This window comes from Diorhabda carinulata, chromosome 4 (genome assembly GCF_026250575.1).
Source record: "Diorhabda carinulata isolate Delta chromosome 4, icDioCari1.1, whole genome shotgun sequence".
Classification (NCBI taxonomy): Eukaryota; Metazoa; Arthropoda; class Insecta; order Coleoptera; family Chrysomelidae; genus Diorhabda; species Diorhabda carinulata.
Genome location: NC_079463.1, coordinates 21344887 through 21487750, shown reverse-complemented (window position 1 = coordinate 21487750; position 142864 = coordinate 21344887). Strand labels below are relative to the sequence as shown.

The following is a 142864-nucleotide window of genomic DNA, read 5'->3' as shown; positions in this document are numbered from 1 at the left end:
TGGAAAGGACTTTTCTGCCTTAATTGTTTGGGTTATCCCTTTGCAGTCCCTCGACTTAGCTTTCGAATGTTTCTACCATTGAAAAATCTTCTGCACTAAGATTTTCCTATTATTTTATTAAGAGTTTCTGTGTACTTTTGTGCTGATTAAGCTTTTTACTTTCCTTCTGTATTTCTGCTGACGATTTCGAAGAGTTTATCTCATTTATAAAGGCTTTAAAGGAATTAAGATAAAGAGATTGATGACATATTGCGTGAAAGAACTTTTACAAAATTGTTTTTATGACCTTTCCTACAAAAATAATTCGTTCCACCATCATAATACACACCTAAATTTATTTAGTTATTCATCAGTAGCTGTCTTTTCTTATGCATTCATATTTTTTATAAGAAAATTACATATTTATCATAATAGCAAACATCTGTTCCATCTTATATCATAATTTTTGCGTAGTAGTCATTAATTTATGCACGTTTATGGAATTATCCATTAATATGTCAAATTTAAACAGTCAATAAATATATTTAAACCGATTGTGAACATCTGGGATTTTAAAATGATTATTATGATTCGAAACTTGAGAGAATTCTACCTAAACCAACAAAGTTGATATCAAATTCATAGTTTTAATAAAAACTGGATGTTAATAAATCTTTTTAAGATTGTGAAGTACATATTTTTTGAGGTTATAAACATTTAAGACACATTTTGGATGTCCTGCAATATTTGTAAAAAAAACTTTCGTCTTTTTTTATTTCCCATTGATTTCATCGGCTTCCGCACTGAAAATATACGTTTTTGGAACGGTTTCCACATAAGAAAAATCTCTACCAAGGCCGAGAAGTATAGACTAATTTTATGTATGATTAAGTAATAAAATATAAAAAATTGACTATATACTGAAGTTACAAAATGTAATTAACATTTTTATGCACCAGATCGATTTAGACATTTACTAGAACTAACTTACTTAACAAATCATCATCATCATCATGTCTTTCAATCCATTGGAGTATGGCTATCGCTTTTATCCCTTCAAAGTCCTTTTTTTCGAGCTGTAATAATCCTAGTTTCCTATTTTCCTTTTATTTATAGTTTATCGTTTGTTTTGGCTGCTTTTGTTATTATTTTCTATTCCTTTCGGTTCCGGCATTTTGCCCTCCAGTTCTCTATATTATCTCTTCGTTTCTCCAAGTGTTTTTTGGCCTACTTCTTCTCCTTGATCACCAACTTATTTAACAAATCATTATCATCATCATCATTATCCAACACTTTCAATCTATTGGATTTTTTAGCGCCTCAAAATCCTTTTTCTTGAGCTGTATTACTCCTAGTTTTCTATTTTCGTTTTCTTTATAGTTTATCGTTTGTCTTGTTGCTTTTGTTATTATTTTCGATTCCTTTCAGTTCCGGTATTTTTCCCTCCAGTTCTCTATATTATCTCTTCGTTTCTCCAAGTGTCTGCTTCTTCTCCTTAGTCACGATGGGGTCCATTGAGTCTTTGTGTTTTATGCATCTCACTTCCCAGCTCCTTCTCTATTTCTTCAATTTTCTCTACTCTCCTTTCCCTCTTCTGTGTTGTATCTCCCATTATCATTCTCTCGGGTTCTTTTTTGTTCATCTTCTTCCCTTTTGTTGATTATCGTTGTTTCCATCGCCTACGTGATTACTGGTCTTATTAGAGGTTTCTGTAACTGTTTGTTTGTTCCAACGTTTTTCTAGATAATTGGTTTGTTCACTTTTTTGGTTTTCCTCCTATTTTCATTTTCTGCATCTATTTCCATTCCGTAATTTCTTGTTTCTTCTTCTAATTTGTTAACAATACCCTCTGTTCATTTATTTTCTTAATTCTTTCAGTTCTGCTTTTATTTCTCGATTTTCTTCTTTGATTTTTCCATTGTTAATTTTTTTAGCTCCTCCTTCATGTCTTCATTATATTCAGTAATTGGTCTTTTAGATCCTTCCTGAATCGACCTAGAGGAGCTTGAGTTGAATGGACACCTGATCAAAAACTGAGTTCCTTGGTGATCTACCAGCCATTTTCCAATTCGGCAATAATGGTAGTTTTCTGAAGAGGCATCCAGTAAACTTTCACTTCAATTGAATTCGAATTAATTAAGAAATTATGTGTAACTAATAATGACGTTGTAATATGCGGTTGAGCTGCATTGGAAATCGTTTTCGAGATGCATATCTGTGAACGGTATACCCCAACCGTTTATCCTGTCATATCGTTTTTCAGTGCGGTCATCTCTGAATATGTAATTCAAGCTTAAAAACTTTTATCGTATTAAATCATCTCCATTAATTTGAATACGGAATCGATAATCGGTAAATCAACAAGAACCCAGAATAAACGGTGATGTTCATCGGTTTATATAGTCTGGTCCAAGACATTTTCGATTTTTCAGAACATGTAAAACCAACTGTTTTATCCATATATTCATCAAATTTTATTTCAAAGATAAATATCGATGTAATGGAAAAATTAAAACTTGCAGCTACATTAATCAACCACAGACATGGAACTACAATAATCATTGATCCCCACGTGGTGCAGGGGCTTCACAGCTTGCCGTGACAACTCTTTGAAGAAGCTGAAGCCTCAATTTACCACGATGTAGTCGTCAACAAAACTACGTTTCATACAAGAGGACTAACAAAAAAATTGTCTCCACGAATCAGTTTATAAAACGTACATAATGATCGATTATAAGAAACAGCTACTGCAATCACTGTGAATTGAGTATTCAAAAAGTGTTTCTGCGAATTCGAGGATCTCGGAAAAGGTCAAGATCTCTTGGGATAGAAGATTGAATCGCCCTTGCATGACTAGATGTTTGAGCGCTCAAATACTTCCAATCAACACTCAAACTATTTTCTAACTTAAGCACAACCATAACATTTCAGGAAGCTTGGTTTGGTTTGTATGAGTAGACCTAGTTGGTGTGGACGCCATCAACATCTCTACAACTATCAGGACAGTTGCACTTGTAGATGATTGGTGGAAGCTCGTACAGTCTCTGCAGGACGAACTCTCAATTTCGTAATTATTCTGTTGTATAAGGCTTCTTGTGAGGTCCCCTTGGGATTGAGGAACTGCCTCCTTTGTCCTCTTCTTTCGGTGACCTTATACTTATTCTATATCTTGAGTGCCTTCTCAGAAATAATAGCGATGCCAAGAGGCAACATTCTCGTTTAAAGCCGTCTGTGGTTGTAAACTCATCAGATAATTGCTTTTATGTGTTTTAGTCTGCATTTATTGAACAATTAACGATGTTTGTTTCTTCTAGCGTTGTCCAAAGTGGTTTACTATAATATACATTTCAGAATCTCTAATTTTCCTTCTTATTAGACCCATACGAGGTTTGGATATTCTTCTCGTCGAAATCGCACATGAGACCAGAACTTTTTCAGCGATTTTTCCTTTTTCTTCACATTTCAAAGTTTTTTGTTTCTCTAGAAATTGAAGTGAGCTTTCGGTTCCTCACAAATCTTGATTGAATAATTTTTTCTCAATTATCTTCAAGTGTTTAGTATCTACTCGGAATTGTTTTGTTATGTAATATCTACATTTTACGTAATCGTCTTTTTAGCATATTGATACTATAAAATTATTCTGTAAGTCGTTTTCAAACTTGTTTTGATATGTAAAAATGAAATTTATGTTTATAATATTTTATAAAACTGCAAAATGGGTTCTATTTTATAACATTGATACGTTCACGACAACTTTTGCTTCATTTGATATTATTCAAATTGTTGCCATAAGTTATGATATCATTTTTATGAATAATTCTAATATTAATTATCAACCGATTCTTATTTACTCAAAATATAATTTTCTGATAATAATTTAAAAGGAAATTTGTGAAAAAAGTTGAAAACACCAAAATCCATCTTAATTATTTCGAAATTAAATCTCGGTACTTCCCTTAAGATGATGGTAATCGCCTGACTGAGAGATGGCAGTAGTTGCTTCAAAAAATACCACTGCGGTCAACCAAATGAGGTAACGACTCCAGAAAACCCTCAAAACGGTACTGGATGATCGTCTACTGAGAGTGCGCAAGGTGATGGACATGAGAAAGCTGTAGACAAGATGGATGTCGCGTTTGCTGACACAACGTCGTGAAAATGTGTTTAACATAGAAATAAGCCAGAGAACCTCTCCAAAAAAGAAGGCAAGACCGTTCTATTCACATGCAACATCATGGCGACGATTTCTTGGTATAATTTTCATTGACTTTTTTAAATAGGAAAAACTATCAACGTCGAGTATTACGGGTTTTCACCCTCTTCTATTTTTTGTTTTTTATTTTATTTATTTCCATATCTTTCCTCGATTTTGTTTTGGTAATCTATTTTTATGAATCAGAGAGTAATAAAATGATGAAGCGTCCGTAATCCATGAACGTATCACTTCTTTTAGTAGACAATTTTTTTCTCCCGTTGCACTTAGTTTGATTTCTCATTTGTATTAAATATAATGAATTTATAGGGTGTACATGGTTTTTTTTAATTTTTCACAGAGATTTTGAGGTTATGTGGAAAAATTGTGGATACAAAAGTTGTAGATATTTTTATTATCTACAAGTTTGCTATCAAATATTTTTCTATGGGACTTTTAGTTTTGACGATAATCGAGATAAATCGTTTTTAACCCTTATAAACTCACCCTCTGTCCCTTCCCGAATTTATATCGCCCGTAAATTATTTTTCTTATATTTTTTATCACATTCTCCTACTTTTTCAATGGATTTCATCCTACTATTATTTTATTTAGTTTCAAAAATTATCGACTTTGGTCTATACATGCTTCTGATTCAAAAATCAATATTTTTTGTGTTTTTATATTTGTTTTTATCTTTCTTCTTTGGCTAGAGACTGTGCATTGAATAATTTTCTTTCTTTTCTTCAATTCAATTTCGAAGAATATTTTCAAGTATTTAAATTTCTTTTTATCTAATTACGTTCTAAAATATCAAAATTTTATGCTTTAATTCGAAGTTAAATTTTGTGTTTAACCCTTATCAGATTCTTTTCAGAGTCAATCATCTGAAAAGAAGAAAGAACACCTGTTCACCGTTCTCTTATTCTCATGTGGTATGTTTTTTATTATTCTTGTTTTCTGGCAATCTTGATTTCAGTACCTAACCACCTGGTTATTAAAAATAACAGGATTTATAAAGACGTTAACTTTCTTTGGATGTTGATGAGTTGAATAGAAACAAATAATGTCGTTTTTAATAGATAAATATGGGATTTGTATGCGAAAAATATGACGAAATATGCTGATAATGAGCATAATTATGCAATGGCAATGTTGATTTCAGTTCCTGACCACCTGGTTATTAAAAATAATAGGATTTATAAAGACGTTAACTTTCTTTGGATGTTGCTGAGTTGAATAGAAACAAATAATATAATTTTTAATAGATGAACATCGGATTTATACCCTTTTCTTTTTTATATCCTTTAAGGTGTAGGGCTACAAAAATTCCCATTTACAATATTTATATGTGAGTGTCTTCACTAATACAACTGTCTTCTTTCAATAGATTATGTAACTTTTCACTTGCAGTTATTCTCTAATAGTCTAATCTGCTAGAATTGGTTTTACTATGCAACTTCTTTTATATTATCGTTTCGTATACTTTCATCACTATTCTTCGTTATTATTACAATCCGCTTTGTCTCCTTTTCGATGTATTACTGTCCCATTCTTCAATCATTTCGTATTCTTTCTACTTCCCCTTGATTTTCTATCTTTTCCAATATTTCAAATGTTTCATTTCGTTTCATATTTTTGCCGGGAGATTTTTTCATTTTCTCATTTTCCTCGTGGTCTTTCTTGCAGTTAATTCTTTGTCCTATAATTTCTTCTTTCACCACTATAACTTCCTCTGCGTTTGCATTCCTGATTCCTTAAAATTCTTGGAACTAATCATTTCTCCATTTTTGTTTTTCATTGCCATCGTGTAAGTTTTTCCACCAAATCTTCCACTTTCCTCCTATATTCCTCTGTCACCGTCACCGAATGTGGTAAAAGAAAACGTGAAAGTTACTGAGAACAAGATGTGTGCTACAGTATGGACGATCAAACAACTTCTTCAAAACAGCGATGAGCACAACCCCTACAGTAAGTTTTTCACATCTCTTGTTTTGAATAGAACTTAAAAATTTTCACAATAGCGATTAGGATTTACTGCTTAAACTTGTGGACGTACGCCCTATATATTTTATATAAAATTGATTCAGATATTTATACAAAATATTAAGTACCCTGACTAAATCAAATATTTTATTATATCGCCACATTTCTAATAAAATCCGTCTGTTAATCGGCTGCAATTACACGTTTTTAATTTATCATGATTTAGAATTAACCTTAAGAAGGAAGTTTTAGGAATATTTTCTTGGGGTTTGCACCATACACTCGTATACTTTTTAGACTATAGTTATCACAGATTTCACAACTAGTAAGCTTTTCAATATCCAGTTTCCAAAGCATGTAAGAACGAGAAGTAATTCGGTTAAGAACGAATTGTCCAATTCCCAGAACAAAAACTGAGCGTTAATTGTCATTTTCTATATATTTCGAAACACCTCGTATATATTGAGCACTGAGCTATTTATCAACGATCCTTTTTTTATCAAAGTATTCGCAGTTATATGAGGCGATTACCAATAAAAACATTCAAATACTTCTTAATACACCTTTGCGTTGTTGCCAAGCTTGATAACCTAATCTAATTATAGGTACTTTGAACGGGTACTTAAATTCCATTCATAAATCAAACATCGATTAACGTTAAAGCTTTTTTTTTGTTGATGACCACCCACGAAGACATAACTAAAGTACGGCGGACATAATTAGCTGGAGGTTAAGACATTTTTTATATCTTTCTTTCTTCTCTATATTTTCTCGACGAATCCATCTCTATATTCCGTTTTCATTATTGAATAAATTATTTTCTAACCAATCATTTAATTTATAATCTATTAATTCCTCCGCGTATCGCTATTTCTTTCTCTTTTTTTTTTTCGATAACATCGTCGCAAGCTGTCATATGTCTGTCATACTATTTACAGGTTTTCACTTGATTGTCAAACATATCTTAACAATTTTAGTTAGCTAATCATCAATCATTGAATCCAGTTTCTTCTTCTCTCAACCATCTCACAATTTGTCGTATCTAGTAGTTGCGTCAAGCAAGGCTCTAATAGATTGTAACTTCATGCCTTTGTAATTTAGCCTTTCACCTCTTTTGTCATACTCGCAACAAACTCTTGCGAGTCGCCTCCTATAGACTCTCGAGAAGAATCTTATTCTAACCTGCAAAACCGTAAGGAAGCGGAGCGACAGCGAGGCCTAGAAAGGCGTGTACCCAATCCTCAATTTCGCACTCGCAGTACCTAGTGTAGGGTTTGGAACGGACTTAACATCGCACCTGCAAAACCGACACGAAGCGGAGCGACAACGAGGCCTAGAATGGCGAGCATAACGTCCTCAATTTCGCACTCGCAGTACTTCGTATAGAGTTCTTAACATACTTAACATCGCTCCTGAAAAACCGACAAGAAGAGGAGCGAGGTCTAGGAAAACGAGCGAACCGTTCTAACTGTCGCTTGTAAAGTCTCATGGAGACGTGCATAGTCTTGCCCTATAAAGACCGACAAAAAGAGGAACGAGAAAGAGGTGAAGGAAGACAAATGCAGCGTCCACACTCTCGCACATGTTGAGGTATTTGAAGCTCTGTACATTTTAGAACTCTTTGTTATATTTCTATAAATCGGAATTATACCCATGATAAAATCCAGTACATCCTTCACTGTCTTCTGGCGTGTGTGTAAATTCTTGTATAGATATTTAAAAAAAATGGTTTGAACAGGTAATTCTCGAGATTGATTAATCTTTGAGCTTCAGATGTCTTAGCTTCCTGTTTAGTTGATATAACGAATCGTTCATCTGGTAAATTACTTATCAAACGATGATATAAATTTAAATATTCACCATTTCTTGCGAATTTTCTTCGTGATAATATCGGTATTAACTATTGATGCTGTTAATTAATAGTTCTAATTACTTTCGAGAACGATTTCTCTTTCAGACCTCTTTTTAACCCAGTCCCACTTGTATAATGAAACGTTTCTGACTTTTTATGGTCATACGTGAGTTCTCTTGTACCCCGAGTTACCTCTTGAGGATTCAATTGTTTAGTAGTTGGAGTAGTCAGTTAAGTTTGAGGGCGAGGTCGTTGGTTCGAATCGTAATCAAGACACTTGGCACTGAAATTGATACCGATGAGTGGGCCGCATACTGATAAGATCCCGGGAATGAATTAAGTGCAGAAGAGTGTGACTTACGGCACCTGCTGTAACTATGAGTGCTGTAACTATGAGTGTTGTGCTGTAACTATAAGTGTTTTGGCTATGAGTGCTGTAACTATGAGTGTTTTGACTATGAGTGTTGCAACTATGAGTGTTGTAGCTATGAGTGTTGTAACTATGAAAGTAGTAGAAATACCGTATAATATTAACGGAAATTTTTAGAAAAACTGAGAGGATGAAGTCATTATCACTATATAGGTGACGCTTTTGAATCTAGAAGTTGCTTTAGCCAGTTACGTTTTTTTGTTATGCATGTTATATCATTTTGAAACAATTTTCTTTTGGAATTTCTGATTCGCTTAGATCAAATTTGTGTTTAAATAAAATACGTTAACTTTTTTAATAAATTATATTATTAGAACTTATTCATTATATTAAAATTCTGCTCATCACCTTGGGGGGAAGTGGATTTTTAATTGCGGTAATATTTCAAACTAATTTTCATAATATTATAATTTGCTAAACAGCTGGGTATTATATTGAATACATACAAATTTTTTTCGTTTTTCTTCTATAGCTAATAATAATACAGGCCTGTACGAAATTTACGTGATTTTATATGGAAATAACTAATAAAAACACCATTTATCTCTATAGATTACAGAATTTTTTTCCAAAACATAAGAAAATATTCAAATTAATCTTTAAAATTTATGTAGTGAGCAAAAAAATCGACTCAAATCGCACACTTAAGGTTAAAAGTCTCTAGAAAAAAATTTGTAGCTTCGATTTACAATTTCGTGTTCAGTTTTTTTTTCAGTTACTTGTGATTGCAGGGATGTCGCCTGAATCGAATTTTTTGCTCACGAGAGTAATTTTGATAATGTTTAGGGGGTTTTTATCATGTTATCACTTTATTGGTACATCAAGGAGGAGTATTTATTTATATTATATTTTCATTTGTCTTTTGGTTCAGTCTAGTAATAAGTTTTGATCTCTAGCTTAGATTTTGACATGGTATTTGACATAAAATGTATAAAACACGTTTAGTCGGTGCTGCAAAAACAAACTAGATAATTTTTGTCTTAATCAAAGTAAAAAATCAAAATTGAGCAACACACTTTATTTACAAGGTATGTAAGACATTGAGACTAAGGGAAAAGAAGGAATTCTTCCTATGGGATACGATGGTCTGAAAGGAAATGAAGAATCATCAAATTTGGACTTGTGAAGCTATAAACAGAGGGAGGAAGTTGTGTTGTAAATATTGTGCGAGAAATAAGGAAGAAAATCGAATTTTTACATAACTTACTATGAAACTACGTTGAAATAATTATAATTATATGATATATATATATATATATATATATATATATATATATATATATATATATATATATATATCATATAATTATATAATTATATAATAAAAACTCTGTTTCCTGGAAAATCCTGGGGACTTGAGTGAAGATCAGGGCAAGGTGTTTAAGGAAAAAACATACCAAGGACGCTAAGACCGTTGGACATCAAGATGTTCCTTCAGCTGAATATGGCAGGAAAATAACAAAAAAATTTTGTTTAACAAAAGTTTTTCTCTTAAATATATTAGAACTAACTAAAAAATGAGATATATCATGATTTTTCTATAATTTGGAGCTCGCTGTTTTATAAAATAAGTTTACGTGATACCAAAAGCAGTTAAAACTATTAAATCAGCTTTCAAAGTGTTAAAAAACGCTTTCTATTGAAAAAATACTTAACGACGTTTAGCTTTATAGAAAAGTTTGTATCACAAGGTTTATATTGTTTTTTTACATATAATAAAAAAAGGAATATATGATATTTACTGAATTTAGTTATATTTTTTTCTTGGCAACGCTGTTTCTTGTGTTGCCCGCCCGCAGACGAACGCCCATGACCGCGAGGATGAGCAAACAGCGCGTGTTTTGTACGGAATCGGAATGCGAAGCCCCGGGCTGTGCACCTGGCTGCTCGAGACCCCCGTCACCTCCCCACTATCCCCCGAGACTCTTATGCGATACTCCACCTTCAACTTACATCTCTTTATTTTACCTATATTAAACGATTTCAATTTATTTGTTTAACTAACAAAAAATATTTATTAATAATATTATAAAGTATGAGTAGATACTTAATTTGTTTATTATACAATTTAGATTCCATGAAGTAAATTAATTTTCATTAAACAACTTCGAGAATTATCAGATTCTTCAACTATTCAATTTTGATTTTGTAATATGAAATAAACATTTTCAATCAATGACCTTTTGCCATCTTTCTTTCATCTTGATAGTTACCCGTTTGACCATTCAAAGATTCCTGCAAACTTCGAAATAAACGATAATCAGTTGGTGCCAGATCAGGGTTGTATGAGAGATGCGGTATTACTTCCTAGCCAAGCTTCAATAGTTTCCCACGAATTGCCAAAGATGTGTGACATTAAATCTTTCCGGTTTGACTATTCTGACCGATTTTCTTTGATTGCTTCATCCAGTTGATCGTTTGGTTCTTTGGAAGCAGCTCAAAAAACACAACACCTTTGAAAATCCCACCAAATCGACATCATGAGATTTTTTTGTTGTTTTTTAGCTTACGACGTGGTTTGTGCTAGTTCATCGTGTTTACTCCATAATCGTTTCGAATTACTTTACTGTACAAGATCCAATTTTCATCACCAGTATCATGTAACCAACTGCAAAGTACAGCAGTAACATATGTTATTAAAAAAATAAAGCAACGCTCTCTATCAGTAAAAAATTAAAGTACTTAGTTGCTAATCTTTTATTTGGATCATTATCAAGAAGAAATATTTCGAAAAAACCAAATACGACACTGCATTTAATTAATATATATAAATATATATAGCAATATAAAGCAAATATTCGAAATTTCGTAATAATACGGTCCTGATGTTTTACGATCACGGGGTAGAATCGCGCGCGGTGGGAAAAGATGAATGCCAACGAAGACACAATATCCACAGATATCTTTGTTCTAAGACAAAGCTGCTGTTAGTGATGGCAAGTCTTATGGAATGTTAATTGCGACCCATTCGGTCTGGCATGGATGGCACGGCATCGGCATCACAACACCCGGTACCACCGTCCACTTGCCCATGCCACTTTTATATTTTACATTACTGTGCTTCTGGTGAAATACACTGCCCGACAATGTTTAAAAAATCATAATTTCATGACGACAAACGCTATCGAATTTAATTATGTATAAATTATTCCAAAAGCTCCGCTCCATATGACTGCAATCTTCTCTACTTATCGGGTTCCTCTAAATAAAGTTGTGCGACTGGTTTTTATGACAGAGTGAGTTAAATAAGCTAGGGGTAACATACAATCACCTTCAGTTGGGCTCTAAAGCTGTTATATTGGATTAGAAGACAGTGAAAAAGTAGACAGACCTTCTAAATTGATGGTACTTAACACCTTCGTAGAACCTGGACCATTCTGTGGTATTGGCTACAAGATAATGGAGAAAACGATAAAAAGAATATACTGGAATCATCTACAGAGCCAAAGATACTGCTGAAAAACTATAATCAAAGAAAATTCATTAATTGTATTGAATTAACGCCTCAATGGACACCTGAAGATGTTAAGTTTAGCAGAGGATGCAGGTTATGATACGGAGAGGACAAAATCTCTATCCAAATTCTTTCTGTGTGTTACCAAATAGTCTCTAATAACTACACCTTTTTCGACACACTGATTTTTCCCAATTATTTAATTATTTTTTACAACATTCATCTGCCTACCTTTGATCCCCCAGACATCGGATAAGTTCTCCTGGTAATAATTACTATTCTAAAGTTGAGGATAGTGAATAAATCCACCAGCTTTCTCCCTATATATCTACATACGTGGGTATCGGGGATGAGCTCTTCTCCAAAAATCAACTCATTGAATGGTATTCCGGAAAGGTCGGGAACGTCAACTCATTTTGGGAGACCAAGGCAGTACTGTACGCGATATGGTTAAAGAATTAGGTATCAGCTTATATAATAGTGAGCAAATAATTGAACGGTTTGTTCACTGCAAAATTTCTTCAGGGAGCCAAGACTTCTGAGCAGAGATTTACACGCTGGAATGTTTGCCCGCGTCTTCTGCGGCGCCTTTAAAAAGAAGGAGAAAATTGATTCCATGGAATATCCACCACAGAGAAGATTTGGGTACATTTCTATATTCTGGAAAGGAAATGCAGTTAAAGCGATGGGAAGATGTATTGTGTACCGGGTTTAAGACATGAAAGGAGGTTGATTTTTGTATTGAACAACGAACTGCGACCTCCTACAGATCCAAACGACGAGACATTCGAATCTGTAGTCTGATATTGCTGCAGAACAACGCCAAACCGTATACAGTTCGTTTCACGATGAACGAATTGGGTTAATAAATCCTCTTTATAATCCTGATTTGTATCCATGCGACTACTATTTATTTGGTCTATTGGAAAAGGCGTTATCACTCATAATGTTTTAATATTTTTAATGCAAAAATTACTACTGCGTGAACGCCATCTCGTGTACCAAATTGAAAAGTAGACATTTAGTTTTGGAAAATTAAATAAAAAATCAACTCTTAATATTTTGTAGGGTAGTATATGTAGATCCCATTCGAATGCAGTTTTCCCACAGTTGTGTACGCGGTGTGTGCACATCATCAGGGAGGAGTACCCAAGCATCCGAATAGTACCGCGTATCGCTCTGTGGTACCAAGTGCACCGTTTCAGAAATTGAATAGGTATAGCGTGACGTGACGTTTCACTATACGATGTGTCATGGTCATTATATATATATATATATATATATATATATATATATATATATATATATATTTACGTAATTTGAGTTTTTAGAAATCAAATGCGATTCGGAAATTTTCCAAAAAATGGACTTTCTAGCTATTACTTGGAGAGCTACAACCAACGCAAACATAATTATCGTCGGAATTGAATGGTCAAGAAATAATAACTGTCGATCTTACCTCTTCAATATTAGAGAATTTTTAACCATCAGCCGATTTTTATTAGCCTGAGAACAGAAAATAGTCTGAGGGGGCTAAATCTGGTGATTAGAGTGCATGTAAACTTTAATTCATCAATTTTAACAATTGCAATAACCGATGTGTGAGCTGGTGCATTATCTTGATAAAAAAACACTTTCTTTTTGACCAAATGCTGTCGTTCTTTCTTGATTTCTTCGCTCAAACGTTGCATAATACTCGCCGTTAATAGTTTTTCGTTTTTCAAAGAAATTATCCCTCGTGCATTCCAAAAAACCGATGCAATGACCAGATGGAACGGTCATTGCCTTCTTTGGAGCTGGTTCTCTCTTTTCAGTCCATTGTTGTGATTCTTCTTTTATTTCGGATGTGGAGTGATGGACTAACGTTTCATCCAGCCAAGCAATCGATGGAAACATTGCTATTTTTATTCTATTATGAGCAAACGCAGCATTTACATTCAAAGCTCGTTTCCCAATACAAAATTCAGTTCTTAATGGTAATTATCGTTGAATATAGTGTTGAACATCCGTTGTACTAACCCACAAACAGAATCCTACCATCTTAAAATAAACTGATACTCAAACTCTAGAGATATTTCAAAAATTTTTACAATTTCATAGTTTTCTGTCGGATGGAAGAGATAAAAAGCTCAACAGGAAGCTTTCAATAAATAAACGATATCCACTAGGAACCCCAGCGAATCCTAATTGCTTCAAACAAACCTCTGATATCGTTATAATAACAAAGTTCATCTTCTTTGTTAAATAACCTAGAAAAAGTCTCATATCGACTTTGTTGGTATGTTATTTCTAGAACCTTCAAACGGAAACCCAAAAGCTCTACCTTACTCTTAGACAAATTCTAACCCCTTATTAAGTCATCAAACTCTTCAGGGGTAAAAAAATAAGGTTTTGGTGAAAATACCAAATCTTCATCTTCAATAGTTTCATTTGAACTATGATACTTTATCTAAATAGCGACCAGGAAATTTGAAATTTCATATTTCGTACTTAGAGATGATTCCAGAAGCAGCTGCTCTGACCTAGAGATTTGTTGACAGCCAACGTCTTCTACAATAGATGAAGAAATGATGTTTCTTCTCTTCTTTTTATTTACTTTTAACATTTGAAAAATATATTATACAGAATGCAATATTTAAAACAATTTCTTGAAGTATTTTTTTTCAAAGCCGGTCCTGCAATTTCCAAATGCATCATGGAAAAATTAAAAAAATCAAATCAGCTGTGCGAACAGTATAGCTTATCAAAAGTTATGATCAATTTAACAAATCACCCTGTAAATAAATTAATAAAAAAGGTTCTTGATTTTTGGTCTTTTCTGTTTTAAAATTAGTTTTCTTTTAATAACTTTTGAAAGATTGATAAAAAATTGACATTTATATATATCAATCAGTGGATCACCTAGATCATGAACATCAAAATAAGAATAAATTTAAAATAGAAATAAATAAATAAATAAATAGATAGATAGATAGATAAATAAATAAATAAATAAATAAATAGATAAAAAAATAAATAAATGAATGGATAAATGAATAAATAAATAAATAAGTGAATAAAAAACATGGTTTCGACTTAACTTCAATCTTTTTGAAAAATATACTGACAAATTGCATATTTATATTAATTAATATATGTATATCAAAATAAGAATAAAATAAAAATAGAAATAAATAAATAGTTAAATAAATAAATTAATAAATAAATAAATGAATTAATGAATAAATAAATAAATAAGTAAATAAATAGTTAAATAAATAAATTAATAAATAAATAAATGAATGAATAAATAAATGATTAATTAAATGAATAAATAAATGAATTAATGAATAAATAAATAAATAGTTAAATGAATAAATGAATTAATGAATAAATAAATGGAAAGTAAAGGGCATCCCTCCTTGAATTTGAATACGTCTGAGTCCGCTCCTGTAATTGAAACTACCTACAGCAGAGAACCAATAGGTAGTACCAATAGCGGCAAGGTTCCCATTCAAAAAAGGATATGACAAACAATACAGTCAGTCTGGTTAAGTACCTGTCATAACCTAACAATGCAGACTACATTTTCGACTGTGTAGTATTTCTTTATTCAATGATTTGGTTGTATATAAATCATTTGTTGTGTTGACGTGTGTGTGTGTGTTTGTGAGTATGTGTATTTAATAGAGTGGCTGCTCGAGAGCCCAAGAGGTACGACTAAATAGTTGGGGATTGAAAAGATTAATCTTTGACTTCTTATAACCACAAAGATCCCACGTGTACACCGTTTGAAGGGTTATTAGTTTTATTAAAAAACAAAATAAACAAATATGAGAAATATAAATCTGATAAAATAATAATTTTTTTGATATGTATGAAGTGAGAAATCACAAATAAAAAATCGAATTGGATCATCATGATTTGTTTGACATGATTCAATTCGGGGATTAGATACGAGAGTTTTCTGAAAAGTTTGATTATATACGAGGGTGCACAGGTATTTTCGAGTGCGATGAAGATTATCTATAAAATTTCTATACTGATTGATAGATGCTCAATGTCCCTTGTCTCGTCGGCAAAGACAGATCCGTATCCAATTTTTTTACGTTAACTATAACCTTTCTTTTCAATAATTTTCTATAATTGGGATTCGCTATGCTTTACCAAAAACGATTCCACCACTATCTTTTTGAAAATTGAATGAATCGAAAAATATTCTAGATTTGAATGTTTTCTCTCTGGAAGGTAGCAGCGTGTACAGCCTGCAGCTTACTCCATGCTTACTACCAGTGGAGGTGTTTTTTTTTTCAATAATTTTAATGTGTTATTACTATTAATTTGGGTTAATTTTTACATGGTTTTTGGGTGGTTAAGGCCCCTTTCTGCATCTCCTTATATACGTTCTTGACTCAGTTATTATAAATTGATATAACGGGTTGTAAAATACGAATTGATTTGACTGAAAAAATAATTTTCGACCGTTAAAATTTTCGTGAATTATTTCTGAACAATCGTAAAACCGATACAAATAAATGTATATGTCAAACAATAAGCAAACCCACAAATTACGAAAATTACGAGTTGTGGTCGTAAAGTAGAAAGCACCGAACAAAATCTACGGCAAATTGATGACTAAATCCGGGGCGTTTCTGCGGAAAGGTCGGAATCAATGCACCAAAAGGAGGCGCATGATTAAAGACGTGAAATTCCACGTTCAGGGACTCTAAAAGTCTGATCTGCGGGTGGCGAAATAGTTCTGTCCTAAAACAGCCAGTCAAATTTTTTTTCGACAAGTCTCAACTGCACTGGAGAAAAGAATAAAAATATCGAACTTTATTTTTTAGGTTATGATATTCAATTTTAGCTCGTACGAGGATAGAAATTTTGGAAAAAAATATATTTATTTTTCATGTTCGATAAGCCCGATCCTCGTTTTATAATAAGAATCGTTAAGCTCCCCCCAAAAACCTTTATCCTCTTCATTGTAAGAAAATCTTCGAGGGAACTAAGTCTGGCGTATACGAGGTAGCAATTCAAACTCTAATTCAAGAATTTTGGTCATTGCAATAACAGATGTGTGAGCTGGTGTATTGTCACTCTCTTCTTAGCCAAATGCGACCGTTTTTGCTTAATTTCCTCGCTCTAATGTTGCAATAAGATAGTCGATGAAGATTATCCCACGCGCATCCCAAAAAAATCGACGCATGCTAGCAGATGGAACGATCTTTGTCTACTTTGGAACCGATTCTTCCTGCTCGATCAATTGATTCGATTGTTATTTTGTTTCGGGTATGAAGTGATGGACTGGATGGAAGATTATAAAACTGCCTTATTTCTATAATTTCTCGATGGAAACATCTTTGTGTGAGCAAACACGGCACCCAGATTTCACACAGCTTTTTCATGTCCAAATTTCCAGTTAATATGCGATGTATTGCACTTTTTTAAATGTCTACTAAGTCTGCTAGCTCGCGCATTTCCAGTTGTCGATCATCCAGTACCACTTTGTGGATTTTCTTCAACATATCTGTAATCTTCACCTCATTTGGTCGACTACTGCGCTGCTGGTCTTCGCAGATCGTACAGTCTCGTCTAAACTTTGCTTTCCAGTATTCCACTGTTGATAATGAAGAAGCAGTCCCAGCCAGAGTGGAATCTAGTTCAGCTTTCATATTAGTGGTATTAGTTTCCATGTTAACAAATTCACTAAAAACGTTCATATTGATGGCTGCCAAACAAATACTAAACTACGTGGCGTCTATGAAATTGAAACATCTCTAGGTCAGACGAGGTTTCGTACTCGTATAGATCGTGTACTTTGTAATACAAGCAACAACCGCCATCTCTAGGTCAGACCAGGTACTTTGTATCTTACGTTTTGGTGTTTTTCTTCATACTTTTTTATGTATGTATTTAGACCCTAGAATGGTACTATTATATCTTTTATATTGCTCAAAATTACATATAATAATATTAAGTGCAGTTGTTTCAATCCGAGTTTTTCGCCTTGGGAGGCAAGAAAAGAAGTTCTAGCATCCGGTGAGGCCGCGGCCGGCGTTTGGGCCATGTCATTATTCGGACTCGTTAAAAAGCACACTCTGCCTCCTAATTGGTCTAGTATGGTCGGTCTGACAGTTCAAATAACTTAAAGCGTTTGTTTAAACCGCTCTTTCAGATACGATGATGATCTACTTCTTATCGGGGGACAAATAGGGGCGGGTGATTCTTTCAATAACATCGACGTTGCCGATTTCTTCGAGAATCGGGTGTGATTTCGTTACATGGAAAACCCGATGTGATTCAGAATGAATCAGTTTGTTATTTAATCTTTTATTGTTTCTAATTTATAGTTTTCTGTAGTTATATCCAACAAAATCCAACCAATTTGTACATTGATACTCATACATGTTGATTAAATCGAATAATAGAGCTACAAAGTTGGTATAAACATTTCGAGAGAAATTAATTTCTTTACAACCTCTTTACTTGAAAATACCAACTTTAGTACATGGCACGATACTATTTATGGCTTTAAGATGGTAAATAAAAGGTAATAGAACCATTCTGGTTGGTTAATTAGTGGTAACATAACCTTAAAATTTTACACAAGTTTGTTATCTGGCGGTTTATTTGAAAAATTCGAAAAAACTGATAATTTAAGGTTAGGTCTCCCCAAATTTGTATTTTCTAGCTAAAAAATTGTAAAGAAATACATTTTATCTGAAATTTTTGACCAATCATATGTTTCTAATCAACAGCTAGACGTGGTTCTTAGTAGTTTACGTTTTCTTCGCCTACCATGTAAAACATCAAACCTGTTGGCTAAATTTTAGCTGTACGCAATTTTCGCGTCAATCTTTAACTGTTGCCTGTACCTTTTAAAGGTTTATTGAGTACCGAAGAGGTTTTAAATCAGGAAGATTGACAATGAGTCACATTTTCATTATTAAATAACTTCAACAGAAATGGAAAAGTAAATTGTGTAAATACCAATAAGAAAAAGTAATTTTGTATGAAAAAGAGCGAAATAAACTGAAAATAACGTAAAATGATCAGAAAGTTCCGCTATGGAATTCAAGAAGATGGAGTATACACAAGAAGAAGAAACAAAGAACTGAAATATATGATCTGCCATAGGCAGCTTCAAAAAACTTCGAGAAGGTCCTGCAGTTTTCTTCGCCGAAGCCCACACTTTTCTATTTATCCTGGATAGCTCTGTCTTGCATGGTCTGTTCAATTCCTTCCTTCCAGGTCCTTGAGGTCCTTCCTCGTTTTCTTCTATTCTGCGGTTGATACATCAATGATTTCTTCGGCCACCAACTCTGCTCCATCCTCATCATATGCTCGTACCAAAGCAGTTGCTTAAACTGTATTCTCACTGAAGTCGTGTATACTCGACCTCGTCTTCGTCATATATACTCAGTTCTAGATATCCTGCACGATCTTTTAAGTAGTCCTCTATTATTATCTAGGTATTTGAATTGTCTACATCGTTCAACCCCAGTTCAGAGTCTCCATGACGGTAAAAAGATTAAAAAAAACCGAGATGGTTGGAACTTGGACTAGGGAGAATGACAGATGAGAGATGAGTAAAAAGGTGGAGAAGGTGGGGAAAAAGAAGAAAAAGACATAGTTAAAAATATTGGATAAACATAAAAGAGATATAAGAACAGTAGGAAAGGAAGTAGAAAGAAAATTATGAAAACTCATGATCGCGTTTAAATGATCAAAGCCTCCCGAATTATATCATAATACACTACTGATTTAATCGTGGTGGAATTGTTTTTGGTGTAGAGAACGCGGTTCTTTAAAGTACTTAAAATTTCACGGTAGTTTGTCTTCCAGTGAACCGAAAATAAGAGCATGTCTAACTTAACCTTAAAATCGGTTTAACCGTTTGTAAAAATTCGATTTAGGTCGTTGGTACAGTATCAGAATAATCTATTTTGATAGATTTTGATTTTTAAACGTTCAACTTCTTAATACATTAAACATTAAGCAGGATTTGTCCAAGTAAAGTCAACAATGTTTTGTTAATAAAACTATTTTCATAACGTATTATTACAACCAATTTTTAAAATCCTAAATTGATAAAACCATTGATACAAACGTTGAGTAAGTAATAAAAATAATAAAAACAATGTCTAATAAGCAAAGTTCGTTTGTAAATGTTTAAGTATACATGATAATATTATAAAGAAGATGAAGGATAATCTACCAAATAAAATCCCAAATACTTTTCTGATAAGCTCGGTAGATTCAGCACTGATACAAACTAAAAATAGTTTATTCTACTCCAATGACAAGCGGCGAGGTTAAGGAACCGCTAAGTTTCCCAAAGTTGCCGCTAGATGCGCCAACAGTTTCAGTTTGACATGGTTCAGTCCAGCAACGTCAACGTCAATCAGTTGTGGAAGTTTCATTAATATAGCAGCGATTTTAAGTTTCCTTGAAGTTCTCATAGTCACTGTTAAGTTTCAAGACTGTGTGACCTGGTTTTCGTTTAAGGTTTTCTTTATGTAAAACTAGTTGTGGTGGAATGATTTGGTTTATACTCGATAATGATTATTTCTTTGTTGTGGAATGAACAAAATGACAACCACAACACTCCCGATTTCACACACAAAATTTCATGCCAAATTTATTTACCCATATGGGTTTCTTTATGGTATTTTAATAGCGTGTTTGACTTTTATTATTAAATAGGTTAAGATATTATAAATATATTTATTCAAAAGGATACGGTATATCCCATAACAAAAAATGAATAGTATACTGGGGGTTACATTTATAATTAAAAAATTGATATAATCCACTGTTACATGACACACCCTGTATATATATTTTTTTATTCCGCATTTTCAACGCGCCCTCATCTTAACAAATTTATGACATTTGACAGTTCTACATCGTATAGCGTCGTGATTTGAGGTTATGAGTTGAATGCAGTGTTTAATTTGTGACGTTTTACGCCGTATATCGGAACGTCAAATATATAACGTAATATTTCAATTACAGAACGTCGTACTTTGAGATCAAATTAAAGTTTGTTCCAAGCTACTAATCTGGATCTTTCTTGGAACGGTTTTTCGGAAACGTTCAAATGATATTTTCTGCGCAATATCCGCTTCACAAACAATTCCTAAGTCGGTTGAAACATAAAACAGAACGTTTGGAACGAACCTAGACTACACTCTGTAGTTATAGCACAGAAATAGTAAATGTCAAACAGCTGTCAGTTCGCTAAAACATCTGCAAACCGCGGACCTAGTATTTTCGTAGATTTTTTTATGTTTTTAATCGCTCAACGAGACAAAAATTGAAGAAGGAACTAAGGTTACAAATTTTGAAGGAAAGGTGAATGATTTGGAAATGTTTTGTGAATGTTGTCCAAGAATGGATTTTCCAGAAGTTCACGAAAATCGTAGTTATTTATTGTACGTTCTGGAAGTGATTTTTGCCATAAAGAAACCTTGTTGTTTGGTGGCCATTTTTTTTACAAATGGTTGAATGTAAATAAAAAAATAATACATAATAAAATTTTTTAATATATACATTTTGTACAAGTTTACATAATTTTACAAATAAGTATTGGCTATTTAATTTACATTATGAGTTTATCATCATTCGATCAAATAAAAATCTCAGAAAATTGTTAGAGAATTATAATTAAAGAGCCAAGCAAGCTCTAAATCGTTATTTCAAAATATATTACATTTAAATAATAACCTAGCAATTTTCAATAGATATATAAAATTATGGACATTTTCTCAATCATATTATTAAACAATTTCAGTATAAAAATTCATATTCAAATCAACATTCACCGATTGGCTTGTCCAAAAAAAAAACTTTCAAATCTTCAGTTGAGTGCTAGAAGAAGAAAAATCCAAACGTCAATGATAAATTTGAAGCGTATATAAAAGATTTTAAGGGAAATCACAACTGAATGAACCAAGATCAGAAAATATGATTGGAAAAAGGAAAAAAAGGAGGAAACGAAGATAGAACACCCCAACATGAACCCAATAAATAACAGACGATGATAAAGAATATAAAGAAAAAGAAAAACAAATAGAACAAATCAAAATATTGATAATTGTATATAAAGAGATATCAAAGAAAATAAATTAGACGCAATGGAAATTGAGTTACTAGAAGGAAAAACTAGTTACAATTAGAAATGAAATTATGACAAAAAACGATCAAAGAAAACTGTTTTGGACATTTAACAATAATAAAACAAAAACAACAAACAGATAAATCAAATGATGATACTGGTACAGGATAGGAAAAGGCAAAAGAAAAATGAGAAGAAAAAGGATAAGAGTATAGCAGGGAAGCCAGCACAAAATTTAAATTAGAGTTTTCCTAAAAAATATACCGCCCGGTAGACGTCAAGTTTATAATTTTTTGTTTATAATCCTGACCGCGGAAACATATTAACGTTTCTTTATCATATTTTGATAGTTTATGAGCGTTTACGTCGTGGGATTGTGGCAAAATTAAACCCCAACGTGTAATATTTCTAATATATTTCCTAGCTACCCAATATTCCGAGTATTCATCATCAGGGACCGAAATTTGGAAACAAATCTATGAAAGTATAAGAATCATGAAAATTACTCATATTAATTGATTGAGAATTGCAGTATCTTAATTTCGTTTCCCAAAAAAATATTAAATTGATCAATTTCAATATACAAAATGACGCTTGATGGAAATATTGAGTTTATTGACTCCGGCTGCTGTATAAATCGTGATTTAGGAAAAACCCTTTTCGAACATGGATTTTTTCACGAAATATGAAAAGTTTTTGATGTCTATCAACATAAAAATTAGTGATGAAAAAATTTTACATCATATATACTTACCAATTTCCATGAAAATCTATGGAGGCTCAAGGAAATCAGAGATGAAAAGCTGTAATAATATATTTGATATTCGTAATCATTTTTCGAGATATCCTTTGCAACATTATAAATCCTTCAAATTTCAATGAATAATATTTTTAATTTTGTTTATTAATATACAAAATGTCCACAATTTTAATTTATTGAATCGAAAAATTAATTTTTTTGTACAATATGCACATCATTATATAAAATATTCAATAAATATTCCTTAGCAGGTACTAATATTTTACAATGACTGTTTTTGCATCGCTCTGGAGTATACAAGGTACAGTCGAGAGGTTTTTAACAAAATGATACAAAAAAAAACAATTACTGTTAATTTTCCTTGTATACTTCTTTTTAAATATTAGATGTCACGCCCCCTATTGCATTTCTTGTGAGATATCATCTCTTGGTTAACAGAAAATAGGTACGTGAAATCAGTATTAGTAGTTATTCCAGTAGAATGTATCTTTTATTATTAAACAGAATTATAAAAAAATTATATATGAGAAAAAAAACACTGTAACCTGCTTTTGTTTCTCATCATTTTATTTTGCTCACCAAGCGTAATTTCTTAATACAAGATTAAAGTTAGGTTATGTATATAAATGTTAATATTAAATATATCGCGTTCTACTGAAATAACTTTACATTAATCAACTCTTAAAACTATTACAACTATTGATAAAACAAAACTCAAAACTAAAATTACAATCACAGATGAAATATAAAAAATAGTCAGCGCATTTTACAAAATTTAGGTTATACCCCAAATACGACAAACATGTTAAGTAATCTGCCGAAAAGTGTAAAACGGAGCAACCCTTAACAAAAATTGTTCTGCAGGTGTTGTAGATTGCACCCCTGGAAAATTAACCTCACTAAATAATGTTACTCAGTGTTAAGCAAGAAGTTAATTTCTCGAGGACGCTCTACTCCACAAAACAACAAGCGAATAGACCAGAAATGTAGAAAAAAATGTAAAAAGCTCGATCTAGTTGTTATTGAATCTATGAGTGTATTTATGAAGATTTTAGAAGAGGAAAAGATTTAATAATAGATGATGAAACTCGAAAAGTTGTTAATAAATTTCAATATCTTGGAGGAAATGTTTAGAACCAAACCAAACCAAGCACAGTCATACAATATGGTAATGGAAATTATTTTATGAAGCTCAAGAAAAACAAATAATAAGAAGAATGAAGCAACTGGAATGTTGGGTGATGACAAATGAAATCAAAAAAGAATATTTGAACGAAGAATTATCAGAAGGAATTAGCATGAATGAAAAATATGAAATAATAAACAATGGTTCGTAGAATAAAGATCAAATTCAGGAATACTAATAAACAATTAATATAAGACGATAGGAAAGTTGATGAAAAACTAGTTTGAAGGCGAATTGTCGAGGAGGCCAAAGCTTTAAGTTGTGAAATAACTAAGATCATTTTATAGAAAATTGATTGCTCTAAAAAAAGGTTCCAGCAGTTTTTTCTTGAACCTCATTATTAAAAAGATATTAGATGATAAAGGAATAATTTTTAGAAAAATTTCATTTTTTATTATTTTTTTGTAAACCTCAGTATTCAAAAGATATTTTTGAAATTAAATTTGGATAACATTTAGAAAAATTTCATTTTTCTTTATGAGTTTGATGACGATGTTCCTTTATAGAATGAAATATTTTTTTTTATGAATAAACTATTATTGTCATAAAGGTATTTAACTATTTATTCATCTGTGTTTCAAAAAATTCAACTCCAAACTGTGTATATATATATATATATATATATATATATATATATATATACAAACAATTTGTACAATTTTTTTGTCCCCACAAATTTAGTTCGAGAAAATTTATATTTTGGAATATAGGAAATTTTGAAACAAGAACTTTCAGGACATTCATCGCTCTATAAAAAAAAACTCTCCCACAAGTTTTTCGTTAACTTCATCATTTGAAAGATACGAGGTCTGGTTATTAAATACCGAGACACCTTGTATTGTAGGTTCAAGATAAATAATTTAGACGTATTGGGCAAAACAAATTAAAAAAAAATAATTAGTCTACAGAAACTGTAAGAAAAAAAAGGTATTCACAAAATAACTAAGAATAATAAGTATTTAGAATATTTTGTACCAATAGAGATCGTTAACGATAATGCTTAGCTAGAGATATTTTTTACAGAATAGTTAATTTTCTTCAAAAATGCCAATTGGAGCTACAAAACCCTGGATCAAAAATTTTCCGTATGTCTTCTTCAATATCGTTCAAATTGTGAGGTTGTCCAAAAATGATTATTACAAGAATGGAAAGAAACAATCAATTTTTTTGAACAAATACTTTAAAACAAAGAAACTCGGATTATTTTGGATAGTTTGGAGGTTTTTTTGATAAAAAGATATAAAAAAAACTACACGATCATTACGAAATTAATTCCAAAATTCAAAACGAAACGAATTGATATTAATCTAGAGGTGATGTTCAAAGTTTTCTCTAAACTAAGAATTCAGAGGAAAAACTTTGTCAACTGTTCGATATTCAAATGACAATTTTCTCTTTTAGAATGAGAAAAAATAAAAAACTGTAATGGGGAAGATCATCCCTAAAGTCCAGCGCAATATTTTCAACATTCGACTGTTGCACCTGACCAAAATAATCACATTCTAATGGATTTCAAAAATATTTGGTAAAGTAATACTAGCAGCGAAAAGGATAATAAATATACAAATCCTCCATATGTAAAAATGTCATATACTTTAATAAAAATTGAAAGGTTCACTTACGCTTATTGTGAAAAGAAGAAGAAGAAGAAGTGTTCAACGTTTTCATCATATTTTCCGATAATTATTGTTGAAGTGGTGGTGAACAACAGTTTAAATTAAGCTCCGAAAGACGTTAATTACACTCATCGGCAGAATAATGATATTTTTAATATATATATATATATATATATATATATATATATATATATATATATATATATATATATATATATATATATATATATATATATTTGAAAAAATCGTTGGGACAATAAATGTTTAGTGCTAGAGGGTAGGGTAGCATTGAAGTTCAAATATGATCACAGACGCGGTTACGTAAAAATTGTCACAAACAAATTCGACTACCGGCAGCCACAACCTACAACAACCATATCTTTATAGTTTTTCAAAACAACCTTTTCGTCTTCATCCAAATAAAGCATCGAAATTGGATTAAGATGCGTTGGTACGCAACACGATTTCGGAACCTTCTGGGGGTTCACCGAATTCATAAGCGTCTGTACTATCGCGTGATTCGTAGTATTTAAATGCGACGCTAGAGGGAAATTACACTCTCCTTGACAATAATAAGCATCGTAGCCGGGAGGAGCTACAATCCAATCGCTCCAACCGACCTCTCGAAAATCGACGTACATTTGATGCCTATTACACGGGTACCTCTTCTCGTTTTTCGATCGGTTATGCTTCTTAGAGTTTCGTCTTCTTCTTTTTATTTGGGTTAACTCTGTCCCGCGTCTTGGTCTATTTTTCCCGTCGTCTGTATAAGCTAACAGTATAGGTTGAACATTGTTCCAGCTGCTATCGTCTTCTTGGACGCTTCTCCTCAAACGCACGTGACGTTTCGGCTTCTTAATCTTCTTACCAACTGATTTTACTGATACTAGTAAACCGTGGTTGTTATTTTTTTTATTCAACCATCTTTGCACGGCGGGGAACACGTCCAAACTAACGGTGGTGTTTTCCCTCGTATCGACCAATACGCTATCGATAACCCTCGTTATAGCGCTTCTTTTTTCTTTAATTCCCGGGTGGATTATGTCACTTACTAAAATCCTTTGTAGAAAATCCTCTTCGTTTAGACCTTCGGTTAACCAATGGATCTTTTCCCTGCTGAGGGTTAATTCCGCGGCTTTTATTTTTTCTTCTTTCGGCACTGAAGATACGTCGAATTTTAATCGAAACTTGTGATGACTCGTGAAACGAGTATCCACAGGACTTTCTGGAAAGAAAAAAAATCATCTAACGCTTTGCAGTATTAACAAATATGTGAAAATATAATTTTTCACTTTTATCCGTATACTAATTTGATCTAATTAATTTTTTTCCTTATGTCAATTGAGTAATTATTATTGAACGTAATCTTGCCGCACGCTGTAGTTAAATTTCGAGTGATGGTGAAAAAAAACTGATAAAATCTAATTTCTAATACAAAATTTATTATTGGGTCATATATTAACTATAAAGAATAATAAAAAAAGGTTTGGATGGGCTAAAAACCCTATGATTTATTGATTTCATAAAGGCATTTGGTTACGATAGTACATCTACTGATTCCGATTATGATTTCAATTTTTAGAAGTAGCTCTACATTAACTGGTGAGTTTTTATATTACGAACGTTTTTTGAAAGTTTCGATCTTTATATCCCTGCAACCAGTATGATACAATGTTCTTAACATACCTTGTGAAAAAATAAAACAAATATACTATCATAGTGTGAGAAGAGGATAGAATATATGACCAGAAGCTTAAAGCTTAGTGCAAAAAGATTACAACGATTTTTTTTAAATTGTTAACTTGATCTTCTTAATTAAATATTTCCATTTGATTTTCCTCTTTTCCATACCAAACTTTCTTATATCTATCTTCACTTCTTCCATTCTCTAACTTGGTTTTACTGTTTTTCTCTTTCCCTCTTCTTGTACTTTCAAAATATTTTTCAGTATTTTGAAATTATTCATTACAGAAACGTTTTTCAACCATCTAACTCCTTGTGCCCTTTATACATTGGTTATTATAAGTTGATAGTGAACAGTTGTTCAGAAGCCTTCATTATATTGAATTACTCCAAAAATTTCACTAAATTTTCCATAATTGGGGTCATTATAACTGTTTTCTAATAGTCTTTTTTTTGTATTTTTCTCTTTTATTGATAAAATCTTTTTTGGTCTCTGTGAATTACCTTCCACTTTGCATTTATTAGACCCCATCTGAATTGGAATTTCTGGAGCCATCGGCGATATTCATTCTGGATTACACTGTCTGACACGCGTTTCGATAACCAAATTATCGTCTTCAGAGACTTTACCTTCAGTTTCTGAAGACGATCCTACTGGATCCCTTTCTGAGTAGTTTCTAACACATTTCCCGCTACAGCCTATTCCATTTCATCTTCATCTTCAGTAGCCTACAATTTATCAAAGTAGTCTGTCTGAGTCCCCCGGGTTATTTATATACCTTGGAAGAGATCCCAATTCGATATTGCATTGCATCTCAACTTTTTGGGTTTTTTTTTAGATGTTTAGAACGTTTTAGATATTTAGGGTGCAAATACTAATGGTGGAGTAAAACTGAACGCACTTGTTGAATAATCGGTTTCACAATAGGATTTGGCAGGCAAAAACTAGGGAGCTTTCGGTATGCTAAATTCGATCGAAATCTTTCAGAAAATCGACAATTACGATAGTGACAAGATAGTTGGTATAATACTGATAACGAATTAGAAATTTGTTTGGCCTAGATTATATTTTTGATTGCTAATAAATGATATAAATTTTTATAAAACCCTTCGAGGGAATATTACTAATTAATATTATTAAAATTAGATTATTCTGTATAAGATATTCATATATTTTCAGTTGTGACAAGTTAGTGTATGCATGTACAATATTATTTAATTAGGTATGAAATATTGTATAATATGACCGTCCCACTTTCGCTACAGAAAGGCAATAACAACATTTTAATCAGTAGCGTCGAAGGCAATAAAGAAAGAATTAAAAAAAATAACGATGATGAAATAACTGGAGATTTATTTTTCGTGAATGACAATTCGCAAACATTCGTCTCATCCAATCGACTTCTCTTCTTCAATTCCCCATCAATTATAAGCCTCAACATATCTGTTATTTCTTTTTTTGTTTTTTTTTTCTGTGTATTCCATTAGTGTTTTCATCAAGATTTATAGATTCTTGACCTTTGGGGGGGGGGTAATTTTGGTGGATACTATTGGTATACAGTAAGAAAAAAAAGGCCAAAATTTATCATTTTTGATGTCATAATAACATGGAATCGTTTAAAGAAGTTTAAAAAAAAATGTAATATTTGATTATACTTTAAAAACACCTTGTATTATATTTTTTTACCCTTACCGTATCAAATTTTACTGAAATTGATTTTACACATAGTTGTCATAAAAAAACAGATGTTTCTCCAAATTTCAAAATATACCAATTTTTTTAATGGCTGTAACTGATCTTCATAACATGGAAAGTTCGAAGAATATAAAATTGTTTTTTGTAGAAAATTGCACCAAAAATTCAATTTTAGTAAATTTCTTCATGACAAATGAAAAAACAACCCCTTAGAGTTGACCTACAGGGCACAACCTTGGTGAGGAATTTTTTCATATCGAAAAAAATGTTTTTTAAGCGCCCTAATGCATAATTTCGGCAAGACAAAGCTTGAACCACAAATTGAAACATGGAAATTTTATTTATACATTCTTCATTTCTTTTAAAACAAATATGATGTTATAGTCGACCTGGACCTGGCGACCTGAAGATAGTCGCTTCCTTCGGCTTCAAAATCAGCCGGTTTTGCGGTGTTAGGAAATCGCTCCGCGCCTTCACATAAAGTCGTTTTTGCGAACGGACGCAGTTACAAAGTTAACAATAATCTCTAGCTTCATAACTTGATAGAGCTAGTGACTAGAGCTTCAATGACGTCAGGGAATGACATGGAAATCGTAGAAAATCTCCTATATGATCCAGTTTCTTATTATTTTCATTGATCAATGGTGAAAAGATTAGAGATTCAGTGCAATTGGGATCATTCCAATGTATTTAGCAACAAAATTATGAGAAAATACCTCAAAGTATTTTATTAGGTCTCCTTGACATCTCCCACTTTAAATTCGACTATAAACCTTATCAATAAATTCACAAAGGACTTCAATATTCGTAGTCGTTAACCAGCCAGAATAAACAACTTTTCCTGGTTATCCTCTGCTTGAATAATTACTTCTGGTACTTAAGTCTTCTAAATCAATTTCTGGCAATTTCAATTCAATTTTTCATCATTTGCAATTACTATTTTCAAACTGTTTGTCGATCAAGATATTGAAATAAGTGTCTTAAAGGAAGTTCGTTTGAATTTGGTATTGAAGGAAAAAATTATCTCAAAAGTAACTATCGCAAACAGGAGATCATCATCTTGTCCGATAGTCAAGGAGACATAGAGCTCTAAGCTCCAATATCATAAAATTACCCTACAATGGATTCCAGGTCACAACGGAGCAAATCCCTTCAAAGGACAGCTAAAATGGAAAAGTAGGTACATAGGAGCGAAACCAATTAGTGGGACAACCTACTGGAGCTGAGATAGGCCAAGACTCTTCTGGGAAGCTTTAACCAAAGTAGATCTGCTGGGTGAAAGACTAAGGAGCTCCAGAGCACTTCACCTGGAAGCGCTTGAACTAAAAGACGAAGATCTCTGGTAATACCACATTCTAGACTTTTCAAAAGGATTGATGGATCACACACAAATTTTCCCAAAAATATTGACTATTTTTTATTTTATAAATCTACGCCATTGCAATCGACTGTTTTATTTACATAGTTGCCAGAATTATAAATAGTGAAATGCTGATTTCTCGAGTGGAATAATCTTGTTTACGTACTGTGTTGATTGATAATTGAATTATTGTTGTTGCTAGAAATATTTTTGAAGAAAATTCGCCACGGGCGTTTTCATGGGTTCGGCATTTGGTCAAATTCTTCAACCGGTACCGGGATGTCATTCTAACAGAAATAGTAAAAACTAATCAATTGATCATCTAATAATTGAAAGATATTTTATATAAATTTCGGTAGAACGTTTCGACTGCATTGATAATCATTACAAAAAAATATGGCAACTTTCATTTATTTAACTCTAACATCTTTAATCCTATCTTGAATTTGTGGTAACCAGCTTCTACTAATTTAACGTTAATCGTTATAATCTGGTCAAGATAACAAGCGATTTAACCATATTAAACCCAAACCTTTTACTGAAATGAGCGAGGTATGGTCTATTTAACTCGCTCAATCTGCAGATGTTCTATACTATGACTATTTTTTCAAGGTGATTGATTGATCTCGCGAAGTTCCTCAACCGTTATGGTTGTGAATCTCTTGTTTTGGCTTGGAGTTTTCTATAAACTATTAGTTTAGTTCATGGAGAACTTTTAGAGCTCATTTACATTTTCGTGCTAGCCTGTCCTATACCCAACAGCCTAAAAAGCCTTACGCGCCATCTGGCTGTTGAAGAGAATGTTTCAATTCTAATACTCAGAACAAAAATATTTATTACTTAATAAATCTGCTTGAAGAATAGTAAATGCTAACGGTATGATTAAAAACATGTCAAATCTATCTTCTTGCACTAGCTTTGGACCATCTGTATATCAAAGAGATAGATTTCTAGCTTACAGAAGGTCTTTATTAACAAATTTTTTATCACCGCTTGAAATTAGATATCTGTCTCTAGAGATCAATTGATTTGTCTTTGATTTCCAGCTTCATCGATTCGATGTATTGACATGGCCTTTGTGATATCCAAATAGAATTAGCCTTTGAAATTTTAATTTTTTATTTTTTGTATACGAAATAACGACCAGGAAGTCCATTCAATCGGAGAGGCTTTGTAGTTATTTTTTTATCGATTTTTTAGATTTAACAACAGAATTTATTTTTGAACACTTTAATAATAAACAAATTCGATCATTTATTACTAATTTTTGTACATAATATACGATATTTTATTAATTTCGAGTCCAATATGGTGTGTAATCTTTTAATCGGTAACCGTCGAATGTTATTTATAACTATAATAAATGCATACATCAGAAAAATTTCGAGATATCGAGTTTATTATTTAATTACGTCTTTACCATCCAATAAATACGCATTTGCATTGATTATATTTGAATCTATTTGAATATTCGAAATGTCTTTTTGAGTATTTGTTGACGTTGTTGATTTTTCGATCGAAATGAATAATTTCCACATTTTTTTATTCGTTTTTTAATAATCGTTTTGTGGTAAAGAAGAAGAAATATACACAGCGAACATTCAACTTCAATTTCATGAAGACTACAAACATTTAGTAGTGAAGCAATTTCTGTTGTAGTTCTGTGATTCCAATTCCAATCGAAAACTTCATATACGAAGAAATGATAAAATATGTAAAAGGAGAAAAAAATGAAAAAATTGAACGTATACATACGACAAAGATCAATCAAAAAATGGCCCTTTTCAAAACTACGAATAAGTTATATAAATCAATATACGAAATGTCGAACAGTGAATCCACACCCTTTGATTAAATGTACAAGTTGTCCAGAAAGGGTATCGGATCTTTATAAGTTCAAGTAAACAAAAAATATTTATAATCAATAAAAACTTATTGTTTTTTGATATGATATGAATTGGAAAATTATTTGGAAAAGATGATGTTATCCAAATGATGACCGTTACGTTGCTGGCACTCTTTTAAACGGGAACGAAGCTTGGCGATAATAAGTCGACACAAAGCTCTTGATTTTGCTGCCATTTCTGACCTGATGTTTTCCTTCAATTGGGTTAGGTTATTAGGGAATAATTCATTCACAACTTCCATCGAGTCATTCAAGGTATGGCAAGTGGCCCCATCTTGCTGGAACTACGTTCTTGAGTTGAAACTTTCAAACTCCTGCAACTCTGGGACCAAAAAATTTCGCAACATATCGCAGTAACGGTCCCTATTCACATTGATTGCTCGGCCTCGTTGATCTTCATGAAAATAAGGACCAACAAACAACGACCTTTGGGCTGTACAGGGGTCGTTCATGCTTTCGTCTCGGTTTCTCGACTGCCCAGTACCAACAATTCTGCTTATTAACGTGACCATTCAGGTGAAAATTTGCTTCGTCGCTGAACAATATGTTTTCAAAGTTGTTAAATCCTTCAATACTTGAACCACTTCAATTTTATAGGCTATTAAATGCAAATCTTCCAAATAAAATCAAATCTAAGGACGATTTTCTGATGTTTAACGCTTGGCATCACATTCGTATGGATAAAGATGGATTTCGACGAACCGACGCTTCAATTGTTTTTTCATAGCGAACTGAACGAGGGCGACCAGAGTTTTTAATTTTAACTGTAGCACCTCTATTCTCGAACATCCTGATCCATTTCCTAATGCTATCGTCACTTGGCGCTCGGCGTGTACGATATTCCGCACGATTCAGACGTTGAGCAATCACTATTGAATCACCGTTACGATAATACGCTCGTACGCAAAATGCGCGATGCGTCCCCGAGTACTGTTCAATCGTGACTAAAACTCCACAAAATGGCGGACGCCACGAACCCCTTCTCGCTCCCTTTCGTCGCTCCGTTTCGAACCTGGCGCGAAAACAAATACCCGATACTCTTTTTGGACACCTTCTATATAACAAAAAAAATAATCAACACATCAATTTCTTATATTTTTTTCTTCCTGGAACTGTAATATAATTAGCTTCTGACTTATGGCCCACACTGTAAATTACTTTACCATATCTATATACTGAATCCATAATTTTCGAAATTCAATTATCTTCTGATAACTTGTTTAAGTTCATATTTTGAAAATATGAAATATAAATACTAAAAAAAATATATACAGGGTGTTTTCTTCTCTCGTTTCTGTGTTACAAGACTTCAAAGCTGTGGAATCAGAAACGAGGAGTCGTATGAGAAAATTTTTTGCATCAAGTCTATTAACACCCTGTAGTAAGTAAATGGGCAAAAATCAGTTGATAATTAAAGATGTAGTGGATGATATAGAGCGAATTTGAGCAGTGAAAATGAAAAGAAATACCTAAAATTAACTTTCTTCTCCGAAATTAAAATTTAACTTTAAGAAAACTTTAAATATAATCGATGTGTGCGCCATTGGGGTCGAGGAATGTTTCCGAAAGAGAATGTAGGTGGTATACATCTTTTGATTACTTTAATACTGATTTGAAAGTGTCCTGATTATTAGTCACTCACACTACTTTTTCATTGTATTGAATAACATCTTTTTTTATATAGTATGTAATATACGTTGTTAATAATTCAAACAGGTGTATGTAGGGCGGTATTCGTGGAATTTAAAACATTGTCGAAAAGATTCACAACAATGATTATTTCATTATTCTGATAATTAGTGACACAAATTAATTTATTCGGAAAAAAAATAACAATAAACTGCCGTTGGTTTATCAAATATTCAATCTTATTTAAATATTGATTATTTACGATATATATATTGAGTTATTATCCTCAGTTAGAAGGAACGAGTCGTCAAAAATAAAAAATGATGGTTTGAAGAATGTTTTTTAACATATTTTTGGAATAGACACATTGTATAATAAAAACCTGATATGGAATCTTCTATTTTATCTATTACCAAGCTTTGTCTAAGTAGATTTGGTTTCTTATTCCAATCGAGCTATGTAATTTAGAACATACCCTACTGGTCAAAAGTTTTTGGCCACCCTATAGATCTAACGATGGGATACATTCGAATTTTTTATTCCCTTGTAACCCCCTTTAGTTTTTATTATTTCAGAGTTTCTGAACAATTTCGAGAAATAATCCTCATCTATTTGGTTCCATTCCTTTTTTAGTAAATTAAATTTCAAGAATCCAATGTACCTAAACCGTCTCTGCATCCTTTACTAATCAATTATATCGACAAATCTCTTTACAACAGGGCAGTATTCAGAAATTTTCCCAAATAATATAAATAGTAAATTAAATTTCAATAATCCAATGTATCTAAACCGTCTCTGCATCCTTTATTAGTCAATAATATCGACATATCTCTTTACAACAGGGCAGTATTCAAAAATTTTCCAAATAATACAAATAGTAAATTAAATTTCAAGAATCCAATGTATCTAAATCTTCTCTACATCCTTTACTAGTCAATTATATCGAGAAATCTCTTTACAACAGGGCAGTTTTCAGAAATTTTTCAAATAACACAAATAGTAAATTGAATTTCAATAATCCTAACTGTCTAAGCTGTCTCTGCATATTCTACCAGTCAGTTATATCGATAATTGTTTTTGACATGATAGTTTTCAGAAATTTTCGGTAGAACTAATTGCAAAGTTCGTCGAGCAGTAAAAATTTTTATTTGAATATGCTTGTTCATAAATCGCGAACCGGCAATAAATAATAGTTCAGATACAGCTCAATTATATGTTTTAATAAGTATACGAACGTCAAATAGAAAATTATGAGCAATATTTTTTAAAAAGAATGTGCATTTGCCAGGTGTGCTCCTTGAAATATTCATAGTAAAACATTTACGTTTACTAAGAATCATGTTATTCATGATTTCCAAGTATATTAATTTGTAAATTAATTCAACTACTTACGCCAGACTTATAGTCAAGGAGCTTGTTGGAATTTACAATATTACGGAACTAAAAATATCAACAAGAAATTACAAAATTAAGCAAGACTCAAAAAGCGATATGTGGAGGCACAAATAGAAGTTCGAAATTAGAAGATGAAGACAAGAAATGAAAAAAACACTGGAAGAATTACCACCTTATGAACCTAGATGGTGTGTTGCGCGTTAAAAAAACAAATGAAGTTTTATGAAGATGAAACAAGACTGAAACTAGCAAAGAAATGAAAAATCTAAGGTAACTAAGAAAGAAACCATCATAAAAGGGCAAAGCAACAAAAATGAAAGCATAAAACCACTTTGGATTTTTGTAATGAGTTTAAAAGTAAACCTGTATAGAAAATAATCAAAAAAAAAGTATATACAGCTCAACCAGCAAAGACGAACGCAATCTACGTCAGCATATAATTAAAAGAAATAAAATTAAAGGTTAGCTTGGAAAATTTGATGTACAAATGATGTTGGCGAAAAAAATGTGGATAAATGCATAGAATTTTTTGAAAACTATGAAAATACTAAGTCTAAATCCGACTGGATTCAATGTTTAATACACTAGAGCAATATATTCGAAATCTGTAAACTTCTGTGATAATTTTCAAGTATTTGGACCTATAATAAATTTTTTTGATCGTTTAATTTTGTTTTGTAGCGAGCTGTATAGCACTAGATATGCATAAACGAAGGGAATCCAGGACATCTTAGGGAAAAAATTGATATAATTATGATTTTTCCCATACGCAAACACAACAATCGATGGAGTCATTTCATTATTAAGTGCATACAAAATTGATTGTCAATATCATTCCATAATTCCATTGTTATGAGAATTGTCAAGATATAATTGTGATAAAGTTATTAAAAAAAATGAATTATTAATATTTTTCATGGGCATCCCAATACTGAAACCATAACCTTCCCAGTTGACTGTTGTGCCCTTGGACGTGGTTAGGTTAGGTTAAGTTACATTAAGTTCGATAATGTATAATCAATATGTGGAGTTTTTTTTGTTTTCTGGAGTAATTACGTCAATTGGACGACTAGAAGGTTCACCATCATCGACCACGTTTAAATTCAGCAAACCAACAACAAATGGTTCTTATCGATGTAGTAGGGTCCAGATAACACTTTTGGAGCCATTACTGAGCTTATACAATATTTGTTTTCATCAAGAAGCAATAATAAAATCATTGTTTTGAAAATATCGAAATTAGCTTCACTTAAATGGCTTTCACTTTTTACTGACTAATCGAAACGTCATGAAATTTGACACAGCCTATTGACAGTTCGTACTTCATAAACGTCATATGGATTTGTCAATTGTAACACTATCTGTGTGTCAGTTACACGTTTTACTGAAGTTCCACCTAAACGACTGTCTACCATGTTAAAACTGACGATACTGCTTTTTCATTGGATCATGCAGATACCATCGAATTTTTGCGAATTTGCGTAATTTTTTTCAGTTATTTCCTTGATGATGGTTTTGTTCGTTCTAATTCCAAGCGCCCGTACTATACAGTACGTTGTATATGCGGTTGTTAGTTTATTATTTTAATATTGATTATTATCAATATTTTCTTTATTGCCAACTACCTATTGCAAATCTTTGTGGGCGGCTTGATTTCTAAAAACTTCTTCCGGGAACTATTGATATTTACTGAATTTGTTTCTTTGCAATAATAAATATGGATCGAATAGCAACCGAACGTAATTCGTATTTGCGTTGTTTTGAAATTTTATTTCAAGAAATAACGCTTCGTAAAAATAACCAGAAATTCTAGACAAAATAATTACTAAAAATTATTGGTTAGGATTTTAAAAACATTAAATTATTTATATAAACATCTCGGGCATAATGCGGAATATATACTATAAATTTTTTGAATCGTTTCTATTTAAAAAATTAACGATTTTTCGACGTTTACGTGTCTCTACAAAATTTTCCATAATCGTTCTAAAAGTCACAAAGTCCAAACCTTTTTTTATCGTTTCATAAACCTCACGGTTATAAGATACGAAAAGAAGACACAAAATTTGTATTAAACTCAGATAATTTCGATTATTCTACAATACGAGGGCTGCTACTAAAGTTTTGAGATAAACAAATATTTATTTCTTTCTTTTGCACACTGAGTATGTTCACCATTAAAAATGTCAAATTCTAAGATTGCAAGTAGCAAACCTCGTAATATTTAAAATAACCTCAAGTTTTGTACTACAAATTAAGTTTTATTGCAAACTAGTTCATACGAATTTTACAAGTAAAACCAAAAGTTTTTTGCACCTACCAACATGTGTAAAACTCCTTATGGTATTTGCACTTTTAGTGTGCCATCCCCTCCTCGGAATCGATGTCGTGTCTAAGGGAAACCCCATTTGCATTTTGTATAATTCAATCATAGCTTGAGGTATCACCACTTTCGATTTATCTATTTTCGGCCGGCCTTTGAAACCAAAAAGCGACAAAAGATTCGTTTCTACTTGATCTTGAACGTCTTTGGGAACCTCCGAGGAGTTCGTCCTCCAACAACATTCGAGAACAGCCAGAACGACCAGCCAAAAACTGTTACTTAAATTCATTTTACGCGGCCTGCAACAAAAATAAAAATTCTTCCATAAAACTACTTAAAACAAAACTTTTTATTTACGTTTTGTTGATGATAGATAACGATCGATTTTATTTGTGAATTATTACAACATTTCCGTTTTTGTAGAGGCTTTAACTACATTTTCATCTCTATAAAACTGTCGACTACATTTAAACACACGACACAACTTTTTAACTGTATATGATACTGTAGATTTTTCCATCAACTCTTTCAAACGCAAGTATTTGATCACCGCGCTTTCCTCGACGCAATCAATAGTATTTTCTTTGTTGGTATCAAATATATTTTATTTTTCCTAAATTTTAGAATATAATTATAAAATATTTAAACTGCTATTGATAGATTTTATAGATTTAAAAAGAAATAATTGGTAAGTCGATTAATATTGAGTTTGAATATATTTTTTACTCCGCACTATGTAATAAATTATTTCTTGTATCGATATTATTAATAATTGAGATTAACTGGAAGTTGGTGTAAACAACTTTATCTCAAAAAATGATAAGAGTACTTTGGTTTTTGTTTTATTTTTGAGGTTAATCCTTGACTTATACAGTTTGATATAACAGGACTCAAATATGAAACCAGATTAGTACGAAAGACTTTTTTTTCGCCATTAATTTTTTCAAATGCGATGGCTTTTTTTTACTTTTTGGACGATGATGTCTTGTTTGCAGCAGGTTTCTTCCGAATCTCGATTCAAATGACTCTAGTTCATACGGGAGGAATCGATTTCAATCGACCAATTCATAACCACTTAAAGGATTGGAATAATCTCCAAAAAAACGGTGGTCTTATTTTTTCTGGGCCATAAATGCTTATAAGGTCCAAGGATGGATATTCCAGAGGCGGTTAAGGTCTAGTATAAATCTCTTGCAATTCCCGAGAAAATGTGCTCTGTACATTCTTCAGAATTATGGCAATTAACCTCACCAAACTTGGTTTGGATCATTTAAATCATTTATGAGAATCTAAATATATATATGCTATTCCATTCTTCACTGAGCGCTGTTTTGAATCCGATTTCTTGACTGCTGCAGAATTTCTAGCTTAAGTCATAGATGCTTGATGGGATTTAAGTCTAGGCTACGCGTTGGCAAATCTATAGCGGCAAATTTCTGCAGTGTGTGGACGGGCATAATGCTGCATTAGAATGATGCATTAGAATGAAGTTTTAGCCGATGAAATTAACGAGGGAAACGAAACGGCCAGTTTCCATAGAAACATTTGATTGAAATTCCGGTCCAAAGCATCCAGCAACCTTCTCCAAAAGCTTCGTTTTCTTTTTTATAACATGGATCTTTCTATAGGTTGTCTAATTAAAATATTCTTTGGTAAATCGTAGACGGACTGCTTGGTAGGCTGGGATTAATTTAAATTTAATTGAATCTTCTTCTGAGTGTTCAGTCACTTTTCGCGTTTCCCTGGATTCTTCTTTGTCTATTGGAACCGCGTCTTCGATGGAAGCTATACCTTGAGCAACTTCATCACTTGTGTGGATTTTCAGGTAGAATTTGATGGCTAACTGATAGTTGTGGGTCAGGTATAGAACCTTCTATCTGTTGCCACTAATTAGTACTGTTGTTAAGAAGTTTTTGGACTGTGAGAACAAGATTTTATATCAATTTGTAGCTTTGAGATTTTACAATTTCGAGTTCAGTTGTTTCACAGTGACTCGCGATTGCAGATCGACTAAATCGAGTGTATTTGGGATATTGTTATGAATTTTATCTTCAGGACGCTGGAATTAAGAAATATCAAATGAAAGACTTGGTGTACTTGAATAGGACAAAGCCCACAAGTGGCTGGAAAAGAAGAAGAATATGTTTTTAGTTACATAACATTGAATGGAAAAAGGAAATTATTCTTTTATTTGCTAAAAATCAGAGAAATTATAGCAAAAGAAAGATTATTCACAAGAATTATTGCAGTTTTTTAATTTTTGTCAACGAAATAAAAAAATTCGGTTTAAACATGAATATAATACCCATTCTTTTGTCGTAATACCTGTCGGTAGATAAGAAACTGAAATTTCTTTGAAGTGATGGTAAAATGGGTTTCTATTTTATAATTTTATTATAGTCTGGCGCCCTAGAGACGTTGATCTACTACAGTGAAAAACAGAATATTCCAATTGTATTTTTAGATAGAAAAAAATATATATAATATACTATTATATATTTTTTCATAATTAATTTATCGTACAAATAAAATGCGGTATTGATATTTATTTTTATTATTTCGAATAACGGATAAATTACCAAAAAAACTTCGATAAAATTTCCGTTATAACTCGTCGTTATTAGACAAAATAATTCATGAAAGAATTTCAATCAAGAAGATTCATTCGCTTTCCAATCATCTTCAAAGTTATAAAAATTTCACTAAATATATCCGAAAAGAAAAAGTTTTAAACAAAAAATAAAACTATTGAAAAGTTGTATAAAAAAGGTTTATAAACATTTTATAAGTAAACGTATTCTTGTTGTTGTTAGACCCAAAACATTTCGACAATTTAACTAACATAACTTAACCTAAATCAACCTCCACCTGACAGAAAGAATAGAAGAATGGATTAACCTAAAAACATGTCAAATTTACTTTTTTTACTATTTTTTCTATAAAATTAATATTCTATGGGTCGAAACTACACTTGATATCTTTTATATATAGTACACTCTGTATATGTAATTAAAGAAAGTGAAGTAAACAGAAGAAAATGGGACAAAAACCAGAGAAAACACGCAAAAGCTGAAAAACAGAAGAAAAAGCAAAATATCTCGAAGAATAATAGTAGTAGTGCTGTCAACTGTAAATACTTTATGATTCTAGCCTTTTTAAATCTATATTTATCAAAAAAATAACAATTTTAATAAAAATTATATCGAAAATATGATAAGGAATCTGATGTTTGCCGGGTTTTTATTAATTTCCCACATTTTTTCCTTCAGTTTGGTTCTTTGTTTGTGTGTGAGTGAATCCACAATCTCCCGACACAATAATAAGTTAAATATTTGTCACTCTATCATTATATATCAAATTATATTATATCAAAGACCAATCACCAAAATTTGAAATCTACACCAAAACTCCTCTAAAGCAAAGTAAAATAAGTATCACTAATACTAAATAAACTGTTTACAACACAGTTTACCTGAAGACGATCATTTGGTTATCGAAACGCGCGTCAGATAATTTAAGTGTTGGTGTAGTGGTGGTGTAAACAGTATATTCAATATGAATATCACCAACGGTTTCAAAAATTCCAGCTTATTTAAGCATCAATATTCTGTAGAACGGATAAAACTCGGTTGAGCTACTTAAATACCGAAACTCGTATGTCAATGTCAAACTTAAAGACGGCAACTTGACATATTCACTTCAGAAAGTAAACTTAAGTAGCAACCCTCATAATAAGTAACAACAACTTTTTTTTGCGACCTCTTGGAAGGTATAAAAGAATAAAAGCCGTTTAAGAGAGAACGTCTCATTGATTCCCACATATAATCAATGGGATTCATGTTTGGAGAATTTACTGAACATGGTTATTTTTGATTATTATGAATTTCTAGTGAGATGAGGCTTAGTATCAATGTCAAGATATTTACCCCTAGCGCATCGAATGCAGTTAGTTATTTTTACATGTTTTCCATAACGTACGAAAAATTGACATCATTTCTATTATTAATTTCGAAAAAACTTGTTTAAAATAAAATTAATTATGTTAATCATTTACTAAAAATCAAAATACACACCTGTTTATTATAAACAAACGTCAATTCGAACAAGTTCTTTAAAAAATAGCCAATATTAACATTAAGTACTTTTCCTTGAAGGTCATATCTCACATTTTACATATATTCAAAGGTTTAAATACAAATTTTATCGTAATATTGCGACTGCAGGGTTAAAAAATACCTACAAACATTTTATTTAACTGAATGACATCCAATCCATTCGCTTTTCTTCAATTGGCGTCAATTCAGAGCGTAGACATCAAAATAAACAGGAAAAAAACTTTCTTGTCCACTCTGTTTATATTCCTCCACTGTGATTATCAATTTTGAACTGAAATTTTTGATAAGTGACTTCAAACTTTGAATTTTAATCATGGTATTGGTTTTAATCTTTCCCTCCATACAAATAATTATACCTGTATTAAATACAGGGATATTAAAGACAATTTATGTCAGTGATAGTGTCCTGAAAGTCCTCAATTCATCTAAATCTTCTTATCAAAATAATAATCAATTGACAAATATCGTGATTTATAATTTAGGTATCTCAGAAACTTCGTTTACTTGACGTATCTTTGTATAGGCACAATTTAAAACAAACTTTAATGAACGATCAGTTGTTTTTCTAGTGTATGTAGACATAGTTGCGCCACTGAGTCTCTCAAGAATCTCTAGCATGAATGTTGGCAGTTGGTGGCTTTGGTGAGGTCAAGCAAGTTGGACTCGTTCACCTTTTAGTAACGACTGGAGAAAGCGGACTGCTGAGATGCGAGATGCGATCACTCTTGTCTTCAACTTGCGACTTCCAAATAATATCTCTCGGATCCTATATGTCTGTCGTATTAAACCACCGTTGCCGGATATTCGAATTTAAATAAATATTCAAAGATAATATCTCCATTTCATTATAACGAATTCAAAAATTCAAAATAATAATTTTGTAGTTGACAAATCATCAAAAATATCAAACAAATATGTGTTTCTAACAATTATACGAGGTTTGTTCAAACAATACAAAACTCGTTGTCACTAACTCCCAAGTTTTTGTGATTAGCTTCAACATAATTCAACAATATCGTAAAATATTTTCTCTCAATCTTCATTTTATACACAAATCTTGACAATTATTTCACGTCTTTATACATTTAAATTACCCATACTTCAAACTAAACGTCTAACAGAAAGATTTAACAACTGTCAAATACGTGAAATCTATCGCCACAGATCCATCGTATAATAGTTAATTCAGCTCTTTAAATTTTCATTTCATCATACAAAAGGTATAAAATGACTGAAATGACGCGTTCCAGATGTCTGAAGAAATTAGTATGTTCCTCTCAACTAAAAAATGCTTTTTTCTAAAAACCCTGTATATTACTACCATGTTTTATAGGGCATAATCATAGATTATGAATATAATATTTATATGGCAGCAATCCAATACAAATCCCCTGGTATTTGTGTTGGTATCATTGACAAAAAGTAACTAACCAACTTTATTTTCAGGGTCTAAATTATTGTCTGAAAAATATCGAATTCGACACTTTCAGGGTGGATATGATGAAAAATTAACGTAGTATTTTCATAGAATATTTGATCCTCCAAAAATCCAGCATATCTGGTACTGCAACAACATTTTATTACCATCGTACCATAGATCTAATGGTGGATGTCATTAAAGAATTCTGTAGTTGATATACTTGCTTCCAAGCTGAAGATGAAGAATGGAATTGTTGGATCAGCTGTAAACACAGGGTCCTCCAGTAAATGGGGACACAATGGATCCTTTTTAATGTTATTGTTGACAATGACAAAGAGGAAAAATCCTTTTTGATATGAGGACACCATTTCAAATCGCTTTCCCGTAGCTCCACGAATTATGACATGATTTGGTTGTATTTGAGTAGACGTGGCAACGTTTTTCATCAACGTATATACTATTACATAGTAAAAATACGCGTAACTGTTTTTACGGCGTGGACTGAAGGTTAAAATGTATAAGTTGCGTGTAAGTGACTTCTTGTATTTTGGTCAAAAAAAAAATTGTTACGGAAATATTTCAAATAGTTATTCAGGTGGTTTCTGCTCTCTCAATTAAGAAGACAGGTTTATAGTGTATGGACGCACAAGATAAATATATCTTGGTTATCTTCCTCGTAGGTTCAAGGGCAGTTTTCTTTTGTACAAAGAAAAAGTTGAATGTCCAAGCGGATTTAGAAATTTTTAATTCAAATTGACGTGCCAAGTATCAAGAATTTTTACTGTTTTTATAGGCATATTTCTTCAAAATTCTTGACATCGCATAAATTCACGACGATTACTTCATTGGTACTGACATCTCGTCAAGCTTGACAACTGATGATTTACTTTGCTTTTCTTAAGACTCTACTTTTAATGATCATACAAGGTTTTCCAAAACTGCAAACTTCCAATAAAGAATTTAATATGCTCTATGTTTAACATGATTTAATAACATAAATTGAAAATTGACCATTTAGAACTAAACACTTAATATCTTAATAATTGGTATGACCTCTAATAACATCCCTAATACCATTAGCCATAGATCTAATTCAAGTTGTCTTCTGTGGAATGTGGAATCGCTTTCTGTCTATTACAGGTCGTCTATAACAGTCTCTTCATAACTTTTGCACACTCTTCGAACCGCTGCGCTGGTCATATCTATAATTGTCTAGCAACAGCTCGCTTTCCAAGTTCATTTTCGATTAGAGCAATAACTTGAGTTGCTGTTTTGTGGTATAGTATGCATCAAACAAACAAACTTGAACACTATTGAGATTATAGAAAACGTTCAATCGCGCTAGAGCTGTGGGAGATTCGCAGATTCGCGCTAGAGCTCTGGGAGATTCGCAGATACGCGCTAGAGTTATGGGAGATTCGCAGATATGCACTAGAGTTATGGGAGATTCGCAGATCCGCGCTAGAGCTGTTGGTGATTCGGAGATCCGCGTTAGAGCTGTTGGTGATTCGCAGATCTGCGCTAGAGCTCTTGTAGATTCGCAGTTACGCACTAGAGCTCTGGGGAGATTCGCAGATCCGCGCTAGAGCTCTGGGAGCTGATGAATTGTCGAATATGTATATCTCGATTAGGAGTGGTTGATTGTGATATAAAAAATTCTTTAGAGAAACTAGAGATGTTCCAACTCCCTTCCAAACGACAACTACCTTTCATTTGAAGGTGCTTTTAGTCCAAAGTTTTAGGAATATAAAGCAGCCATCAAAACTGAATGATCTTCGACTGAACGTGCTTGAAATAGCAGACATACTAGATATTTCAAAGAGTGTAGTACTAAACATTTGGACATGAGAAAGCTGTGTGTAAGATTGATGCCGCGTTTGTTCAAACAGCATCGTGAAGATGTTTCCACCGAGTGTTTGGCTTGGTTGTGATAGATTTTCCAACAATAGAGAGGTAATGTTAACAATGACAGTTTCGAGTTAAACATCGATGAGAAAAATGTCCGGAGCTGAAAGGAGTTGAAGAATAAATATATTTTCCCCAAAATTTTCTTCCTGAGACTAGCTGCTTCAGGAAGCGTCCTCGTAGAACGAAAACTAAGATCTGTACCGTTTTATATATATAAAATTTTATCCTATTCGAATTGATCAACCTTGCAAATTGTATATAATATCACGATAATATGTTTAGAGGAAAACTAAGATGAAGGTTACACTCTGTTTAATACAAGTTATTTAAGCAAAACAACATGGAATTACTAGCATTGAACAATAGTATTTTCAAGTACAAAATAGTATAAATCGGAATATAAATTTTTCGTGTAGGTGTTAGGATCAAATATTTGTGAATAAATCACAGGTAGTCGGCGACATGCTGGCTAGATATTTTTGTTTAAACACACAGGGAAATTACGGTTTATACGGGGTGTAGCTAAGGTTAAATTTTAGTACAATACACTTATTGAAAGTAAAAATATTTTCAAACAACTTTTAACATGCCATTTAAACAAATTTTATATTTGAGGAGCACATCAAATATAATATAACATATTCATGTTTGGTTATATTTACTTTTTATTCAAATCTGTTCTACCTACTCGATCCTTTTTTAGTAATTTCCGTTTCTTTTGTAATTTTTTTTTGGGCACTACAATAAAGCAGCTCAGAAATTTTTCGAAATTTACTTTGATTTGAACACGTAGATTGGTTAAGGACACACACTTAATTATTATATAATTACTACAACTACAGAGATTATTGCGACATGTCAATTCACAGTTTGTGATAAAATTGAGTGTTTTTTAGATACTTGATTAAGTTTGAGATAATACAATTATTGTTTAGTGAAAAAATTATATTATTTGGGAAGTTGTTAGTTAGTTTTTCATTTCTATACTTTCTCCAATTCAAAAAGTGATATTTTTATTTGGTTCATACGATTTTTCCATGGTTTTATAGATTTTAATGTCGATTGCGATCTGTTCAACGCATTTTGCCACTTGTACTAAGCTTTCGTAGTCATTTGTTATCACTTTTGTTTGTTTTTTCGTTTCCTGAGATGCCGGTGATGCAACCCAAATGATATGTTTGCCTTAGATTAGTGGATGAAATGTAATTGGGTTTTAACGAGGAGACCTAATGGAAGTTTGGGAAAAAGCGAATAGTATGGACGGAGCTCGTAGAGTCTGTAATTTTAGGATAGCCATGTGATAATCCAAGGACTAACCTGAAGCTTCAAGTGGAGCTAAATCCTTTTCACGCATAGTGAAAAAAAGTCGAGAAAACCACGTTTCCAGTAGGAAATTCCGCACTTTTAGATTATCAACTTATTTAGAAGCAATTTAGCTATAAAACTGAACATAATATAGTGTAAAATTAAAAAAATATGTTTAGAAATTTGTTGCCATTTGATCGTTCGAAAGAGGAACTTGGTGAACCGCGATTCGAAAGGAATACGACGGGAAATTATCTTGAAAAACTGTATAAAAATTCAGCTTTTTAATTTAGTAATAAAATTTTTGAACTGTCCTCGTACTTCTGTTATCTTCATTCGAACTTACTATAGTTCACTAATAAGTATTTTATCGGTGGGTCATTTTAGAGTCCCATTAGGTGGTCGAATCACATTTTAACTTAAATGACATTTCTGACGATTGTAGTACCTGGCAGGTACCATTAGTCAAAGTCCACCTGAGTCTTGTGGGTCTATTTATATTTCTAAAGAAGTTGTTTGAAAAATCGCTTCATAATAATTGAATATTATAGTAAAAATACTGCTAATTATATAAAATAATTACTAGTACAGCAATAAATTATTGTTTATTATTATAATTACATCGGTTTCGATAAAATGTGTTCAAAACAATCGAAAGTCTATTTAAGGTAACTTGAACAACAGCGTCAAACTGTCTGATGGATAATCACATCCGTAACAGTCAAGAAAAATAGAAAAGACGTACGAAAATATATTTAAAAAGGGATGCAATCAATAATTTCACCATATAATATAAAGAATAAAAGCCTGTAGAACTTACCAAACATAGATTATAGAAGCAAAATCTTGTAGATTTTATCAAATCAAATCTCAAGTAAAAAAACTAAGCTGCTTTGCAATGCAACAACCAAACTAATAATATTCCAAAAAGTAGCTGAATTGAAGGGAAAGATGCCGCTTCCTTTTAGAAATAAGTTCATTCATCGAAGGTATTTAAAAAACTAAAATAGAAACACTTTCAGATGCAATTTCTTATAATTGGTTTATTTAAAAGTGATCGAAAAATTAGACAGGAGACAAAAAATTCACAAAAAAGATGAATCAAAGGCGAAGAACACACAAAAGTTGCTGGAGAAAATAATGTGAAAAAAATTGAAAATATAGAAAGAACATTGGTTTTGCAACATATAACCGTGGAAAATAGATAAATGAATATCAGATTTTGACCTAAAGTGGTGCCCCAAGTTGCTCGTGGTCTACCTTTTCTTTTGCCTGGCATTCGATTTTTCCATAATTCCAGTATTCTTTGAGAACTTGTTTTGGTTCAATTTTTAAATATTCTCTTTCATGCAGGTTTCTAAATCTATTAATTCTAGTTACGTCTTCGAAGCTATTTCATCTCTGCTGTTTCAATTTAATTCTTCATACATACTAAATCCTCCCTTTTTGTTTCTTTCGACATAATTCCTATGTTTTGGAAGCTACTAACTTAATCTATAAGTTCCTCGTCAACCCATTCCAATTTTTCCCTTCTACATTTACTAGTACCATAATTTTGGTTATCATTTTGTCCAGTTTCAGTTTTCTGCCTAAATTTGGTACCAGTTGGTCAGTTTTATTGTTGATCCTTCTATACCAACCGCAGAGGCATATTAATAATATTTTGTTAATAGTTAATAGTTAATTTTAGTTGTCATGGATTCAAACTGCCTTCTTGTCGCACTCCTACTTGTGTTATTCATATTCTTCGAATCATATTTCTGCTTATTATCTTCCTACTCGTTTCTTTGTACAGGCATTACTTGGTTGCTGGATCTTTCATGAATGTATAGTCAGGATATTATAGAAAAATGTGGTGAGATAGATTGACGATATTATGTCGAAATAAGATAAATCCTGGCCTCACATATTTGATATAACGTATATGAGATTCCTAATAAGTTGGGCTATGCAAGAATCAAAACATTTCCATTTTGGTACACAAATTAGTTAGAAGAAACCCCAAGATCATCTAAATGATGTTTTTGTTGTTTGATTCAAATTAAAGGCGTTACAACCAAGCCCAAACACATTGTTCAGTACCCAAACTTATGATCGATCAACAGTCCAAAACTAGATAGTGTCTAATTGCTCATTCCAAAGCCTTTAAATCAAGCAAGAAAGTCAGGATTCTGTTTCTAGTTAACCCCATCAGGTATCTCAAGAAAATCACTTAAGTTATAAAACACAAACAAATTGAGCTTTTGAAGTCTACAAACTTTGAAGGAGAGTTGATTGAACTGGAAGAAATCGCTTTGAAATATTTTGTGAATATTGTTCAAAATTTCCAAGTGAAACCATAAGTTAAAAAGCTCATAAATATCCTGCACAATCATCTAGTTTTCTTTCCCATGAATTTGGGTGCTCTAAATGATGAACAAAATGAAAGGTTCCATCGGAGACGTCAATTTTTTTCCATTTATATATTATTGTTTGGTGGCCAAAATTTGGTGTAAATTTTAGTGTTTTTAATGTCATCTGTCAAAAATTGGGTTAATTTTGCCGTCGGTTTGACACATTTGGATGTTTTTAAGAAAAGAAAAGTTATATTGCTTGGAAAAAATACGTTGTTCAATTCTCCAAATCGTTTTCTATTATTGTAGCAAAATTAATCGAATTGCTTTACATTTTAGTGCCATATCCGCCTTATTTACCCGATCTAGTTCACTTAAATTAACATTCTAATCTTAAAATTATAAAAATTTACCAGAAATAAAGTGTAGAGGATGATTTTATATCAACTTGGATGAAACAAATCGAAATAAATTCCATTTTGACTTTAAGTAGTATTCAAATGTGAAATTAGTAAAACAATTTTGTCGAATTCCCCTTCTATTTTCGAATAGAGTTTCTTAGAAAATTTCTCTTCCATATTTTATTAAATATTTGAATAAATAATTTAAAAATGTATTGTCCTTAAGATAATTCATATTCGTTGGAATTTGTAATCCAAAAAGATGCCAATTGTATACCTCAAAATATTAACAATGATTTTAAGTCCTTCAGAATGAGCATTGAGCGTTCAAGTAGGTATAATTTATGATAAAATCTTCGGTGACAACTAAAATTTATTACAATGTACAAAGGAAGGAAAATCGTAGGTAACACAGGTAGTCAATATTTATCATCGTCAACAATTAATAATTAGAGTAAAGATGCATTTTTTTTATATATGTATGTTGAAATTTGTTGACTTCTCAAACATTATAAACGAATAAAAAACGAAGAATCATACCTTTAGAGATAAATCAGTAAATAATCCGTAATTCTTTGATCTCAAACTATAAAAACAAACATTGCATGAATCAGTTAATATGTCATAGAAAATATTCACTATAACTGTTCACTAAACTGACACAAACGGAAAGTCGAAAGAGCAAAAACATTACAATCACTTTGTTAGGAAAAATGGAAAAAAACTTTAAAGAAAACTGCTTAAGTAGGAGACGCACAGGTCAACTGTGTTTGGCGTCTTATACCAGACTGATGAGAGATTTCCACCCTCTACCTGTTAGTACCTGGGAAGGTGTGGGGTCTTGTTCATCCAATCAGATACCTCCAATCCGCTTGACACGTGCTCTGACAATGACTTAAGTGTGTATTGTCAAATACACTCTCAACGTAACTTTTTTTTTTTATAAAAACAACCACACAATTCAGGACCGGGCAAGAAATCTTATAATCTACAGGATGTTTTAGAAATTATCAAATAATGATCAATAATTAACTAAATATATAATAGAATAAAAGTCTATTTTTAAGTATGAGGACTGTTACTTAAGTTTTGAGATAGATAAATGAAAACAAATTGGATTATTTGAACGCATTAACCGCTTCTTCTAGAAAGACGTTAACTTGCACGGGAATCGTTGGACTTCATGGCGGATGACTCATCAATTCGATGTTTTGACTGTTCAAAAGTCGTGGTACAAAATGATTGGTTTCCCTGATTTTTCCGAACAAACATTCTGGTGTCTTATAGAAGCACCTCGAACATTTCCTTGCACGAGCTTTTCTTGAGCGAATTTCAAATTATGCACTCAAATGTTAATGAAATATTGAATGTTTGCTAGTGGAACTAATGCCCAAATATGCATCAATCTCAAGGTATTGAACATGACATCTTGCAATAGCAGTTTTCGCACGGCATCGATGTTTTTTGGCACACAACACCCGATTTTGGACAAAGTCGAAACGATTCGGATCGCACACCGCTGTTGGTTCAATCCACGTCGAGAGTCATAAAAAATTTTTGACCAAGATGGATGTAAAACAACTCAAATATGACACCATGTTCTAAGTACATTCACCATTAAAAATGTCAAAGTTTGTGGCGACATTTCTCAACTATTTGTGACAATAGAGATGAATGATTCCTCCAATTGCTGTTTGTCATATTCTAGTGATATATCTAGAAAATTGAAGTCCAAATGTAATCTCAGCAAGTGATAGATTGAAATCTGATCATTCACTAGTTGCTTTAACAGTTAGTGAATATACTATAGAACAAGAAATCAATCCAAGATCGATAAAGAAACTAATAGACTTGCATAGGTGTGAGTTGGAATAAGAAGAAGAAATTATCTCAACGAATAAACAAAAACTGGATTCAGAGATCGAAGCAAATACAAACATGTACTCTTATTATTAGAAAGATAACCGAAGGGATCAATTATCCATTTGGTTTGTAAAAAGAGAAAATTAAGGACCTTATTGACAGGATAAACTCGTAATAAACTCGGAAAAATTAGTGCTTAAATAGATGAAATCCCTTATAGAAGAAAATAATCTGATTCCATCTCATCAGGTGTTTATCTTCAGTCTCTGAAGACGATAATTCGGTTATAGAAACGCGAATCAGACAGTGTAATCATGAGTGTTGGTGTAAATAGTGTGCTCAGTATGAATATTGCCAACGGTTTCAAAAATTCCTGCTTAGCATTCACTTAAAGATAAAAAATAAGATAATTATAATACAACCCTCGTATAGTGAATAATAATTACCGTACGCAGGTATATTCTTTGTCATCGAATTGTGTAAAAGTCAAGGTTTAAGTACGTGAATAAAAATTGTTCTAGATAACTTCTTCATTGATTAAATCAATTATACAAGATTGTCATTTAAGGTACTTAAGTAGACTGACCGTCTGAGCGATGACAGACAAATGGAGACGTATGACGCGGCAGTATATTAGTCATAGGTAGTTTATATAAGAATTTTTCACGCCGATAAATTGTTTTAGTTCAGCTGTTCCTTTAATGGCTTCATTTGTTCAAAGGCACACTTCTTAACATATATAAGCGTATACAAATTAACCGAGAAAGTAAGCTCATCGAGAATGCAACTTGGTACGTCGAACAGAAATTTTAATTACTCATTGTTAGTATAAGAGAAACTTTAAATGCATAAAAAAATCAAGAAAGGGTGTTGTATTGTGTTATAAACGAATTGATCATAGATAATCCCAATATTTTACAGTTTTTCAAACATTACTCGCTTTAGTAATGAGAAAAAAACTCTATACGAGGAATATTCAATGAAAAACGAAAACTCTTTTTAATTTGACACACTTCCGTTACAGTAATTTTCCGCCATATTATATCATCTGTCAATAATTCACTTAAATTAAAAGATATGAACAGTTATAATAGCATGACATTCAGATGATAAAGAGGTCAGTATTTTATCCAAAAGGCAGTAATCGTCGTATCTGTAAGTTTCTGTTTATAGAGAGGTACCGCATAATGTAATTTATCAAAAACTATGTGCTCAAATTTAGACTTACTCTTTCGATCTATTACCGTGAGATTTGGGCTTCATTTTCGGCGATAACCTCATCCACGATGCAAAATTTCTATCTAGTGAACAACCTCTTGAGATTTTAGAATAGTGAATAATCGTTGGAAGTTAGATATTAGAAATACGGAACAATTAGTGGCTCAATTCATGTAATTGGGATCTACGGACTACTCAGAATTCACGATACGTTCTTTTGGAACGTTTTCTGAAGGTAAAGGTTAACAAAAATCGTATGGAATTAATAATGATGAACCCAATCCGAATTATGATCTCATGCTCGGTTTTTGAATTGTTTGATCCCTCCAATTCTGTAACCCGACGACAAAGAATTTGAAAAGTTGGCAACAAAAGATTTCGAAATAGTGGTAATAATTAATAATAGCGTCTATAATAAACGTTAGTAAATATTATTAGACCTTTGACCTTGATGATGAACTCGCCAACTGCTAATTTTGTAGTAGATTCAAGATATACACAATAAATTTGTATGACGTTGAGAAAATGATGTATTTAATACAATTATTCTTGATTGGGACTTCCTTTATGAGACATGAATGTCTTGTCGTTTAGAAAGAAGTTTTTCAGATATCGGAAAGTTATATATCAATTGAATTATAAAAGTAAATCCTTTATAATGAATATTTCTTCTTTAATCTTTGATTCATATTCTTTTCGTTTATCATTGTGAGTAGAAATTATATATGAAGCTCTACGCTCATAAGAATTATTATCGGAATCGAATAGAGGCAATCATCGTCTTCATTTCTTCATGTGGAAGATATTTTCTTAAATTTCTGTCAATACTACAACCTCCATACAGTCCAGATTTAGTTCTCACAACTTTTGGGTGTTTTTGGGTGTTTTCTATATTAAAAATTCGAAGCGAAACCACGTTTGAAGCTGATATTATTTCGAAAATTAACTGAATTTAAAACTCTTTTAAATGTCAATTTTATTTTATATGAATAAATTTTTAAGATAATTTATCGATGTATCGATGAGTAAAAACATTAAAAATGTAAACAGATATATTCATAATAATAACGATGAGTCGGTTAAGGTTCTGAATCACCTCATATATAAACGAGGGTGGTTTGAAAAGTTTCCTGCACAAAAAATAGAACAAAACATTTTTTCAATTGTATTTTTAACCTAAACACTCCCTAGTACTTGTCTTAAAATGTCAATAAAATTTTGAGTTTAGGAAAAAGTTAATATATGATAAAAGCGTTCTTTTGATATGCCAATATCGTCTTCTTTTTTTCTAAACTCTAATCTATGGTCGTTTAGTATCGTTTGATGAACTTTTTCGATGATATCTTAGTCTTTGTTAATCCCAAACGACGGTCTAAAGTCACACTTCTACAGCCACGTTTAACTGCAGCAGCTTGAAAAATAAATAAATAAATAAAGATTACGGGTGAAAAATAAGGAATGAGATTGAAGAAAATGGAAAAATTGAATAGGATACGAAATAATTGAAACAGTGAGCTATGAAACTCAATTCCTGCAAGATTCTCACCTTAAAAGGTAGGAAGACAAATCGTTCCATACTTATGATGATGAATAGAACTCAAAAATTTTATTGCTTTTATCTTCTTTTAGTTAAATACAGTACAATCGTCAAGATCCTCAAACTAGTCATTAACTGTTGACATCATCTCTTCATTGTTGGAAAATCTTTGACCACCGAGCGATTAATTCAAGTCTAGAAACAAAAAATAATCCGAAGGGTCTAGATCTTAGCCAAACGCGGCCGTTTATGCTTAATTTCTTCGCTCACAATTTGTAATAACTTCGCCATTGATAGTTTTTGCTTTTTCAAGATAATCAATGAAAATTATCCCACGCGCATCCCAAAAAACCGACGCCATGACCTTGGCAACAGATGGAACGGTCTTGACCTTATTTGGAGCCGGTTATTCCTTTCCAGTCCATTGTTTTGATTGTTCTTTTGTTTCTGGTGTAAATTTTTTCCAACATTTCTAGAGTCATCACTTCATTTGATCGACCACTGCGCTGCTGGTCTTCGCAGATCGTACGGTATCGTCTAAACTTTGCTAACTAATATTCCACTGTTTATAACGAAGGACCAATCTCACTCAGAGTAGAATCTAGTTCAGATTTCGTATAGGTTTCCAAATAAAAGTATACTTTCTAATACAGTGTTATTTTCAAAGCAGTTACCTCTAAATCAGGCCAGGTTCTTCTGAAACCATCCTCGTATAAATCAAAATCTCTTTTACGCTTTTTGGAATATTTTCCTGGTTTCAAACTGGTTGAAAAAGAGTCGCCTACTCTGCATTCCATGTACTTTTACATAGTTTCATATATTGAAACGATTTCTAATTCATGCCATTGGTTTTTTTAAAAACATATACTAGAATCATAGCAGGGAAAACTAAGATAAACCAAATAAGAAAGAAAATAATAATAAAAATAAAGCTCAAGAAAAGAAGTTAAAGAAATGATGATGTTAACTAATTATTTATTTTGCACTTTTTTCTTAACATACAGTTAATAAAACACAATATAAATTATACTTAAAGGCAATTTTTTTCAATCTCGTGCAGTTTTTGATTGATGCGTTGAATCATAATATGCTGAATAATTTCGATAAGTTTTTTGAAATATATCTCGTAATACCGAGTGTTTCGTTAACATTTTCCTTTACGCTTATTCTAACGATGGAAACTGTTACAAATTATACAATTTCTTTCGAAAATAACGTTTTCTCATTTTTTTTTTATTAGTCGACGATATTCGTTTTGCAACATCAACAATTTTATTAATCTCTACCGTTCGTGCACAATATTATTGAATCCAGACATTCAGTCTACTCGTGCACAAGCAATTACTTGTCATATATTTCATATTTATGTGTAAAAAAAACTATGAATACAATCGTTCAGTACTCTTGGGTCGAAAATAAATATTTAATTTATTTTATTATGTCTAAGCACATCGCCAACAACAATTCAAAATTGTTTATAGTGATTAAGAATATCGGAATATATATTTTGCTTAGCAAAAACTATTAAAAAAATTTAAACAAAAATATACAGAGTGTTTGAATCGAAGTTATCCACCTGAAGATATTTTCAAAAACAGTTCGAAGAATAAATTTCGTGGATTATTCTCGTAGACCACTCTTTTAAGATCAAATCAGGTGCCATTTAATATCGTCTGTTTGTGAAATTACATTTTCTGGAAACAACTAGTGCAATGCAGTTGTTTGTGGTGACCCACGTGGGGTCATGTCAGCAGGTTATAGTGCTCACATTTTTGGAGTTGACGTCCTTTGTTAATTTCATAAAAGTAATCCCAAGTTTATATGTCAATCCAAAGAAAATATAATCATTTCCATATAGAGCTTGCACAATTTGAATTCTTTACGCGTTTAAGTCGCTCTTGATAATCCCAATTGAATCCACCCTGTCGGCTTACAGAATCTGTAGTTGCATCGTTTTGAGACACCCTATATATATATATATATTATATCTCGATACTTCTGTTTCATGAAATTGTTTTTGTACACATATCAGAACAATAAAAACGATTTTTTATTATTATTTAGTGCAAACTAAGTATGTCTTACAAGGATGTATTAAGTTAGGTTTACACTCTTTATAGCTTTGCTATAAATATTTGAAGCTATTTCGTGTAAACCTTACTTTATAAGTAAAATTTGCACCCTGAATTTTGATGGAAAGGAAACTTATTATTCTTAGGTTTTCATCCCTCTAGCTCTCAGTACCACTTCTCTACGAGGGTGGCTATATAAGTTTTGAGATATGGCAATATTCAATATTGAACATTTGGTTGTCAAAAATATTTATTCGCATCGTATACCGCATAATTTGAGAATCGCCAAATGTTTCTTTTTTTTTATTCTCCACTGCCAAAGAATTGCGATTTGCATCACCTCCAAAATCGTGTTTCTATGATATCGGCGTTGGAATGGGAAAATAATTGTTAACGAAGTTTTTCTATCCCGTTTCACTTTTTGTAAAAACTCGTAACAAAACCCTCGTATATACGACAACAAAGAAAATCATCAAGCTCCTTAAAATAGACTCTGTCTCTTCATTGTTGGAAAATCTTTAATTATTTAGCTATTTTTTAAATTTTGGAAATAATCCGAGAGAAATGAATTGTCCTAATGAAGAGAATTGCGTACAGATGGAACAGTCTTTAATTTCTTTGGAGAACGTTCTGCTTTTTTTCTCTTCCTTGAAAGTTTTCTTCAACATTTCTGGAGTCGTAAATCACAATGATGACCAATGACAACGTGTACTATTAATGGCTGTCCAACAAATACTAAACGACGCGGCGTGTTCAAACTTGAAACATCTCTAAGTCAAACCAAGTACTTTTGGAACCATCCTCGTATATTTGTATAGCATAGTTGTTTCTTAGAATCGAATTATGAAGAATGATTTATGAAAATAATAATTTAATTTGCAATGCACTGCATTACAACATACATCGAGGTATCCTTGTAGTTGCAATGAGATGGTTCTTCACCGAGATATGTTTTTAAAAAGCATATAGAAAGACCTCAATTAAGTATGTTACCGCGGTTGTGTCAACAAATATATAAATTTAAATTATTGTCCTAGATTGTCATCTGTTAGTTACTGCTGTTATGGAAAATCCCATCACATGCCGTTAACCATAACCGCAAATTACTGTTGATAAACCACCATTTGCTATAGTAATTTCGATAAAATCCACTTTTTGAAAAATGCTTTTAGAACCTTTCTTTAAACTATACAACGTGGTTCAAAGGAAAGGTAATTATCACGAAAAGATTTTGTTCACAACAAAAATTATTTAGTAGAGACCCACAGAAGATGTCTTTAGAAGTAAAGGACGCTGGACTAACGATATTAAGAAGATGATTCCCAGTTGGAGGACTGTTGTTAAAGATGGTGCACCTTGGCAAAGATTAAGGGACTGTCTAGCAGTTAACGAGATTGGTTATTTAATGAAGCTTCAAAGAAATGAAAGAAAAAATCCTCAAACCATTATTCAAGTCAACTAACAGATGGTCAAATGATCAACAAAAAGAATAAACCGACTAATTCAACAGATCTCGCTAATCTGAATAAAAGATGGATGTTGGAAAGTTAACATGCAACGCAGTTAAAAGTGTTTGATATGGAGACAAAAAGTCTATACATCTTTAGACAGTTTAGCAAGTGGACGTTGACTGAGGTTGTTATTAATCCTAATAATTTGACAGTTGCCGAATGTCTCAAGAATTAGATTAATGCAGTTCATGAAGAAAAAGCATTTTGACGAAAATTTTGTGTTAGAATGTACCTCAACTGAGGCCAATCGAACGATTTTGGAGAAATTTGAAACGAAACGTATATTCTGATAGGTATTTAGATTGAAACACAGTCAGGATCAGGCAGAAGAGTTAATGGAAAAGCCGGAAAAGCGAGGAAGTGAATTCAAACGTGTAGTTCAAAAGAAACAGAAATTTCAACTGCAAACTGTAGGTATGGTTGAAGATATCTCTTCATTGTCGTTCTTCAGCATATATTTGTCTTTCTGTAAATTCTATAAACGCCAAAATATATGAAGATTGAATTAGATTAATGCAGTTCATGAAGAAAAAGATCTTGACGAAAATTTTGTGTTAGAATGTACCTCAACTGAGGCCAATCGAACGATTTTGGAGAAATTTGAAACGAAACGTATATTCTGATAGGTATTTAGATTGAAACACAGTCAGGATCAGGCAGAAGAGTTAATGGAAAAGCCGGAAAAGCGAGGAAGTGAATTCAAACGTGTAGTTCAAAAGAAACAGAAATTTCAACTGCAAACTGTAGGTATGGTTGAAGATATCTCTTCATTGTCTTCAGCATATATTTGTCTTTCTGTAAATTCTATAAACGCCAAAATATATGAAGATTGAATTAGATTAATGCAGTTCATGAAGAAAAAGATCTTGACGGAAATTTTGTGTTAGAATGTACCTCAACTGAGGCCAATCGAACGATTTTGGAGAAATTTGAAACGAAACGTATATTCTGATAGGTATTTAGATTGAAACACAGTCAGGATCAGGCAGAAGAGTTAATGGAAAAGCCGGAAAAGCGAGGAAGTGAATTCAAACGTGTAGTTCAAAAGAAACAGAAATTTCAACTGCAAACTGTAGGTATGGTTGAAGATATCTCTTCATTGTCTTCAGCATATATTTGTCTTTCTGTAAATTCTATAAACGCCAAAATATATGAAGATTGAATTAGATTAATGCAGTTCATGAAGAAAAAGATCTTGACGGAAATTTGGCGTTAGAATGTACTTTAACTTAGGCCAATCGAACGATTTTAGAGCAATTTGAAACGAAACTTATATTCTGTAACTTGGAAATGGAAATAATTAAATTAATACAAACAATTTCTACGATTTTTTGTCCCCACACCCTTATTCAATTACTATTAAAAAATTTTATATCGACTATAAATACTGTCATAAAAAATTTAAAAACTCTCTAATTTGATGGTTTTCTTCAATTTGTTCGAGGAATGTTTTAGATTTGAGGTAAATAGGTAAATAATAGCCGTTCTTATCGTGTTTTACGTATCTTGATGTGAGTTATAAGTAACTTTTAGAACTCACCTAATATAATAAATCTTTCATTTTCTAAAACCTTCTTAAACTTTTAGTAATTTTAAAAAATAAAACGAGAATGTTGATTCGATCGTTTCGATGTCAGAAATATTCAAAAAATGTCAAGGCTCTTACTAAAGGTACGTTTCTTTTGGAATAGTCAAATTTCAAATAATCTTTAGATTTGTAAAATTTGACTAATTATTTGTGTTTATAAAGAAAATTAATAAATACAGGATTTCCCATTGAACTACAATCACACAATCGGTTAGGTTAGGTTAGGTTAGAAATTTATAAAAGTTCAAAAAATATTAGCAGAAATTATTTTAAATTCTAAAAAAAAAATAGAAAGTGTTCTAATTCTACCCCAAATCAATCAGCACGTATACCAGAAAGATGTCGATTTTATATTGAAAGTATAGAAGACACTAATAATGTTAAATATAAAGAAAAACCAAAATTTGCTGATGGAGCAAGGACAGCTTTAGATTTTAAAAAATATCCACCACTTTCTTGAAGATTTTTATCTCGTAAACTGCATGACGGAGGGTGGAAAGCTGAAAATGACGGTCTAAAATAATTAAAAAGCACTGGATCTATTATTTAGACATCCCATTGTTCTATAACCATTTGCTACCAGATTTTGTCCCAGAAGTACCTGGCCTGAACAAAAGATGGCAGAAGATTTTAAACGTACGACCTCTGAAAACCAGCATCGAATTGTTCGACAAAAAACATCGTCGTGAAGATGTTTCCATAGAAAAGAAAGTTGTTTCATTAAGACAAACCACCACCTCACACATCTGTTATTGTAATGGACAAAATTGATGAATTCAATCTTGAATTATTACCTTATGCTTCCTATTCACCATATTTAGTCCCTTCGGATTATTTTCTCTTCTAAGAGACTTGTAAAAATGGCTTGGGTAGTCAAAGATTATGAAGAGGTGATGTCTGCAGTAACCTGAAGATTCTTATCATACAAATGGTATCCAACATATTGAACTTCAATGGAAAAAGTGGATGGAGCTAAAAGGTTCTGAAACCATCCTCGTAGATACTCAAAGGAATCAATTTTTTAAAACGAAATTCCTTACGTTTACCGTCCATAAATATCTGGTTTTATTCCTTTGCCTTTGCATTTCTATTTCTTCGGATCCTTCGTCATTTATCTTGAGTCAATCTACCACGAGGCGTGGCTATCAAGAAACGAAACTAAAGACAAAGTACGCATGCGCCAAAAGTTAGCGACTATCCTTAGATAAACCAGTGTAGCCGTGGCATTAGTTCGTTCACATTCCAATCGCCCACCCACGATCGATAAATCGTGTGCAAAGGTAGTTCTCCAATTCGTAAGAGGTTTCTACATTACAGTGATCGACTACACCACATTATTCACCGGATCTTGCATCATTCGACTTCTAATTGTTTCCAAAAGTCAAATTTTTATTAAAAGTAACAATATTTGAGTCTACTGAAACGCGCGTCATGAAAAAACTAACAGAAAAAGACTGCACTGTTTCGAACAATGGAGCGATTAAGAGGTCTCGATATTGAATATTATAACATTATCGTCTACTCCCTTATGATTACCCTTCGGATGAGCCCTTTTTTCTTGAAAACTTTCTTTCCACAATAATTTGATCCCAGTTCTATACAGAGAGTTAAATAATCCAATTCACAACTTTGTATAAAGCTGTCTAAAGGACTTATGGAATCGCTAAACTACGACGTTGGTTCCCGTGAGGAAACAGTTAATTTACAATAAATTTTAATGAATAAAATAGTAACTAGAAATTAAATAGGTAGATTTATGATTCTTTACATACAAGATTAAAATTATGGTGAAATAAGGGCCATTTTGTATCACTTAATATATAATTAACAGATCCTAATGGTTCCCATCAGGAGTGGCGATATAATTAGAAAGCGTTTCACCTTCTTCTAAGTTTTCACCGTGTACATGTCGAAGGGATTTATTTGCGACGATCGCCATATTTCAATTTTAACGTGAGGGATCCCGTTTAATTACAAAAAAATTAATGGTAAAATACACGAGGTTTCATGAACTGTAAACATATTTTAGAAAAGACGTTTCCAGAAAGGTCCGATGTGTGTGTGTAACTAAAACAAGTACATAACTCATTCTTTAATGGGTTCATTAAAATTCCGAATGCGTAATTAAATATTCAAAATCCAAAAAGTTGCACCTAAACGCTCAGAGTTTTTCTTATCTGTGTTTTTATCTGAAATTAAGTAGTTTCACTCATATATTTACTACCTGATGCGATCGTACGATGTAACAGATGAGATTCTCGATGTTTTAGTTGATTTACTTGAGAAAATAAACGTCCATTTCATATGTTTGTTTCAAAATGTATCTGAATCGATAGATAAACAAATTTTAAAAAGTACCCATCCGACTAAACAAATTACTGATATACAGAATGTCAAAAAACAATTTTACAATTCGTATCGTACAATTTTAACTACGAGGCCAACGCTGTAGACGTCGCGCTCAAAATCGCGTTAGCTGGCTCCCTAACTAAAGCCGGTACCACACGATGCGTCTAAAGCTTCCAATGTTTGACGTTCGTATAATTGAACGCATCGTGTGCTCCCAATGCGTTTGTCATTCTACGAATGTTTTGCTCTCAACAATAACATTAGAACGTTCTGTTTGGAAAATCGTATCGTGCCTAAAATGATTCTACCATTGTAGTAGGGCGGATCAATATGAACGAGTCGAACGCTGTAAACGACGCGCTGAAAGTTCCAGAATTCGTTCAATGTTCAACTGTACGTTGGAATGCAAACGCTAGATCTATCGTGTAGTACCGACTTAACAGTTTAGCATAATTTTCGTCGCTAATACACGTTTCACGCGCGTGCTACGACCATGAGTGACCGTCAACTATCAACCACTGTTACGCAGTTTTTTGTAAATCATTTTTTTACTATGGAAAGGTGGAAATTTTTCGACGTTTACCAAATCACTTCAGTGGTGAGTGCCTGAGTAGGTTTGCTGTATTTAATTGATACAAAGATAGTTGCGAAACCACATGATTGTCAACTGTAAACCGGGATCACACTATACAACATTAATGTAGAGTTTATCATCCATTAGCACCTTCAAAATAGAAAATTACTACGCGAATCATTCACAAACTATTGAATTTATAACAACAATTTAAAGGGGTGCTATACGTTGCCCTCCTGTAGACACAAATATGAGATTTACTAGAACATCCCTTCTATAGTCCGGATTTATTGCCCTATTATATATTAAAATGACTAAAAGAAGCCTTTAGAGGTCAAAAATGCAACACCGACAACGTATACATGGCTGTCCGAGTTCCCTAAGGAATTCTTGCACTAAAAAGCTTCCGGAAAGGTATTTTTAACTACGGTACTTGCACTTAGAATAGCCCTGCTTCTAAAATAACCCACTTTCATTATTGTCCACATTTATTAAATCGGAAGAATTCAAATTTCCCGCCAATATTCTTTCAGTACGATAAACTAGACGTCAATACCAGGGAACGTCCATTTTATAATGTTGGACAATTTGTCAGTGATGTAGCGAATGGTTTGCAATTTATAACCACAAACTTTTTAGTATTAAAAAAAAAAAAAACAAACAGTTTTCTTAAAGTTAGGTTAATATAAACGATATTCCAAAAAAGTTTCGTTTGTTCATTTTCTAATGGGCTAACCAAGATTATAACTATAGACCTGCTAAGAATTATTATAATTTTGCTAGTTTGCAATTAAAGAAATTTATAAAAATCTAATGGCAGTACAACCGGTCGCATTCCTTCATTTTCATCGAGTTCATGATGAGGTAAGTTGTTGGTTTTGGTCTAGGAACACTCAGTGAATGAAGCTCTTTCATTTGAGATATATTATGAGTGAATTGGTTGAGTCTGAGGAGGACTTAAGCTCGAAATATTGAAAATTTTGATTTATACGTTGATTTTATTCATAAAATATTATTTTGCTATTATTAGCGACGCAGACGTTATTAATAATCATAGTCAATGAAGAAGTCTATTAACAAACTTCAATGGTCGTTGTTTTTATGGTGAGAAGGAATCCCCAAACTACGCCACTGAGAAAAAAAGATTTTAAACAAGATTGGCTGCTTTAATTAGCCCTAACTAATAAATGTCTTTATAGATGGGGGAGATAACAACCATGATTTTTTACCTTTGTCAAACAATAGTCAGATAGTATAACATTTCAACCTACCAGGATGCTTTTTACCATTGGCGTGAGGTGAAACAGGTATCGTGACAGTGTTTATCTGAAAAGATAAAATAATTTTTGAATTCACCTGGGAATCGAAAGACAAACGACTGAATGTTAAAAATATCTTTTGATAAAACTTATGACAACATCTTCGAAATAACGTCGCAAGAATGTTGATTTGTATTCGTATAAATGTAAAAGGATTTTTTTTAAAACAAATTTCAGTTCATTCTACAAGGGTTAAGTGATATTTTTATCAAACCACTTCGTCTTCCATCATTCTTTTCTTTCCCCATTTTCTTAATAACCACAAAATGGTTTTCTACGGTAAAATGGACGATAATGTTCCTCGAGGTCTTATGTAGGTGATTGAAATATTAATATAATACCGGATGGGCAACTAAAAACGACCGTCAACCATGTTTTAAAAACGGATTGTCTTACATCTTCAGAAAAAAAATTATAGCGAAAGTGGCCCCGCAAAACACGTGGAAAGTGGAGGGTGTTTTTTGGAAATAAAAAATTTAGAACTTGAAATTTTTTTCATTACATGCAATTAAGTATCGGACTCGGGAAATTTCCCATCAGTGGCTTCTTCAATCTCTTCAGAGCGAAGTTTCCTAAACACCTCAGCAGCGAACGTGCTCGTTGCTGTCCAGAAGGTCTTCGTCGATAACATAACCTCGGTAACGAGGAGCGACTCCACGCGCGGTTAACAAAAAAAGCTTTTTTAGTAGTTAGTACAGTCTTCAGTTGGTGATAAATTCGAGAGGATAACGTATTACATCCTTGAAGGTATTTAATCGAAAATTTCGCAAGCTGGTAGTTGTTCGAACTTCCATTAGACCCACATATCTCTACGCTACCCTTCATCAATTAACTACTGTTCCTTTTTCTGATCTAAACATCTTTTAATTTTATCTGGGTGCATGAGATCGATAAAAAGATATAAATGGAATGCCATGATGAAGATATTGTAACTAATTGTGAACATTCAAAGGGTTTTTATCCAAGATCTTTATTGTTTAACACTAATTGATGTAGAAGCGATTATAAAGAAACGGTTATGAGATTGGTTAATAAGATATTCATAGATAATAACAATATAAACATTATTATTACTAACAGCAAAATTTTTTTCATAATTCTTCATAGGTTTCATTTTACATTATTTTATCTTCATTTATTTCTTCCTTACACTATTAATTTTGATTGTATCTAATTATGTAGTCTAGTCAAATTAGGCATTTCCCCGGTAGGAAATGTTAGTTTTAAATGACAAAATATTTACTATTAATACTGATAGCTAAGGAAATACTCTTGGTCATCATTATATGATACAATTCTTCTAAACTTCGTTATCAACAGTAAAATATTGGACAGCAAAGCTTAGACGAGACCGTACGTTCTGAGTAGACCAGCAGCGCACTGGTCGACCAAATGAGGTGAAGACTTCAGAAATGTTAAAAAAAATCCACTGGATGATCGCGAGCTAGCAGAAAATTTGGACATGAAAAAGCTGTGTGCAAGATGGGATACTAACAACAGAACTGAAACAGCGTCGTGAAGATGTTTCCATCGAGTGTTTGACTGGATGAAACGTGGGTCCATAACTTTACACCAAAAACAAAAGAACAATCAAAACAATGGAATAACCGGCTCAAAGAAGGCAAAGATTCTTTAAGTTAAGGCGTCGGTTTTATGAGATACGAGAGGGATTATTTTCATCAACTATCTTCTAAAAACATTAAAAATCTTCAAGCACATTTCTGTAGAAGACGTCATCTTGCATCGACGACTTAGTATTGTTTCTTGTTATGAAAAATCTTCACTTTCAAGTTCCGCAGGATCAATATCTTCAATAAGGAACGGGGAACTTGATATAACACTTAATTTCAAAGAACTTGATTGGTAAGATGTAAATGAATTTCTTCAGGTTTTCAGCTGAGCAGTACATGTATTAAGAAACGTAAAGAAGACCCTTATAGACCAAATAAGGAAGAAAATAATATTCAAAGCTAGAAAACCAGAAGTAGATGAAGTCCAAGAAAGGCCTGGAAGGACGAAATCTATGAAGATACCTTCAAACTTTATCTTAGTCCCTTTTTCTTACAATTTGATCCCTCTGTCTCTTCTTTGCTTGATTTGCTAGTACTATATCAACGAACTTTCCCAGTTCTTAGAGATAAAATCACCATAGGTATGTATACACATCAACTTTCCATCGGCAACAAACGATGAAAATGGTACTAAAGTGGATTTGAAGTTTTCTAAATTAGAAAAATTATAGATGCCATCAGTTTTTCTATGGTTTCTCAAAAAGCTTCATACTTCACAGTCAGAGATCAAGAAGCTTTAACTTTTCAGAAAATTCTAATCCTCTACACGGCCCAGATTCGTCCATAGTTAGAATATTTGGAGCTCGGCAACTCAGAGATCAAAAAGCTTTATACTTCATAAATAATTCTAATCCTCACAAGGCCCAGATTCGTCCATCTTTAGAATAATTGCTCCCCAGCATACTCTGAAGATGCTGGATCAATACACAAGAAAGCAGTTCGACCCAGAGTTGACCAGAAATTGTTTTACCGATACTAGCACGGCTGATGCTCTACTGAGCTATCACCCACCTAGAACAGTATTTGAAACACCTACTCGAAAGGCAGACGTGGCTAATGAACCCTAAGCTCGCTTGCAGAAGTCCAGAAGGTGAATTTATCGGGACTCCTTCCTTTGGTGCAAGCCTGTGGAATCAACTTCCAAACTAAAGAAATACAGAATAAATATCCAAAAGCATCTCCATTCGATAGGCACCACTCGAGCTAATAGAGTTGATAGGGTTTACTTTATTAAAACAGCGATTGTTAGCTGGTTTTGTGAAACATATTGAAAGAAGTTGATGGGACAAATTTTGTTAATATTTTTGTTAATATAACTGTGGTTGGTAAGAATCTGGTACTGAACCATCAACATCATCAATCGTAGAATGATGTAGCAGGACTTGAATACAGCGTATTACATTTTAACAAATAAAATTTGAATATAAAAGAAGTTTTTTATAAATAATAAGTCTTGTTAATGAATAATTATGGTAAGCAATTATTATTTTTACACGCCAATTGTTCTGTTTGATGTTTTTGTGGTATTTTTTTTACCTTGAAGGTCGACTAAAATACCAAGTGGATATTTATAGATTTATCTGTAGCACCTTCAGCGCAAACATGCATAATTTAGGAATAAAAAAAATCTATTGTGACAGGTTAAAATATTCATTATTCTAATGGAATGTAGTTGATTGTATGAATTAAATAACATGTTTTCACACCCACAATCGTTTTAATGTTACTAGTTCGAGTACAATACAAAAAACAATAAACAAAATGGTAGATTTTTCATCAAATCTCCAATTAAAAAGAAGATATCATCAAATACGTAGAAAGGACCATTAGTTTCTAGCCTGACATACAAAGAGAGATAATATATTAAAAAAATGTGATCAGTGTTCATTATATTCTCCATTTGTTTCCACGAACTTCTCATAACGTCTGACTAAAGCTCCTATTCCAAAAGGAGACAGATCAGGGGTATAAGGTGGGTGTTCAATCAACAGCAACCTTGGAAAGCGAACCAAGCGCGCACCTATGATTTTACCTCGTTTTTTTCCGATAATTTTTTGAAACAACTACCCCAGTAAGTGCCAAAATATTGTAGCCTTAACATTTTTGAAGCATTTCCTTTACTTGTTTTTGAATTTAGTAAAAGAACATTTTTTGGTCCTCGTTCGAAAGCTCTAAAAATCACGCTAATAATTCAAGACATGCACTAACTTTTTGATTTTCAATTATTGACATCGTCCATTCTGCTTTTAATTTGTTCAAAACAACTTATATAATACAGAAGTGAGGCAAGGCTCTCGAAGAATCGCCCACGAAGCCTGACAACGCTGTTGAAAAATATTGAAACGAAGTATGTTTGAACTGTAGACATGTTATGATAACACATCGTTCAAAAGTATGGAAGACGTACCAGAAATTCTTAAAAACAGGCTCTGTTGCCGACGCGCGGCCTTCTGAAGGATCGTCATCTGTAACAACTAACGAAAATATGGAAACGCATGCACTATCGGGTGTAGCGTCCGCGTATCTTCACGAGGATGATTTCCTTTCATGAAAATTTATTACAAAACTTATACCGATCTACATATACTATTCTAAACAAGTAGCGCTATTTGGCCGTATAATTGCAATTTCTCAGAGGAGCGTTATTTGGCATTAAAAAAAATTATATTCGCTAAAACCTGCCTAAATAGTTGAGTGGTTGCCTGAACTGAACAAACAAACATCAAGTAAGGATATTATGGTAAAATTATGTCATTACGTCGAATGTGGATGACCTCTACTACACAAAACTCTTCTTCTGAACGAGTAGACAGTATGACGCTTTGTCGAAGTTGTTGTAGAATATTTCTTGTCACCGGAAACTAAACATTAGGAGAAAATAAATACCGGATACGTTTTTACAAAATACAAACGGCGGTATACGATATTTATTATTTGCTTTAAGATAAATTGGAGTTTCCATTTCACAATATACAGTGTGAAATAAACGAAGACGTATATAATGTTACTAATTGTATTGTATAGTATTGTAAAGAAATTTAGTCCAGTCAAATTAGTGTTTACCCTAAGCCAAAAGGTTGTTTCTAATAGTTAAATACCGACCAAAAATAGAAAAAGTCAGTAATATTTAATGAAAAAGTAAGCGGGTTCTAGATAAAACTTTTCCTATTACTTAAACGTTTAGATAGTCTCAAAAAAATTGAGAAAATCTGAAAAAAGGAGAAAGAAAAGCCGATAATTACAAGCAACGAAAAATAAATATATAAATAAATAAATAAAAGAAAAGTGGATAGCCTAAAAAACTTGAGCTCGAAAATAATCAACAATGAAACAAAGAAAAACACAGGGAAATGAAAAACATTTTTAAGAATTATTTGGAAACCACAACGCAAAGACAAAGAAATAAAATACAGAATATAAATATGAGACATCTAATGAAGATGATAGAAAAAACGAGATTAAAACAAGATTAGAAATATCACAAAACAAAAAGATAAGAGCAGGGATTAAAAGGGCACATAGTGAATGGAAACCAATTTTCACAGTTCAAACGAGGTTGATACGATACAAGAGCCTTTAAAGCTGACATCATAAATAAAATAAAAGCTTTCTCGATATGTGGTTCTATTGGAGAATATTCAAGATCAAGTGGACTGCACAGAATAAGGAAGGGCAGCTCGCTCCTAAACATCTTATAAACAAGAAAAGTCAGTTATCACAAACAGGAACTAATTCATCCTTAATTTTTCTTCTTTTCTGGATATTTCTTCCTTTTTATCCTATTCCTGGAATCAGTTTTGATGATCTCGTGGTTATTTTATGTCGATTTGCTTCATGATATAATTCAAGACATTGTTGGAAATTTAAAAAATTACAAACCGTAAAAAAAATGAGACACTGTCACGTAATTCACGGAATTTTCCTCTTACGATTTCTCGATAAAAAACAATGTCAATATAAACAGTTTATGAATTACGTTATAAAAAAATGACTTAATTTGATTATAAGGATACTATTTCAAGCAAATGAAATATATAAATAGATATAAATGAAATGGAAACTCGATGTTTTATTTTTAAAACTTCATATAATTTATTCTTGTAGAATAAATCAATCAATATGTAAATATCATTATTTCCTTTTAATATTAATTGAAATTGAGGTTATGTTAATCGAATTAAATGTTTAGCACATTGACGTATGTCATAATTGACAGAGCAAAACATCTGCTTCCTTTGTGATCGTCATTTCAACGTTCAGCATAAAATGATATAGGTTTTCATTTTCCTTAATAATAAATGGAAATTATAAGTGTAGAATTCCAATACATTGTAGAATTTTCAAGAATTTATATTTGAAACCTTGTAAGATAGAAAATAGTATTAGATTAGTTGCTGGGACAAATTTTAGAGTCTAAACCCGCCAGATATACTTCAACGCTTCACTACCGATAAATAAACGGAGGAATTGTATATTTATTTTTCAACGTATCCTTTTAGTTCTATTTCCTTCAACATTTCTGGAACGTACGGTCTCGTTTAAACTTTGCTACGCAATATTTTGCTTTTGATAACGAAGGAATAGTCTCATCCTGAGTAGAATCTGGTTCAGCTTTCGTATTGGAGGTGTCTTCAAACTTCAAACACATGCTGTATAGTACTCTCTGATACAGAGGTATTTTTAGAGCAAATATAGCCATCTCTAGTCAAGCCAGGTACTTCCAGATAAGGAAATTAACTTTACAACTTCCCTGATTAGACCATTAGACCACATAACTTCAGTAGTAAGGTAGCTGAAAACAGGCATTCTCTCTATGGTGATTGCCTACGTCATGGTAATTTAACAGGTCACTATAAGAAGAAGACATTTGCAAATCATCATTTAACCTTGTAGCAAACTTCAGTAATATATTTATTCAATCTTCATCTTATATTTTTAGGTTTTATATATGTAAATATTGACTCGAGATTGAGGTTTATCACATATACACATTGCTTTGGAGTTTCAGATTTCTGTATTAGAAATCACAGATTTCTAATCAGAAACATCCCTTGCGTTTGATTGCAAAAGTTAGTTTTTCAAGAATTAGGTCTTTACGCAATCTAATTCATTCAGTTTCTGATAGATCTAATATAATCTGGTGGCTTAATGAGATCTAATGTAGCTCGTTTTTACTTAGATACAAATACTTCACTGAAATCTTTAATTCCGTTGATTTGTATATGACCAAGAGTCCATATTAAAAGACTATAAGAATGAATCCAAGGATACATGTCGCTAAAACGAATACTGGAATTGGAGCCTCCACGGAGATGACGTCCAAATCTAAGATATGAAGTATACATTAGACTTGAGGAAATAAGATACATTGGAGATTGTAAACTCAAAATACAAGCTTCTGAGATGTCTTTTTCTAACTTTTCTTTTTGATAATTTTATCACTTATCATGTTTCTAAGTATTCTGAAAATTGTGTCATTTACTGATTGGTACATCAATAGAATTCTTCGATTTCTTCAAAATCCGCAGCTGGAGATGTTTCCGCTGCTCAACCAAATAAATATTTGAGCTTTAATAATGGTTTAAGATGCCATATTTTCATTCCGTTATATCTAACATCACTCGTACATTTTAATTTAGTTTTCTTTAAAAATTTTCGGAGTTTTCAAGACAAAAATTTGTCGATTCACCCTTGTATGTATGAGGTAACGGGAGCTTGTTTACAATGGTATCTACTACCGCTAATCTATAAGGATAAATCAAAAGCTGTTGTTTGGAAATTAATTGAAATATCAACTTACCATTATCCGAATCTCTATTGTTGTTTGACTCCAGATCAATTTAAATTCAATACCACGATCTTATCGCATTGAAAGATCTCGCTTTTCGAACTTACCGAATGTTTTGTATTCGATGATATTCATAATAAACGCCAAAATTATTTTGAAAAAATAGTTTAAGAACTAATTTCGGAGTCAAATTTTTATCTATATAAAGTTTGTTGGATATTGAATTAGATTTTTGAAATTCATTGTTATTGAGACCCACAAAATTCAAACTAACCTTTAACAGCTATAAGATTATGACAACTGTTGTTTTAGGATTAGAAAGATGTGTTTCTTCTGAAACAACGAAGAGCTATTCCAAACGAACTTTTTGAAAAATTGTGACATCTCCAAAACCCAAAGACTCCTTCAGCAATTTCAATGGAGTATTTTCGAACTTAAGAAATTGTGGCTCTTAAGAAATTGAAATGTAGCTCAAAAAAACCGTCACAACTCACTTCCAATAATTGGTGGTTACATTTTATGGAGAGGGTGGTCTCAGAAGTACCTGGCCCACCAAAGAAAACTTTTTCCAGCTTTGTTCATTGAGTTTGACATTCCTTTTTATAATAGAAATCGACAAAATCCTCAACATAGCCATTAACTACTGACTTAAACTCTCTATTTTCTCTAACTCTAACATTTCAAACTATACATCTTCTTAGCCAAATGCGGCCGTTTTTGTTCGATTTATTCACGGAATAAGTTCGCTCGTCGTTGATAGTTTTTCCATTTTCAAGATAGTCAATGAAAATTATATCACGGGCATCCTAAAAAAACGCCACCATGACCTTACCAACAGAAGAAACAGTCTTTGCCTTATTTTGAGCCTGGGGTCCAGAAGTTTACGCTTTCCAGAACTATCTGGAGGGGTAGGAGATTTAGAATCACTTCTAGTGCAGCTGTTAGGCAAGATTTCATAACCCCAGTTGCACACAAGCAACACAGTCTTTATACCTTTGATCCTTTGTCTTTGTTGGAACCCGTTCTCTTTTTCAGCCCATTGTTTTGATTGTTTTATGTTCTGGATTTGAAATAATGAACCCACGTTATGAAACGACGCAAAAATTTTTGTTAAACATTGCCAAACACTCGATGGGAACATCTTCACGACGCTGATTTTCTTCAACATTTCTGGAGTCTTCACCTCAAACTACGCTACACAATATTTTACTGTTGATAACGAAGGATCAGTCTCACCTAGAGTAGAAACTAGTTCAGCTTTCATATAGTTTTGACTAAGGCCTTTCAAATAAAACATAATGATGACCAATGAAACGTTAACTATTGATGGCTGCCAAACAAATACTAAACAACATGGCGTCTTCAAAGTTGGAACATTCCCCACATAGATTGCGTACTTTCTACTACAGTGGTTTTTTACAAGTAACTACCGCCCTCTCTAGATCAAGGCAGGTACTCGTATTGTACCTTATTCTTGGTGATGAAATCTTTTTTGTGTTTTCTTTAGAGCCCATCGGAGGTTTAAAATAAAACAATTCTCGTATATAAAGGATTCGGTAGTAGAATAAGATAACCCTGTATGATATCATACATTGTATAATAATAATAATAATAATGATAATTTCCATTGTATGTAATAAATTATGTGTATACAATCTACGGGAAAGAAAAAATTTAATTCATCTACCGGTTGTTGTATAAATACTGTTATAAATTTCTTAATGACTAATCATATCATATCTTGTAGAAACAATGTAACACTCGTTGAGACACGCCGCATCCTGCATAAAGATAAGCGCATCGAAAAACCAACCTTCACAATATTCTCGCTAATAATTCTTTCTTTCAGTTCAGGAAGAAGTAAAAAATGTAGAATTCTTAAAAGAACTAAACATAAATCGAGTTGAAAGTAGTTCTGGCGCTTTAGTATCAAACTTAAATAATAATCGATTTTAAATCTAGCAAACAAAAAATGAAATTAGACAGCTACACTTATAGTTTGTCGATGAACTAAAAATTCCAAGAAACGGATGATTTGTTTATTTTTCAACTCTATACTATTTCTTTGGTATTTATGATTGTAGTTTAGTTCTAGCTAGACACAAAAACCTGCTTTGATTTATACTTTCTGAACCAAGACATCTTTTAGTGAAGTTTTATTTACGAATTGTTTTCATTCTGGTAAATTCAGACTAGAAAGTTTTAAAATTGGTAAAACCAAGAAACTATCGGAAGCCTCAAATGCAAATATTCATAATCTGGGCCGAATTGAAAGTACCGTGGACTACAACGTGAAAAAATATGCATCAATCAGAATGTTTTCACCCAAACCAATATAAAAGCTGAACTAGATTCTAGCTCCTGCAAGGACCAGCAGCGCAGTAGTCGATCAAATGAAGTGACGACTCCAAAAATGTTGAAGAAAATCCACAAAGACAGTTCCATCAGCAGGCAAGGTCATAGTGTTGTTTTTTTGGGATGCGCTTGGTACAATTTTCATTGACTATCTTGAAAAAGAGAAAACTATCAACAGCGAATATTATACGAACTTATTCAGCGAAGAAATTAACCAAAAAAGGCCACATCTAGCTAAGAAGAACCAAAACAATGCACCAGCTCACACATCCATTACTACAATGACCAAAATTCATGAATTAAAATTTGATTTGCTACCTCATGCACCCTATTCGCCAGATTTAGCACTCTTGGATGATTTTCTGTTCCAAGACTTGAAAAAACTGCTCGGTGGTCGAAGATTTTCCAGGTACTTCTAGGACCATTCTCGTATTGAACAGTAAACGTGATCCACGAGACCCAGAGATAGCAGCTCAGATCAATGAATCTTTGACAGTCAAAAGGAGCTTTTCAAAATGTCACAGTCGAAACGAGCGGCATAATTTTTCAAAAATATACATTTATTTTGAGAGAATCAATAAATTGAAGTATATTTTCAACATCTTTGACTAAACAATTTGCATATTTTGGATTTCTCACTTGCATATTTGGTTTTTCTTATTCATTAATATTATTGGTGTGTGGTTTTGGGTACCATTTCTATTATTGGTTTCATTTGACCGTTCTACTAATCCATTGATAATTATCCCTTAATCCAAGTCTTAATTGGTACTTCATCCTTTTTAGTAATGCTTGCAAGCTCCCGCACTATCGATGTTCTCGTGGAGGAATTTTATGAGATAGATACCAGTCAATTAAATTTTAATAAGTAGTTTCATCATAAGTACATCCTGTGTAGATCTCTTGTGGTATGTTTTCATTTACACATAATTGAATAGTTTCTCAGTAAAAGGTCTATAAGAGCTGCTGTTCTGCAGGTGAAATGAATTTTTTCGTGGCAAAAAATAAGAGTGAAATATTAATATCTGCTGGAGCGTTCCATCAACGAAAATAACGGAAAACGAACCAGTAGCGTCTCAAATAGTCCGAGATGTTACAATACAAAATATTAACTACGTATATTGAACTAAATCTCAGCTTTTTTAAGTATATTCTACTCGGAAAATAAGTTCTACAGATTCGGATCCAAGCTGAACGACATCTTCCAATAATTTTAGAACGCTACATGATCAGCGATACGTATCCCAAGACACAATTAATAGACTGCACAATCGAAGCATAATCGCAAGCAAGATTAGAGAAGGTTGAGGCTCATAAAACTAGCAAAAACCCCAACAAATCTCCAATTAAATCAAAAATAACAAACCTCTCAACAACAACAACCTCGCACCTCCTCCCAATTACCATCCCTGCAAACCCTAAACCTGAAGAGTCTTCTTCAAAAATACACCTCCTACAGCTCTATAATCTCCTGTATACCAAGGAGCTGTTGAGAGAGCAAATGAGCTTTCTCCAAGCTAAAGCAAGCGGCACGGCTCTCGGGAAAATTCCTGCTTTGTTTCACTACAAAACGTTAGCTACAAAAAATCTGCCACGTCATTCTCGATGATAAAATCTTCATCATCTCGCAAAACACCTTTTGTCTGATCTGCAAAAATGAAGGGTCCTCAAACCGTTCCAAATACTGCAATCAGCCACTCCACTGAATTCTGGAATCTACTTATCAACCACGTTGTCCGAAGAGAATGGAAACCCTCCAGGAAACTGCTTCAGTAACACTGCAAAAACCCCAATTCCTCTATGATCTGTTTAGAAATTCAACAATCCTCAGATGTATGTCAATCAGTCAGTATAGGGCGATCAGTTTTTACCGATTTCTGTGGGGAGCCTCACATTGTTATAAAAAAGAAATGAAGGGGGTTTAACATAATTATCTAACTGAAGGAAAACTTTTGATCGCCCTCTATAAATGATTATTTTTGAGTTTTTATTGTACGAGTTGTTCTTTTCAACAATGTTCATAGATAATAACATCTCAGACCTTCATTATTTCGATGGTTGTGTATAAAAAGAAAATAAACATTTACAGAATTTGAAATTTAACTTTCGTACATATATTCGTCAATTGGGATAGTGGAATGCCGCATGAGACTCGACCCATGAAGTGAAAAAACCACTACAAGACATTAATTAACAAAAACAAAAGTGCTGGGAATCGGTAATCGGTAAGAAATTGCAAATAGAATGCAGAGGCGGATGGAAACGAAATCTTTTAGATTTGAGATTTAAAGCGGCATCGTAAAAAACTTTTTGATGTCGTTAAAACCTGGGAGGTATATTTGTATCGACAGAATTTAAAATAAACTAATTTTATTCCATTGTTGTTTGTGATGGATCAACACACAAAACACTGACTCCGTTTTGAAAAATTCTTTCGTCAATAGAAAATTATGTATTGTGGAAAAATTCGAAAATTGCACGGAAACGTTTAAACATTATACTAATGTGTGATTTTAAGCGCGGAATGGAAGCCACCCTTTCTCGGAAATACAAAAAAAAATCTCAGGAATCGATAAATAACTGAATTTTGGAGAAAAAATATTCCATACATATTTTTAATCGGCTACATACTTTTTCAGATATTCACGATTATAACTTTCGAGTTTTCGTACATCTTTTTGAATAACTATGCATATTACGAAAAAAAGAACTTTTTGATGAAAGTTGAAGTACATAATTTAGCTAACCCATCTAATCTAACCTAATCCAGCTTCTTAATAATGCAGGAATAGCAGGAACAGGATAAAAAAACCTTTTGGGTTGTTATTAATAGCAAAGTGATGTACCTGTTTAAAGGAAAATCAATTAGTATACAAAATGTATTAAGCCGGTCGTCGATCAAGAGCTAAACTAAGTTAGTTTCGCTTAGATCACGTAGCTGTGCATATTTTTTATGTGTAGTTGTGTCCATAACGAATTAACAGAGCTAAACTAAGTTTGTTTCGTTTAGATCACATGGATATGCATATTTTCTACTTGTAATTGTGTCCAGCACAAACTAACAGAGCTAAACTAAGTTAGTTTCGTTTAGATTACGTAACAGTGTATATTTTCTACGTGTAGTTGAGTCCATCACGTACCAACAGAACTAAACTACGTTAGTTTCGCTTAGATCACGTAGTTGTGCATACTTTTTACGTGTAGTTATGTCCATCACGTACTAACAGAGCTAAACTAAGTTAGTTTCGTTCAGATCACGTGGATATGCATATTTTCTACGTGTAGTTGTGTCCAGCACGAACTAACAGAGCTAAACTAAGTTAGTTTCGTTTAGATCACGTGGATATGCATATTTTCTACGTGTAGATGTGTCCAGCACGAACTAACACAGCTAAACTAGGCTAGTTTAGCTTAGATCACGTGGCTGTACATATTTTCTACGTGTAGTTGAGTCCATCACGTACCAACAGAACTAAACTAATTTTCATTCAGATCACGTAGTTGTGCATATTTTCTACGTGTAGATGTGTCCAGCAAGTACCAACATAGCTAAACTACGTTAGTTTTGCTTAGATCACGTAATTGTGCAAATTTTTACGTGTAGTTGTGTCCATCACGAACTAACAGAGCTAAACTAGGTTAGTTTCGTTTAGATTACGTAGCTGTGCATATTTTCCTGGTAAATACTGATGCTTTTTTTTATTGCAGTTTCGTTTCGATTTCTGAATCATTTGATGATTTTAACTGCGGTTAATAATACCAAAATTATGTCGCTATAAATTTCGCTAATACTTGAATGTAAATAAAAGCCTAATCAACGATAAAATGTTGCAAAAGTGCCTTCATTCAGATTATAAAATGTTAAAACCTGTCCTGACACCATATTTAAAAGGTGTGTCAAAACTTCATTGGAGTAAAACCAAAGATTGTAGGGGTGAGCTGGAAATGCAAAAATACATATTTTATTTAAATTCCATAGTTTTCTACAACAATTAGACGAATGAAAAACTAATCTACAAATAACTTTCTATCTTCTCAATTTACATATTTTCGAAGTACTTTCGATTTAGTATGAAATTATATCAATAATGATACAATTAAGTTGAATTAAAAACAAAAAATACATTCAAAATATTTGATAATAACGCTATAAACAGATATATTTGATTCCCCGTAAGATATGATGTCGAAATTCCGATAACGACCAGCAAAATTCCCAGATTTGAAACCTCTAAATTATTTAGCATATAAAAATGGTAGTTTGGATTGTGATCTAACTTTTGGTTACCCAACAACTGGAAAAATTTGCTGTAAGTACTAATTTTTTTCATTAAATTATTCCATTTAATTTCTAGTTATCGTTAAAATATTTATTTCATGACTCAATGGTTCGTCTAAAATACTTTTTGATATTTTGGAAAGTGATTTCCATGTCTGTTTATGAAAATAAATCGTTCTAGCATGTCCGGAGCAGTCATCTCGTACATCCAACGAATTATCATAATTTACAGAAAATCTATTTGGGGCAAGTTGTCTAAAGAACCACAGAAAAACCCCTACTCCATTTTTTTTTCAAGAAACTTATTGTTGGCATTTTGTCAAACAGGACGCTCTCCTGCACAATCGGCTCTGATGACGTAATACCTTTTTCGACGGATCTAAGGCGGTTTCAAATATATCCAGACTTATAAGTTTGTTCAAACTAATCCTAAACATCAGTAGTGTAAAATTAAGTCGTATATTTCGGATTAGAATATTGTTTTTGCTCTACTTTCCCCTACTCTGTTGATTTTTCCCAGATTTATGATTTTAATTAGATGAACCTCAGGATAACAGCATCTCGAATAATAAATTACAAAACGCCAGTTTGAAAAAATAAACAAAGATTAACCCTACCAGATCTTATACCGAAGGAATAAAAACCGCCGTATGATGATATTTAGAAAACACACCTGTTGAAGCAACAGACGATTGGGCACCAATGAATTTCGATCGAAAATATTTAATAAAACAGTAGCGTACAATAGTTTGATTTGTCAGAATCAACTTTTACCAAATATTGTCACTAAAACTAATCATCCAATATACAAAATAGTTGGAATCGTTAAAAAGATCATCGCTTTCTTAGTTAAGTCGAAAACATTTTTAAAACGACCCTCGTATTTTGAGTAAACTGTTTACTTTATGATGAACCGACTATATTAAATTGCATTTACTCAAAACAGATAATAGATGGCGTGATTGTTCAAATAGCATTACCATGTCAAAGATCCGGGAGATTGTAGATTATTTCATTATTAAAAGTGAGGTTAAAAACAACAACAAATGTATTATTTCACTGATAGAATATTCTTATAACTTTCTATTAACGAGTTTCGATACAACGACCGGTCTATATATTTCGCTATTATTTATTTAAATCTAGTTTCAATTGAGTTCAACGATTTTGACATTACACAGGTGTGCTCTTATTTACAATCATTATAGACCTTTTCTTTCGATGTAGACAAACTCTAGGTCTTTTCAAGGTTGTCAACTTTTGATATTCTTTATTTGTGACGTCAATATTCGTTAGGCAATTACTATAAGTCAATAAGTAGGTGAATCAAACGATTTTTAACCGTATCAAATTTCGTGGTCTTGTTAAGTACCAGGGAGATTCAGAAAATAAGAAACGGAGTACAAAACAAAAATATTTTGGAATTCTACTTTGACTCCTTATGTTTTCTGTATTACTATCTGGTATTTTTATTATATAGGACAAAAAAACTAAAACTCCCGTTGTTGTTATTGATTTTTTTTTTGGTAAAACCAACTCAACTTTTGTAATTGAAACGCCCGCCAATACCATACAAGACCTCCTCCAAAAACCGCGTTTTCTTTTATTTAAAACAGCGCGAATCTTTCTCCAAGTCTTCTGTAGACTATTTTGACTCAAAGTTAGCTGAATTAAGTCTTCATCTGACTGTTCATCCACTCCTCGCGTTTCTTTGAGCTCTTATTGAGCTTGAACACCAACGAGGGATCTATATGTCTTGCATGTCCACATTTTTTTGCTCATTATGTTTTTTTCTAGCACCGTATGTAAATATTAGAGAAGCTGAAAATATTTCCACGATTAAAATGACCACAAACTAACGTGAATTTGAAATAAAACGTACAGAGATAATATAGGAAGGAAGTTGTAAACATTAAAGATAATCAAAACATAGATTTCAAACGTGTAAATTATTTTGATCGTTATCCAAAGGAAGTGGAATCCATTTTACTTTAACTCCTTCTAAACTTATCTGAGAACAAATTTATAAACTATTCTTCTTTTATTATGAAGTCTATTACATCATTTTCATCGTCTAATGTTTCATATGGATTCCAATATAAACTATTATTGTTAAAATTGATCTTTGATTATACTCAAAAAAATCTTGCTTTAATCATCAAATAAGAAAAAATACTTTTAATTAAATTTGATTGATCAAAAAACAACGAATTTTTATGGAAAACCAAGAAGAAGTGCCAAAAAATAGTTAAATATGACTACATCAAAAGAAGTTAAGAAAAAATTGGATTACCACTACGAATTGGTGATGAAATGGAAAAGGAATGAAAATAATACAAAAAGACAGAAGGATATAAAAAAGAAAAACTGTAAATAGAAAAAGTAAATGTTATAAATTAAGATATCAAAAAATGATATCAAAAACTTGAAATTCATCAAAATAATAGACGTAGTAAAGAAGATGTTGGAAGAATTTAGAAATATACTAATAAATTAAACAACAAAAATAAGAGGATGGTCCCAAAAATACCTGGAAAATAGCAGTAAATGTTTAGAAAGTATACAATCTATAGAGGATATGTTTTAAGTTTAAAACCGCCTCGTTGTTTAGTGTTTATTTATTCTCATGTCCAAATTTTCATTTAATATGTCTGCTAGCTCGCGCACTATCTGTCGGCGATCATCCAGTACCACTTGGGGATTTTCTTCAACATTTCTTGACTCTCAACCTCATTTGGTCGATCACTGTGTTGCAGATAGTACAGTCTCGTCTAAACTTTGCTACCCAATATTCCACTGTTGATAACGAAGATTCAGTCTCATCCAGATTAGAATCTAATTCAACTTTCATATTAGTTGAGCTAAGACCTTTCAAATAAAACGATTTAAAAGTCTTCAAACTTGAAATGAAACGTTCACTATTGATGGCTGCCAAACAAATACCAAACAACGTGGTGTCTTCAATCTTGGAACATATCCTGTATAGATTGTGTAATTTCTAATACAACATTGTTATTTTTCAAGCAACTACCGCCATCTTTAGGCCATGCTAGATTATCATCGTATATTTCTTAAGATATCTCGAAACATATACGAGATATCGACAAGCGATTTTCGCTATTTAAATGTTAATTTCGTTTATTTTCGAATAAACTTTTTGTTTACTAATCAGACTTCAATAATTCCTCGATTTTCTACGAATCCCATGAATAATATCATTATTTTTGATTCATTAAAATGACTCGTACTGTGTAAGTTAAATGAAAACTAGATTTTAAACCCCTTTAAATACTTATTTTTCCATTTTTTATGATATTACGATCAATAATTTTGAACTTTTCAACAAATATATGAAAAATAGACTATAGTTTCATCATCTAAACAACCAAGTAAGAAAATTGGTTATTAATCTGTTGGTAAAGAGAGGTATTTATAAGCCTCCGAGCTAGATCTCATGTCTTAGTAATATCAAATCGACTGTAACCAGTTTGGTCGGATTGTCATCTGTGTGATTGTACAAGTTGGTATCTCAGTTTTCTCTCTCTGTATTTGTGTTTACACATTACCAGGTAACTTCCAAAGTTACTTGTTCAAATAGGTTTTCACTTTTTGGGAAAACAAACCTTAAAACAACATCGTGCACTTTTCAATATATTCTTCCAATCCTTTTTTGTTTGCAGTGAGATTGGTGTATATTTATAAGAAAAAATACACTTGCGTACATAGAAATTGGCCCACAACTATATATATTTTCAATTATTAATAAAAAAAAAGAAATATGCTGTTTGAAAGACAATTTAATATGCTTTAATGTGATTATAAATTAATCAGCGAGACTTATCGTTTATACAGTTAGAAACCGGTAAGAAAATAATGGACATGAGGAGGCAGCTTTATGAGGTGCATCGACAGCTCCTTGAGGTGATAATTATTCAATGAACAGTGAAACTAAGACTACAGGAAAAGAACCTGGCCCCTAAAACACTTGCGATTGCTCCAAAACATACTCCATCTCATCGGCAAGCACAAGATCATCTGCATTGGACGTTGGAACAATGAGGATCTGCTCTGTTCTCAGATGAGACCAGAAGATGCCTCCTTGGTAGCAATCGAAGACCAAGAGAACGATTTGCAGATTGCTGCTAGTTTTTTTAACTTTATATATGACAATTACAAGGCGGCATACCTTTAAAATCGTGCAAGATCACATTGCAGAAATCGGTTTTATTTATATAAGCTAAAAAAAAGAATTAAAACAAGACTTTCTACCCTAAACTAGATCCCAGAGTTTATTGATTAATATCCCACAAGGAATTGGTTATTTATTGCTTTAGTTCTAAGTTCGTGTAGTTAAGAAATGATTATAGTACAAGGGAAACACGAAAACTAACTTACGAAAAAACTAAAATCGTTGTTGGGAGAGAAATCCCAAAGCAAATAAAATTTTACTTATATGGAAGATTGTTCTGTATTAAATAAGATTTTCGAGAAATATAACCTTATATATGAAAGAACGCCCTCTAGCATTCACGATATTAATTAAATTGATTAGAATTTATATAATACGTGTTGCTAGACAAAATTTCTTTGGATTAACATCAAGTTTATAAAAATCGGTTTCGCTGAACCGAACTTTCAATTTCCCACTTTCCCCTAGCTATTATTTGAGAACATAGACTAAAAGCCGTAGGATGGAAAATGCGCAAAATTTGTTGTAGAATTCGATTATTGTATATGAAGTGCCACTTATTTGGGTAAATTTTGAAAAAAAATGCTTTTTTAATTACATATTTTCAAATACGACCATTCTTAGTTGCTCACCCGGTATATCTCGCGTTTGGAATATCATATATTGTCCATTATATCAATACTTAAGAGCAATAGTTGAAAATAACTTTCGATTAATTATTTTTTTATAGTTTTTTTTAATTGCAAGGTTAGTTTTATACCAAACCGCCCTCGTATAATTTCAATGTTTGAAAATTATCATTATTTTGAAAGGAATATATCTCATAAAGATTTTCCTTCGGATTTGTTGATTTGTCGGTTTATATTTGATTTAGCAGATAACGTTCGATTTCCAAACATTCTTAATTGGATTAATTTTAGGTTATAAAGTTGGCCGCCAGACGATACACACCTTGTATATCTAAATGAAGATTTCCAGATGTACGGCCTCTGCTAATATCTTCTCAATTCTCAAATTTTACTAATGTGGTAATTGAAGTTTGTTTGACAAGTCCTGTTTATCTACTTTACTAAAAAATTTATTTTTAGAAAATTAAATAAACTCTACGGATGACCTCCAGCAAATATTTATATTATTAAGGGAAATTTATGTACTCTTTGCTAATATACAATAAGTTTTCTCGGAAATTTGATATTTTTAGTGTCCGATATAATTTGTTTTAATAATATATACATAACGGAAAATTGGGTGATGAATAATCAAAAAAATTGTTACAAAGAAATTAATTTCACTATTACATTTTGAAAAACAAACTTCTATGTTCAATTGCTCAAAAAATGAAACTTTTATTTTATTTCCTCAGAAATTAACGTCAAAAATTATAAAAAAAAAAATATAGAAAAAGAAGAAGAATTGTTTATATAATTTTTTTACAATACAATGAAAGTTGATATAATAACAAACATTTTGGACTCTTCAAATCCATCTTAATCCAGAGGCGGTTCGTGAGACATTTTTTTTAGTATTTTACAATGTTTCCAAAAAAAAACTAACCTTATAGAAACATGGACACTGTTGTTAAATGATCCTAGACCGATAGCCAATCCACATCAGCGATTTCAACATCCTGTATATCCTCCAGGTGGAAAAAAGAAAAAAAGTGACTAAAAGAAGAAGAAAGGAAAGCTCCAGCCTAAAAAACGGTTCTTTCCAGTTGGGAGATATAACTTGTAATTTTTTTCTGTTGTACTAATCCCACGAAATTTTCAGTTTATATAAAGAATTTTGGTTAGGAAATAAAAAAAATGATGTAGGTAGATATCAGTTCAAATTTCCTGCGGTGATTCAAAAACTAATTGTAGATTTCGGAATGTTATTTAGTTTAGAAATAAAGCAGGTGGATATTTATTTTTATTAACATTTATTTAGAAATTGAAAATCGCTATCTATTGAATCGTATGACTCAGATTTTTTTAATAAATAATCGTCTACGATCTCAATTAGTTTTTTCATATTATTTTCTTTTTTTTTTTAATTTCTTGTATACAATTTCCCTTCGTGAAACACTACATAAGTTCCATAAAATAATAACTCATATATCAATGTAAATATAGTACGAAGGTTGTATAAAAATTTTTCGATTGAGAAAAAAAGAAAATCATATTTTTTTCAAGTAAAATAATTGTATATGATAAGAAATGGCTCAAATTTTATAATTTCTCTGTTCTTTCCACAAGATGCCACCGAAAAATATTCCAGAAAATCTATTTTAATAGAAAGAAACTATATACAAGTATGGAGAAGAAATTAGTTAAAGACTATAAAAGAAATTAATTAATTGAAATATTTTACTTAAATCAATATTTATAAACCTTTTTTGTGTCATACCCCACCCAACCCTTTCTAAAAATCTAAGTAACATGACACAATGTTCAATAATAAACTGAAATGAAAGATTCTAGGAAATGTCTATGCTCTATGCTTTTTGTTTCTCTATGTTGAACACACTGTAAAAAAGAAGACGAAAGAGGTTAGGTATCTTTATTAGTTTTTTTTTTTTTAATATTGGTAATTGGATTATTGGTAATAATGAAAAAAGACATAAAACCACAACAATGTCATAACTAAAATCAAAATGTCAAATGCGATATAAATTTGATAAATATTTTAACTAAAAGCAGAATCTTCCTTTACATCTTTAGTTCCGCTAAAAATAATAATATTAATTTAAAAAAAATTAATACGTATTGGAGTGGAGGACGTGCAGAATATAAAAAATAAATTCATATTTCTCAAGATATAACTAGAATCTGTAAGCAATATCAAATGCTATTTTATAGTAAAACAGACCCCCCAAGTTAGACTACAGACCCCCTGGCGGACTGTTAAGACCGATATTTACTTACATCGCCACTTGTTTAATTTCTGTATCGGGTGGTGCCTCTTTTTTGCTACCACGAGTCGCCTCAGCTTATCTTCTTAATAAATTCTTTGATTCAGATGCAACAATTGACAGCGTCCGGGGGTCCACCTAGAGCCGTCCGTCTGCTGTAGGGAGGTTAATTTTACGACGCTAAGAACCCAGTTGATATTTTAGTCTCGTCATACGGATTCCATTCCAATTAGCAACATAGCATTGTAATTGAATGACCCACAGCTAAAGGGTTAATTTCGTGTCGAATCCACTTACGAATTGCCCCCCTTTACAATCAAATTGTCCCTCTGTAGAAGACAGACATTTTGAAATAATTGAAAACTACTGGTTTGAATCCACCAACAAGAAACAGGCGCACATTGATTATATAACAATATTGAATCTACTCGTTACCCATAATTAAAAGAAGATTCGCAGAATTGGCCAAATTCAAATTCCATCCTACCATTTTAAAGTTTGAAAACACTAATTAACCCTCAACAAGCTATAATTTCTTGTATATTACATAGATCATGAGTGAACATAATCATGAGTAAACATAATTGATTTTGCTGCTATCTATTTTCATTTCCAATGCTTCTTCCATAGATCTGTAGCTGATACCATAGGTTCAGGGTCCATGAAGGGCTTGTCTACCTCCGCTCTAGCGAGTTCCAGTATGTTCCGGAATCCATTTTAGGGTAACTTTATTTTCATTGTCTAACTCGTTAAATTTCCAAAGAATTTTATGACATTTGAGCTTAAAGCTCTTTCATTTGCATAGATTTTTGCTTGAAAATTGCTTGGTGTGTTGCCGAGATTTTCATAGTGTTTGGTTCTGTTCTGCCTTCTGTTTCAGATCCGTATATCGTTTAATGGCATTTCTTGTATGGTGTTATGATCCCATTGACTTCTACAGCTTAGTATTGAGGTAAATTTTTTGATGCATTATCCTGAAGAATGTCCCATGTTTGGTTATTGTTTAGTACTATGTTTCAGACTAGTTCTAGTACCCCAAATCATTACTTCATATGTAATATTTGCTTTATAAATTGTACATCCACAATAGGATCTTTGGGGGGCAACTCTAATTCCTTACTGCGAAGTTTCAACACACCATTGGGGATTTTGTGACTTTAAGTGATAATATCTTTTTTATGGAGTTCAGATTTCATATTGGTTGAGCCCTTGAGGCCCTTTCAAATAAAATTATTTTATTACATAATGATTACCAATGGAAACGTTCACTATTGATGGCTGTGAAATAAATATTCAACAACATGGCGTCTTCAAACTTTAAATATATTTTGTACAGCGGTATTTTTCAAGCATCTAGCGCCATCTCTAAGTTAGGCCAGGTACTTCTGGGACAATCCTCGTAAATACGCGAAAATATTTAATAATAATTATTATACATTATCTAACTTGATTTTAAACAGAAAATGGACGTCTTGTTAGTAAACAAAACCCATTTGGCAAACATAATATGAGGCGCCAATAAAATATTTACATTCATCTCACATTTTAATCAACAATTACCTATAGCTTATACCCGCTGCATACAAAATGCAATCAAAGAAAATGCGCACTTATCTAAAACACGTACTCGTATTTTCCGATTTTTCAAGTGTTTATTTTTCTTTTCCTTTCAACTTTGTTTATTTATCGAAATAAAAAAATCCATAATGATACTAAACGAAACCAGATGTTCTAATATCGTTTATGAAAACATTGTTGCAGATTTTATGTAACGTACTGTTGAAAATTTAAAAGATCGAATTGGATTCTAAAAAAAATCGTACGCTATTAAATATTTGTTTCAGGGTCGAGCGAAAAACATAAAACAAAGTTTTTATTCGACGGCTTTACAAAAAAAAATTTTCTAAAACATTCGTTAACACGATCCAAAAAAATCCTACAAGAAACGCATTCTGGAAGAGGACCAGAAGAACGTGAAATACCCAATTTGGGTAACTGAGAACGGCCCACGGAATAAAATTTATAGAGAAATTAAGCTCGTGAAATCATTTTCAAAATTCTATGCCCTCAAAAATTTCCGTTGGTCATTCATATTTGCTCACCCGGTACTTTACTATACGTTAAAGAAAAAAATTGAATAATTTTAATTTATGCCTACAGGGTGAACGGAAATTCGAACCGTTTCTTTCGTATTACAAAGATTTACTTAAATCTAAGTTCTGATTTCGCAACTTCAAAGGCTTATAACTCAGAAACTAGGGGTCCTATGAGGATTTTTTCTTTATATTACAGTTTTATTTTCACGTCATCTACTCCTGATTTTTTTGCATCAAGTCCTGGAACATCCTGTATATAGGTAAATTACCCTCGATCGTCGTATTTTGGACTATTTGTGTAGGGCACCCTGTATATAGAATTTTGTCGTGAGATTGGTACATTCTGTATATATTCATCTCAAATTTACAGTAATTTCAAAAAAATTTTTATACTCACGCAAATTGTGGTTTTATGTGTATTATCCACAACAATTTAGTCCATAGGAAATACCAGTCATTTGAAAATTGTAAATCAAAGAAACCGACTATCATATTCTCATTATACAATGAATCAATATTTCATTTAATGTTTATATTATATTTGAAAATATATATCGAGTTTCTACAAATCGGATTCCAATTACGTACATTAAACAGCGGTTCTCAAAATTTTTGTCATGATAATTAGCACTCGATCGATTATTCCAGATAAAAATTTATAGAATATACAAGTATAAGAAGCATGGATTTAAAAGCAGCTAAATTCATCTCCCCTAATTTTACAGCTATCTCATGGTCAAATGATTTGAAAATAACAAGCTTCACTTAAATGGCTGTCACTTTTTTGAATTTGACAATCTGTGTGTCAGTCATACGACTTATTGGTGTAGTTGCACTGGAAATCAACCATAATTACAATAGTTGCTAAGTATTGTTCACTATAATAAAAATTTGTTATATGTAGAATGAAATTTGTTATATTTGGATGAAGCTGAAGACTTTCGCATGTTTAGCAGGATGGTTTTGTAACAAATCGAGTTTACTATATACCTACTTCACGATTAATTCTATATCAAATTTTAACGCTACAATCGATCGAAATAGTCAATTTCGATCGCGCATATCGCAGGTTCGATTCCTCTTTAGAACTACCATTTTTATTAGAAAAAAAATAAAATAGAACAATGGCGGGCTATTGGAATAAAAATGGCAGCACCAATCAAATTGTCGTACGTTTATTGACAATGGCGGTATCTCCTGTGACGTCACGCATCCAATGATTTGGCGAACTGTCTCTCTCGCGCTCATTTATTCCGCTATACCTATAGTCTGGTCTGGTCTGGTCTTCAGCAAAACTTGCCAAGGGGGCTCAAGAATGTGAATTGAAAGTGAAATTTAAAAAAAAAAAAGAAGAAATCCGATTCAAAATTGCACAAAGTCGTCTACAGAATTTATTACCTTGAATACCAAGGAAAAAAATCACTAATCACTCCAATAGATCGACAGTGGTTAATCGATTGGCCAAAAATGGTGTACAAGAGGAAAAGCTAATGAAAATTACGGGTCACAATAATGCCAACTTGATTTTCGACAAATTATTAACAGCATGCGTTTTGAAAATACATCTCCATCAGGTATAGAAACTAAAACGTCTGGATCTTCATCTAACTTTTCTAATTGTTCTTTAAATAAATAAATTGTTTTTGATCTGTATTTTTTTTCATGCTTAGCAAAAAAACTTTACCCAATAGATAGTCAAAAGACTGTTTCCAAGCAACAAGCTTTCGAAATCTGGTTTATAATTACTGAAAAGTCTTGTTGTTAATCGAAAGCAGCTTCTTTTACATACTGCGTAAATTAAACGGAATAAGATAAAAGAACTTGATGGTATAGAACTATTACTACATCCAGCAGTTAGTCCAGACCTTTCACAGATAGATTATTAATTATTCAGATCCATGGCGAAATTTTGAATCCAAAAGGAAATGTTGAAAATATAGTGCGACAGCCCAGGCTTACTTCCTTTTCTATGATTTTTTTATAAACATTGGACAGGAGTTTCACCCTCAAATTAAGGGGGGGAAATGTGGAATGTAGGATATTTTTTTTGGGAGAATATTTTTATTGCGTTATAGAATATCGATTGAAATGTTACAAAATATGATTAGGGTTTCATCCACACACTACAACGGAATGGTGGATCGTGCACCACGTCTCAACCATCAACCAAAATTATTTAACAAAATATATATTATTAAAAAAAATCATAATATGAAGTAGTTTTCGATAATTTATTAAAAAAGAACAAAAAAAATGATGTTGCTTAATGAAATTACTTATATTTTGTTTGTTTGTTATTTATTTAAAAATATTTGATTATCTATTTTATGGATAATTAATTTTTTAGGGAGAATTCTTAGTAATAGTGAGGATTTTAGGGGTTTTTGATTGGGGATAAATATTTTGAGACTTCGGAAATGAAAATTAGTTATGAGACAAACGTTGGTACGTAAAAAATTTGAAATTAACTATAATTCCAATCATAATTCCAGTAATTTTTGTATCCTCCCTCGTATCGTGTAAAATTACTTTTTTATATATACTTTACGAAACCATTGTACAAATAATCTAAATGAGATCAAGAATTTCGTTGAACTTTGGACTAAAAACGTGGACTTCGTAGTAGGAATTTGATTTTATTCTATTTTATAAAATGATGAAATGATTTACCTTATTCAGTGTACAGCAGGAATCTCCAACTACATGGCAAATCTCATCAAGCTTTATTCCGCAGCAGGTTGATCAGATTGAGCAAAAGTATTAAATCACTATCACTTGCACTTGTCAAGTGCATAGCACACTAAGCACAAGTTAAGTACGAAATATCCGAAAGAGCAGGCTCTGATTCTATGCCGCGTGAGCAAACAAAATGAACTTAAATTAGGAAACAGCCACCTACGCTCAATACGTTTTTATTAATATTATACTTATTTTACACGCGGCAACTACACAAATACTAAGTAGAGACTGGGCCAGACTTGATGCCGTCTCTTTGAAACTACTTTTCAGTCCCCACACGAAGAATTTCTGATTTTTTTTGTTCACTGCTTAATAATTGTTTTTATATCGACAGCTATTGGTATGGTGTAAATTAGATGATCAGTTCATCTATATTCATATTTATAATTCAATTGGTTATTTAGACATGATTGGTTAGATGAGGAAATGGCGGATTGTTAAACCGCCATTTTTGTCAAAGGACTGGAATTTTTATAATAGTTTGGACCACCCATAAGGATTTTCGTCCTTGTTTAATCTCCATAACCGCACATGAATCGACAACAAAATTTACTACGGAATAAAAACTATAAATTTTGACTTTTTATATACCGTGTCATCAAATTTGACTCGAAATAACAGAGAAGAAAAACAGCATTTCAATACAAATATTTTCTTGCCTTTAGAATACTTTCCTTTCGAGAAAAATCTAATTTCTGGCCTCGAAAACAGAAAAAATCAAAGTGAGTTAAATCTGGGCTGAAATACACACTATTTGATTAATTATGTACAAAAGACATTAAGTTTTTTAATTACGAGGATGGTACCAGAGATACCAACGAAGAAAACTCTTTTCCCAAGATGATTACCCACAAATCTAGTCATTTTCGACTAATTGCTACACGTAGAGGCCTCAAAACGAACCTGACCCTCTGGAATAAAGTTATTATAAACTTTTCCACTGTAATTGATAAAAACGATGATTTTCAATCGAAATGTACGTCATTGGGGCTAATTACAATCATTCCAACGCTTCTCTAACTTATCCAAGCCGTACTTGTAGAAGGATTTTTCTTTTTTGTTTCAAAGTAAACTTTAGTTTCAGTAACTTCTTCATTTGAACATTTTGTTGTATTTGTTGATCATGAATTTTATGAACAAATACAAATGTGACTTTTTTATAGTAATGGTCCAAAACGAATCCCAGTTGGATGTAGTAGATCCAGCATCAAAATCGTTGGTATATAAATGTGTGGTGAGGAATTCTAGACAGACAAATAATTGGAAAATTGTTATTAAAAACATTTAATGGAGAAAGATATTTTAGAAGACACTTCCTTAACTATTCGTCGTTCTTAACATGATGTTTGCCAGTCTAATAGAAGAAAACTTCGTTACACATTCCTTAAGATATCTCGGGACTGGTAAAAGATCCTCGTGCTAGAATTTGTCGACGTATCGTGGTGAAAATTCCAGGGATTACCCACAAATCTAGTCATTTACAACTAATTGCTTCACGTAGAGGCCTCAAAACGAACTTATTGACCTTCTGGAACAAAGTTATTGTAAACTACTCCACGGTAATTGATGAAAACGATAATTTTTTATTTTTAATCGAATTGTACGTCATTGTGGCTCATTTTTAGAGCGCAATTTACTAGATTGTTGGGGATTTACAACATCATATTCATAAATCTACGTTTCGTTAACAGGAATGATGCACTTGAACTACTCGAGTTTTTAATAAGAATCTAGTTTAATCAAAATCATTACTTGATTTTCAAGCACTATTTTCCTCAACTTTTCTTTTCGTTTTGATACTATTTATATTTATATTTCCTCGTTTGGTGGTTAGTAATCAGTAAGAAAACTAAAATATGAAATTATCTATCACGATTCGGTTTTTAAAAATTGTAATACCAGGTTATTGATTAGAAAGGAAACCACCCTCTTGTTGTACCATTCGTTATAGGTTACATTAAGTTGTAACACAAATAAAAGTCTATTCTTTTGAAGTACCCTTTAAGAACCGGAGTAATCTAAAAATAATGATTGATGATGGTAGTTAAGAGACATTTTCAACCGTATAAAATATAATTTAGGTCTTTTTATGGTCAAGTAAATAAGCGCTCACCACCGGGTGTATAATTTCGTCGACCATTTTTTTTTGTTCGTTATAAAAGTAAAATGATATTTAAAACACTTTTATAATAATATGTTTTCGAATGGAATTGCTATGGGTTTTTGGTAGCCCTTGTTAGCGGCATTACAAAATATAGGTTTTGAAGGATAGATTGCAGTTTCCACCATGTGAATGGAATGCATTTCTGATTCTAAAGGCCTGTCAAAACACTTTTTTTTGTTTAATTTACTCAATTATTCATATTTGGTACTATAAATTGAGTTGCACTAGGGGTGGGCAACTAAATTAACGGAAATATGAAATATCAATTGAAACAAACATAGATACAAAAAAAAACAACAAAAATAGAAACTAGGATAATTCGGGGTGATTTTAATATTTACTTTAATATACCTCCCAATATCGAGGAGAACTTTTTCTTTGTCCAAATGTCCTTATAGAAAACCACGTACTTACCTATTACTGTCTTTTTTATAACCTCTCTTCAGTTGAAGATACATTCGTGAGTTTTCTATATTCGAAAATTTTTTTTAATGTTAATTATAGATGTCCCTATATCAGGTATGCCTCAATGATAGGTTATACAGAATACAACATAAATATGCAAAAACAACTCAATTAACAAACAAATTTGGCGGTGTCGGTCTGTGATCTTTTCGTTTGCTTCAGGTAAATACCCGAAATTAATATCGTTGGTACCTTCATTTAGACTGTATTATATTACAATGGTCGACGTAGTTTTGTTGTAAAAAGAAATATTTCGCCTAGAACCCGAATTTGATGTAAAAATTGGTCAGAATTTCGAAGAAATTGAGGTTATGTGATGAGAAACGTTGGCCATTTTAATACCACGTCGACTAAATGTCAAAATCAGCTGATAATAATAAACGAAATACGTTTTTTAGCGGTGCTTTCCACTAAGCCTTGACATGAAATAATTAGAGGAATTTTCGAAACTCAATTTACTTCAATAACTTACGAATTATTACATAACCTCTTATCTCAAAGCTCAAAACGCCTCGTAAGCCATTCCGCTTGGGTTTTCGATCATAACGCTCTGGACTAATTCAAAAGGGAAAGATCGTTGTCGTGAGTACTCAATGGAATGCACCCTTAATAGCATTGAGGTGAATAGAGCATTCTGTGAAGCTACCAAAGGTCAATTAAGAAGTTAATCAAGCACTTTGGGTTCAACGTTATTAGGCAAAGTATGAGGCTTGCAGAGATGTTTGCACTCGCACTTGTGAATACTGGACCGTGGTCTATAGTGGGAATATGAGGCCTTAGATGAGCGTGTTCGGTTAAAGGGCCTGTCAAAGAGACGGAAGGTCTATATATGTGTGTGTGCATTAGCTTGTCTCATACCAGGAGCTTCCAATTATCTCCGCAAAACTTGCTTTGTGAACAGTGTGCTAAGAGATGTTATACCAATACGTTTGGCTATACTAAGATGGCTTCTGGTCTTATTGGTGGATTTACTGAGTGAGCGGGCACCCAAACGTGTTAAACCTTGCAATCATCATTCAACATTTTTCGTAAGACTTTTTACTATGTCTTTCACTTTGTTTTTTTGTCTTCATTTTATTGCAGTGCACATCACTTTACCATCCACAACTATAACTTTGCAGAGGATTTTTTTCTATATCAGGACCTCTTAAATCTCCTCCTACACATGAATCCAAACCACAAAGAACCCAACGAACCTTTCTCTCAAACACACATCGAGATCAAGTAGGTCGCAATTTCTGGAGTCGTCAACTTCTTTGGGAAACTTCAAGAGAAAGAGCAAAACACACCCGGGCGACAGCGTGAGTGCTCAAAAACCGTACACCGAATCGGTGTATGGTCTTGGTGAAGCAATGATTTGTTTCTTCGATATATGAGTGTGTTTTTACTTGATTTTTTGGATTAAAACGATCCAACAATTCTATGTAGTATTCGTTATTGATTGTCTCTCCTTTTGGAGTTTAGACCAATATTCCATGGGCATCCCAAACTACTGAAGTCATAACCTTCCCAACTGACCGTTGTACCATTGGATGTTTCGGACCTCGTTCACCGACTGCAGTCCAATCAGATGATGATCGTTTCGATTCCGTGGTGAAGTGGTGCATCCATGTTTCATCTATTGTCATATATCGACGCAAAAAATCTGATTTATTACATGTAAACATGAACAAATACTGTTCTGAAACATAGTCACGTGGTTTTTGATCGACTTTGAGTAAACGCGGCACCCGCTTTGGAAAATGCTTTCTGTTCATCTATGGTTGTAATCACACTGCCTTCTAATACCCTTACAGCTTCTGCTATCCCACACATCAGTTTTTGAGTTTGAGCAATGGTTTTCGTGAAAATTTAATTTTCATTACTTTTCTCCACTTTTCCTCGCTTAATGATTTTTTCTCGAGAGAACTGATAGCTTTTCTGAGATCCTCATGTAAAAATAACCCCCGTGTGAGATTATAGCGAAATCGAAGTCAAAAGATTTTTTTGTCATTTTTATAAGGTCAAACTTTGAAAACTTGAAAAAATGGCATACCCTGCAAATATCGAAAGAAACGCGTGGTATCATATATTTTATCATGGAGATTCCGAAAATCGCATCAGTTTTTGAGTTTGAGCAATGGTTTTCGTGAAAATTCAATTTTTTTCTCTTGATGGACCCACTGCCATCTACCAGACAAGACCCAAACTTTCCTCTCTACTCTACTATATAGTGAGAACTGAGTGGAGTTTGAAATGTGGTTCGGACATTTTGGTACAGAGGACGCACGTGTTTTGTAGCGCCTGTCATATCCACAACCCGTTATACGACTCACATAGATAAAATAAAACACCGATTTTTAGATATGAAACCTAAATACTTTTACTTATTCTACGATTTCACGATTTTATCGCTGCCTACCGAGCGATACCGGAAACTATAAATATTCTTTCCCGTGTAATTCGACAACCAGTTCTGAGCATAGTGTATGATTGGTTGCCTCTCCTTAAGGGTGAGACTGAAACTTTATTTTCAAATTTGATATTTTTTAGAACAGCTATCTAATCACATCAGAAATGGGGAAGTATCGAGAAAAACGCGTGGTATCATGTATTTTCTCATGGAGATTCCGAAAATCGCATCAGTTTTTGAGCTTGAGCAATGGTTTTCGTGAATATTTAATTTTCATGACTTTTCTCCACTTTTCCTCGCTTAATGATCTCGAGGGAACTGATAGCTTTCCGAAGTTCCTCACATCAAAATTCAATTTTTATTTCTATATTCTCCATTAATTTCGTTTTTAAGTTGATTTTTCTTATTTTTTTTTGATGGCATAACTGAAATTTTCTACCTTTAATCATTTTCGAAATTTTCAATATGCTTAAATCATTATTTCAATATCAACAACTAGAATAAATTAGAATCATTATTTAAGTGCATTATAATTATTTAGGTGTTCATGTAAATCGGCAACCAATTCTACTCTACGGTGTTCTGCTCTTAAGGATGAGGAAAAAATTTTATATAAATTTGTCTATCACATTAGTCAGTCGGGATTGCTCCTTTCCAAATTATATCATTCTTGATAGAAAGTTTCGAATCATCCCTCGTATAACCACGATTTGGCAACCACCAATTGTTCTCAACAATTGGAAAGCTGTAAGTGATGATAAGTGGAAAATAAAATAAGAATTTTTTGCAAAATATTTTTTTTAATTGTATTTACTTTTTATTACATAACGTATGTTACTTTTTAAATAGTCCTCGTATATTTTAACGAGTACTATAAATAACAAACTTATATAAAATTTATAATTAAGACCATTTTCAAAAAATTGTTCAATTTATTTAAAGTTAAAATGAAACTTCTCCTAATACTACACACGATCAACGTTTTGGTAACGAAATTATCATCTTCTCAATCAGATTTAAAACTAAAATTCTATTTTGTAGAGATTTGAATTTAAAACTTTTTTCCATTTGAAAACTTAATGTATGGCGAACGAAAACAGTGTTGCGGAATTGCCAGGCGAAATATTTTCCCATAAGGGAGAAAATTTGATAACTACACTAGAAAAACACAACGACATTGCCAAAGTAAATCTATTTTTCCGTAGAGTTGACGAATAATACGGAAGAATATAGGATTTGTGGTGTTGCCAAACACAGTTTTCTTCAAAGATAAAAAAATGGTCCAAAAAAAAATCTGAACACTTTTGATTACATGCCAAAGAGAAATCTTTGTTGCCAGACTTAGTTTTCCCAAATTTGAGGAAATTTGTTGAAATTATATATATCAAGAAGTACTACAATATTGCAGAGTTTAATTTTTCTAGAAGATGGAGAAATTTGATTAATTCTATAGAAAAACTATTCATGTTTATGGCTCCACAAAATTAAATTCGATAATCTAATATGGAAAAGCATTTCGTATTTGATGTGTTACCAAACCTATATTTTCTCGGAACTAAAGAAAACTTAAGCCAACAATAGGAAAACATATGAAAATTGCGACATAGCCAAATCTATTTTTCTCCAAAGTTGAGGAAATTCGAAATGGGTTGGAAATTGTCCTTTATTGATGAAAATGGCCTTTAAATAGGTAAAAAAAGTTGTGTAAAACAGAAAAATTGAAAAAAAATATTATTATAAATAGAAAAAGTAAAAAGGAAATTTTCGATAGATATTCAATACGTTTTTTTCTCCCGTGGTACCACGACCCTATACATCGATAGAAATAAATTCTTCCTACAAAAGATCTTGAAAAAATCGTATCAAATACAATACAAAAATGAAATTTAATTCAGTTATGGCACAATGTTGTAAATTAGAGAGATTAGAACATCCCATCCACCTTATTATCCAGATTTCGGACCAGGCGATTCACAACAAACAGGAATCGAATCTGAAGAAGACTAGTTTACATCCGCACTTCGTATAACAATTAGAAAAGACACAGGAGGCTAAACCGGATCTGTAGTTAGAAAAGAGAATGAAAAGGGAATGGAAATAACCATCAATGGATATCCTAGGGGTGAAAAAACACACTTATTATTGTTTCCGTCCAAAAATTTTAAATTAAACTATAAAAAAAATTTTTAAGTAAAAAATTGTGTTGTTACTTAAATAGAGGAGGTGGATATGTTATAAATTAATACTAGGAACTGTAAATTTATATATCTGTAGGTAATATGTCAGGTATTAGATATTTGCACAATTCTTCTTCCGAATTGACAAAAGTCACTTTGCTGGTGGTGTTTTCGTCTAACCTGAAGAAAAAATAGAAAAAATACTTTAGGAAACGTTATCCGCAAGAGAAAAAAATCATAATTTGTACCCCGGATTACTCAGAAGGAGTATAACAGGCACATTTGTGGACGACACTGTATTTTATCTTGTAGTAGCATCTGGAAAATTTATAGAACAGCATCACTCAATAAAATGGAAGCACAAATTTTACAAAAAACAAATTAAAAAAAAGTTTTTTGCTAGAATATCATATTCCACCCAAAATTTTATAATAAATTTGGTTAACCGCCCACCAGATTCTACAGTTTTCACCTGTAGTGACTTTTTCCTGCTTGCTAAACTGAATACTTGGTTTGAAACAGAAATTTTCACTGTTTTTTTTTTTTGGACAATGGAAAAAACAACACAAAAAAAATCAAAAAAATTTATATTATTTTTTAGAGAAATATTCGAACTTACCATCCTTTGATCACAGCCCAACAACTGGAGAATAACGATGACGAATTTATGATCAAACAAACTCCCAGCCGTTCGGGGTAATGTCGACTGAGTAACCAAATCATATTTTTGATCAATTGGTAGTCCATACAACCAACACCGAAATCTTTGAGGTCGAATACTATACACAAATTATCTACTACTTCTTCAAAACATTTTTTACAAGCATCCTCCTATAGAAAAACATATAAAAATAATACCAAAATAAAACTTAACGGTATTTTTACATACCAAACAATATACAATAAATTTCGTTAATTCATCGATATCTCTATTAGTGGCATTATGATTCTTTGCGGGAATATAAATCACAGGTCGACCGATCATATCCCTGTGTCTTAACACCCTCGCTTTATTCGTTTCTAAATTTGTTCTCACTTCTGGAGAATCCGCTGTTAGATTTTCTACTCCATATTCTTTTCTCCATTTGTTCGTTTTTAAAATAGCCTAAGTGAAACACACATACTTAATAACTAAATACATTGTAATGTAACAATATGTTAACAAAATTATCTTACCTTAAAAGCATCGTCAGCAGTTTTAAAAGCTCGCAGGTATCGTTTTAACGAAAAATCATTGTGATATTGCGTAGGATCGGCTTCTGCTATTAGTTTCATACGATTTTTTAAATCCTGAAAATCTTTCTCGTTCACTGGCTTTATTTGAATTTCGGACATTTTCTTTTCGATTAATAATTAAAAACTATTACAACAAATTGATCTATCCTCTATCACCCCACTTTACTTCAATAGTTTTGTTTATTTTTATCTTATCTATCTAGTCATTTATTCACTTATCTATCTCTGAATTAAAACCCATCTGCTTTTGACAGTTTGAAGGCTAATGAGATCAATTTTGGAATTACGAATTTTTAGAATAATTTAATATGATGTAGCAACATTCGGAAACGTGTGTATGAAAATGTAAAAATTATAATAGAAGGTCGAATTAATATAAACTATTTAAATTATTATATTTTTAGTTTAATTGTTCATTATGAATTTTCATAATTGAATTTGGCGGGTTAATTATTGTTTGACAGTAAGTTACAAAGTAAAACTTCTCTCACTGGGTTATACAGCTACTACTAAATATTTTGGATGATAAATAATTGATAAAATACATTTATTTGAACAAATTATGATTATAAATACAAGTTTCAAGGAACTTTTGATATATTTCAACCTGGCAGGTGAAAACAATTAATTTTTGAAACAGGCAACTATTTATACTTAAACGTGTTTAATGAATTGCCTACCTTTACGATCAATAATCAAAACATTATTATTGATAATAATATTAAATATTGTTATTAATAATTTAACGTTCCATATTATGAAATGGTTTGACAAATCTACGTTAATATATTAGAATATGGAACTTTTAACAAAAATAAAGCAAATAAGAATAATATAATGTAATGGATATACTGTTTAAATATGTAGTTGTTGTTTCTCCTTCTATTAAATATTTTTTAATTAATATAAATAAAATAATTTTGGACATACATGGATTGAGATACAATTAATTTTCTTGAAATATTTAGTTGTATTACTGCTGCTATCTGTAATCGAATTAATTAAACTTGAAAAATTACAGGTTTCTTCAGGGGAAGTATCTGATGGATTCGAATTTATACGTCAATTTGACTTGAAACCTATTGGGAAGTTGTAAAATTCTAGAATTCTCCAGAGTAAATTTTCTAGAGTTGAAATCTTAACACCAAGTGTTAATTTGATCGAATAACTGAGATAGTAAGTACATTTAATTTATTTTTTTAAGTATGTTAAATTGTCGATGCCGTTTAATAATAACATAACCAAATTCAATTACATATAAATTTCTCACATGTTTTTTGACATAACAGTATTATATATAATTTATTCCTTTCCAGTTATTTTATCTGTGATTTCTTGATTAATATTTACAATAAAAATGGCTAAATGGGGCGAAGGAGATCCCAGATGGATTGTTGAAGAGAGACCTGATGCCACTAACGTTAACAATTGGCATTGGACGGAAAAAAACGCTGGGCCTTGGTCTCAGGATCGTATCAAAGAGTTATTTAAAGAAATAAAGGTAATATTATTAAAGTTATTCATAATTTCAGCTAATTATATTAATTTCAGGTTAATAGTAGTGAAGCCGATTTATTTATCAAAGGAGTAGATAGGTTAGATGGTGAAGCATCTGCTAATAACCGAAAGGGGAAACTCATATTTTTTTATGAATGGAATTTAGTTCTTAATTGGTCCGGAAAGCTTACGAATGGATCCGATAGACAATTTAAAGGAAAAATTAAAATACCCAATTTATCTGAAGAAAATGATGTATCTGATTTAGATGTAAGTCTTTCTTCACTATTTTTTTATAGAAAAGTGGTCAATTTCACTATAATTTTCGTTTAAATTACTAAATTTTCATGTTTTTATGATTTTACTACAATTCAAAATTTTTTGGATCTATGGGATTTTATTCTTCACAATTCACTACAAAGTTGGATAAATTTTCTTATTACAATTTTTATGATTGATAAATGAAGATGAGAAATATAACAAACCAATGAAACAGGAAAATGGAGTGAGAAGGAAATTAACGATCATTTTATTATCATAAATAAGAGAATGATTAACAAAAAAAATGTTTTTATCATAATTTTGTTTTATTAGCGATAAAAACTGTGTCTATTAGCGTGTTGTGGTCATCTCCAGTGGTAGGACCTCTTCACCATCTTTCAGATTAGGGGACCAGTTTCTTCTAAGTCTTCTGTCCCGTTGGGGCTCAAAGAGTGGACAGAGTAAGGGATTTATTTGCAGCTCTAGTCTGTTGTAGTGTTTTGTACTTAACTTCTTGTATATAGGGAATTTTTAAATTTCCATGAAGAGTTTGGTTTGATACATACCGGGGGGCAATTATTATCATATTTAGAATTTTGTTTTGGCTTCTTTAGATAATCCAAACCTCAGGATTGTCTTGTCTTTAGATGCAATATTTATTGGAAACTTGTGGAATTTGTGTGTTATTGAATGAAACTGGAAGTTACTTTTGGTTCTTCACTTATTTAGCTTTGTCTGTTATGTAATTGTCTTTGAAGGACGTTGGACGCTATGGCTGGTTATTCATGGGTTGCTAGTATCACCGTATTATCAGCAAAAATTCTTATGATGGTTCAATTGGTGAAAAAAGTCATGAACTGTAACTTTAGTTAAATTCGGTGGTAGAAATGCATCATGTATGAATTCTTTGGTGTTTGCAATATGAAGAGAATACAAAATATTGAAAAAAAAACGATACCAAAATATTAAAAACTATAACAGTTTATCTGGGATCAAATTTGATCCCAGATTCATATTTTCACCTAGAAAAGAGTTTTTTAGAAGAAAGTACAATAATAGTTTGATCTGTATTCTGGATTTATTAATTTCACGTTTGTTAGAGATATAAATGAATTTGAAATGTGGTTTTCAATTAGAGGTATGATCAAAGCATGTTATAGTGATGAAAAATTAATCTGTTGATTCGTTTTTGTGTCTTTGAAAATTGTGTTGTAAACAATCCATTAATCACTCGTGAAATTCTTAGCTTAGAATTTTTCCCTTTAGAATAATTTTTTTTTGATTTTAAAATTGAAAAAAAAAATGACTGACCTCTATTTTAATGGTAAGTTTATATTATTGTAGTCACCTCGTTTGTTTGGGATCAAGAAAATCCCGAGTTTTTTTCAAATCTTTGTTTTTTCTACGAGGGGTTCATGAAAAATAATAAAGCAGATATCTCATTTGAAAATTTCATGTGGTTTTACGATTTTGAAAGTTATAAACACAATTTTTTGAAAATGATCGTTTATAACTTCTTTGCCAAGTGTAGAGAAGTATAGATTCTATCAACTTCTTGGACATTTTTATATATTTTAAAAATTAGTTTTTAAAAATTGGTAAAAATATTGAAGTTTCGACCTTTATGTAATATATAGGTGAAAATGTCAATAGTTTTATTAGTATATTGAGTGATTTAAATTTCAGATACAAATTAGTGTAACTGATGAAGACGAAGAAGGGTTTAAATTGAAGGAGATTATGATTAAATATGGCAAACAAATAATTCGAAATCAGCTTTCAAAATACATCTCGGGTTTGAAGGAAGAATTTTCCAAAGGTGAGTTTTTTTAATTTATCGTAGTCTCTAGTCTTGATGATTATATTATTTGTTTTTATGAAAATAGCATTAATTTTAATATTATGTAGGTATGATTCTTCCCAAAAAGGGATCGGAAAAAGTAGAAACAGTAACGACATTAACGAGCGGATTCAATAAAAAAATTAATATTGAACCAATGACGATTGACGTCAACAAACAAATAGGATTGAAAATTGACACTACGTCGTTTAAACAAACTCAGAAGTTTCAATGTACTGCTCAGGTATTTTTGTTTTTTCAATATTTAATTTTATGGTATATTAAAAATTAATTTATTCATACATTTGAACGTTATTAATTCATTTAGGACTGTATTTTTAATTTTACCAATTTTCGAATATAATTTAATATTGATTTTGTGTTGAAATTTTTCCTTCTGATCTCATATTTTTCAAATTTTATTATTCTTTAAATTTTCACATAAATTTTCAATTAAAATTGAATATACTCTGGATATTTTTTTTTAAATAAAACATCAATTTTTTCAAATTTCTTGATAATTTAAAAAAAACAATCATTTCTATATGTTACCTTTTTCTTAATATTTCTATTACTTTATTCGATATATTTGTAGTAATTTTTATCAATTTGTTCTAAATTAAAAATAATCAAATCAAAATTCGAGCCCCCCTTTTCGATTTATGGCATAATTAAGTTTATTTTCAGGAATTTTATGACGCCATGACTAGAATAGAAATGGTGACAGCTTTTACGAGGGGTAGCGTAAAATTAGAACCGGTCAAAGGTGGAAAATTCGAATTATTCGGCGGAAATATCGTCGGAAAATTCGAAGAATTGATACCATGTAAGAAAATAGTACAATCTTGGAGGTATAAACAATGGGCCAGCGGACATTTTTCCACTGTTACCATTACGATAGACCAAAAGGTGAATATTATAAAAAATTACAGGGTGCACTAACAATTTTAACAAAAAAAAAACAAATATACAGCCACTGTGACCAATTTTTGGACAATTGAGGATCTAAATCTTGTTTATGACCAAATTTTGGACGAATGAGGATGTATATTTTTTTTGTTACAGAGTGACCATACAGAAATAACATTGGAACAAGTAGGCGTTCCAACAGGTGAATTGAGCGTCACCAAGGATAATTGGCAGAGGTACTATTGGGACGGTATGAAACAGGCGTTCGGTTTCGGTGCGTTTTTTACGTAAATTAGTGCGCAATAAAAAAAATGGTTTAGTGTGTTGAGTTATATACTCAGTGGCGAAGTGAAAAATGAACGGAACGTGTTTTGATGTGAAATTTAATTGATTTTTAATGTGATTTTTGTGGAAGTTTTTTGAATAATATGTTACAGGGGACTTGTTGGAAAAATTCTAGTTTGTTCTGTTTGTTTTTCTCAAACGCTGTGTAGTCTATGAATAATGTATGTCTCAAAAGTTTTGGTTCGATGTTCGGTGTCAATATATTTTGCGAAAAATTTATATTTGGACGAATTTTTTTATTTTTCATTCAGATTTTACAGTAGTTTTTTCAGGGTGACCAAATATGGTGGAAATTTTCCACTTTAGATCGATTGTAGTAGTTTTTCTTTATAGTTTTTAATTTTTTGTGGACAAATTTGAGAAAAAATTAATTACAAGTTCAATTTTAATGGTGACAACATATTATGAAGAAATTTTTCACCTTATGGTGATTCTTGTAGTTTTTCTTTATAATTTTCATAGTTTTGTGGAATAAATTGGAATAAAAGTTTCAATTTTCAAAATAATTTGGGGAAAACTTGATTCAACTTGCATTTTTCAAGGTGACAAAATATTTATAAGAATTTTTCACTTAATGGCCATTTTTTAGTTTTCTTCATAATTTTTAATTTTTAATGGAGAAATTTATAAAAGACCACATTTGAGACTTAATTTCGTATGGTAACAAAATATTGTGGAAATCTTCCACATTAGAGCGACTCTTGTATTTTTTTTAGTTTTCACATATGATTTTCATATTTTATGAGAAAATTTGGGAAACATTGGGTAAAAAGTTCTGAATGATGCGGTAATTTCCCACTTTAGGGCGATTCTGGTAGTTTTTCTTCAGTTTTCATGTATAATTTTCCATATTTTATGAGAAAATATGCGGAAAACTGGATTCAATTTTCTATGACGACAAAAAATTTTGCGCTTTAGGTCGATTCTTGTAGATTTTCTCCATGGGAAAAACTTTATTCAAGTTGAAATTTTCTATGGTGATAAAATATTTTTTGTAAATTTTCCACTTAATGGTCATTTTTGTAGTTTTTCTTCATAATTTACAATTTTTGATAGAGAAATTTTAAAGAAACCAGATCTGATCTTCAATTTTCTATGGTGACCAAATATTTGAGGAAATTTTCTACTTTAGGGCCATCTTTGTAACTTTTTATCAGATTTTTCTCAAAATTTTCAATATTATTATTCAAAAAATGGGAAAAACTGGAAACTTGTAGGCGATTCTTGTAGTTTTTCTTTATAATTTCCACTATTTGTGGACAAATTTGGGAGAAACTGTTTGAAAAATTTAGATTTTTCAAATTATGTGGGAATTTTCCACTTTGAGTCCATTTTTGTAGTTTTTCTTTGGATTTCACTTATAATTTCCCATTTTTAGTAGAAAAATTTTAGGAAAACTGGAATCAAGTTTTAATTTTCTTTTTAGTGGCAAAATATTATGTGGAAATTTTCCACTTTAGGTCCATTCTTGTAGTTTTTCTTTAAATTCTTCCCACAATTTTCCATTTTTGTGGAAAAATTAAGGGGAAAAATGAAATTTGCTAACGTAACGTTTTTTTTCAATTTTTTTTTTCGTGAAACTATGAAAAGGAAATGTCTCAATAAAACCTATTGAAACCCATAAATTTGGCTACAAAATTTCCTTTTTTTCCAAAATTTCTATGGAATATTTTCGATTTTTGGGAATATTTTATTCAAAACTTCCCCTATGATACTTGTATCGATAAAACTATTATTATAAACGGTTTTTTGGCCAATTTTTCTTCAACGGTTACTTTTATCAAACTTTTTATTTTAAATTTGATATAATTTGGGCATTAACTTTGTGACAATATGATTATATGCATTTTTCTAACTCATTTTATGTCTTCTAAATTAAGCATTTGAAAAATTGTCACTACACAATAATCACCTTAACTTTTGTACATACATTTTGTAATCAGATCAATTTTTAATTTTTCGAATTTTCGTTCTTTTTGTACCATTGCGGAAATAATTTATTCAAATGCCTAGGGTTCACACCAGCAATGAAAATTTAGTGGTTCAAAAGGACCACCTAAGTTATGATTTAGTGGTCCAAAAATATAACGTGGTAGACAAAAGTAAAAAAATTAACATATGCATGCTACACACACTTTTATACATATTTTTACGGCATATATAAATTCTTTTATGCAAAAACAGCACAGTAAATATAAAACATAGGTTTTTTTAAAAATATTTTGGGCGACAAATTTGTCGTCGATGTGTATGATTTTGGCGACATTTCTTGATGATTTGGCGACAATTTTCGCTGTCGCCATGCTGGCGTGAACCCTACAAATGCCTATTTAGCTACTACTCGTTATAACTACGATGTTTTTTATCGCTGATTTTTGTGATCATTTTTATCTAAATAAAATATAAGTTGAAGTATTTTTTTCGATTTTACCCTTATTTCAACCCATTTCAGTTAAACAAGTCCAAATTTTTCGAAAGAATCTTCGACGTTTATACTGAATTATACTGAAATTAAACTAATTTTCCTGGACTATAATAAATTTCAAGTTTATAATTAAAGGAAAGTTAACCTTTAGAAATGAATAGACTTGATAAAATCACTTTTTATTCCTCAAAAACAAATACAACATCAATTCAATAATCAAAAGACTGATACACAATTTAACATGAAAAAAATTAAAAAATAAATAATAGGATAATTTTACATATACCTGTATATTAGTAAATAATTATTAACCTGAATATTTCATATATAACAACAGTTTAATGCATTAATTTTTTTTTAAAATAAGAAATGATATGTATAATAAAATTTGGAAATTCAATACTAAAGGTCGACACATGTTGCCGGCGATCGACGGATATTTAACCGCATCTTTATTAGGACCACATACTCACGTAATTTGAGATTTGCCGTTACATTAACATTAAACTTCATTACGATGCTGAATTATAAGTTGTAATTATATTAGGGACAGTTCACACGAGTTAATCAGTGATTGATAATTAACAGTTAACAGCCCAGCAAACATTAATTGAAATATATTTCAATATTAATGACCGTTACACACAATTAACGAAATATATATTTTATTCAATATTAAGGACCATACACACTTTGCTAGTTATTAAACGTATTTTGTTTGAAGTTAAGGGCCACTATACACGAAAATATCGAAATATATATGATATTAAGGCTCGTTACACACGTATTGAGTCCGGCTGAGGGTAGTTACCTATTTGGTCAATATTAAGGACGCGTATGAGATGCTCGTAGTTACGCGTGTTCGGGAAAGTTCTCAGATGAATGTTAAAAGTGAACTTAAGTGACTTTTTTCCAATTCGAAATGGGTACTAAAAACTCTAAAGAAAGTGAAGTTGCGAGCAGTGGTGTAGTCAATTCTAACTTCATTGTGGAAGATGACCTTTTGCAAATGCCTACCGACATAAGGGTGCTTATGTACGTTATTACGTTCAGTTTGCTAGTTATAGTAGGACTACAGCTTAGAAACGGTTACCGCAGAGGTTTAAAACGAGACATTTCGCGAAGTATGGTTTTAAGATCACAGGCCACTACCGCTGATGTTTAACGGAAGTGTCAGATGGAGAGTGTGGACCAGTAGCAACCGGGGTGGCAATACATCGTACAAGGAGTAGCAGTATACTTAGATAATAATCCCAGGCAAAAAAAAAGAGATTCTGCACAACGCAACGCTGGAGCTGGTATATGATTCTAGTATTTTTTATGGAACGTTGACGGATGGACAATTTATCACATTTCAGAATTCTTTTTGAACAAATATAAACTATATATAATTAATTAAAATTTATGATATAATATTAGTGCCTGAGCTACATATTTGATAACGCTCTGTTTTAAAATAAATTTAGGTATCTTTTAAAAATTAGTTACGTTTGTTAGCAGTGCTAGGTTATTTTATTGGGCTTTAGTAGTATTTATATAATTATTTTAATTTATGCCTTCTGATTGGGAGTGTCTTTACAAGGTTATCCGATATAAAAACAATCATAATTAATGAATCTAAGAGAATTTTATAGACATTAGTCCCCAAATCAAGTAGAGTAAAAAACGAAGTTTTACAAAATTTAATTTATAACTATAATATATTCATTGAGGTAGTAAAGAAAATATTCCCGTCATTGGATGATAAACAAAAACAGTTAGTATTGAAACTATTTTCAAAGGTTAGATATAGGGTAGTTAGATCATTTCAAGTTTTACGTATAAATTATAAAATCCCTAGCTCTTGCCTTGAATGTATAAACCCCGAAATAAAAGACGAAACTATTGAATTTGACTCAGATCAAGACTTGACGCCTGACAGAGACTTAAAAGACTTAAAAATGTCTACTTCAATTATCGATTTTTTTAACTTAGCTAGTAAACTAGTATCGAATGAATTTGACGGAAGTGCAGACAAGCTACAGATATTTTTAGATGCGCTATCACTGCTCAATGCAAATTCGACAGGTCACGAGGCAAATGCAGTGGCTTACGTCAAAACAAAACTTAGCGGTAGATTTAGAGACTTAATTACCGACAACGACGTGACCTTAACCCAAATTATACAAAAACTTAAAGACAATATAAAAACCGAAAGCTCGAAATCAGTTAACTCTAAACTTCTTAACCTAAAACAAACAAATAAAGATAATGTTAAATACGCCGAAGAAATTGAAATCTTGATAGGTAGTTTAAGAAGAGCTTACATTAGTGAAGGAGTACCCGCTCATACAGCAGAAATATATTGCACTGATGCGGTCGTCAAAGCTATTAAATCTAATACTAGGTCCGAAAAAGTCAAATTAATAATGGAAGCAGGCACTTTTTCTAACACTCGTGAAGTACTAACTAAATTCGTAGGAATAGATGTTCAAGATAACGCTAGTGTTCTCTACATGGAACGGCAAAATTTTAGGGGTCAGTTTTCAGGACACTATAACAATAATCGTAGGAGTTCAAGGGTTTCGCATAATAGTCGTTTTCGTGGCCATCAAAATAGACAATTTCACGATCAATCTTATACTAACAACAACCAATACCAATATAGCAGAAACCAGGGCCGCCCACAGGGGGGGGGGGCAGATGGGACACTTTGCCCCGGGCCCCCCATGCTGAGGGGCCCCCGAATCAAAGGAAAAATTATTATTATTTTTTTTTAATCAATTTATTGGATGTTTATAATATAAATTTAAATTCTCTATTGTTTAAAAGCTGATGATGCAAATTTGAAGTTAATATTTAAAATATTACAATACTTTATATGTGGAGTGATAGAAAACTAATATTTTGTTGAATAACATTATATTATGTTCTGTTATAACGTATTTGTTGCTTTCACTCATCGTGACAAACTAGAGAAAATTTCGAAGATAAAGTAAAAAGGCTTAGGAGGTAATCATAACTCGGAAAATGAATGAAAACATTCTAGGAAAAATGCGAATTATAGGGAAGCGGCCTAGTTCGATTTATTGAAGGTTCTCTCCCCCTCTAATTACGATAAGCATATGAAGTTATTGAAAGTATCAAACACGGCATTTTTTCGATTTACCAAAGCTACCAGATGAAGACATTGATTTATCAAAAATTTCAAATTATCGAAGTTCGAGTTATTGAGAGTCGGCTTTAACATAAAGAGCCTTTGGCTTCGGATTTTCACGGAACTTAGTTTCCGGTTTTCTGCATCCAGGTATCGAGCTCTCAGAATTTTATACAAAATAGCCGGTTAATAACATCCCCACTTTAAACACTCAGTAAACATTAAACAAATACTAGTCAGTAGTACCAGGCAGTTTGTGTAGTGTGCAGTGTTTAATCCTCAGCTGACGGGAATTTATTGTGCGAGTACTTACCTATACGTATTATTATTTCAGGTAAGTGAATTTCTCTTTCAATTTCAATTAGATTTAATATTTTGTGCATAGTTACCGGAACGTATTTTACTTGCGAAAAGATGGTTTGAGACTAATATTATAAATTATAATTAATCATATTTTACTTGGATCCAGTCAAACTGTCACAGTTTATTTATTTTGCGAAATGATTTTTTTTCTTTCAACCGTTTAGTTCTTTGTTTTTTTAAGCCTACAAAAGGTACAGCTTAGTTTCTAAATGTTCCCCTACAAAGAAAAGTGAATATTGCGTCTTTAAACCGTCTTCTCAACTTTAGCAAGAGCTAAAGAGTCTGGGAAAAAATTGCAAGTTCATTATCTGTCGCGGAGAACCCAAAATGAATTTTTGAAAGTCTGCGGGGATAAAGTGAAATCAAGTATCATTCGGGAAGTTCAAGAATCACTATACTTTAGTATAATTGTTGATGGAACACCCGATATTTCCCACAAAGAACAACTAGTTTTCGTGATAAGATACATCAGTCGAAACGACGGTTTATGGGGTGTTTATGAAAGATTTCTCCAGCTGTCTGACTTTGATCAAAAAACAGGAGAGGCCATAGCGAACAAGATCAAGATTGTTTTGAAAGATTCTCATTTAGATCTTCAGTTATGCAGAGGCCAAGCCTACGACAATGCCTCGAACATGTCAGGAAAGTTTAAGGGGGTCAAAACGAGAATCCTTAATGATAACCCTCAAGCCTATTTTTCTCCATGTGGCGCACACTCCTTAAATCTCTGTCGCGTTCATGCTATGGAAGTGAGCACAGAAGTTAAGTCATATTTCGGCAACGTTCAAAAGTTGTACAAAACTTTTTCAATGAGTCCTAGTAGATGGAAAATTTTGCAAACAACTACCGGAGTGTCCCTCCATTCAGTTTCAACCACAAGGTGGAGTGCTAGAGTTGATGCGATTCGTCCCCTCACTAAAAGGTATCAAGACATTATTCATGCTTTGGTCAGCATATCAGATGAAACGAACTTACCACCAGAAACGCAGGCTGACGTTGATGCCTTGATTACATGGATGAACTCGTTTGAATTTGTTTTATTTACCACAATTTGGTATAAAACTTTGAAAGTGATCGATGAAAGGAATAAAGTCTTACAAAATTCAAAGATTACCGTAAAGGACTCTGCAAAAATAATGGAAGGCTTAATTTCGGACATTGCAACTATAAGGAGTAGTTGGGATAAGTTTTTGGAAGAGTCCAAGTCAATTGCGTCGACCTTCCTAATATCGCCTGAATTTAAGCCGACAAGAGGGAGAAAAAAGAAAACGTTTTTTTGATGATTCGGAGGTACCTGACCATAGCTTCAACGTGACAGATCGGTTCAAAGTGGAAGTTTTTTTGCCGTCCATAGATTTGCTCTCTTTGGAAATGAAATCAATAACTGAGAAGATGAAAGAATTGTCTGATGTATTCACACCGATCATATATCCTACCGAAAACACGTTACAACTTAATCAACTCCATGTTGAGGGTGTAGCAGAAGATCTGGTCAACGGATACCCACGAGATCTTACAAAGGATGAGTTAGCAAATGAATTGACCATTTACTTTAAGCTACTTAAAGATGGCGTGATCAACTCAGGAGAAGGAAACTTGAACTGTGCAGTTGATATTTTGAACAACATTTACCAAAAAAGGCCTTGAACATATATTACCGCAAATTTGCATCTGCTTACGGTTACTAGCTGTAATACCAGTTTCAGTTTCAACTGGTGAGAGAGCCTTCAGCAAAATGGCGCTCATAAAAAACAGGCTGAGATCTGCAATGAGAGAAGATAGACTTAACCACTCAATGATATTAAGTATTGAACATGATATAGTAAGAAAAATCAGTTTTGATGAAGTGATAGAGGATTTTGCCAGATTAAAGGCAATAAAAGTCAAATTATAGATAAATGCAGTGTATATTAATTTGAATTTGTTTTGCTTCTTTTATCATTATTTTTGCTGTAAATAAAATTCTACTTTAAACTTATATGTATTATGTTATTCACCCTTTGAATTTTTAATCAAATCTAAAAATTTATATTTTAATTAAAATATATTTAAATATATATTATATTTAAATTCGGCAATTCCCGGTTCTGGCACTAACTTTTCCACTAATTTTTTCAATTCATTAATATATTTGTATAGATTTAATCTAGAATAAAAAATAACACCAATAACTAAAAATTTATGTTTTGGTCTGTATATGTTTCTTTGAAAATAAGCAGCTTTTAAATATTTACATACCTTAAAATTTTTTGGTTGTTCTTCTCTAAGTTGTACTTTGCAATCTTTTTTAATAATTAAATTAAACATTGTTTTCCGTATATATTTCGAACGCTGACTGTGACCTCATCAGGGGATGTTTTCGATTTCTCATTTAGAAGAGATATATATATCAATAGAGTTGCTTTCTCAATGAAATGAAATAATCCTAGTCAGCGCTCGAGATATATAGAGACAAAAATGTAAATTTCAATAAAAACCTAGTAACTAATAAAGTACAAAAAATAGGTGCTTATTAATAGCAACCTTTAAGTTAAAACATTATTTGAAATATGTTCGATTTTGATTATGATTCATTGGAGTAATGAAATTTCGATAATTATGCGACTAAAAAAATAAAAAATCAATTGGCAAAAAAATTTCTTTTTCGCATAATGATCCCCATCCCCTCCCCAGCACCATCAGACCCAAATGTAAACAGGGCCCACCGAGAGTCTCGGAGAGCCCGGGGCAAAAGCTTTCTCGGTCCGAGACAGCTTTTGCCCCGGGCCCCAGAAATCCTCCGGGCGGGCCTGGCAGAAACTTTAGGAGTAAAAGTAATAGATTTAACCGTAGTTATTCTAGAGCGAGAGGAACAGGCGGTAGATATATTAGAGAATATGTTTGAGAACCTGACGGCTCTAGGTTTCAGCAGGAAAACATAGAGTTTCCCCAACAGTGTCCCTTGGGGAATCAGTAAATATATTTAACGTGGACCTCTCACTTTCTAATTTCTTAGTTATTAAAACCCAAATGACAGGTAACCGTGATGTTACTTTGCTTATTGACACAGGGGCGGACATAACTATCTTCAAAAGAGACTGAGCAAATAGTCAATAGGACACATAACATCCGAATAAAAGGGGTTACCAAAGGCTATACAAGTTCCATTGCATCCACCAGTACAAAAGTTTTTCTTAACGGCTTCTCGGTATATCATATTTTTCATGTAGTTGAAAATGATTTTCCAATCCCTGTAGATGGTATACTAGGAAAGGACTTCATTATTAAATATAAATGTATACTAGATTACGAAAATTGGACTATTTCGGTGCAGATTCATAATAACCAAATAATTTTGCCAATTTTTAATAGCCCATATGACGATACTCTTATTATTCCACCTCGTTGCGAAGTTATAAGAAAAGCAGAGCAATTATGTAATCTAAAATCGGACGTAGTTATCTCAAACCAAGAATTGGCCCCTGGAGTTTTTATAGCCACAGTATTGCGTCCCCGAGCAGCCCATTTGTTAAAGTCTTAAATACGACATTGGAAAGTGTGACAATTAAAAACTTTAAAATTGAAACTGAAAATCTGCAAAATTTTAACATATTACATGTATCACAGAAATATGCCGATGACCAGCGTAATAAGTTATTATTGAAGGAATTACATTGTGAAATCCCTGACTTTGCAAAAGCCGAAACGGTAAATCTATGTCAGGAATATAACGATATTTTTTGTTTGGAGAATGATAGTCTAACAATTAATAATTTTTATAAACAGCAATTTAAATTAACTGACCAAAGTCCAGTTTATGTTAAAAATTATAGAATGCCTCACTCTCAAATTTCAGAGGTAAATAAACAAATATCAAAAATATTAAAAGACTCGATTATCGAAACCTCTATTTCCAATTACAATAGTCCCATTTTACTAGTGCCCAAAAGATCTGATAACGGAGATAAAAAATGGCGACTAGTTGTGGACTACAGGTTGCTCAATAAAAAATTAGTGGCTGATAAGTTTCCTTTACCAATGATAGATGATATTCTAGATCGGTTAGGAAGGGCAAAATATTTCAGCACTTTAGACTTAAAAGCCGGTTTTCATCAAGTTCCAATACAAGAAAATTCGCGCAACATAACTTCATTTAGTACAAATGCGGGATCATTCAGATTTACCAGGTTACCTTTCGGTCTAAGGGTGTCTCCCAACTCATTTGCTCGTATGATGAGCATAGCATTTTCGGGAATAACCCCAGAGAAAGCCTTCCTTTACATGGATGACCTCATTGTAATAGGCTGTTCTGTAAGTCATCACCTTAGTAACTTGAAAAATGATTTTGATTTATGCAGAAAATATTGTCTTAAGCTAAACCCAAACAAATGTAAATTCTTTCAAAATAATGTTTCTTATCTAGGTCATACTATTACAAGCGATGGAATTTTACCTGACAAGTCAAAATTCGAAATTATAAACAAATACCCAGTACCTACAAACGCCGATGAGGTCAAAAGGTTCATTGCCTTCTTAAATTATTATAGACGCTTTATTAAAAATTTTGCCGAGTTAGCAGTTCCACTTAACAAATTAACAAAAGAGAATTCGAAATTTGTTTGGACCGAAAAGTGCCTAAACTCCTTTTTAAAGCTAAAAAGTTACCTTTTAGAACCTCAAATTCTGCAATACCCCGACTTTGGAAAACAATTTATCTTAACCACGGATGCCTCCAAACAGGCCTGTGGAGCAATTCTTTAACAAAATTTTAATGAAGTCGAACTACCAATCGCCTATGCATCGAGGTCTTTTACAAAAGGCGAAATTAACAAGGCCACAATTGAGAAAGAATTGGCTGCTATGCACTGGGTAATTAAGTATTTTAGGCCATATCTTTTTGGCTATAAATTTTTATTAAGATCGGACCATAAACCACTCGTTTATTTATTTACTATGAAAGATCCCTCTCCCAAATTAACACGTATGCGTCTAAACTTAGAAGAGTACGACTTTGAGGTAGAATACATTAAAGGTGAGGATAATGAAGGCGCAGATGCCTTATCTCGTATTCACGTCGAAGATCTTAAAAACATCTCTGCCACATCTACAAAAATTTTCGCTATAACTCGTTCAATGACAAAGCGTACTCCAGATACAAATTCGACCATTGCCGAAAAAACTAGCCCACAAAATAATAGATCAAGTGTTTCAAACCACCGACAATTTTATAACGATTAATATCCCTTATTTAAAATTTACTGTTAAGCCAGATTATCTTAGAGTAATTCTGGATCAAAAGGACAAAATCAGCGCTACAGAAACAATACATTTTGTTAACGACAACTTTTCTCTGGCAAAATTGTTGTTTCAGCTTGAAATTCTAGCTAGCAAAAATAACATTAAGAAATTAAAATTAAAAATTAAGGATTCTATATTTACTATGTGTACAATTAATGATTTTAAATAAAAGGGCGAAACTATGTTGAAAAATTTGAATATAGTACTATATGATGAACCTACAATTATCACAAATAAAGCCGAAAAAGAAAAAAATGTCGCAGAGTACCATGATCATCCACTCCTTGGTGGTCATTGCGGGCAGAAGCGACTCTTAAAGAAAATTAGGACTAAGTTTCGTTGGAAAAATATGTCTAAGGACGTAGTCGTATCCACACGAAAACAATAACGTTAAAAGAATGGGAAAGGTATTTCCATGAACTCTACGGTGACATAATAACAAGCCAATCCACAGAACAGAAACAAGAAAATATATCTGGGGAAGGAGAAGACATCCAACAACAATTAATATCAAAAGACAAAATTGAAGCAACAATGCGCAAGATGAAAAATAGGAAATCACCAGGGCTGGATAACATTAATAACGAGCTTCTTAAATATGGTAGCAATGAATTAATAGACCAAATGCATGTCATGTTCAACAAGATATACGACCAGAGAAAAGTACCAGAGGAATGGAAAGTAAGCATAACGATCCCCGTCTTTAAAAAAGGGGAAAAGAAAGATCCAAATAATTATAGAGGGATCAGCCTCCTAAGCACGACTTCAAAATTACTAACAAAAATTATTGCAGAAGAAATCTCAAGTAGCGGCATGAGCGAAGAACAACAGGGATTTAGACAAAATAGATCAACCATAGACGCTATATTCATCTTAAGACAGATTGCCGAAAAGGCCATAGAGTACAATAACACCGCGTTTATGTGCTTCATAGACTTAACAAAAGCATTTGACAGAGTGAGATTACATGACGTCATTGAGCTACTAAAAAAACGAGGCGTAAACCAAAGGACAATAGACATCATTCGGGACATGAACAACGGAAATAGCACATATGTAAGAGTAAACAACGAACTCTCCAGTAAAATGCCAGTATCAACAGGGATCAGACAAGGAGATAGTCTCAGCCCTATACTCTTCAACATTATAATGGACGAAATCATAAAAGAAATCAAAACGGCAGGCATAGGATACAGAATGGGAAAACATGAGTTTGCTACGCTGATGACGCGGTTGTGATATCCGAAGATGAGGATAATCTGCAAAAACTGCTACACAGATTTGAAACAGTTGCAGGAAAATTCAATATGATCATATCGAAACAAAAGACACAATCCTTGACAATAGCGAGAGAACCAAGAAGATGCAAACTGGCAATTTATAATAAAAGTGTAGAACAGGTTATGTCTTTTAAATATTTAGGGGTTAACATCACGAGCAATAGGAACTTGAAACAATAAGTCAAAACGCAAACAACAGCAGCATCTAGGATATCAGGATTCCTTCGAACCGTGATATGGAGGAATAAATTTTTACGTATCGAAAGCAAAACACGGATATATAAAACTTGTGTCAGACCAGTAATGACATACGCCATAGAAACGAGGGCGGAGACTACAACTACTAAGCGGATTATTAGAACGACCGAGATGAAGACATTACGCTCAATCACAGGGAAAACACTAAGAGACAGAATAAGGAGCAATGAAATTAGAAGAATGTGTGACGTTCCGGATATAGTGAGATGGGCCAGAACTAGAAGAAGAGCATGGAGAGATCATGTCAATAGAATGAACAACGATCGACTGGCGAAAATCGCAAAGGAAGAGAGACCCAATATAAGTAGACCGCCTGGAAGACCACCAAAGCGCTGGTATGAGAGCTGGTCCTCGCAGTCACAACTTAGGCTGCCTCTTTGAAAACACAAGACACAGTCTTAAAATAAGAAGAAGAAGAAGACGTAGCCAACTATGTCAAATCATGCCAAAAGTGTCACATGAATAAAAGTAAAATTGGCCATAGGGAACCGATGGTACTCACACCGACGCCTCAACGGCCATTCGATATTACGTGTATAGACACCATAGGACCATTTCCTAAGACATCGGACGGAAATTGTTACGCGGTTACAGCTCAATGCGAATTGACAAAATATATTGTTATAACACCGGTACCCAATAAAGATGCCTTAACTATCGCACGGGCCATAGTTGAAACCTTGATTTTAATTTACGGTCCTTTGCGCGAGATAAGGACTGATATGGGAAGGGAGTACAAAAACGAAGTGTTAGAACAAGTTTGCAGACTACTTAATATCGAACAAAAATTCTCCACCGCGTACCATCCCCAGAGTACAGGTGGCTGTGAAAGAAATCATCGGGTACTCAACGAGTATGTTAGGATGTACGTTAACGATACACACACTGACTGGGACAAATGGATAAAATTTTATAGTTTCTGTTACAATACGACCCCCAGTATATATCATGACTATACACCCTTCGAACTTGTCTTCGGGAGTAGAGCTGAGCTGCTAAACGCCCTGACTGACAAAATTGACTTAAAGGGCACCACGGGATCGAGTATATTACAAATTTTCTCAATATTAATGGCCTTTACGCACTTTGCGAGTTATTAAACTTATTTTGTTTGAAGTTAAGGGTCATTATACACGAAATATCGAAATATATATGATATTAAAACTCATTACACACGTATTAAGTCGTCCGGCAGAGGATAGTTACCAATTATTTCAATATTAAGGACCGTTACACACTTTGCGAGTTATTAAAAGTATTTTGTTTGAAGTTATAGGCCATTATACACGAAATATTGAAATATATATGATATTAAGGCTCGATACACACGTATTAAGTGGCCCAGCAAATATATTTCAATATTAATGACCGTTACACACGGTTAACGAAATATATATGATATTAAGGCTCGTTACACACGTATTGAGTCGTTCGGCAGAGGATAATTACCAATTTTTTCAATATTAAAGACCGTTACACAATTGGCGAGTTAATGAACCGATCCTCTAATACTAAGGACTGTAACACACGTAGCGGATAAACCGGATACGGATAATGAACCGTCTATGTCTTCGAAATTAATTAGAATCTACGAGAAGGCGTAGAATTTGACAATTTGATTGAAATAATCAAAATTGCTAGAAAATTTCGAACTTTTTTAGATAGTCGGGGGAATTTGAAGTGCATAACGTTAATTTATACAGTTTGTAATATGAAATATTCGGTTTTTTTTCAAGGGTTTATAAAAATACCTAACACGACTCACACAATTTTAAATAATAAATTTACAATTCCGTAGTTGAAAGTAGAGATATTTTTTCCAACATTTTCTTTTCTTAAATTTGGAGTTACAAAATTTTGAATGTGTCTAATCAGAATAAATAAAAAAAAGGAGGAGAAATAGTGTAAGTTCGGCATGAACCACGTAAATTTTGATGGATTTATTGAACTTTTAATGTTGGAAAAAAAGGTTCCTATACTTTTTTTTCAAATTATTGAATTTTCAAAATAAATTACTAGATTAGTCAAAAATTGAAAAAGTCTAACGCAAATCTTTCTTTTTCGGTTTTTTTGGATTGCGAGATCTAGATTTCGCTTTACATAACGGACATATCGGCGCATTCCTGTGTATCTGTTGATGGCAACTTAGACACGATTTCATCGGCGGCGGTTGCTGTCTACAGAAAAAAAAAAACAATTACGAGGGTAGTTCGAACATGAACCCGAAATTTGCTATAAAAAATTTGGTTATCAAGTTACATAGCTGAAGTTTTTTCTAGATAGTCCCCGTCGCACTATATATACTTTCGTCACTTCTCCGGAAGCCTTCTTCTCGTCATAAAAACCTCAATCCGCGCACGAAACATTCCACCTACTAATTCTTTTCTAATCACATTTTGCCAAATACCAAATAAATAATAGTCGCTTGGCTACGAATCGGGATTATAAGGAGGGTATTTCATTGTTTCTTAACTCAATTCGTTGAACGTTTCGCTAGCGCCCGCGCTGACGCCCTCGTTCGCGACGCAAACATTTATAAACCGACCTTTAGAGCCATGAGCGAGAAGGTCTGTTGCCTTTCCGAGTCTCAAGTAGATGAACGCTTTCTCGAAAGGTCGAGAATCTGTGGCAAGTGCGGCTGAAAAATTCTTTCTTCACTAAACGCAGTTTTCAGGTTTTATTTCGTGATTAGTGCAGGATTCTAGCCCGAATTTTTCTCTTAAGTTCATACCATAAATCCTCGACAGGATTCAAGTCCAGGGGCTATTTCGATGTAAATACTGCCGCGCGGAACCTGCAGTATATGGACGGGCCTTGTCCTGTTTTATGATGAAGTTTTCAGCGTAAGGAACGACGAGATCCCATAAAATTTCTTCTATGTATCGATTCCCGTTAATCCCAAAGTTCCAGCGCCAGGATCCTCCTCCAAAAGTCACGTTTTCTTTTAGGTAAATCTCCGCGGATCTTTCTCCAGGTCTTTTGTAGACTAGTTCTCTTCCATAGCTACCATTCAAGCACATTCTGCTTTCGTTTTCGAAGAAAACGGATTCCCATTGTTGGTCGGTTTAATTGTAGACTAGATGCGTTAATTTGGGATCAAAATTAGCTGCCTCGAGACTTCTTTTGACTGTCACAACCACTCCTCGCGTTTCCTTAGCTCCTGGGTCCGATTTCTCAATTAAGTGCTGAATGAATCGACTTCACTGATGACCCAGGGACTATTAGTTTTCAATTTTTTTATTACATGTCGTTGTTTTGACATCCAGTACCCCAATTTGTCCTACCTAGCGGATAAAACGGGATAAATCGCACTAATTGATTTTTTTTTAATTTCAGCTTTATGTACCTGAAAGGGGTAATAGTTTGTAGATCGTGACGTGGAACTCGAATTTTTCAAAAAATTCGAGTTCAAATTAATAAACGAAATCAAAATCAAAATACTCATGCATTTATATCAAGTAGTATACGAAACATAACCTCAAATAATCAACTGTAATATTTCTGAAAATATTTACAAAATTATGCAAAAAAAATCGTGTAGGTTTTCAAAAATTTCAATAAACCGACTATTTTAATATAAATTTGTGTAGTGTACCTGAAGGTAGGAGTCGGTGGACCAGGATGCGGCGACGCAGCCAATCCTCCAACTCGATGATGATCAGGTTTATTCGACACCAACCTGAGGGGATTCGGCGGCGGTAGAAACGTCGGAGGTATCGGAGGCGGTCCCATCGATCCTATTATATTATTAGCGTGACCCAAAGGCCTATTCCAATCGATAGTTTTCGCAAACACAGAAGAAGTGTGCGGTTTCGTTTGGTTGTAAAGTTGCGTTACTTTTCTGTAAGGAAATAATTTGATATTGAAGAAAACTTCGGGAAGAGTAGAACGAAAATAATAAAAAAAATAATAATTATTACTCGGGAGTGATACCGGATCCTTCTTCTTCGTGTAATTCGGGAAGTCGACCTAATCCTAAACAATCCCTTCGTAATCTGTCGACTTCGTGCTTTAAAGGTACGTATTCTTCGTGTATACGAACTGCCGATGTCATCGAACGAGTTTTACTCTCTTCTGCTTGCTTTATGATTCCTTCCATCTAAAACGACGACGACAATATATAAATAACAGGAAAGTTCTTATTGGAAATTGATTTGTTGCATTAAATTTGATATCATCACTACTTTTGGCTATTTACCTAGGATTGCTACTCAATTTATTAGATATGGCAACACCGATGTGAATATGTCAAATCTGACCTCATAAATTGACATTTTTAATAGTAAATGTACTCAAAACGTATTGTCATACAAGGGCCATTGAGTTATTTAGAAATACTTGATAAAAAATGGAATTAAATCACGTGCGATGATTTTCGACTGGAATAAACCAACAGCAGTGTGTGGATAAAATATCTTCGACTTTTGGTTTCAGTTTCAGCAAATGCTTCTTAAAATGAGAATGTAATGAGTTCAACGAATAGCCAGTAGTCACTGGGATATAGATCTGGACTATTCAGTGGATATGGAAGCAATTTGATCAATTTAACCATCGTTGCCATCGACTTGTGATTCGGTGTACTGTCTTGGTGAAACAGTAGTTTTTTCTTCGACATATCAGGCCGTTTCTTATTGATTTTTGCGTTCAAACGATCCAACAGCTCAATGCAGTATTTGCTATTGATTATTTCTCCCTTTTCAAGTTAGTAGAAGAAGAATATTCCATGAGTATACCAAATAACTAAAACCATAACCTTCCCTGCTGACAAGTGTGCCTTTAGTCGTGGTTCACCGGCTGCAGTCCACTCAGATAATGATCGTTTTGATGTCGGAGTGAAGAGATGGATCCACGTTTCATTTATAGTCACATATCGACGCAAAAAATCTGATTAACCCCGTGTAAACATGTCCAAACATTGCTCTTAATCATCAACTACTTGTTGTGAATAAACGCGACACCCATTTTGAAAATATTTTTCTCATGGTCGCTGTCGGTACGATCACGTTTAAATTCAGGTTCTTTCCGATAGGACAGAGTCCGAATAACACTTTTGAAGACAATGCTGATCTTGTACAGAATTTTTTTTAAAAATTAACACAGGAAATTGTTGTTTTGAAACAAAACTACCTTCACTTAGATTTTTTGACTTATCGAAATGTCATGACATTTGACACATAGTCTTTTGACAGTTGGTACTTCATAAACGTCATATGGATTTGACAAAATGGCAGCGCCATCTGTGTGTTAGTTACACGACTTATTGTTGTTATAACGAGCTGCAAATCTTTTTATTGTTATCCACAAAAACTCAAGCTAACCAAGACATAAAATCATTACTACTGTGAACGTTAAAATCAGTGGAATTCCTTTTATGGGTTTTGTAGAATATATTATTTCGTTGATGTGTTGATTGGTTGTATGTTCAAGTTAGTGACTATTCATTCTGTGTGTTGAACAACCAATAATTTTCGTTGCCTAATTCGTAAAAACCAACTGGAAAATAGGATGTTTCAGAACGGCAAAAACGGGCTTAGATTATCCGGTTATCTAACAAGACGGATGTTCGTAGAAGATTTTGTAAATTAAGAAACGCGAACATAAAATTTATCGTGTTTATATTTTCCGAGCTATCTAGCAAACTTTATATTTATAGGAATGTAGTAGATTTAACCAACTGTTTTCGGGGAATTAAATTTTTGAATTGTGAAACAACACCATATGGACACACCTGTTTTATATTGTTTCAAAATTTCTATTTATAAGTTCACTTCATACATAACGGATCTCCATATTGTCTTGATTATTATTTTGTATAAAATTTTATTTTTAGAACGTATTTTATAAATTAACTGATACGATTCGTTCATTGGAAACAAAGTCTTTGTTTATTGCATCGGATATAACACGAGGGATGATCAAAATATTTGAATATACGTGCGAAAAATTTGGTATAGTAAACGTTTAAAATCAAATTGCTCTACAGCTTCAAGATGTTTTTCAAAGTCTTCAAGGATTGTTGTTTTTTTAGTTTTCGTTTTTCAGTTTTCAGCAAATCTTGTGATTTTTTGTTCGTTGTTAGTCTTATTAGAATTAAGGAAACGTTTTTGTTAATTTGAATGCTGAGGGGCATTTGTCCAAAAATTTGGAAACAGTTTCTAAAATCCTTGCGAAAGATCAGATAAAGTGGTCTGCAGTACCAGCGGCAGTCTGGATTATCCGTGAAGCCGAAACCATTGGGTATATTTCGAAATCAGGTCTCCATAAAATAATGGGAGTTAGGGGCCAATCACTTTGAAAATTTTCAAAGATTGACTCTAGTTCTTCGAATGAGGACTGAAAGAGTTCTAGTTCAGTCAATAGTAGTTAATTAACCAAAAACTTTTCCACGGTTTTGAATCTTTAACATGATGGCTTCTGATTCGTGTTTTGCACTATATATTCCTCGTCTGGAAATTTGCTCTCATGTTAGGTAACCACAAATACCAGTTACGAGGAATATTTAACATGTTGTTTCGATTGGATGACGCGATTTTCGAAATCACTCAAAATTACTGAGAATTACCGTCGATTACCTGGTTTTTCCCGCCTTTTCCACGGTATTCAAGGTTCCTAGACGTTTCCTCAGAGACCAGCTGTATGAGGACCTGGTGATGTTTGGCGTCCCAACGAAGCTGATGCGTATGGTTAGAATTGTCAAGGAGGAACGACTCTAGCAAAGTGAAGGTATCTAAACACTGTTCAATTTCTCACTTGAAGGTGCATCTCAACGAATCTCGGAGGAATTATTTGCAATAGGCTCGCACAGCAACTCGCCTATGTGGATGATGTTGACATCATGGCACGAGCCAGTTCGGCTCTTTCAGGAACGATTGAGGATTTCGAGCGAGCAGCTGAAGCAAGAGGACTCAAAATCAATGAACAGAAAACTATGTACATGAGAACCTCAAGGAGAACTCCCACTTTTCAAGTCAAAGAACATCGTTTCCATGTGTACCACCAATTCAAATAACTTGGGGCTTTGTGAACAGAGAGGAACAGATGCTTCTGGACAGTCCAGAAGAAGTGTAGGGAACGTAAAATTTTTGGCCCTTTTTGCGAGAACGGTGCCAGGTGGATCAGAAGTAAAAAGAGCTGAGACAGATGTATGGCGAGCCAGATTTAGTGGAGGACGGCGACTGAGAGGAAGACCGCGCATTCGCTGGTTGGAGGACGTTGAGGCGGACTTGATCCAGCTAGGGGTTCGACGTTGGACGCACCATGCTCAGTACAGAAAGGATTGGTGGTCAATTGTTAAGAAGGTCCTGTTTCTCGAAGCATCGTAGCGCCGGTTAAAGAAGAAAGAAGATAAGGTAAAATCCGCGGAAAATTACCCAAATAATTAAAGGATGAGGGTCTCTCCAAGATCCAAGTAAATTAATGGTGTTCCGCTTTCCCGAAAGGTCGAAAATCGATGGCAAACTTACCACAAGAACGGCTGAAGAATTGGGCATTAGCCTATTGAGGAAATAATTCATGAACATCTCGGTTAATTCACACGCGTCTCCAGCGGAGATTAATGATGAAAACTACGAGGTGAAGCGAAGGTTACGGAGAAGGTGTAATGTACCGTGGTTTTGAACATAAAAGAAGTAATTTCAATTGATTTTCTGTGTTATATGACTGAAGTATTGGGCATCTGCGTGGATTTTTTTTATTCGTGTATAACAAAATGTTATTTGCGTATAATTTTTTAAATGATCAATTTTTTTATATATCAATCAGTGAAATGTTTTATCTCCCCCACAAATGTCTTCTGATGTAAACACAATAATCTGACAACCGTTTTACTAACCATCTGATTAAAGATACGTGGAATAAATTCATTATAGTAGATTGATCGATAGTAAATCCGAATATGATGGATATTAATAATACATAATCTGTTGTAATTGCCTGGTTAATTTTCATATAACAAATAACTCAATAAAACGTGTGACTCACACACAGATGGCACTACTACTGTCAAATTCATATGACATTTATGAAGTACCAACTGTCAAAAGACTGTGTCAAATGTTATGACATTTCGATTGGTCAGCAATAAGTGACGGCCATTTAAATAAAACTACTTTTGATATTTACAAAACTTCTTGATGGAAAAAATACTATAAAAGCTCAGTAATGGCTTCAAAAGTGTTATCCAGACTCTACTATAACGAAATTCAGCTCAAATAAAGAAAAAAATGCTGAAACTGAAGCTTATTTTGCGGCAAAAGACACAAATCCTTCAACAAGCACTGCATCGAGAAGCGTTAGAATGATTGAATTGCTCGATTAAATTGATGAATAAAATCGATTTTCAGCAAAAAATGTGTTTTTCTTAGTCACACGACTTATTGAGTGATGTAAATCAGTAAATTAAAGTTAATAAACAACTCAATACAGTCGTCCAGTTGAATCATCCACCTACTGTCTGATACACACTAATTTATTATTTATTCTGCGCGCTCTTACCACGACACACGATATCCAGAAGAATATATTTGGATGGATATCTTTTTATATACTGTTTTTTTACAGAATACGGCGTTGGTCTCCCGTGAAGCGATTTATTGAGACTCAAATTTAAAGAGACAAGCCCCGGCGGTATACATAGGAAAGATTTATGCCGCACTCTGTATTATTTTAGCAAATATCGAAAAATTTTCTTTGAGAAATATTTTTTTAGCAATTATTACACAGATAACCACTACCAAGTACCAGTACCAATACCAAGAATCTAGTAATTTCACCACCTAAGGAAAATTGAAGAAGAGGTTTTCGCGACGCGGCGGCAGACTTCTACGACTCAGGCATAAAGAATGGTACACCCCTTGTAGATATACATTGATTTAAACGTCGATTATATCGAAAAGTAGAGGGAAGTCTAAAATTTCTAGACATGTTTTATTAAAAACCAATAAACACGTTTTTTGTTCTGAAAATTCATTGGGAACCTTATTTTATGAACAACCCTCGTATGTTTTATAAAACAATCATTCTTCATAAAAATTGCAATTCAATACTTTATGTTTTTGCTAAAATGAAATTAATATATTTGTATGGTATTTCATCTTGTTATTTATTAATTAATTTTTTTATCTGTATTCTGATGCAACGCTAGAGCTACTACATATGGCACACAGATATATCTGTAATTAAATAATCATCTAATGTTGTTTAATTCAATATTGTTAATTAACAAATTACGTGAAGAATTTGTAATTGATTATTTAAATGCTATATTAAAAAAATCTAGTTTAATAATTATTTAATATTATATAATTTTTAAAACTTCTTAAAACATTATATGCGTAATTTTTATGAATTTAAGTAAAAAGCAACATGATTAAATAATTGGATTAAAAACTTACAGCATTGATATCAGCGTGAATTTGTCTTAATTCTTCTACGTGTGACATTTTTTCTTGAAGTAATAATTCCATTTCTTGTTTGTATTCTGATAAACATTTTTCTTCTTGGTCTTGAGCTTCAATTTCGCAAATGAATCTAGCTTTCAATTTTTCTAGGTGAATAGTTTTGCCTCTGAAAATATTGATTTTTTTATAATTTTTTCTTAAGCGTAGAAGAATGTTTCAAATTCAACCTTATTTCTTTAAGTGCTTCTAGCTTTGCGTATATAGCGTGTTCATCAGCAGTACTCAAGTGTGCCATTTAAAAATTACTTTTAAACTAAAACAAAACAAACCCGAGGTTTTTATGCACCAGTTTATAAAGTTAGATTGTCAATGTCAACGTCAATGAGGAAGTGTGTTCGGTATCTACACTCATAGAATAATACATTCTCGTTTTTGATACCGAACTGCTTACACTAGACCGACACTAACAATTACACTCTTTGGTACGCGTTTCGATAAATTATCGTCTTCAATGACTGAGGATAAACACTGATTTCATAATAAATATTACCAACGGTTCCAGAAATTCCTACTCAAATATTTCTCGAACGCACTTCTATGTATTGACATTAGCGACAGAAATTTGTATATTTAATTGACAGTTATGGCAGTACGTATACTTTGGTTCTGTAAAATACTGTAGATAAAAAGATTTGAGAAGCGTCATTATTTTTTGGTGATTTCGTTCATTGTCTGTTGTAATTTATAATTAACAACTTGTGCTGTGATTTTATATTACCTTATCAATACTAATTAGATAACTGAATATATTCCAAAGAAAAATAATCATTTAGTATATTTCTAGTCTGAGGAAAATTAAATATAATCTATTTTTAAATATGAATTGTGTGTTACCAGTCTTGTTAGTTTTATTAAGTTTAACTTTTTCTAATCAAGGTAAGGTAATTTGGGTAAGTATTCCAATTTTTTTAAAAGTTATAGTTTTAGATAAATCTATCGCCGGATCTAATGATACCATTACAATCAATGACCATACTGAAAAAATTCCTCATACCATAGATGTCCAACGTAAGTATATTGTAAAAATTCAGATTTATATTGACTCTTGTTGAAAATATTTTGGCCTTAAATTAACATTAAATGTTTTTATATTTGAACTATTGATTAATATGTGGGTATTTATGGTCAAAAAGGGGTGTAACATGCTCATTTACAAATTATTATGTTTTTTAATACTTGAAAATATAATCTACATTCCTTTTATTAACATTTTAGAAATTACTTTTTTCTCCATGGGAAATATTAGTTTATCATTAATTCGATCACTTTTGGTGTTGTATATCTTATCGTAACGATTTATTTCTCACAAAAGCTTCTTAGTGAAAAGTATTGTGAATTTTAAATGCCACTAGTTGAAAATTCAGGATATTTGAATAATGAATCATGAAGTTTGAATAGTAATATGACGATATTTGGTACAGGATGCTTTCCCACTGTGTTTGGGTATGATTTTCGAAGAATTTGATTGTCAGTGGTGCTGCAGTGCATTTTCTTTTATATTTTTTAATTCTTCCCAGTATTTTATTAAGGCATAGCTTCATCATAATCTCTTTTGAGTTTTTTACCAGAAGGACATTAAAATGTTCGATCTGGAGGATTCTATTAATTGATCAAGAAAAGGCTTTGTCCCTCAAGTTATGCAGCATCATCTAATCAGTTATAGACAGTTCATTTCAGTCAGCCCAGTTCAAATAAGTATTTGGTGCTGATATAAATTGTCAATGAGGAATTTTCTTATCATTTAATTCTAAAAAATCGCCAACAACAGATTCTTCAGTCTTTTGTGAAGTTCATCATCGATTATAGGTTCAGAGTAATTCTATGAGATATGATCGACGGCCGTATTTAGTTGACCATCCAGTACGTCTTCAATAATAATTGAAAAATGTGGATTTCTCTATTTTCCATAGTTGAAAAATGAGGGGACCTCAATAGTATAAAATTAAACATTATCCATTATGCAGAATCAAAATAGTGATATTTGAGGTTGAGTTTCACATTTATGAATGATATTTTCGGTTTGATGTAATTTTTATATGAAAAGTTAATTTTTTATGACTTATATTTATTTAAAAGCAATATTTATTACCAAATTGGGTTTTAGCGGAACCTGATCAACAAAATAGCACTACAAGTTCTCCTATTATTACTACCACATCCAATGGAACCAATATTACAACTACCGCTGTTACCACTACTAAGTCACCCAACACTACAACTGTGTCACCTAATTCAACATCTACTACTGCTTCTTCCACAACTACAACCTTGGTACCTACTAAGCCTTCTACTTCAAGTGTGACACCCAGTTCTTCAACTAAGGCACCTGTTTCGACGTCGACAGCAAGTCCAGAACCTGGACATCATCGAAGGTTAGTAAATATGCTGTAGTTTCAAGTTTGATATTATTTATTTAAATTTTTATATATGTATGTATTTTAGTGATGCACCCTGTATATATTTTTTTAATTGACAATTCAATTTGACTAATACCTCCCATAATGTTTCATCAATTTTAGTCATAAATTGATGAACTATCCTAAGTTCAAGGTTAAGATGCAAAAGTTGGAAATATCAATCTAATGTTTTTTTACTGTTATTTGAATTACTAACAAAGCCGTTAATTCCAAGGTGATAATAAATAAATAGTTCAATAAACAGGAAACAGATAGTCTTTGTTTATACTTTAAAATCATGTTTCACTTATCAACAAGAAAAAAGGCAAACAAAAAATTATTTGTTTAAAAATAATTATAGACTCGTCAGTTGAGTCAGTGAGGTTATTAAATAACTAAACTGTCAAATATTTCCATTAGAATTTACAAGGGGAAACTCAAAAATAATGGGGGTTCTAAATGTGAATATGAAATAGCGGAAGCAGTTGGCCAATGAGATTTTTTTACCATTATAATTGGAAAAGCCTCGAAGCTCATTATGTCGTTTTCTTTACCACAAACTTAAAAACATGATGAGACACGAATATCAAAAATATGAACCAAAAATTTGTAATTTGGTTCCTTCAGAAGTGTATCAGACTGTAAATATTTCTACAGTAAATTAAGTTTTATTAAAAAAACTGTTAGTCTTTGTTTATTTATTATTACTTTTAAATATATACAGGTGGTAGTAAAATTAATTCACCAAACATTGCTTGGAAATACCTCGAAGTTTATTATGTTATTTTTTATACCACGAACAAAAAGACATGTGCTGTTAAGACTCAAATATCAAAAATATGAACCAAAAATTTGTAATTTTGTTCCTTCAGGAGTGTATCAGACTGTAAATATTTCTACAGTAGCTTAATTTTTATTAAAAAACTGTTTGAAGCTTATTATGTCATTTTCTGTACCTCAAACAAAAAAGCATGTGCTGATGAGAGTCAAATATCAAAAACATGAACCAAAAATTTGTAATTTTGTTCTTTCAGGGGTGTATAAGATAGTAAATATTTTTACAGTAGCTTTATTTCCATTAAAAAAGTAAGAATTTGTTAATTTGTTATTACTTTGAAATATATACAGGTGATAGTAAAAAATTTATTAAGAATTTTTTGTAAACACTTCGAAGCTTTTTATATCATTTTCTGTAGAAAAAAGTGTATGCTGATGAGACTCTTACATCGAAAACTTATTGCACGTTCATAATCTCGAGGTATAAGTAGAAATATGTATACACTTGATATTTTTTTCTTTCAGTTTTGATGGACCGAGTTTCATTGGAGGTATAGTATTGGCGTTAGGATTGGTCGCCATAGGTTTTGTAGCCTTCAAATTCTACAAGGCTCGCATCGAAGTTAATTATCATACTCTATAACCCCATGACAGTTTAACTCTTAATATTTAAAATGTTTAATATGTTATTGTGAATGTGTTGAAAACTGGTCTATACTTACGAATATTTTTGATGAATTATGTTTAGGTTTGATCTAATTTCTCGATTTTTTAAAATCTTTTAATATATTTTTTTGTTGATATTAGATTTCCAGTTTGGAGAAACGAGTTTATATCCAAAGGAAATCGTTGGCTTGTTGATAATATTTTTTTAAATTGTGCAGCTGCTGTCTCGAGTAAATAAACTTTATCTGTTGTTATTCAAGTTTATGTGGAGAATTATTCAATGTATTACGAGGAGTGGCGTATTGACTTGGTCAAAGTATGAAAATTATTAGAATTTTAATGATATATACTGTTGATCTCAACATGTATGTTGACTAATTCTTTGATGTTCGCGAATTAATTTATTGGCGGTCTTTTCGAGAAAAGTAGTAAAACTCTTGGATTTTCTTGATATTCCACTGAAAATTTATGACGTCTCATTTTCTGATATGTTTATATTGATTTATTGGCACACTTTGCAAGAAAAGTGGAAAATTCAAGAGAATTTTCTTGACTGACATTCTGTAGATCCGAACAAAATCAGTTTTTCACCTCGCTTTATTAATATATTGGCATTTCTTTCAAAGAAAAAAAAGTCTGAAAATTCCTTGGTTTTCCTCAGTATCAACTGAAAATCTATATGGTTGTATTTTCTATCGTCTTTAAATTGATTTATTAGCAGACATATGGAAACTGGGGAAATTCAGAGGATTTTCTTGATACATACTTTAGATCTGAACAAAATCATTTTTTAACCTCACTTAATTGATATTTTGGCATTTTTTTCAAAGCCAGTAAGAAAATTCGTTAGATTTTCTTCGTATACACTAAAAATCTGTATAGTTTCTTTTTCTAACGTCCTGAGATTGATTTACTGGCAGACATTATAGATCTGAACAGACTCATTCTTTTACATCCTTAAATTGATATTTATTGGAAATGTTTACAAGGAAATTGGAAAAATTTTTTATTAACCACTAAAAATTTGAATATTTCACTCTGACTTTTTTTCTCTTTGTGCCCTTTAACTAATTAATTCTGTAATGTCGCTAAATTAATTTATTGGCTGTATTTTTGAGGAAAATGGGAAATGGATTAGAATTTTTTTAAAAGAAATAGTGCTGAATGTAGTTTTTTGACGTTTCCCGGTCAATGTAGTGGCAGTCATTTTCAAATTTTTAAGGATACTGTGAAAATTTCTTGAATTTTCCAAGTTATTGCCGATTGTCGTTTTTTAGATGTCTTCTAATAATTTTAGTGGCAGACATTTTCATTTTTTTTTAAGGAACTTGTGAAAATTTATTGGATTATCTCAGTCGTTTGACGTTTTCTGATCAATTTAATAGCAGACATTAAAAAAAATTGAAAAATTAACAAATCATTGTTAAAAATATCTCAAATGCCGTAATTTTTGACAAAAAAAGTTATTTCAAGATTTTAAATTTACTTTTTTTTTATAGCATTGGTAGTTATTCCAAAAATATTCGTAAAGTTTTTCTAATTTTGAAAATTTTAATTATTTTTCTTTTGTATAAATACAGACCAATTTTCACCACCTTCACGACTTGATTTTCTTCATTATATACCATTTGTATGATTTAAACTTTCTTTTATGTGATATATGTTAAGAATATTTCCATTTTTTCTTTTTAATTTCATATTTTATTAAAAAAATTACACGATGATCTTAACGATCCGATATTATAGGAATTATTCAATGTAAAAATAAACCATCTCGAATTTTTTTTTTTTTCGAAAACTTGGTATCTCATTTATCATGGTATTGATTCGTTTTTATATTTGCATTTTTTAAAAAAATTCTTGATAATTATCATTATATGAGTCACAATAGTTGAAAACTTGAAAATGGCGAAAAATTACGGTACGAACCTGGTAAAACTACGAGGAAAGAAGTTTTTCGTTCCAAAATTGTTAAAAAAAATGAGAAATTGCGAGAAAATATGGTTAAAAAACAAGAAATTTTAATTTTTTAGTTTTTGAAATTATAATTCGGTTATTTAGATTTTTCATTCAGTTTGTTCCACGCACTTTTCGCTATTTTTCCAGCCTTTACCCTTTTTTCCATTAAATTTTCGGCATTTTTCAGTCCTTTCATTATTTCTACGCACGTTTTTGGCTATTTTTTCAGCCCTTTCCGTTTTACCATTCAATTTTCGGTATTTTTCAATCCCCTCAGTTTTTTCAAGCACTTTTTGATTATTTCAGTCCGTTCAGCTTTTCATTGAACTTTACGCTATTTTTTCAGTTTCTTCAGTTTTCTCATGCAATTTTTGCTATTTTTCAGCCCTTTTTGTTTTTCCATTAAAATTTCGATATTTTTTCAGTCCCTTCAGTTTTTCCATGCACTTTTTGATATCATTTCAGTCCGTTCAGCTTTTCTTTTCACTCTTCGGCTATTTTTTCAGTTTCTTCAGTTTTTCCGTGCACTTTTTGATACTCTTTCAGGTTTTCTTTTATCTTCCGCTATTTATATATAAAAAAACGACGTACAATTCCGGGTACCTGATTTTTTTATTGAAAATTTTCGAAAGTTTTCAATTTTCTCATCTTTTCATCGTTTTTTGAATATCAGAATTTTTTTCGTGTTAAAAAATTTATTTTTTCTTTTCGATTTCCGTACTTTTACCCGTTTTATTCTAATTTTTCTCCATTTTCAATTGTCGACACTATTTTCTATTATAGAATGAAATTTCTTATTTTTTTAAAAATAATTTATCACCCATCCACGTAAATTAGATATAATCGAATATCAATTATCATCATCGAGTAATTAAAAAAACGAATTTTTCAAATTAATACTGATGATATGATAAGCATAACATGCAGTGACCGGTTTATTCGAAAAACCGTCACAAACACTTTGCACTGAAGTAAATCCGGTAGATGTTCGATGAAGTCAATGATATTAGCCTGCTTAAGAGATTCAATTGCACCTCGCTTAGAATACTTCGATATTTTCCTAAAAAAAATAGTTTGAGCGCAATTTCGGCTTCTGGTACAGTCTATTGTAGATTAGCGAATGATTTGAGAAATTCTAGGATATAAATTGTTGATCTAAGTTTGTTCCTAAAACATTTATACTCGAAAAAAGTTATTTGATTGCAGGGTATTTAACTTTGACATTTAAAACTCGTTTGTTTCAGGAAAAAAAAACGATTTTAATATTGGAAGCTCCCATATTAACAGCGTTTGTTCGAACGTTGTTTTTTTACGAAGCTTCCGGACTAATAATTAGTGATTCAGCTTGATAACTCGTGTTTACGTTAATCGAATACAAATTTGTGTTTTTTCCTTGAGTTTTCTGTACTAAATGGCACGTTATTTGATATATATATTTTTCTCTGAACCTCCCGTACTAACGACAAATGTATGAATTTTATTTTTCCTCAAATTTTCCATACTAAAAACAAATTATTCGATTTAATTTATCTTATAAGCTCCCGAACTAACAATATTTGATTTGACTGTGTTTTTCCCTGAAGCTTCCCTACTAATTACTCTTGATTGGGACGTAATTTTCTTGTACTAATAATGATCGAATCAAAACTTGTGTTTTTTTATTTTTCGCTCCCAAATGGCACGTGATTTGACATATATTTTTCTCCGAAACTTCTGTACTAATCACAAGTGTCTGAATTTGATTTTTCTCTAAATTTTCCATACTAATAAGTAATAACTTAGTTCAAGTCTTCGTTTTTATTTGAGATTCCTTTGCTAATAACCCGTTTTTCTAATTTTTGTGAATTCCTCCGTATTATCACTTGATCTAACCTAAGCTTCCGTACTAATGACCTGACTTGAGCTGTTTTCTTCCAAAAGCTCCTGTACTAACAGCAAATAATTTAATAAGTTAATTATTGACTGTATTTTATTTTTCTTTAAAGCTTCTCTATTAATATAAAAATAGCATGAGCTTAATTTTTTTTGGAAGCTCTCATACTAACAAAACATGAATTGAAAATGTTTTTTTTCCAAAATTTTCCTTTTAACGTGACAGGAGTTTTGTTTTTTTTTTCAAATTTCCTATCCCAAGTCATTAATGTAAGACACTTTTAGTCGTTTGTACCATAACAGTGAAACAAAACGGAATAAATTCTTAAAAAAATTTGTTTTGATACGATTGGTTGTAGATTGAGATTATTTCAGATTATTTTTATTGGATGAAACATACTTTTCGTACTAATTACCAAGAATATTGTTTTTGTTCGAATTTATAGTACTAATGCAAGGTGAAAAATGATAGGGACCTTTTTAGTCATAATAGTGAAATAAAATAAACGGAATTTCAAATCAAATAAAAATTGATTTTCATACGATTGGATTTAGATTGAAAACATATAAATATTTGATTTATTTGAATCTAAAACACGGTTATGCATCTTTACGATTACAAACAATAAAAGTTTTATACCTTGCAATTCAATTATTTTCAAATTTATTGCAGTAATTTCAACAAGTTCTCAAAGTTCTTGTTATACAGTCATGTTCCAATTAGATTTTTGTTACAAACTATTTCGTCTATATCTATAAATTTCTGTTTTTATATAGATTTGAAGTCGCCGTTGTAGAAATTATGCGAAAATGATAATATTGAAAACACGTTAAAATATAACGTCAAATTTGACACCACTATCTTTTCTTCGCATATTCATTCATAATTCCATTCTTTATTGAGTATTCTTGCAGTTTCTTCGAATCCAGAACGGTCTAGAACATTGTAGAACATCATGAGTCTTCAATAACTGCTTATTCATATAGGTAAAGATCAACTTTGTTTTTCGTTGTTTTTTTAACGTGTTTTTTCTTTTTATTATCATTCTCGATATAATTTTCGTTAAAATCTGCCCTATGAAAGTGCTCTTATCTCCCGAAATGTATAAAAAACGAAAGGTGCGCCACCTAGTCTTTCTAGATGGTATATTTTGTAAAATATTTATCTAAACAGTTGACGAATAAGAGACGGTATAATATTTTTTCTATTTTTCATTTATCGAATGTTCGTTCTTCGAATGGATATATTGAGCCGCTCAATTTTTAGAGCTTGAAGAGCGGTAATATCCTCGAATGTTGCTCCACGTACAGTAATTTTCACTAAAATAAACGTTTGTTTATAAACGTTTATTTATACACATGTAAAATAATTTTTTCTCAGTGTAGATATAAATAAAGACTCAAATTTATCACGATTGTTTGTGTGGTCCAATAAATCGTATTTAAATACATTGTGTGTCTTTACTTTTTTTTCTTTCCCAAATAATTTCCCAAATTGAAATAATTTCTAACAATTCTATGAAAAAGTTTCCTTCTTTGAATCACCCTGTATTAGATCTAACAAAAATTTATAAAATATATTCTGATTAAAAAACAATGGTTGCAATAACTATTTTTTCAAATACACTTTTCTATTAATAGAGGACGATTTCATATACTTTTGAAATAACCCGTATAAAAATTTTTTAACTTGAAAATAAGGAGAACTTGAAATTTGAAATGATTATGAAAAATTTTAAAAGATCTATATCGAAACCGCCATCTTTCTCGAGATATCTAAACTGATAATATGTACATATAAGATGGAAAAATTATTTACGAATCAATAAGAAATATATTTGAATCGTAATTAGATATACGTTGTTCTCACAAAAAAGAATAAATTGAAATTGATAGTGAAATAATTAATTTCCTTCCACCTTAAGCCATCTGTGGTAAATGTAGCAAACTAGTAAATTCAATTTTTTTACAGTTTCCTACTCAATTCTAAAATAGTTTCCAATAATTAAGAAAAAGTATATTTCTCAAATGGAAAATAAGAAAAATTTGAGATGGAATATCGTTGGATAAAAAATTAGTTAATAAGTAAATGATTATGAAAAATTTCAAAAGATCTATATCGAAACCAGCGCCATCTTTCTCGAGGTATCTAAACTCGTAATATATACATATGAGATGGAAAAAATATTTACGAATCAATAAGAAATATATTTGAATTATAATTAAATATACGTTGTTCCCACAAAAAAGAATAAATTGAAATCAATTATAATGAAATAACTATTTTCCTCTTACGTTTATTTTGAAGCCACCTATTGGCAATATAGAAAACTAGGAAATTTAATTCCCTTACAGTTTTCTACTCAATTCTAAAATAGTTTCCAATAATTCAAAAAAATATATTTCTTAACTGGAAAATAAGGGAAACTTGAGATGGTATATCGTTGGATAGAAAATTAATTAACAAGTAAGTGATAATGAAAAATTTTTAAAAATCTTAATAGAGATATATAATATATTTCTAACCAATTAATTATCAATGATTAATTAGTGATCAAATTCCGTGGGCTCTACAGGGTGGTCAATCATCAAACCAACAATTGAATAACGCATTAATTGACAGCGGGGGGAAGCCATTTTTAAAATTTAGTACGCGTTGAATGTTTCAGTGGTTGTTAGTGATTAAAAGGTGGACATTCTTATAAAAATGTTTTAAAATTAATCGTCAATAGTGAATATTGATGCAGTTAATTATTTTGTGCTAAAATTGAGTGACACTTCTCAATTATTATTTAACACGAAATTATATTGTTTGGTAAATTTGCATTATATATATTTCCAAATGCACTTTATATACAAATATTTTATAATAATTATTAATTAACGTGTAATTAGTATGAATATCTCATTTAGTTGAGGTATGTATCGAATTTCATATTTTGAAGCGTTTTTATTTTCATAAAACAAATTTTGAAAGTGATCAAATAATTGCGTAATATGAACTTCACTTGTGGTTTTATGAAAAACAAATTTTTAAAGTAAAAGAGAAGTAAAAATTGTCAGATTTTGATAAATAGTTGATTCCATATATATTCAAAATCGCATAAAACAATTCTAATGATTGTGAAACATTAAATTCAACTTTCTGTTCAAGTAACAGTTTTTTCATAACAGTTTCAAATAAAACTTTCTTTGATATCGATATAGATATCGTTATACAATGTTAAAATTGAAATTCCGTCCTGTATATTATTATTTTTGAAGGAGATTAAAAATTTTGTTACAACTACCTGTTTTTCGCGTAAAGTAATTTCAATAAATTCGAAATGCTATGAGATTGTCTTCTTCATTCCATATGCATCGTTTATTACTAGAGATTTCTTATCGCTACGAGAATCATGTCATATCTAGTTGGCTACTCCGCAGAGTATACCCAGCTAACTTAGATGTCGTCGCTTGCGGAGAGTCATCACGTGAGCGTACTGTCAATGAGGTGTCAAATAGGACGCGGACGATGTACCGATGCTCTATAGGGTCATTTGCGTGTTTCTTATACGACGAGGGAGTTGAGTCTCTAGTGAAATGGTTGCGGTGTTATTTTGTAAAGTTGGAGTATATACAGCGTGTTCTAAAAAAGATATATTAAAAATAATAATTTTTTAAATATATACGATAAAGTATAATAATTTTTAACGAGTTTTTGCTATTATTCCATCTCGTGACTCATTTCAAATGAATACAAAAGCAACGTATCTAAAAACAAAAACAAATCAAGTGACGTTGTCATGATAATTGAGTGACATGAGGTTCGCGTGCTACCAAACATCCCTGACACCTTGTTACGGTCATAGTTGCTGCAATGCACATACTCCATGCAAATTTCTCTTTCCGAAATGAATATTAAACTGACACCTAGAGAAATTGCTATAGCGTAAAATGTGTCTGTCTGGTCGTGTACTGATACCGAAAAAGAAATTATGATATAATAGAGAAACTTTTGACGGTTTTTGTTAATAGTTAACTCAGTTTTTTGTTAGTACCGGAACGAATCAATGAAAACAGTGGCCCTTAAAGTTTTAAGTTCAACACTAGAGGGCGTATTTGATGCACGATGGATTTCATCTATATAAAATGATTTTTTGAACACTTGAAGCGCCAGTAATCACGTAGATAATTATATGAGTTGGTACTTGTTAGATAGAACCGACGTCGTGATCTTACCTGCAGATGGAACGGTCTTTACTTTCTTTGGAACCGGTTCATTCATCTTCTCGACGCTGTTTTTGTTCCATTGTGAACAAACGCGGCATCCATCTTGCGCACAGATTTTTCATGTCGAAATTTCCGGTTAATATGTCTACTAAATCGCGCACTTCCAGACGACGGTCATCCGGTACCGTTTTGTTGATTTTTTCCAACATTTCTGGAGGCGTCACCTTATTTGGTCGACCTCTGAGATGCTGGTCTTCGCAGGTCACACGGCCTCGTTTTTTACTGTTAAGTGTAGTCTCACCCAGAGTTCACTATTGATGGTTGCCAAACAAAAAATTAACAACGTGGCGTCTATAGTACTACTGGGACCACCCTGGTATAGGCATTTCTTCATAACAAGGTCCCCACTTTCCCCCACTTTTTAGATAGTTTACACTTTGCGGAATGCAAAATTTGTTGATAGATTCGATTATCGTACATAAAGTTCTGCTTAATTACGTAATTTTTTAAAAAAATTGTTTTTTCAATCTTATATTTTCAAATACACCTCCTAGTGATGTATTGGAAACTCCAAGAAACAATTTTCACGGGGAGATTTTTGAATTTGGAACGAGCGCCCTCGGAAGCCCCCGAGTGCCGAATTTTCCCGGTAATTCCGTAAGTTTGTAATTTTACCCTTTAGGGGCTTCCACTTTTGCTCTTTGAGGCTTGCCCCTCTGCCCTCAGGGGCCATCCGGATTCTACCTTAGTGATCGCCCAGGTTCTCGTTTATCAGTTGTTGAAATTCGGAAGGAACGTCTCCGGAAACCCCCGAGTGCCGATTTTTCCTGGTCATTCCGTAAATTTGTAATTTTACTCTTTAGGGCTTCCACCTCTGCTTTTAGGAGCCGCCAGGGCCCTCGGCGAGAATATCAGTTGATGAAATTCGGAAGGAACGCCTCCGGAAGCCCTCGAGTGTCGATTTTTCCTGGTCATTCCGTAAATTTGTAATTTAACCCTTTGAGGCTTCCGTCTCTGCCCTTAGTGACCGCCTAGGTTCTCGACGAGATTATCGGTTGTTGAAATTCGGAAGGAACGCCTTCGGAAACCCCCGAGCGTCTATTTTTTCTGATTATTCCGTAAGTTTGTGATTTTAGCCTTTGAGGCTTCCCCCTCTGCCCTTAGTGACCGCCCAGGTTCTCGGCGAGATTTTCAAGTGTTGTATTCGAAACAAGCATTTCATTTATCCCAAATGACATTTTTATCCGTGTCAACGATATTTGTTGTCTCAAATTGTTTCTAATTCGTTTCTGAAGACAATGCGAAAAATTGAATCTCGATCCGAGCTGTTCTAGTGGATCTAGAAATTTTGTCTAGTTTTCCTGGTCTATTTTAGTTTGTTAATTAAGAATATCTGGACCATAATGGATCATAGAGAAAATTTTTAGACCTTCTGTGAAGCTGCGGATATTATTTTGGTTATATTCTTTCTAGCTTTCTTTGGATTTTCCCGGTAACAAATTTAATGTTGCTGCATTTGCTTTTTTTATGCTTTCTTCAGAAGCCCATATTGCAAACTTGGAAACTTCTTTTTCTATGTTTCTATGAATAATTTCGAATCCGTAAATGACTTTACCAATGAAAAAAATCTTGTATACCGGCTGTCCTCGTGAGCTGTTACAGAACTATAAAGTCTTTATTATGGAGATAATTATTGATAGTATCTAGGGCGGCTTCGAAATCGAACGCCAGTACTTATTATTTACATGATTTTCAAATAAAGCTCTGATTTTTCTTTTAACATGGTCGTTTCTCTAAAATAGAATTTGCGTTTAGGATCTAACTTAATTAAACGCAAATTTCTAATATCTGACTTCATAACGAGCGATTTCGAATTCAATTAAAGTTGCAGCCGATATCTAACAATCTTACATGCAAAACATTTTGACGTAATCGTAAAGTCCCAAGTTGAATGTAATACGAATGAAGCTGTCAAACAGCGGCGTTCGATTATTTATATTAAATAGGGATTTTACACTTGCTGGCGACGGCTACACCGATTTGTTTACGGTAATTAGAGATGATGTATTCGTAACTGAAGGTTATATTATGATGAACTGCATATTTAAAAAATCGATTGAAGTAAAGAATTGGAAAAATGAAATTTCAGTACCACCAGATTGTCTACGGAATATTCGCGTCGGTTGAAATCGATATAGACGAAAAGGGTGGACGTCTGCACGCGCTTTTGCCCAAAGGGGTCGGTTAATAAACTAGACCCTTTTTATTTGCAACAAATCCAATTTGAGACCAATCAAAAGCTGCCAGTTATATGTCACGCGATTTACCAAAGATAACCTCAAAAGAGTTGAAGCGCGCATTGTATTGAAACTGAAATTACTATTTTGTGTTTCTGAAAAGTTTACTGAATACCACGGATTTATAACTTTTTTAGGATAATAAGCAAGAGAGATTATTGAGATTCAATAAAAAGCTAATGTATTTTCAAATTTTTTTAGTATTTATGAATTGAATTTTTTAATATTTAAGAGTAGGTTTTTGTAAGCAACAATTATTGATGTTAAGAAACTGGATTTTCTCTCAAACTTTGACACATTTGTGGTAAAAAAATTATCAGTTATCGATCTTCAATCTCCAATCCAAACTTCTTGAACTTCATTTGATTCTTTAGCTTCTCTTATATCTTTATCCATAGTTTTATTAGTTTTTCTTCATTATCAATTCTAATATTTGTTTAAAGCTGTAAGTAACTCTAGGGTTTTCTAGTACCTTTACAAAGAAACTGATTTTTTTTCAAATTATGACACTTTCGTTGTCAAAATTATTGAGGTATAGATCTCCAATCCAAATGAACTTCATTTGATTCTTTAGCTTCTCTTTTATCTTTATCCATAGTTTTTTGAGTTGTTCTTTAGTATAAATTCTAATACTTGTAAAAAGCTATAAATCCCTCTGGGTTTTTCTAGTACCTATATAAACACTGATTTTTTTTTCAAATTTTGAGATTCCTGTTGTCAAAATTATTGAGATATCGATCTCCAACCCTAACGCCTTGAAATTCATTTGATTCTTCAGCTTCTCTTTTATCTTTATTCATAGTTTTATTAGTTGTTCTTCATTATCAATTATAATATTTGTTCAAAGGTAAGTACCTCTCGATTTTTCTAGTACCTAATTTCGACACACCTGTTGTCAAAATTATTGAGATATCGATCTCCAACCCTAACGCCTTGAACTTCTCTTGATTCTTTAGCTTCTCTTTTATCTTTATCCATATTTTTATTTTTATTTAGTTGTTCTTCAGTATAAATTCTAATACTTGTAAATGTGAGATTTCAATTTATTTATGAAATTGTTTGAAATTATTATTCTATGATAACTACTTCTCGATATATTTCCTAGGAGCTTCGTACAGCACTGAGGGATAAAAAACTTTCAAACCCAAAACGTTCTCCCATCGAAAAGATCTTCCAAAACTTTAATTAACTTCATCTCTTTTAAGACGAAAATTAATTTTGCGGACGTTATTCCAATTTTCAGTACCGTAAGCAGTTTTCTTTCCTGATAAGCTTAATGTTGTTTGTCTCCTCTGAAAGTTGTTTCTTAAATATCGGTTTCAGATGCTATTTTATATAATTTTCTCTTTTTATGACTTTCCATAGGACATTTTTCTGTCTTTAAGAATGTCTGGTTTTGAAATAACTCGGTCGTCTAGCACAAACTACACTCATAACGTTTATGAACAGATTAAACGTACTTCAGAGGACAGTTCAATTAAAGTTTCTTTGACGTGAATTGTGAAAGGGTAGAATACTTAAATACGAGTTTAAATAGTAAGAAAATGTTGTCAAAAGGAACCTCATCCTACACCTGAAAATGTGGAAGATGAAACAGTTAAAAAAGTAATAAGTAGTAAGTAGTAATCTCCTCATAGAAAAGTTATTATCACATCGCCCTCGTATTATGATAATTCATACTATAAAATTCAATGAGATTGATTGAAGTTTTCGTATATCTCTAGTATATGCTGATATGACATTTTTTTGTTGTTGAAAGTAAGGAATTGATAGTCAAATTTCATGTCTGCTATCTTGACGTCTCTGCTTCCATCTTGAGTAGGGTCGAGATTCTTCTTCTTTCCGTATATGATACGTATATTATATGAAAGTTTCTAATTCTGGGAAGCTTTCCGAAACTAGGACGACGAAAATAAACAACAAAAGGCGAACAGCTTTTCGACAAGCTCATAAATTTTTAAAGTAGAAATATATCAATAAAATAAAAAATTCTGTAAGAAGAGAAGAAGTTCGTCGAGCGGAAAGGCAACTTTTAGCGGATATCCCGTTGAAACAGGCCTGCTTCCGACACCCTGGGACGACAACGTCATGTCCTTTTGTCCTCCACGGAATTACTTTTGTCTTATATGTTATTGATGGGACTTTTCGTATCGTAGACTATTTTTATAATTTTCAAAAACATGTTTTTGCATACTTGTAAAGTATATTATCCAACGACTGGTAATTTGGATCATAACACTCGCAAATCAAGTTTGTAATTAGTCATTTATTAATTATAATTCAATTAGAAGTTCAAAAAATCAATTTTTTTTGAAATTTTACTAGGGTAAATTTTTGTTTCAAATTAGACTGTGTTTAGACGAATAAAACCCCTCGTATAACCATTTGACTGTTAAAAAAACTGACGATTCCACCAAGATAATAAACGAATATTTATTTTTAAAAATGGTGAGATCAAACCAAAACTAAATCAAGTTAATTAGAAGTTCAAAAACGTACCTCGACTTCAAAATTACTGTTAACTAATTTTTAACTCACAATTATACCAGGTGAGCACCTAAAATAATATCTCAGATAAGTAAATTAATCATCGCTTTCACGGAAGCTACGATGTTTGTTTCTGAAGTAAAAATTTATTGATTTCACTAGAAAATATTTCAAGTATTTATCTATTTTAAAACAACCTCGTATTTGTTCACTTGAAGCATTCACTGAAATCTAAATCTTGAGAATATTGTGGCTTAACTTATATCGTGTTAGGGACAAACTTGACTGGATTATTTTCCCTTACATTCCATTTAAATTTACCATTTTCTATTCTTGTTCAATTCATTAAAATATTTCTTGTATCTAATTCATTGTATATGACACTAGGGCTGCGATGTCTTTCGAGTCCTTGTTCTTTTGATTAACGACCCTCTTCTAAGGAAAGTCATTACGTTTTAATAAATTACTCAGTAAGTAATTTTCACTTTATAACGTTTCACTATCTCTCTTTCCGGAATAAGGGCATTGTTTCAAGAGCAGAGACCGCGTTTTGCGTTATTTAACTGATATTTAAACTGAAATCGTAACCAGGAGGATGGTACAAACTTCATTCCCAAGATGAACTTGAACAAAAAAAAAATTGTAGTCATTACATCATTAAAAGTTGATCCAATTTTGATTTTTCATCATGGTCAAAAAGAACAATGAAAACACTCATAATTACATTGTTTGACGCGCGTTTCGATTACCAAGTCTTCAGAGATTGAATGTGGAGATGTTATTTCTGAGGGAAATACCAAAAATTGAAGAATGAAAAATATTGACATTTCAAATATGACGTTCATTTTAATTTAAAAGGCTTCCATTTAACTATATTTGAAATATATGACAACAACGCCCTCTAGCTTTAACGTTAGAATTTATATATTTTCTATTGTATCTGGAAATCAGGTTTATATAAATCGACTGAGCATCATGGCCATCATGTATATAATCAACGAATTTCCACGGAACTCCAATAGGCGACGTAAATGTTGTCCACCTTGTGCACTAGGTACCTAATGGACCTTTTCTGTCATAATAACCGTAATCAGTGATCTCGATCTCATTTTTCAAAACGCATTCTTTTCCTACATACATGCAATTTCCATTTTTTGATCTTATTTGGAAATTCCTAGCTCTTACCTTTTTTTGTACTTTCTTTTTTTTCAAATATATCAAGCGAAACTTCTAAGAATTATTATATTTAACTCTTCGCTCTGAAACACCAAGTTTCAGTAGGACAAAAATCGCTTCTCTAATCAATTCCTTTGATGTCGATTCTAATATCTAATGAAAAAATTATTTTTCGAAAAATCTCATCTACGTCCTTGTTTAAGCAGCTATTTTGGTTCTTATGGTCCTCACCGCCGTCGGTTGATGAGATCTTTGTCTTTCCAAGATACCGTCTAAAGGAAAACTTTTAATTATCCTTATGAAAATCCTAATCAGTGATCAGTTCTTGTATAAACAAGAAGGCGTATCTGGAAAACTTCTCACAATTTGGAAAATAACCCGAGTTTAAAAACCTCAATCATAATCTATTCAAGGAATTTATTCCTTGAAGTTTGTTGTGTTTTAATGAGGAAATGACGTCGAAGGATTTTTTTTAAAGAAAAAGTTGGGTAGGATAGATATACTTTGGATAAATTTGGAATGAGATTGAGAATTCGTTGTGTGATTGGGCGTAGCATGAAGATCTGA

General features: G+C 32.2%; 5 protein-coding genes across 7 annotated transcripts; 2 read left to right on the top strand and 3 right to left on the bottom strand.

Annotated features, from left to right (window-relative positions):
* Positions 1–25795: 25795 nt before the first annotated feature.
* Positions 25796–89183, bottom strand: LOC130892322 (protein decapentaplegic). 3 transcript variants are annotated; one of them, XM_057797695.1, is made up of 4 exons: positions 88904–89126; positions 63015–63069; positions 37547–37848; positions 25796–26782 (listed from the first exon to the last, which is right to left on the bottom strand). In XM_057797695.1, the coding sequence occupies exons 3-4, from the start codon at positions 37836–37838 to the stop codon at positions 25905–25907; spliced, it is 1170 nt and encodes a 389-aa protein (XP_057653678.1). In that variant the 5' UTR covers positions 37839–37848; positions 63015–63069; positions 88904–89126; the 3' UTR covers positions 25796–25904. The 3 variants fall into 3 exon arrangements, with proteins under 3 accessions (XP_057653678.1, XP_057653679.1, XP_057653680.1); XM_057797696.1 differs by lacking the exon at positions 63015–63069 and having other exon boundaries at positions 88904–89183; XM_057797697.1 differs by lacking the exons at positions 63015–63069; positions 88904–89126 and adding an exon at positions 49572–49811.
* Positions 89184–94773: 5590 nt separating this feature from the next.
* On the bottom strand, positions 94774–97745 carry LOC130892487 (uncharacterized). Its single transcript, XM_057797926.1, has 4 exons — positions 97347–97745; positions 97060–97275; positions 96790–97001; positions 94774–96350 (listed from the first exon to the last, which is right to left on the bottom strand). Exons 1-4 carry the CDS (start codon positions 97503–97505, stop codon positions 96254–96256), a joined length of 684 nt encoding a protein of 227 aa, XP_057653909.1. The 5' UTR covers positions 97506–97745; the 3' UTR covers positions 94774–96253.
* Positions 97746–98444: 699 nt separating this feature from the next.
* Positions 98445–104670, top strand: LOC130892281 (activator of 90 kDa heat shock protein ATPase homolog 1). The gene is made up of 7 exons (XM_057797615.1): positions 98445–98582; positions 98723–98907; positions 98958–99173; positions 100851–100983; positions 101073–101248; positions 101692–101913; positions 102070–104670. Exons 2-7 carry the CDS (start codon positions 98764–98766, stop codon positions 102202–102204), a joined length of 1026 nt encoding a protein of 341 aa, XP_057653598.1. The 5' UTR covers positions 98445–98582; positions 98723–98763; the 3' UTR covers positions 102205–104670.
* A 175-nt stretch (positions 104671–104845) lies between these two features.
* Positions 104846–124769, bottom strand: LOC130892639 (zinc finger C4H2 domain-containing protein). Its single transcript, XM_057798151.1, has 5 exons — positions 124623–124769; positions 124390–124561; positions 118918–119096; positions 118593–118838; positions 104846–117174 (listed from the first exon to the last, which is right to left on the bottom strand). The coding sequence occupies exons 1-5, from the start codon at positions 124688–124690 to the stop codon at positions 117039–117041; spliced, it is 801 nt and encodes a 266-aa protein (XP_057654134.1). The 5' UTR covers positions 124691–124769; the 3' UTR covers positions 104846–117038.
* Positions 124770–124974: 205 nt separating this feature from the next.
* Positions 124975–133576, top strand: LOC130892532 (porimin-like). Its single transcript, XM_057797987.1, has 4 exons — positions 124975–125331; positions 125383–125463; positions 126560–126827; positions 128154–133576. Exons 1-4 carry the CDS (start codon positions 125274–125276, stop codon positions 128269–128271), a joined length of 525 nt encoding a protein of 174 aa, XP_057653970.1. The 5' UTR covers positions 124975–125273; the 3' UTR covers positions 128272–133576.
* Positions 133577–142864: the final 9288 nt, after the last annotated feature.

What these genes read in the sequence shown, in the direction of transcription:
- LOC130892322 (XM_057797696.1), bottom strand. Translation starts at nt 37,838, where the DNA reads ATGAATTTAAGTAACAGTTTTTGGCTGGTCGTTCTGGCTGTTCTCGAA. An exon ending in AAGGAGTTTTACACATGTTG is followed by an intron (nt 26,783 to 37,546) that starts GTAGGTGCAAAA and finishes TTTTCTTTCCAG; the next exon opens with AAAGTCCTGTGGATACTCGT.
- LOC130892281 (XM_057797615.1), top strand. Translation starts at nt 98,764, where the DNA reads ATGGCTAAATGGGGCGAAGGAGATCCCAGATGGATTGTTGAAGAGAGA. An exon ending in AGTTTCAATGTACTGCTCAG is followed by an intron (nt 101,249 to 101,691) that starts GTATTTTTGTTT and finishes GTTTATTTTCAG; the next exon opens with GAATTTTATGACGCCATGAC. An exon ending in CCATTACGATAGACCAAAAG is followed by an intron (nt 101,914 to 102,069) that starts GTGAATATTATA and finishes TTTTTGTTACAG; the next exon opens with AGTGACCATACAGAAATAAC.
- LOC130892487 (XM_057797926.1), bottom strand. Translation starts at nt 97,505, where the DNA reads ATGTCCGAAATTCAAATAAAGCCAGTGAACGAGAAAGATTTTCAGGAT. An exon ending in CTGCTGACGATGCTTTTAAG is followed by an intron (nt 97,276 to 97,346) that starts GTAAGATAATTT and finishes TGTTTCACTTAG; the next exon opens with GCTATTTTAAAAACGAACAA. An exon ending in AATTTATTGTATATTGTTTG is followed by an intron (nt 97,002 to 97,059) that starts GTATGTAAAAAT and finishes GTTTTTCTATAG; the next exon opens with GAGGATGCTTGTAAAAAATG.
- LOC130892532 (XM_057797987.1), top strand. Translation starts at nt 125,274, where the DNA reads ATGAATTGTGTGTTACCAGTCTTGTTAGTTTTATTAAGTTTAACTTTT. An exon ending in TCATACCATAGATGTCCAAC is followed by an intron (nt 125,464 to 126,559) that starts GTAAGTATATTG and finishes ATTGGGTTTTAG; the next exon opens with CGGAACCTGATCAACAAAAT. An exon ending in GAACCTGGACATCATCGAAG is followed by an intron (nt 126,828 to 128,153) that starts GTTAGTAAATAT and finishes TTTTTCTTTCAG; the next exon opens with TTTTGATGGACCGAGTTTCA.
- LOC130892639 (XM_057798151.1), bottom strand. Translation starts at nt 124,690, where the DNA reads ATGGCACACTTGAGTACTGCTGATGAACACGCTATATACGCAAAGCTA. An exon ending in GAAGCACTTAAAGAAATAAG is followed by an intron (nt 124,562 to 124,622) that starts GTTGAATTTGAA and finishes CAATATTTTCAG; the next exon opens with AGGCAAAACTATTCACCTAG. An exon ending in TTCACGCTGATATCAATGCT is followed by an intron (nt 119,097 to 124,389) that starts GTAAGTTTTTAA and finishes TCGTCGTTTTAG; the next exon opens with ATGGAAGGAATCATAAAGCA.